The sequence below is a fragment of the Archocentrus centrarchus genome, unplaced genomic scaffold, assembly GCF_007364275.1.
Source record: "Archocentrus centrarchus isolate MPI-CPG fArcCen1 unplaced genomic scaffold, fArcCen1 scaffold_24_ctg1, whole genome shotgun sequence".
Taxonomy (NCBI): domain Eukaryota; kingdom Metazoa; phylum Chordata; class Actinopteri; order Cichliformes; family Cichlidae; genus Archocentrus; species Archocentrus centrarchus.
This window is the reverse complement of record NW_022060254.1, coordinates 280820-399799: the sequence shown is the minus strand read 5'-3', so window position 1 is coordinate 399799 and position 118980 is coordinate 280820. Positions and strand designations below refer to the sequence as shown.

The window sequence follows — 118980 nt, the reverse complement described above, 5'->3', positions numbered from 1 at the left end:
TAAATTTCAAAACTGGTGAGTTTTTGCTGGGGGTCGTGGCCGTTCGCCAGGAAATTTTGATTGGCTCTCATTCGCACCTGCATAATCCATTCACACATTCAAATATGCACTAATATATACTAGGAAACTGATAGTCACCAAAAATAACAACTTTCCCTGATAATTATAAAAGTTAAATATTCCACCTATGTTTAGGGTACAGGCATCAAACCAGCGTATGTATTTCCAGTGTTGTTATGAGTGTTTACGGCTACCGATGTTTGTAACGCTGTTACTGTGACAATAAATGTCTACAATAACCACATCCAGACATGTACCTATAACATCTGCAGGTTTCTGAATTTTAAAAAAGCATTTTGTCAATTTAAGTATTATTGACAATCCTAAAGGCAAAAAACGAACAAAGTTTACAAATTAAAATAAGACACTGCATTAGACCGTGTCTAATTCGTTTTCTTGTAGCAATGAAACTGTATCCTAAAATTATACATCCACGTTTTATTGCATACAATAAAAGCTTATGGTTAAAAGGGTAAAACAAAAAAGGAGCTATTTCCAACTTTTGTAAAGTGCTTTATAAATTAAATGTATCATTATCATTATACAAAAACACGGTGGACATGAAGCACAAATGCAAAATTACTCATGAGCAGACCGCGGGCAAACAGAAGATTTGGAAGCTCAATCAGTCTTTATTTGTATAGAGTTTAGAGTTGTTAGTTCGGGCCAACAGAGTTGGGTAATATTTCCATTGTTTGGCGGCTGGTTTCACCGCAGGACTACATAATATTATCTGTTTTCAAAATGTTGTAATGGTCAAATACAATAAAAAAAAAATTTTCACTCTTCCCTGTGAAAGTTAAACCCATGTGATACAGTTTCGACTGTAAAACGGTTTGAACAACATCATAAAGCACCAGAGTGCAGCATTTATGTACGTGACAGAACGTGTTCTATGCTATAGTTTCCAGTGGTATGAAGTTGAGTTTCCGGGTAATGGTACCCGGAAGAACTATAATACGTTGTCTTCAAAATAAAACAACTGGGCATATATTAAAAATGAAAAAATGTTGAAAAAAGTTACTCTCTCTCTCTCTCTCTGTTTTAGTGTGTGTGTGTGTGTGTGTGTGTGTGTGTGTGTGTGTGTGTGTGAGAGAGAGCGAGAAAGAGATCAAAATGATTTGTGCTATTACATTCAAAACTTGGAGATCTTAAATTTTTCTCCCCTGTAGTAACCATAACCAAGCTAGAATAATTAATAATTATTTATTAAAATCATTTGTATTTACAATATTGATTTATGAATGCAAACATTTTTTTATTTATCTTATTACTTTTTATTTAAAAAAAAACACACAAAGTCAGGACGTTTAGAAACACATTGTTTTTGTCTTCTCGTTTCTTTTCTTTTTTTGGTTTAATTTTTTGAACAAAGAAATATTCTATAATCCACCCCGAAAAATTTTAACAAGTCAAAATATAAAAGTTTTATTGTGAAGATGCATCATCGGAAGTCATGCAGCAAAAATCATGCGCACTAGGGTTTCCTGTGTTGAGCTAGGTTTAACAGTAAAATTAGTCTCGATAGCTGCAGTTTTCCTGAGTTTTTAGGTTGAGTATGAAGCCGATTCCTCGTATTACTCGGACAAAACATTATCACAGACTAAATAATGAACCAGAAGGTTCTGATAAAGTGGTATGCAAGTGGCATCGAGAGGAAAAAAAGAAACTTGTTATAGCTATGAAAAGACTGAATACCAGGACCGCCGGAGGCAAAACCAATATTGACTCTGCTTTCCTGAGAAAATACGTGCCTAATCGGTCCATTTCAGAGGTAGGGATAAAATACAAAATAAATAAAATTAGCATTTCTTGTACACACTCTTTATATACTGAATGCATCAAGACGTGAACTGTCCTTTCCCTGCTTTAGATCGAGTCTGTGGTGGAACTTCTGAAGAACAAGGTGATCGTAAATGCCAGGTTTAAGCTGAAGAAGAAGAGAAGGGAGGAGAAGAATGCCAGAAAACCCATTGAAGAGTGGACACACGTAGCTGCTTCTTTAGCGGGAACCCTGGAGGAAACCATTTCCACTGCTTTTTCTCAGGTATGGCATTATTAACCCGTGTTTGTTTTGGTATCTCTGTCTGTTTGTTAACACTATTACAGCAAAATACCTGATTCATAAAAAATTTGCACGAAAGATGGCCAGTGACCCCCTAGATTAAAATTTTTTGCCATAATTGAGTCAAGGTCAAAGTAAAAAAAACAAAACAAACTATTTGTAGCATAGGGCAAATAAAAAAAACATCTCCCTCAAAACCCTGGATTTATCTGATATTTGGTACACAGTTGAATTTAGTTTATTCGGTTAATCATGCCTTACAAAACAAAAAACAACAAAAAAACAAAGCAAAAAAGTGTAAAGACTTATCTCCTTTGTGGTCCCAGAAAACAGTCAACACAACAGAGAAAAAAACATTAAGCATACACAGTAACAAAAAATTAAAAATAAATAAAAATACTTTTTTTTTTTTTTTTACAGCTTTCGTAAAGTTACTCAAATCACGTATAAACTGTTACTCTGAAGAAAAACTATTCCATGCCTGACTGCCAGTGTAAAGAAAGCTAGATTTACCAGTGTGCTATGGGCCACCTCATATATCCTCATTTGTTTCAGTAAGAAGCATATCACTGTTGTCCACGGACATGTAACATTTAATCAGTATACACAAACATATGACATAACTTTTGACTGTGAATCTGATCACTCAATAAATTCCTCTTTTATCGCCCACCTGACAAATCATGTATTTTCTCTATAAGAGATAATATTTTTACAAAAAATTTAAATAACCATAAAATCAAATTTATATTAGTTCACTGTTTTAAACCTTCGAAAATTATGGGTATGGACAATCGGATCTGTGTTATCTTGCTGATTCAGTGTTTGGAGAGTGACATGTTTGTGAGATGGACAACATTCAAATAAGCTAAAATGTCTGCCAGGGGTTTAGAGCTGCAACTATTGATTATTTTAGCAATCGAGTATTCTATCATTTATTCCATCGAGTAATCGGATAAGAAATACTTTTTTCGTATTAACAATTCATCTGCATATTTTAACTTAAGTACTGCAGTTTTTCGGTGGTTAATGAAGGACCTCCGGCTGTGTCCCAGTAAAGGTTTCAGTGGTTGTTACAGGAAAAATCGCTGCTGTTTTGGACGCTAGAAAAACGTTTCCTGCTGCTGCACCTGCGCTCACTGTGTCGATAACGGCTCCACCTCTTTGCGCTTGCTGCGTGTGTGCAGACAGACTGCACGTAAAACAGCTGCTGCTGTGTTATCAGTGTTTTTGTTGGAAAAACTGGGAGCTGCGTGAGCTTAATGTTGTAATGCTTTTAATTCACAAGCATCCTCCTAAATATTTTCTTATTGCAGGTCTATTTTTAATGCTAATCAGTGATTAAAACAAGAAATATTTTGACGGAGCCCCTCGGTCCAGCTTCTGGTCGTTTTTTTGTTTTTTCATTTTTATTCACAAGGTCCTCATAAGTCACATCTATAGGTGACCCTATCCAGAAAGTGGTGGAATCCATTATTTATGCCCAAAGACCAACTGACCATAGATGAGAGATTAAGGGAGACTGAGCAAATTGAATTTCGATGGGACACTGGCAAATTATGTGACTTCTGAAGCCGCCATTTGTATTTGTGTGTTGTGTGACATTAGAATATCTGTCTTGTTTTTGAGTTGAGTAAGCACAATCCCCAAATAAATAACACTAAAATCAAAATTAATCTGTTGGCCGATTATTTACTTCATCTCGGGTTTCTGTTCTTTGCTCTTAAAAGCCCTGCTGTTAGCTAAAATCGCTCTTGTTGAGTCAAGGGCATATCTCTCATCTCGATTTTCCTACCTTCTGCTTCTGTGTTTTTCCAGGTACTGATAGTGTCATCTACAGAGCCTTGCACTCTGAGAAACGGTGACCCTCCCCAGGTTCACAGAACGCCTACAGATGGTCCTGTTGGTCGCACTATCCCTTTGAGACCAATGCCAGTGCCAGTCCAAGGTACAAACCTGTAACTCTTTTCCAACCACATAATGATCTCCATGTTTGTGTTCCTCAAGTTCAGGTCTGCTACCAGAGACCTGGGAGTTGAAGGTAAAGCTAAAGGAGAAGCTTTTCTAGACAGAGACCTGTGATGTTGTGCCAGGAATCTGCACTCTTTTAGTTTGGTGGTTAAAGCTCCTAATGCAAATTGGGCCTCTTTGAACTTTACCTTTCACATCTGATCTAGTTTCTTCTTCTTCTCGTGCTCCTTATTTCTGATGATGCCATCTACTGTGATTTCCACCAGGGATGTGCACGACTAGTCAACTAGACAACTAATCGCTGCTATTGTAACTAGTCAGTACCAGATATACTAGTTGGTTAGTCTAATTGTTAAGATTTTAACTGCTGCCCAGTGGTGTGGTTGTCCCAAATGTTATGCAGCTATGTGCCACAAGATAGAGCTGCAGCCCTGACATTGTTACAGAAAAATGCTATAACTCTGTTAATCTTGGTCTGATATTTTTATTAGGTCCAATTTTGTTAAGTTATTTTTTTAAGTTTTATAATGTAACCCAAAGCACATTTCCAGAGAAACGGCGTCATTTTCTTCTGTGCATTTTCCCCAAGTTTGTACAAAGATGCAAAAAAACTAGAGGGACAAATGTGTTTGCACCTTAAAAAAAAAACTGACCTCAGCAAAGAGTGGGACCCAGGAGGGAAAAAAGTCCCAGCATTTTATGTTTCTGTTGGCCAGCGCCGCATGGTAACCACTTATCCTCAGTTGTATTGCTAGTTGCTGCTATATTATTGTGAAAAAAAAAAACAAACGTATATTGCAACTAAAAAAATTTCCCTCCTTAGGTGAGCATTGGTACACAAAGACAGCCTCTCCAGTCCAGTTACTCAAGACTCCAGCATCAACCACAGGGCCAGCCAAAAGACTTCCAGCACCATCTCAAGTATTAAGGGTGCCAAACAGCGCAACCTGTTTATCCCAGCAACAGCCTTCTCCCTTGGTTGGAACCTTGTCTGCTGCCACTTTTGACCACCCAGGTGCTAAGTCTTCCACTAAGTCTTCCTCAGCCACCAGCATTACCTCAGTCCCCAGTTCAGTATCATCCACTGTTGCCTCAACGTCTTCAGCTATTTCTAGCCCCACCCCACACACACTCCCACAATCCACTTCTGCTAAAGAATGTCATGCCAGGTTTGGTCGAACCAGCAAATACGCCACAAAAGATAGTCCCAGGACATTTGGTGTCAAGTGTGTAGTGGACTTTGAGAAGATCTATTGCTTCCTGAGTGTAATTCAAAAGCCCAGTCAGGATTGTCATCTCACTGCCATGGGTAAGTAAGAGATTCACTGCTTAAAATTATGGCTGAATGGCTGAAAAAACACGTTGATCATGCATAATTTCATCACTAAAACGACTCTCATTTTTTTATTCATTAAAATGTCATTAATTTAATATGATTGGTTTATTCTAGAGAATCACAGTACCAGAAATTCAGTAGTCTGTATAAGAAAGATTCTTTGAGAACTCAGAAAACTCTAAATATTAAGTGAATCTGATTTAATACATTTTTGAGTTTTTCCTCAACTTTTGACTTTCATTATTAGCTTTATTCAGATTTACAGGTCTAGAAACAAGGTCCAGCAACTTGATATTTTTTTTTTGTTTGTTTGTTTGACTAATTTTAATATGTCTGTGAAGTTAACAGTGAACTTTTAGTTTGAGTGGTGTGTATTCTTACCTTCAAATAAGACAGAAATATAAACAATAGAAATTGACCCTCCTGGTTTAGAAACTCGGAATATTTCAGGGTGGACAAATTATATCCGCAAAGTTAAACTTTCTCAATATCTGTTTTATCCAATTAGATAAAGTTATCTCACTTGAGTTATGTTTTTGCTGCCGGCATATCAACAACATCACAAAAAAGAAAAGTCAAAATTTTGCTATTGGAATATATTGGTTCTGGTGACATCCTCATTAGACATGCATCATTATGGAATTTTGGTGTCAATAAACACTGTTATTGCAACCATTTTTCCAAAATGTTTGGACTCTTCATAAAATCTAATAATAAAAAACAAAAGAATGATATGCTTAACTTTTAAAGCCCATATTCAATTCAGAATAGTACAAAACAACTTCGCAAGTGCTGAAACTAAGAAATATATATCTTTTTAAAAAAATAAAGGCTTACTGTGAATTTTATGCCAGCCACACCTTTCAAAGATGCTGAGACAGGGAGACGTTTCCCTCAGTATTGTATCAAACAAAAGAATGAAGGGAAAAATAAAAATTGGAGACTCAAAATACAAAAACAGAATATAGCTACTCTGTAGACTCCTTTGACACTATTATAATAGCTTGTAGTGGACTCTGAGTAAATTGCAAAAAATGTTTTGTCTTCAAAATATCTTGTTTTACAGGTAGTCTGTTCCTCTAGCTGCCTAAAATAATAAATCAGTCCTGAAATTCTAATGATAGTTTTCACCTGATGTATTTTGTGTTTGCTAATAACATCTTTTGTCATCCAGAGAGTGCCATAGTTTTGGACCTTTTAATGTCTCTCCCAGAGGAGCTTCCCCTACTAGACTGCAAGAAACTCCGCAAACATATGATCCAGGTACAGCCTGCTGCATACTCAGTCACTGGCTTTACGCAATCAAACTGTGACAGCAAATTAAAAATTTTTTTTTAATTTAAGAAATATTTAGTTGATTTCACTGGGGAGTTCAGGTTTGGTCTTTTTTTAATGAGGTTTGGTCTTTTTAATAAGTTAATAATGTGCTAAACCTGTTTTCTAATGGGGTTATTAGGTTATTATTAATTCTGTGTCACTATTTGACTGTTTTTCAGGATGCAGCCTGCACCTATTGGTGGTAATAGATAGCTTTGGGAAGGTTCGCACGTGACCTTGTGATTTGGAGCTATATAGATAAAAATGTATTAGAACTGAATGAATGGAATTGGAATGTAGTGCAAATTGAACAAAATGAACAAATTGCATTTATCTTAACATAACAGCATAAGAATTTTGAGCATTAGTTCAAAAACCCTCAAAAAGTTTGGACACTGTGAAATGTAAAGAACAAAATGAAATAATTTGTAAACTCTTTCAATCCTACATTTAATTGAAAATGGTAGATATAAACATATATAATTTGAGGTGTACTGATCAACTGGCTAGGAACTGGAATTGGTCGATTTTCAGCGTTCTTGGCCCCGAACGTTGACCATTCAGCCTCATGTATGACCGATTACAGGCAGTCCACTTCATGCATGCACAGCACGCACACAGTGTCATAGACAAGTGTGCACATGATAGACTATATAAAATTTAAGATATATATATATTTTTTAAATTTTTCATTAGTCTTTCTTAACATCAAGATAAATCAGTATCTGTAATTTGAGTATCGGCTGGTTAAAATGGGAAAAATGTCCAGCACCCCTGCAAAGTCCCATATTTGAGAACACACTAATAAAGAACTTCATACTGCAAAAGACAGCTAGTGACAATTTCTGAATGGTGTATATAGTTGAATTTCACAATAGTGCAGAATATAGCATGTAGATTACTTTTCACCATTAAATTCTTATTCACAAAAATGAAGAAAATATGACTAGTTGTATCATAAAAACAGAGATATCAGTAGATTATCCTCTCCAGATCGTACTCTAATTATAACTCAGACAGTGATGTACTTAGCTTTCATTTTCAAGACCTGAGTTAAAACATTTTTGTTTAATTTGCATTAAAAATTTATGGGCCAAAGTTGGTACATAGAATGGTTGCTGTTCATTTTTGCTTCATGTATCAAACACCTTTTTAGATTTTTTTTTTCTTTAAAGGCCCATCCACCCATTTTCATGGCATTTTTCTTGGGCCTTGAAATCTGAGGCAATATTTGAACATGCCTGGCTAAAAAAAGAGAAAAGCCTGAAAGCCTAACCTTTCTCACCATCAAAATGAATCAGGATCTGTAATTTGGTACAGATATATTAAAAACATCAGTATTGGCTAGTTATAATGTGAAAAAATATATGAAAAAAAAAAGTCCAGCAGTACTGTTTAGCCATTTCTGGGAGAACCTGGAAACAAGATCTTAATGCTCAGATGTTCAGTTTTAACATTGTTTTTTCCAGCTATGCTGATGAGATTCTTCATGTTTCAGGTGTACCAGTGTCTCTCAGCCCCTGTTGACTCCAAGATGGCAAGACAAATGTTTAAAGACCTGAAAGGTGGACTTTTTTACTCAGATCGAGGCGAGAAATCCCAGTCCAGCAAAGCTGATAGCCAATCATCACAGAGCTATAACACATCTACCGAATTAGAGGATTCAAATGTGATGCCCCCCCCACTTAACCCTTTCATAGTGCCACTGACACTGTTAAAGCGTAGACAGTAAGAGTTCAGTATTACTTAAACATTATTGTTGCATTGATTCTCAGGTTAGACCAAATACTAATTGTTTGTCTCTAGTCACAGGGCTGGCTATGAACCTGAAAGCTCATCAGAATATGTTAACTATCTGAAGTTGCGATTAGATAGATTTTTGTTTTGTTGTTTTATAATTTTTTTTAAAAACAGTTTGAGGAGCCATATATGTTATTTTATTTTTTTCCAACTGGATTTGTTACTGTTAATAAACATTAATGCATTTGAGACATATGGCTTTTGTTAATTAAAAAGTTCCCCACAGCTGTTAGTTTATGACTTCTTTATAGATAGATAGATACTATTGATCCCGCAAGGTTAATTATTGTGTAACAGCAGCAGGAAAATACAATCTACAGTAACTAAACGTAACGTCAAGTGAGAGTGCCAATGATGAACAGATCACATTTAAAGAGACCGCACCATAACGAGCTGCTCTAAGATACGCCTCAGAAAAGGTGTAAAACAGGGGTCTGTGGAGCTACAGTAACGAGGAATTCAGACCAAAGCATTGCAGTTCTACTTTATATAGACCACAAGTGAATGATTTACATATGGAAAGGAAGGATTTAAAAGAATGGTATGTGCCCTTTAATGGAGGCAAGCTTGTATAAATATCCATCCTAATTCTGTGGGTATTCATAGGTTACATATGCATTTAAGATGACATTCCTTACCTATGGGGAAATTGTATAGCAATACACCAGTCAGCATTAAGCATAATCACAGCTTCCCTTACCAAGGTCAACAGCATCATGCAATTTTTCATTAAGAGTTCAGTCCAGAGCTTGCTTTGCTAAAAATGTCTCTTGTAAACACAGTATATCAGAGTTCTCTAGACGCTTGTCCACAACTGCACCTCAACAGTTGCAAGACACAACACAAATTATTCCAACCTAGTGAGTGTCCTTAATACCAGCTGGTACAGTCTTCACTCCAGTAGGAGATGCAGTGTTGGACCCAAAAACTCCAGCTCTGACTGGCTCATAACTCCACCGGACATGTGCACCTTCTGGCCAGAGTTTCAGATCAAACATTTAAGGGCAGCTGTTGTTCATCAGGTAAAGCAGGTTGTCTACCAATTGGAAGGTTGATGGATCAATTTCCCAGCATGCTGAGGTGTCCTCGGGCAAGATATTGAATCCTGAGTTGTCCCTGCTCCATTCATCTGAATGCGTGCACGAATGTTAGACAAAGTGTTTAGGTGTATAAAAGAGTGCTTTTATGGATGTGTGCGAGTGTGTTAATGAGACTTGTAGTAAAAAATAATTAAAAAAAATTTTTATATATATACACACACACATATATACACAGTGCAAATAATTTTACAGAATAAGCTGAAATAGTTATTACATTGTCATCTTGTTACACATTTGGCACTCTAAAGCACCGTGTACACTTCGGGGACAGACTGGGGCCGTGCACTACGAGGCAAGCTCAACATAACCAGGGTAACTTTATCTGGATTCACTTCCATTATCATTGGTGATCAGGATAAGTGGTCACACACAAAGCATCTGGTCATTAGCATCTGGTCAAAGGAGTCGTATGACTCTTCACAGACATCATCATCAGAAGATGATAAAATTCTCTATAGAACATTAAAATAATATAACAGTGAAATGCAACACTGCTGAAAATATGACAAGATTAATGCTGAAAAAAATAATCTTGTACTTTAATGCACAGAGGTGTAAAATAAACATTTTAATTAAAATCATTTTATTGCTGAGTGTGCTCAGTGCTGCTGTCTGTTTCTAAGGTGACATCTGCACATTAGAGCTCTGAAACTTTAAGCTGGATACATTTAAACATGTTACTGTCCCAGAGCCTAATAAATGAGATGTAGAAATTGCTTTAGCTTGTTGCAGATCAAAGTGAAATTTGTTTTATTGATTGAACAGGTATTCTTGGTGTGTTCTGTGTGTCAGAAGCTGCAATTGCAGCAGTTTCAAAGAGACTAAGCAGCAAATTAGAATTAAGTGTAAAAACTTTTCTAAGTCACTAAATGAATGCATGCCCATGCCCATGACACAGTTTGTGCTTCATTCAGTGGTTTTAGTAAGGTATAGCTGTGAAAACGTGGCACTTCCAGCCAGTTTTGAATCAGAACATCACCTGTTCCTGATTGTTTGTTTTCATTCTGTCAGCTGCAGACTCTGTGGTGGTTACGGGTTTCAGGGTAATTCTTAAATATAAAAACAGAATTAAAACAAACTTACTCTATGCACAAATTTGATATAAGGTCAGTAAGTACAGTGTAGGTGTTTTAGGATCATATATTGATGCTTATCGAACAATCAAAGTGTTGGAAATTGCTTCTTGCCAAAAAAAAAAAAAAAAATCAAAGAATAAAGTTGTCTAAGAATTGCTCATCCAGGAAACAGACACCGAGATGCTACTGAATAACTTTAGACCCTCCTACTCTCACCAAAGAGTTCTTCCTCCAGGAACTGATTTTCTGGAATATTTATTGGTCAGTAGGTGGTGATTTCATACCTCTTAATCTGGAACCTGCTCTGGACCAGGTTAGGGTCACAGTATAAGTTACCATGGCGATGTACCCTGGTAAGCAATGAACCACTTTGGCAGAACGGAAAACCTCGCGTGATCCCGGATTAAGATTCAATTCAGTGCATTAACCCATTTTCCCATGTTGCCAATGACCCGTTGATCAGTGGTCAGCAGATATAAACATCGGTCATCACTTTTTACATTTAAGCTAGCCTGACCCCCAAAAATGGCTAAACTCAAAGTGGACTTTGAAAACAGGGATTTTCAAACCAGGTGGGAGGCTTGAAAGGACCTATTCGCTGACATTGGAGGTAAAGCCGTGTCTCTCTTTTTCCCCCACCTGCGATGTGCAGGTGGAAAAAAAGAGTTGATTGGTGGGACGGATGCAGGAGAAGCTGCAGAGGGAGACCTGCACAGGTGCGCTGACAGCACATCACTGCTTCACACAGCAGGAAATGCTGCGCAGCAAAGTCCTGAAGACCGAATGCGTCATAAGTACTGCAGCACAGACAGTGATCTTTATAAGAGGCAAAAGTTTAAATTACAGGCAGTTTCAGTGTTTTCTGAATTTGGACGTCCGATGAGCTGGCTGAGGAAATTTGTCAGTTCATTCAGAGTAAGAAATAAATAGAATGAGAAAACGAAATAGCTTGTTGCTTCTTGTTTCTGGACTTTTTGCTGATATGACGAGTCCTGTGGTTTGTTTACACACCACCTCCCCTGACACATTTGTCTATGTCTGCATTCTCTACTCTTTAAGAAATAGCCAACTCAAAGTACCAGAACCTGCTTTTATTAATGTATTGTCTATGTTATATATAGTTACTTTTAGTTTTAATTAATTTATTATCTTTTACTGCATCCTGATTAATGTATAATAAATATTTTGTGTCAACAAGAGCTGGCATCGTTGCCTGATATGAAAGGTGTACTGCAGAGATAACTCATGAATTTCACTCTTTCCAGTCTTGCAGCAATACACCCCCACCTCCCACCCCCCCGCCTAAAAAGGCTGATTGGGCATTGTCGTCATCCTGTCAGTCGATGGCCAACTTTTAACTTTGTGATCATGATAACTTGAGAATGATTTTCAAATTGATACCATAGCTACATCTACTAAAGATCTAACATGACTTCGAATCTTGGCTACCTTGACCTGAAGGTAAAGGTCAGAGGTCAAGTTTTCTGAAAATCTCATGAACATGATAACTCAAGAAAGATGCACACATTGTGCAACACAGAGGATTTTGCGCAACTCACAAAAATTCAACTTGCTTGTAGGAATTGGTCTGAATGAAGACATGCACAAAGTGCTATACCATTTAAGTTTGATTCTGAATTTAGCAGCGAGCCAATGAAGAGAAGTCAATATGCTCTGTCTTTCTAGTCGTTAATACTCATGCTGCAGTATTTTGGAATAACTGAAAACTTTTCAGACAGCTGTTAGGACAACCTAAAAATAATGAATTAGAATAGTCCATCCTATAAGTAATAAATGCGTGAACTATTTTTTCAGCATCGCTGATGTTTCTAATTTAAGAGATATTGCACAAATGCAAGAAAGCAGTCCTACATAGTTGTCACCTATATTGTCACTCACACACTGGAACACTGCATGCTTTAGGTGAGTGGAAAGAACTGAGGCCTGCTCGGCTCAGGGCCTCATTTTTTTCCCCTTAGTAAAACCACACTCATTCATATTTAGAGTCTCACTTTTATCCACTGTGCACTTTTGACACTATATCACCAATATGAAGGTCAAGTTGCTGGGAACTGTGCACTGTCCTTGCTCACTCTCTATCTCCTTTGCTATGGCAATCACTCCCAGGAGGGCTATTTGCTTTCTTGTACTCTGTTACACTCCAGACTTTTACTTCTTCTTTCACTCACTTCTTTCTTCCACTCTTTTGTACTTTACTTCTCACTTCTTACTTTTTAACTTCACTCACTCGCTGTCCTGTCCTCTCCTACTCTTTCTGTTCCTGCACCTTTCTCTATGTTACTGTCTGTGTTTTGTGTAACTAAGATGTCTAATAAAAAGCCTGCACAGGAACCTGTTCACCCCAGTGATTTATTGGAAACTTTGGATTTAATTGGGTTTGAATTTTCAGCCAAAAGGAACATGGAGACCCTTAAAAATGTTACCAACAGCTCAAAAACTACAGAATAACACATTTATTCTCCATGACATTTTGCTGCAGTGGAACATCCTTTTGGACAATTGTATTTTATGGTCTCTTTCATTTTATTTTACCTCATTTATTTAAGGTCTTCTGACACTGTGTTTTGCGTTCTATTTTTCTGGATTTAATTGTAGTTCTTTGGTCCTATATTTTTAATGTACAGCACTTTGATCAACTTTGTTGTTTTAAATCTTTTATATAAATAAACTTGACCCCTGGTCCCTTACACACTGATTCAGGATTACCTTTAGTGACCTTCAATTGGTGTAACCAGGTGTCATTACTGAATGATTATTTTATGAAATCTACGTTTGTATTTAGGTAGTAGTTTCAAATGGTGTGTCAACCTTCACATTTCTCAAAACAGAGTTGCCAATAACCAGTTTGTTCCTTTGCGGGTGTGTCCACGGAGTGGGGAAAAAAATTTTCAGATTGTGATTGGGTTGGTGATATACCGGGGGTGTCTGTTTAAGGCTACACTTCCTTCTCACAGTCACCCAGCTCAGGGAGAGCTAACAGTGATTAAGCTGCCTTCACCCCTACAGACTACAGGTGCCTGGCTAGCTGCAGGATTTTCAAGGGTGCGGAACCAGGTCTTCAATTCACTGAGCCTGGCCTCCAAAGCAACAAACAGGCTACATTTATTACAAGTATCGTTATTATTAAAGGAGGCCGAGAAGTAAATAAACATTACACACACTGAGCAGGAAAGTGCGGGAGTGACAAGTAAAGAAGTAATTTTGCTTAAAGTTGGTCAGTTGATATGGAATGACCATTACTTCAGGAACAACTGCTCATTCTTCAAAAGACTGTATTTCACACATTCATCAAATTCATATACATTGAAAATTTTAAGTTAAAACATTGTAAAAAAAAAAAAAAAAAAAAAAAGTATAGAACAATAAAATATACTTAAGCTAGTTTATTCTATCTGCCTTGTAATTTCTCTCCAGCCCAAACATGTACCAGCTGGTAGTGCACACAGAATGTCATCTTCCAATTCCAACAATTACCTGTGCTCCAGTTCATTTTCTCTCATTCTAAGTTTCACTTTGTTTAAACTGCATATGACATTTCCATCTCACCAGGAACATACACTTAGTCCAATTACAGTACATATGAATGGCTCATATGTAAACAATATCTTTATAGTTCTGATGCAAATCTAAAATGTCTTTGGTTTATTCTTCACTATGGTGTTTATCACCTTTGTGTAAGAAAAGATGGGCCAATAACAAAGGAGTAAATTCAAACAGTGCAATCTCAAAATAAACACATCTAAAATAAATTACATACTCAAATATATTTTGAAAGCAGCACTTGATTAATACAAGATCAATTTGAGAGTGGAACCAAAAATTAAGACAATTTCTAATTTCTTATTTGTTTGTTTTTTGGTATATCTTCTCTGTTTGATGTAGAGACAACATTCCTTAACATGGAGTTTAAATATAATGTACAAGGCAGCAACACCAGCCACTAGAGCCATTATATGATCTAAATAACAATGGAAAGTGACATTAAATGTTGAAGTAATTTCCCAACCGACCATCTTTAACGCTTCAAAATGAACTAGTAGCACTTGTAGTGGCAACAGATATTTATTTTAGTCTTACTACCCAAGTGAGACCTAGTTTTGAACCACATTCAGTACCTGATAAAGCTTCATGACAGAAACCAGCTTTTTCTCTCACAGCCTCACTCAAATGGCAAAATTGCCTCATTGTGATTCACATGTAAGTGTTCGCCACTGTGGTTTATTTTCTTAGCTGGACTCCATATCACCCCTTAAAAAATATGAACACACAACTATGGCAGCCATACACAAGTTTAAATGCAACCCATTTCCTTTACCTTGCACTCAGGTCAGATTCAGATGCACACACACACACACACACACACACACACACACAGACACACACAGACACACAGACACACACACACACACACACACACAGACACACACACAGACACACACACAGACAGACACACAGACAGACAGACAGACAGACAGACAGCTAAAGGGTCTGGCAATGCAAGGTTCTTCCACTAACTGAGTCTCCTTTCCAGTTAAACACTATACATCAGTCAACCATTCACATATACATAGAACCAGTACTGTCAGTCCATGAATGTTCTTCCCCACACTGTCCCACCCCCTGCCTGCTATAGTGTCTCACAACGCTGCTGTGGACTATGCCAAGCCCATCTCCTCCAATACACTCCTAGGTGATTCGTCCTCCTGAAAATATAAACACAAATGGAGGTTACAAATTAAATTCTAAACAACAAATGGTCACATTCACATTTCATGCAGCTGTCAGCTCTCACAGGTATGAGCACACAAATTACTACAATGAAGCTGTTTGCCAGTTATATATTATGCAAACCCTAAAAATGTGGAATGGAAAATAAACAATCCCACAGCTTCCAAATTTACATTTACAGGTAGATCAAATGACACCCAGAGCTTGACTTTTCTGGTAACAACCAATTTTTTTCTGAAGCTCTGACTACCCAAAATGATCATTCTCTAGGCTTTGAGACTGCATTTTTATACATTGTGAGCAAATTATTCTAAGAACAAACAAACAAAATTCTTTTTTTCTAATTTCAGTTTGTGCGAGCAAACATACAGTATTAATACCATACCCTCAACCTTCAACTGACGGTGGCATTTGAGAAAATTTGATCAGTACTGACTGTCATTTCAGTCTGTCTATCCAGACCAGGGTCACATTTGCATGTACAATACCAATATTGTTATTGCAACTTTTGCTTAGCTGCTGGTCCAAATACTGATTCAAAAACTGACAGAGTGGAGGCAGAAAGGGAAACTTTTATAAATACAGGTAAAGAAGTACACTAAATATTTGGGTAGATTGTACTTATATTTGGATAAGAGTGATGGACAGTGTAGGGAGAGGAGCAACCCCAAACTGAAGTTATATGGCAATCATTAGTTCAAAATAGATTTAAGCCAACAAAAAATGGACAAAGCTCTTTCGAGAATTCACAGCACCACAGTATTGGAGCTGGGTGAGCCCACCTTAGTCCATGACTTATGATCCCTTTTCAGTGATAACCCACAATTCACTAACTCTACATGAATCAAAAAGATGGTTAGTTGAACTCTAAAGCCCAGCTTACCTCCTGTAGTAGGTCAGCTTGTTCAATGGCTTTAAGGACGCTCTTCTTAGATGTGTCCTGAATCTCTCCTCCCATCAGGAACTCATCTAAAATGAAGTAGGCCTTCTCAAAATTAAAGATGATGTCCAGCTCACACACCTGCACATACACAAATCGTCAGTGTTTACTATGGCAGGGAAAGTTTTAGAATGGTCTTAAATTTTCACGTATTGTCCTTTTCAAAAGAAACAAAGTCAATCTGCTTAAGTTAGGTAGAACAGAAAAAAGGCCCAAATATGTTTACATTCACATTGTGAGTGGATTTAAAATAATAATCAGTTTGTCTTCTTTCTGATTCACTTCAATTCAGTTGGGCTACTGTGGGGCTGACTCAAACTCCCCTCCTCAGTTCTGATAAGATGTAGCGTTCATCAGGGGCTAGGTCAGGGAGATCAGTCCAACACAGGTCAGAAGAAGACAGGACAGCGGGGGTGTAGAGCATCTATTTACAAAACATCCCGGAGACAATTTGATAAGCGGCAGTCCAAGGCCGCCAGGGAGCCAAATTCCTGATTCTACAACTTGTTTTGGTACAGACTGTACTGATTAATTTGTTGACAGCCTTCAGTCTTTCTGGCACCTCTCTGTGGTGAAAAAAAATCCAATTCATCCAAATCTTCTTGGTTCATTCTTTCGCCGTGCAGAAACAGATACATACATCTCCAAGATCTTACCCCTCCGAATCAGCTCCACATATACAGTCTGAATTTGAGTCTGTACCTTCGTGTAATGGTTTAATTACTGGTACCTTAAAAGTCTGTGGTACGTAGCCAATTAATAAAGATATATTGATCATATTTAAGATTAAAGCATTAATTAACAGTAGGACTTCTTTGAGCAGTCTAGTAGGAATGGGGTCTAAAAGACATCTATCACAGAACCAAACTGGAATTCACCAAGTTCCTGAGAGTAACCCAATTTTTCACAAATGTTTATAGAAGCGATCTACATGCCTAGGTGTGTGATTTTATACACCTGTGGCCATGGAAATGATTGGAACACCTGACTTCAGTGTTTTATGTGGGTAAGTGAATACTTTTGGCGATATCTTCTGTGACATTTTAGTGTTGGCAAAGGAAAGACAACAGATGAGGAACATCACATAGAGATGTATATATCACTTACACTGCCAAAGTATTTATCCAGCAGTTCTACAAAGCGGTGTATGACTTCAAGTGTGATCAGCTCATTGTCCTGCTCTTCAATGGCACAACAGAAATACAGGCTGGCATACCTGCATGAATATACACAAAAAACAGAAACAGCATTATCTTACAAGATTACCTCTTCATGACAAAGAAAGACAAGCCCCAAAACCCAACTTATTTTTCAAGTAAAAATGTCAAATGCAGTTATACTGCAATGCCTTCTATGGCCACTAGATGTCATCATTAAGGAAATGCCAGCTAAATGACTACAGAAACGATTAGCCGCGGGTCTCTGGCTCAGGTGCTCGTCTCTGGATGCATCTGCGTTTCGTTGTGTGCCTTGTGCGCACAATGACAATGAGTTGAATCTAATCTAATCTAATTACAAACTGGAGTAAGACACTGTATCTGCTTAAAAAAAAAAAAGGATTTGTGGTTTGATGTACAAAGTGCTCTGAGTTTTTTAATAAGACTTCATAAATGTAATCCATTTGTGGAACATTTGAGGCCAGATATAAATAAGAAGCTAAAAACATTACCTACAGTCCATATTTGTAAAGATGTCTCTTAAAAAATAATCACCTGAAGTCTTGGAACACTTTGTGTATCTGGTGCCATTATGTTAACAGGCACCAGATAGACCATGAAATCCCAAATGTCCCAAACTATATCAATGTTAAAGCTGGAATTACAGATATAGTACACAAAGCACACTAATTCATCAGTTTAGTCTACCATAAAAATAGTTCAGAATTAGCATTGTTCCCTCTTGATTGATGATTTAGAAAATTGCTTTTGTGATCATCTGGCAATTAACATAACTTTAAAAAAGTTCAGATTTTAGATTTTTGCAAAAAGCACACAACTAAAAGCCTTTACACACCAAGCACGTTGTGAAAATGACAAAATTCCAAACTTTTCTGATGCAAACTTGTGATTTAATCTATATGCACAGATGAAGTTGACATCAACTGATGAGGTCCTGACATTTCTAAACCAGAAAACTGAGATTCTGGGTTCATCCAATTCTCATGAGGAAGCAGCAGCAGGGAGAATGTGATTGTGTGATCCAGGAGTTGAAGCTGGATCATGGCTGCTTTTGTTCATATTTCAGGATGTCAGTGGGGCAGTTTAAGCTCTTACTGGCAGAGTTGTGACCACAAAGGCAAAGAAATAATTTCAGAGGTGATTGAAGAGACTGAGCAGCATCTAGCTGTGTGTCTGAGGAAAAATCATATTATTTTACTGTTCCCTTATCACTGTCTACAGGGGCGCATTTTGAAATATGAGCTCATATTTTGCTAAATGCAATGGTCTGATTGGTTGAATCGGTTTATTTGCTTGCGATAACTGAAAGAAAAAAAAATCAAATTTGATGAAAATGTAAGTGCAAAACTTGCACATGACATCATTAAAAATAGTATAAAGTTGAAAGGAAAATTGATCAAATGATAATATATTACTTAGGATACAATATTAATTTTATTTTACTTTACATGAGCATCTGGCCGTTAGAGTGTCTGCTGAGAAAAATTTCGGCCCTTGGACAAATGTAGTTGATGACCCCTGCTTTAGAGTCAAATCAATTTGGACTTGGGGTAAAGACCAGCATTAAAACTGATGTGTCCCAGGTGGTTCACCTCAGAGACAAGAGATAATGGGAGACTGAGCGAAGTACCTCACCCCAGAAGGGTCAGAAGCACAGATTTCAACAATTTCATACCAACAGAGAGATGAGCGATAAACACTGGGAGTCACTGATTTAGTGAGTGTGAATAGTGAGAAGCTGAGTTGAAGCTGATGAATGGAGAAAAATAAGGGTTAGTGAATCAAAATTGGTGTTTTCTGACTTCAGAAATGTTTGTTAAGTTTGATTAGATTTACTTTGTTTGAGTTTATTTGTTCAGCGTCCGAGTTATTGATCATGTCAGATCCACCTCAAAGACAGTTTCAATAATGCAAGCTTAAGAGTAAATAACAGCAGCAAAAACTGACAGAGAAGTTTTGGAAATCCTCAGCATCTCACCTCTGTATCGCTGTAATCGAAGTTCATGACAATTTTGATGAATAGTAAGATGTTCTAGCTTTATGGAGTGCATTTTTATAGAGCAAAACTTCCAGGCTAAACGAAGATCTTCTACATTAGTGAGACACCATTTCCTATCCAGCTTACGGGTTATCTGCTGTCCATTTGTGTGTTATAGCAGGGAGTCTGGCAATTCAGATTTGAGGCTCTCTTTTTTCAGAGGAGCCACAGCATCCAGTGTTGTACGAAGTGAGGACCTAAAACTATCACTGAGATAATCTAGCTCTGTGGGAGTACAGTTTAGGTAGCTGCTCTGAACTGTATTGGCACATGGCTTTGAGGAGCATAATAATGGAGGAATTATATCTTTCAACTTGGTTACAGCTCTTCTAATGTAATAAAAAGTAGTCCCCCAAATTTACGTTTAGCCTTAGCCAGCAGTTTCAATCAATTCAAGATCTCGCTACGGTTGTGTTGTGCTCGCTGTGCTGAGAATTTCAGCTGTTATTTTTTTGTTTACTTCAGCTGTACCTACCAGAATGTACTGCTATAACCACAGTTTGCTAGTGGGCTCTACCATTAGCACTAGCGATCGTTCAATACCGAAGGAAGGAAAGGGGCTCCGTCAAAATATTTTTTAATTTTTAAATCCCCAATTAGCGACTAAAAATACACCTGCAATCGAAACATATTTAGGGGGATGCTTGTGAATAAAAAGCATTACAGCATTAGGCCCTTAGTTTTTCAACAAAAACACAACAACTGCTGTTTTACGTGCAGTCTGCACACTAGACCTGCAACTAACGACTATTTTGATAGTTGATTAGTCATCGACTATTGAAACGATTAGTCGATTAATCGCATTATGAATCACATAATTATGAAATGGCACTTATTTAGCTATCAGCTTTTACATTTTGCATAAGGTTATTTAAAATGTGGTAGTAAACACGTACTTCATTCAAAACTTTTAATCAGGTTTGCTGCTGATATAACTTTAACGGTGCATTTTAAAGTCTTTATTAATCATTCTCAGAGCATTGCCATAACATAATAAAAACAAACAAACAAACAAAAAACAGAACATGCCAGGGGGGATTTTAAGCATACAGTGATGAGAAATTAAATAAGTTACAGGATATTAAATCTGTGTAACAAATTTACGGTTTTTATAGCTTTTGCATTGATGGATGAGGCAATAAGATGATAGTACCACTTCAGTTCTTTCATAAAGTATATGTGTGTATATGTACATGTGTGTATTGACTATATATTTTCTGTATATAGTGCTTATGTATATGTGTATAGTGTTTTTCTATTTTATTTTATTCTATTTTTAGTTTTCTGTACTGAGCTGCTGTAATGCGCAAATTTCCCCGTCGTGGGATCATTAAAGTTTTATCTTATCTTATCTTATCTTATCTTAAAGATAGAAAATAAAGGTCTGTTGTTATTGAACTTGCATTTATGTATATAGTACTTAACAAGAAGTATAATGAGGTTGATAACAAAGAAGGAGTCACAGTTCTTTTTTTCATAAGCCGTAAAGCCAAGGATAGCCATTTCATAACTGAGAGGAGTTTGTGGGGAAATGACAGATATAAGGTTCAAAATATCATTCCAGAGTTTTTTGGTATAGTCACAGCTCCAAAACAAGTGAGTCACTTCTTCAGCCTGTGTGGCACAGAAAGAGCACATTGTATCAATATCTTTATTAAATCTACACATATACTGTTTGGTAGGGTAGCATCTGTGAATAAGTTTATAAGTCACCTCTTTAACTTTGTTTGTGACAAAGAATTTGTGAGGTAGAGACCAAACCTTCTTCCAGTTAATTCTATGCATATACCTATTCCAATAAGCAATGGCACAGAGAGACTATTTGCTGTTGAAAGAGAAAGCGGATATTCTTGTTTTTGGAAGTTGACAAGAGACAAATCCTAGCAATAGATGTATCCATTAAGTTGTGTGAGATGGGATCAAGTTTTTGACTAGTGAGGCCTTTCATGATCATAATGAGGCCTGAGGGAATGGCATCAAAAACAATTGCAAATTCTTTAGCAGTAACTGGAAATTTAAAATGGGACAGAAATTCAGTGTAACTAAACAACAACCCTTGAATGTTAAATAGCTGTTTCACATACAATATATTTTTTTTTTCCAGTTGTCAAAGTAGAGGGACTTGTTCTTATACAATATATCTCTATTATGCCAAATTATATATTTGTGAGGAGAATAGTTGTGCTTATAGATCAAAAGCCAGGATAGCAGACATTGTTTGTGGAATGCCGACAGTTTGACTGGGATTTTTTTCAGGATTAAAGTTACAGAGTAAGAGAAAATCCAGACCACACAGCTGAGAAAATACGAAATTAGGAATGAAGTGCCATAATGAAGTAGGACGGGACAGGTGGTGTTGTATCCATTTGATTTTTATAGTATTATTTATAGTGGAAAAGTCCAGAAAATTTAGCCCCCCATTATCGTTTGGATTCGTGACCACAGACTTTCTAATATAATGAATTTTGTTCTTCCAAAGAAAATTGAATAACATCTGGTCGATACTTTTATAGGTGCAGTTGTCTACGAACAGAGGAGAGGCCAAATATATCAACCTAGAGAGGCCTTCTGCTTTAGAGAGGAGTGTTCTGCCCCTCAGAGTTAAATCTCTGTGCGGCCACTGGTTTAGTTTTTTCCTGGTTTTATCGATAGCGGGAGAAAAGTTTTCGATGCATCTTCTTTTATCATTTTTAGTGATTGTGATTCCTAAATATACGTTTTGTTTTATAGGTATGTTATTTATAGATGATAAAGCACAGTCCTTTATAGCAAAAAGTTCACATTTATTGACATTTAGGTATAAGCCGGAGGCTCTAGAAAAGGTTTGGATGATATCAAGAGCTAGAGGGATTTGATCTGAGTTACGTAAAAATAGTGTCGTAGCATCTGCTAGTTGACTTATTAGAATGTTCCTGTTTGCTATATTTATACCTTGTATAGGGCTCGCCCCAAGATGGGTGAAAAGAAGTTGGCCAGCTAATAGGAAGAGATATGAAGAAATAGGACACCCTTGTCTGATGCCACGATGTAACTGAAATCTAGGGGAAGCTCCTGATTTTAATTTGATAGCACTGTTTCCATTAGCATAAAGAGTTTGAATGGCCTTAATGAAGAAGGGACCAAAACCAAATTTTTTTAAGGCTAAATATAAGAAGTTGTGTTCGATAGAATCAAAAGCTTTTTTAAAGTCAAGAAATAAGATAAAACTATCATCTTCAATTAAGTCAGAATAATCTATTATATCTAAAACCAACCTAATATTGTTAGAAATATGACGTCCTTTCATAAATCCTGACTGAGTTTCATCACTAAACGTGCCACTGAATGCTATCCGGTCTTTAAGTCTGACGTCATTTCCGGGTCCAAATGCTTCTAAATAAACAGCAATGGTATAACCAATGACTGGTCACTATTAAAGATGATTTTAACATACCTTATCAACTGCAGCCATTTCCGCTTCTCTTTTTTATCGGTAAAATCACAGCTGAGTGAGTTTTTTTCGAGTTAAAACCACCATAGACAAAGCATTGCGGCAAAATGATCACGTGACAGTTTGGAGCAGGAAATGGAATTCTACGTCATCACTTAACAACCGGATTGCGCATGTGTGAAGCTCGCCAGAGATAGACGGACAGGAAGATGTCTCACTACGTAAAAAAAAAAAAATCACCAGTAATAATAAATGACTATTATCGATTTTTATTTTTATTATTGATGATTTTTATCAGTAGCGTTTTCTGATATGGGCGACATGGGCAGCCGCCCAGGGCGGCATTTCATCTAGGGCGGCATGACCGCCCCCCTCCCCCCAACGCATTGCGATCGCCGCAGCAGCGCCTACCGCACTACTCCACTTGTGGGGTAATGGGCGCCCTCTGCCTGCTGTGTATTGCATGTAGCTTTTTGCCATGGTCAGACAGGTTGTAACAGAAGGAAAGGGGCAGGCGGGGGATACTCTCTCTGTCTCGCTGTCACTGCTTCACTCGATCGTCACACACACAGCGCTGCCCCGCCCCCTTCTCCTCTCAGCCTGGGGTGCGAGTCGAGTGAAGCAGTGATGGCGTGAGAGTGCGACAGTCAGCCGGGTTCATTCATTCATGCCTGTACAGTTTTGGCCTGGTTACAGCCAACAGTAACCGCTGAATTATAAATACTGTAAATATGGTCATTAATTCACAGTATTTGTGTGAACCCGAATCCTGATGAAAAAAATAACACAAATACGAATCTAGACAGTTTGGACAAATGTTGGTGGATGGCGCAGTGTTGCCAGATTGGGCAGCTTGTGAACACATTGGGCTGGAAAATTATATAGATATATCTATATAATTGTAATATTATATAGATATATAATTTTACAATAAAAACTTCCTAAAAACCTACCAAATATGGTGAAAAGCAGCCAAAATTTTAGCAACTCACCCAAAGCTCTCTATATTTACCTCCGCCAAGGAGGTTATGTTTTCAGTCGCGCTGGTTTGTTTGTTTGTCAGCAGGATTACTCCAAAAGTTATGAGCGGATTTCGCTGAAATTTTGTGGAGTGGTTGGAAATGACAAGAGGAAGAAATGATTACATTTTGGATCCAGGAATTTTTTTAAGGATTCTTCAGTATTGCGGGATACAGGCAGAGCCTTCCCCTTTAAGAAGTAGCCTTATTAGGCTGAGAGACACCACCCACTTTTCTCTGCCCCGTGTGCGTGTATGCAGGCTAGCGTGGGAGCCGAGCGCGAGGGAAAAAGTGTGTTCGGTGGTGGTGGAAAAAGGAATAAAAGTTCTGTTGCTAAAATCCTTCGACTTGCTGCGTTTCTCCGCCTTGCTGAAGCTGACCCACATGGATGAGCAAGTTAGTTACCAGCCACGAGCCAAGCGAAGTAGAAACCAGAGGTCTCCCTACTACGTTAGGAGCCGCGATCTGGTCGAGGTAACACACTATTGCGGGATAGGGGGCTATTGTTGTCTGGGAAAGATGAAAGATTATTTCACAGTATTTAGATACACGTATTACAGCGTCAGTGACCCTATGGCCTTGGCGGAGGTTTGCGCTCTCTGAGTGCTTCTAGTTAAATATATATCACACCTGGTGCTATTAACATGAGTTTCAATGAAGGTTTTGTTCTGTTGGGCTGGCAACTGTCAGTCAGATCTGACAACCCTGGGGATGGGCGGTGGTGATAACCTATTCCGCTTCAGTGCGAATTACGGCAGATGGAAAGGAAAAGGTCAAAGCCATCAGGTGCGCAGTTTAGGAAAAAGAGAAAAGAAGAACAGGAGAAACAAGCAAAGATGAAGGTAAGCAGAAGCTGTGTAATATTTCAGTTTCGTCCATGTTTTTTCAAATAAAATTTAAAAGAAATTCTGAGTGTGCCTGTGATGGTGGGGAGACCTTCTGTTAAAACCTGTCTGTCAGACCATGGCAGAAAGCTACATGCACCACACAGCAGGTGCTCATTACCCCCCAAGTGGAGTAGTGAGGTAGGCGCTGCTGCGGCGATCGCTATGGGGGGTTGGGGGGGGCATGCTCACTCAGGGCGCCAAACAGGCTAGGACCGCCACTGATTTTTATTGTCGATTACTGTCGACAATGTCGACTAATCGTTGCAGCCCTACTGCACACACGCAGGTGGAGGTGGAGCGAAAGGAGACGTTTTTCTAACATCTAAAGCAGTAGTGCTTGTTCCTGTAACCACCATTAAAACCTTTGCTTGGAAACAGCTGGAAGTCCTTCATCAAACACCCGATCAGCAATGTGAAGAAAACAAAACTTTGTAGCTGCTCCATCCATCACTGTTTGTTTCACACAGAGAAAAATCTGCAGTACGAAAGTTAAAATATGCAGATGAATTGTTAATACAAAAAAGTATTTATCTGATTACTCAATCAATGGAATAATCGATAGAATACTCAATTACTAAAATAAACGATAGTTGCTGCCCTAGAAAGGCATAGTCAAACATTACTTTTCAGCACCAGTGGTGCTATGAAAGTCCAAGAAAAAAAAAAACTACAACTCCTAGCAAGATGATGTCACTTCCTGTTGTTATCAGTGGGTTGCATTAAAAACTTGATGCTTATGTTTATGCTTACAACATGGTGACGAATATTCAAACATAGGAAGTGCTTTTAGCAGTTGATGATAAAACACCTGGATTATGTTTTTTGGTTTGTATGCTTTTTACATGATTTCTGCAAACACATTAGTGGAAGGAAACAGCACTCTGGGACACATTGAACGCATGATATATAAATTAACTCTTCTGGTTTATATGCAAAAATTATCGCTCTAGTGATCTAATAAGGTCTGATTTAGAGTTCTGCGTCTGTCCTACATACATAACCGAAAATCCCCTCTGATCCTAACCTGACATGCACCCTGAGAAATGTAGCTACAGTACGCATCCACAAAGACTGCCTTAAGGCTTCAGAGGTGTTTTCCGGTTACGGCCTTAGGCCCCATCACTCACAATTAGTAAGTGGGAGTGACATTTAGTGGTTAGCATTAGCTTGCAAACGCCAATTTTTTTTTAGACCGGGGGGGGGGGGGGGTGCCACTGGGTGCCAGGCTGAAAAATATTTTTGGCTTAGAACCTTGACAGGGGCTTATCTACAGGAATTTACAGGGTGCGCAGTCAGGCCTTCAATTCACTGAGCTACAAACAGGCTATATTTTTTTACAAGAACCATCACTGCTAAAAGAGGCTGAGGAGTAACTAAACATCCAACACACAGAGCAGAAAAGTGCAAGAGAGACAGGAGAAGCAACCATGCTGTTAGTGAGTCAGCTAAGAGCTAAGCTAAGAGGTGGGCTAAACTAACAAATGTCTAAAAACACACTAAGTAAATAATGTGAATATAATTTACAGGTGATAAAGCATGTGAAGATTACACTATGAAATAAGTCATTATCTAGATTAATTGAGCTACACAGATTAAGCAGCTAACAGATACAACAGATTAAGGTACACAAAAACACCACTGTGCTCCGTAACAGGAACAGGAAGTGATACAATACCGCAGTGACAGCAAACACCGAGTGAGAGCGCCACCAGAGCAGGTGCTCAATTCTTGATAACTGAGGAAAGGAAAAAAGATGAAATAATTTGTTTATGACTCACCTCAAAGTGCAAAATGGCTATGCCAGTCTGAGGGATTCAAGTACTACTGGCAGATTCAGGGGTAACTGGCAATTACTAAATGGACTAGAATGGTGTGACTTTGTCACCGATACCCAGACAAATTTAACTGTGCAAAATGTGGCATGATGACATACTTATTGCTGATATGAAGGATAAGTTAGACCTGTACTACTATAACACATATATGGATGCGTAACTTGCATTACACTGAAGTATTTTATGATCAGTTTGTGTTGTATAAGCGCTTTGAGTGCTCAAACAGAGTAGAAAAGCGCTATATAAGAACTAGTCCATTTACCATTTACCTTTTTGCCAGGTACTTGTAATGCTTTCTGAAATGCCATTCATTACTGCTGGTTAACTGTTAATCAGTTGGTGTTAATAATGTTATTTAAGGAGTTCATAATCTAGACACTATTTAATCATTTGATGTTATAAATATTAAATGTGTAAAAAGCTTCAAAATGAACTACAGGATTAAATCAAAGGATACTGAATTTGGTCCCAAATTGTTTTAATTTTTAATCAAATCTTTTAAGTCAAATATCATTTTTTTCCCTTGAGGTTGAATATTCAAGAAAAACTTAAATTTCAAGAGAACATTTATATAATATATGAGAATAGCAAATATAGCTTAAGGAAGTCCTTGGATTTGACATTTTAAAAAGATATAGGAATGTTGAATTTTTTACATTTACATGGCAGTTATTGATTTATTCAGTCTTCAAAACAAAAAGTCCTTGATAATTAGCAAGATCCTTGATAGCTGAGCGAGATCTGATTCACACTTCCAGTCAGTGTGAGTGGCATAGGGGAGTTTTCCTGTTCTTGTAACTGGGGAATGTTTCTGACTGTAAGGTCAGGAAAGAGGCTGTCTTCAGTACAATCTTGTTGCAGTCCAGTATGACTGACAATAGCGCATTACCTCTGGAATTTGAGAGGCATAGTGGACGTGAACTTCAGTGAGGACAGCATAATGAATAGATAATTTGCCCAGGTGATTCTAATTCTGCTGACTGTGTACTAAACATGTCAGCAAAGTGCTGCTCTTTCATACCAACATTCACTGATTCCATTTTCAGCAGTGCAGTAAAACTATCCCAAGGGAAAAGGCTTGGGACAACAGTGCTTTTCAGGTGACTCATGGTGCAGCCACTGACATAATCTTTAGAGGCGAAGTTTCTACTGCACCAGGGTTGTAGCCAGAAAAATTTCACACGCCAGTGTGATCGCACAACATCTGGGGGGCTCTCAGTAACAAACATACACCCAATAGGGGTGTGTTCCCTCTAATTAGCTAACTGTTATGATAGGAATCTGTTCCAGTAGCTAACTGCTGAAATTCTCAGCCTGGTGCGACGGCACTTCAGCAAGGCACAGCTCCGGGTGATCAACTGCTGGCTAGGACACTGCACACATAAGTGCTGCTATCCTATCCTAATGGCAAAATCTGTCCCCTACTCTCTTCTGATCACCTCTATCCACTTCTTCCTCATAGTTGTGCCAACTAGGAATGAATGACAACAACAAGTTTTTGGGTACAACAATAACAGTAAAAATGTGGAAATGCAAAAAGAGTCTATTCCCGACACTCAAAGAGCAACTAAGAAGAGAGAAAGAAGAAAGGTCTTTGTAATTAACTACCTCTGAAGCCTACACGATAATCACAATCCTTGTGGATGTGTAGTTACATTTCGTATGTTACAGCGTAGGGTTCAGAGGGGATTTCCGATTACGTACGTAGGACAGACACAGAACTCCAATTCAGGCCTTATTAGATAGAGCGATCATTCTTTTTGCATATAAACCAGAAGAGTTACATTCAGCGTAACCCAGAGCACCGTTTCCTTCCACCAATGGATTTGCAAAAATCACATAAAAAGCATACGCAACAAAAACATTAAAATCCAGATGTTTTATCAATCTGATCAGCTGCTAAAAGCTGCTGAAATCATCACATTGTCAGCATGGCACAGCTCCAAGCCTGAAAATGTCTTTTGAGCTCCCTTTTTCCTCTTCTTCCCTTTCCCATTCATGCTGGTCACCATTTTGTTTTCTGCAGCCCCGCGAAATTAAGCGTGAACAGGACCATTGCGAGATCGCACGTGCACATTGTGAACAAAACTGGCCGTGCCCGGTGGTAGATTACAAATTGCTGTGAAATAATACCACAGCGCTGTGAGTGATCTAGCAAGAGAAAACAATCTGATTCTGGTACTGGCGATGGGTCAGAATGTGCAGGGTGTGCCCTCGCTTGCTAACTGCAGTGATGGAAGAGTTCCGATAGCGAACCGGTGAAATTCTCAGCCCGGTGCAAGATGACCTCAGCATGGCGCAGGGCCGGGCGATCATCCACTGGCTAGAACCCTGTAGCTATTCCCTCCTTTTGTTTATTTTTTTATCATTTATTTAATATTGTTAGTAGTGATGAAAGTGGTGCAAGTATTATGATGAAAATGATGATGGTGGTGATTATTATTGTTGTTAGTGTAAAGAAAGTACCACATTAAGCAGAAATGATGTGCAGATATCCAGAAGAAATGAGTACAAAATTCAGGACTGACTGTGTAGCATTTTTACCTTTTATAGACGATCTTGAGGTCCCTCCATTCTAGAAAACTGCACATCTTCGGTTTGCGGGCCAGCACTATCTGCATCAGTTCCCTGACCATCTTCTTCTTGTCACGCTCAGCTGTGGCTGTGTACCACTTCTGCAGCCGCAGTTTTCCCTGCCGGCTGAACAGCAGCATGAAACGCATCTAAATACAAAAACAGAGCCCCCCCAAAAAGACAGCAGAGCACTCATTAGAACATATTCAATGTGGATGTGCACTATATTGCCAAAAATATTTGCTCATGTGATACTGGATTGTTTATCCTTAGGAATGTGTTTGAGAATTTTTGAACATTTTTCCAGAAGTGCATTTGTGGGATCAGACACTAATGTTGGAGGAGAAGGCCTGGCCCACAGTCTCCACTTTAATTCACCACAAAGGTGTTCTATCGAGTTGAGGTTTGGACTCAGGCCAGTCAAGTTCTTCCACACCAAACTTGCTCATCCATGTCTTTACGGACCTTGAATTGTGCACTGGTGCACAGTCATGTTGCAAACACCGAACTATTGCCACAAAGTTGGGAGCATGAAATTGTCCAAAATGTCTTGGTATGCTGAAGCATTAAGAGTTCCTTTCACTGGAACTAAGGGCCAAGCCAACTCCTGAAAAACAACCCCACACTGCAACAGGGGCAGCACACTAGCATGGTGTTTAGCACTGTTGTCTCACAGCTAGAAGGTCTGGGTTTGAATCAACTTTAGCTCGGGCCTTTCTGTGTGGTGTTTGTATGTTCTCCTCAAGTTTGCGTGGGTTTCCTCCCACAGTGCAAAGACATGCAGTTACTGGGTTTAGATTCATTGGTGATTCTAAATTGCCCATAGGTGTGAATGGTTGTCTGTTTCTCTGGGTTAGCTGGTGACCTGTACATAGTATATCCCGCCTCTCCCCCATGACAGCTGGGATAGGCTCAGGATAAGCGGAAGAGAATGGATGGATGGACACTGCAACAGGTTTATAATAGTTTTAGAGTTTACATTATAGTTTAGTTTTACTTCACTGTGATTTTTTTTCTTCAGTTAGTTTTAATTGAATGAATATGAATGTGTGTAAATATTAGATGTAAGCACTATAAGAACTAGTCTATTTACCATTTATGACCATGGAAGTGATAGAGCTGATTAAAAGTTTGAGAAGCCAAGAAGAACGGCTGAATAGGTAGTTTGGGGGGGGGGGGGGGGTGGTATCTGTTCAAGTAACAAGAGACAGCTATCCAGCTACTGTTAGGCTCAAGTATTCTTTAAAAAAAAAAAAAAAAAAAAAAAAAAAAAAAAAAAAAATCACTCTCTCTCTGATCAACAGTTTGATTACATTCTCACATTGTATGATGGTTTATTTACTAAGCCTCAGAGTCCAACATTAGAAAGTTTCACTAATGCCAGCTAAGAGCAACTAGCAGAGGCCAGCAGCAACAAAAAAATCAGCACTTATCAACGGTGATATTATCACCTATTGCTGTCATCAATCAGAAGTGAGCTTCACTAATTCATCAACTCATATCAGACTCCTTTCACAAAGCTTTACAGCCTCTTCCAGACTAAATAAGTTTTTGAGATGACACAGGTGTTAAAAAAACAAAAATATAGTAAACACACTTAATTGACTGCATTTTTTTTATTTTTATTAATTCAGGAGAATTATTGCCAAGTGTTCATGTTATTGAAATGTGTTTACATATAGTGTACAAAAATATTTTATGGGGTACAGTCTAAATTGAATGTTTTTGCTCTCTTGGCTGACTAAATCACATTTGTCCTATAGCAACCACCATAGGTAGGAATATGCACTTGAACTGTGAGGGGAAAGAAACTTCAGTTGACTACAATCTGCTGATATCAAGTGGTGAAATCTTGCACACTGTAACTTTAATAAGCAGATAAACTTTAGGCCTATAAAATCACAGAGTGGGATCTGCAGTTGCTGAGAAGCACAGTTTGCAGAGGTTCCCAACTTTTTGGACAATTTCATGCTCCCAACTTTGTGGCAACAGTTTGGGGAGTTTAGTGTGGAAGAACTTGATTTGCCTGCACAGAGTCCTAACCTCAACCTAATATAATTCAACTGTAATTCATCCCAACACCTTTGGGATGAATTAGACCGAAGACTGCAAGCCAGGCCTTGTCATCCCACTGATGTCACAAACACGCTTCTGAAAAAATGGTCAAAAGTTCCCATAAACACACACCTAAACCCTGTGGAAAGCCTTCCCAGAAGATCTGAAGCTATTAGATCTGCAAATGGATAATAATAATAATAATAAAAAAGGGATGTCTCACTCAAGTTCATATGTGTGTGAAGGTAGATGGGTGAATAGTTTTGGCAATATAGTTTAGCTCTGTTAAACCCAAAATACACTACTTTAAAAAAAAAAAAAAAATACACAAAAACAAAGTCACAGTTCAAACCTAGTAGGTGTACACAATGACGCATTCAGCAGCTAAAGAACCAGTTTTCTTTTTCAGGCAGTGGGAAGACCAAATTAGGACTAAAAGCAAAGTAAATATTGGATTTGCATTAGGTCAGTAACAGGACTGCACTGGAATAGAAACACATGCTGCACTGACGATTACACTTATAAAACTTTGCAAATATGGCAACTATAACACTAATCTACTGTATCGCTTATTATGTTACTTACATTGCCTGTTATATGTCTACAGTCTATCTGGCAGAGTAAAAGTGTGGCAGGTGTGGTTTGGGAAGAAAAAAAAAAGATGAATGTCACTGTACCATCAACTTTGCCCGTAACAGCTGTCACTGAAGCAAGTAACATTAAGATCACTGGTGTCATACCATTTGACTATGTAGTTTTGGATATGTGGTGTTTCAAAAACATTTGAGCAGAGGTTCAAGAGAAAATCAGCCACATATTAATCTCTACTTTATTACTTTATACTCTAACCTAGGCTGTCAAAGTTAGAAGCATGCTATCAGCGTCGTTGTTGACTATGACTAAAAACTGGACGCTCACACCAGCTTGTCCCTTGTCTGTCATGCTAAAGTTTGATAACATTACATGGACCACAAGCTGAATTAAAGCTATAAATTGTCTCAGAAAGATGGAGGTATATCACAGTTTATGCTGGCCTGTTAGCTTGTAAGGCTATGCTGACATAAGCCAGGTGGAGTTACCGCAGGTGGAGCTTCCTGGAATCATAGTATTAGCATATTATAGCTCCGCATAGCCTTTTCCAGGCAAGTGAGACATAATGACTTACCATTTTGTAGGATTTGTAATGTTTGTGTAACGTTACAAACGAACTCTATTTCCTCACTGCCAAGTCAGACGTTATCATGCACACCGTAGCTAACGATGAAAATTCATTTCCCCGTGAGACACTAAACTACTGTGCTTGTACTGAGCGGAAGTCCTCCCCAGACTGCGGAAGCAGTTCCACATCTGAGGAGCATGCGCACTATCCGACACATTTATCATAATCACATTTTGGGCTCACTTCCGGAGGGTTTAGATGTATAGCGCCAGATCCAGTTACATGTAGACACATGACATATACTCGTAGACGCTCAATGCAGCGTCTACGTCTATGTGTCTATGCACATAGGCACCAAAAAACAAACAAACAAACAAACAAAAAAAACGTAACATTCTCTAATAATTAATAATAAATATTCCACGCATGTTTAGGGTATAGGCACCAAACCAGCGATGTATTTTCTAATGTTTGTAACGCTGTTACTGTGATGATAAATGTCTATAATAATCACAACGTGACATGTAGCTATAACATCTGCAGGCTTTCTGAATTTACTTTTACTATTTTAATTTTTAATTTTTCCAGTTTAAGTATTATTAATGCCAGTCTTCAAGACAAAAATTGAACAAAATTTACGAATGAAAATAAGACACTGCAAAAGAGAGTGATCTACTTCATTTCCATTTAGCAATGAAACTGTATACTAAAATTATAGATCCATGCTTTATTCCATACAATAAAATTTTGTGATTAAAAAAGTAAAACAAAAAAAGAGCTATTTTCAACTTTTGTAAAGTTTTATAAATTAAATGTATTATTATTATTATTATTACACAAAAACACAGATGACAAGTAGCACAAGTGCAAAAATAGTCTGATGAACAAACAGAAGGTTTGGAAGATCAATCAGTCTTTATTTGTATCAGAGTAGTTAGATTGGGGCAATGTAGTTAAGTAAGATTGACTTCATTGTTTGGAGGCTGGTTTCTACATAGTATTATCTGCAATGTCTGCAAATTTGGTTTTCCAAATGTTGTAATGGCCAAATCCAATAAAAAAAAGAGTTGATGTTGTGTGTTGCATCCTTCTCCCATATGCTCTTCCATTATTGTTCCGTCTCCAGCGTTGGTGGGGATGCTGTTCTCACAATGAACAGAGATGAACAGTTCCTCCCTCAAAATTAGCTATTGCTTTTCCAAAAACAATGTTCCCGTGTCCGTGGTGCTTATCTAAAAGTAAACACTGGTCGGTGGTCCTTCACCCGTTTCAAACTATAAATGGTCCATTTTCCTCCCACAAAGTTTTCCCTTTTGCTGGCTGTTAGAGAAAAGTCTTCACCTTCTCTTTTAAAGGTTGAAAATTCCACACTCTTCCAAATGTGAGTATCCCATAATCTGGAATGGCCTCTCCATGTAAAATCAATTTATTTCACTTATCGTGTTTCTGTTCTGTTTCTGTTCAAAATGAAAATGATCAGTCAGGTTGGTTGCAGAATATTTCCCAATTTAACCTTTTCACTTCTTATTGATATTTCTAGAATATAAAAAAACAAGCAAAATTATTTACAAAATTATTTTTGATATTTTTAGTCTTGCAAAGTTTATTAAAAAGCTTTGTTATAAATTAGTTATATGTAAAATTATTTAAATGATACTGATTGCATTTTAATGACACAAGTTTATAATTTCAAAGGTATTTACAGGATGGCTGTAGCTCAGGAGGTAGAGCAGGTCACCTACTGATCGGAAGGTCAGTGGTTCAATTCCTGGCTACTCCAGGCTACATGTCAATATATCCTTGGGCAAGATACTTAACCCCAAGTTGTTCTCCGATGCAACTGTTGGAGTGTGAATGTTAGATAATTAAAGCACTTAGTTTAGTTAATCATGGAAGTGCTTGTATGAATGGGTGTGCATGGATAAATGTAAATGTGTTGTATAAGCACTCTGAGTGCTCAGACTGAGTAGAAAAGTGCTATATAAGAACAAGTCCATTTAACTTGATTGTTCAAACTCATTAGATTTGATTCAGTTTATTTGTCATGGTCCTGGGCTGTGCCCAGTGTTTGTTGTTTTAATGTACTGTTTCTTTTGTTAATCTCCTGACTCATGTTTGATGCTGGCATCTTGTGTCTGTGCTTTATGTTACCCTCTGTCCTCGTGTCAAGTTCTTGTGTCTTAGTCATGGTCTGTGTTCCCTTCCTGTTTTATTTTGGTAGTGTCTTGTTTCTTGTCCAGTGTGTTTAGCTTTCCTTCCTGTGTCTTCCTCTCAGGTGTTCCTCATCGCCTCATTACCTAGTGTGTATTTATTGTCTGCGTTTTAGTCAGTTCATTGTCAGGTTGTTGTTTATGTCATGGTAGAGTGTTTGTGTGTTCCTTTTTCCATGTCACGTCTTGTTTTTGGATTATGCTCTTCACAATGCTTTCAAGTTGATTTTGGTTTTCTTGTTTTGTAATAAATAAATACCCTTCAAAGTCATCATCTGCCTACAGCATCCTGCATTTTGTGTCCAGCTGTGCTGACACACCACCCATTATTGTCATTGCATATGTCACAAGTACAGTGCAATGAAATGCAGATTGCATCTAACCAGAAATGCTTGAGTGGTGATAAAAAAAAAAAGAGCAATATACACTACTCACAAAAAGTTAGGGATATTTCGATAATCGACCAATAAATGTCCTGGTTCATGATGAGGACGACTGTTTAAACACCAGCTCTAACTGAACCAGGACATTTATTGGTCGATTCAAGGATTAAACACCTGTTGTGAATTTTGCCGTTAAGCTCCTCGTTAGAGAACAGCAACATCACATTAAGCTCACCTGTAAAGGTTTGAATGCATTTTAGGCTCGTCCTGAAATTTCACCCAAAAGCCAAATATCCCTAACTTTTTGTGAGTAGTGTATGTACAGAAGTGCTATTTTATATATATATATATATATATATATATATATATATATATATATATATATATATGTGTGTGTGTGTACTAACCAGGCCCAACTCTGCTTAGCTTTCAAACTCAGATGAGATTGGGCGTGGTCAAGGAAGGCCATACTGCCTTAAGCACATCATGAGCACACCCATAGGTGCCTATTTTAAGCTTAAATAAGGGGAAATTTGAACAGAAGTGTTAACATTCCAGAGAACCCCTCAAAAACTGCAACATTGTAAAAACATAGTTTAATAAATATATATATAGAGAACCAGAAATACAAATTTAACAATAGGACAAACAAAAAGAAAACCCAAAACAAAATAAAAATTTAAAAACAGTAATATAAACTTATAATAATAAAATATACCTCTTTATATATCTCTTCTGGTACTAATGCTTTCATTTAAATCACTGTCTTTTGTGTCAGACACAGGCAAAATACCTTATATGTTCACTTTCTTTCATATTTCCTTCTATTTTGTCAACCAGACACATTCAGAGAAATAAATAATACATAATCAAATAAACTACAAAAAAAAACAAAACAATCTCTGTCAATACAGTTATAAATAAATCTGTCAGTAAGAAATATACCATGTAATGAACTCACAGTGGAATGAAACCAGGCTTTCAGGGTGTTATTGTTCAGGCTGATTGAACTGACCCATGAAAAGAACAGCACCTAAACACAGTAGAGAGAACATTAGAGCACCACTCTGCCAGGACTGAACACCATTCTTGTATTGTAAAATTGGATTTCAGTGAAAAATTACCTGTGAGTTTGTGCTGGATAAGGAAAAGGAATGGTCGGTCTAGAGTTATTTCTTCCACTGCCATACGAGAAAACATGACAGCAGCTAATAATGAAAAAGAAAAAAGAAAGGTCTGTATTGTGTTTACAGGGGACCCAATGTGGACCCCTTACATCATCTTCAAATAGTTACATTAGATAGAACCTGTGTTTTGTGAAAATGTATTTATTGTAATTTGATTAAACACAAAATATGATTGAAAACATTTTCCCTGCATGAATAGCATTTTCTGAAATAATAAATATCTAAAAACAACATTGGGCACAGTGCCCATTTAGCCTATTTTCATTATCACCTTTTACCTTAAAGTTTATGCCCTCAATCATTATTATTCATCCTTCCACCAAATGAATCTTGGTTGAAAAAAGTTTTGCAAGCCACTAACTCACCTAAATATGAAAAGGTTCCATTATGGAGAGACACAAATTGACCAATACTGTGTGTCATAAGTGTAACTATATTTTATCCATAATTGTAGACTTTGGTTGTACTTTGTTTAAATAACTATTTTGTAAAACTTGGGTATCAAGAGACAGAGCAAGAGCTTGAGTAATGAGGCTACCTGTTGCTGCTGCTCCTTTGGTGCCCCGTTCATGCACCTCAATCTTCACTTTCTGCAGGACCTTCGATACACACAGCCTTTCATTCACTAGAAGACAAAAATACTGTTTAGGTGGATATTTCAAGTGACTGGGTTTTCATTCAAGTATTTTTTTTGACATGATCACATGTTATGGCAATTTGAATATTGCTGTGATTTGAATATGATGCACAGCAACAACAATGACTGAAATATGAATTTCATGCTTTTTTTTTATAATCCTTGACATTCTTTATTATGGCCTTTTACTTTAATCTTTCAGCCCCATTCCTACAAGATCTCTCAAAGAAGTCTTCCCATTAATTGATGCTTCAAGTCTCTCTTTTGTCCTGTCTCGCCCCTCACCCCCAACAGGATGTGTCAGATGACTGCCCCTCCCTGAGCCTGGTTCTGCTGGAGGTTTCTTCCTGTTAAAAGGGAGTTTTTCCCATCCCACAAGTGCTTGCTCATAGGGGGTCATTTTGACTGTTGGGTTAATAAATTGAATTGAATTGAACTGATTTGAATTGTTGGTGGTTTTTCTGTATTATTGTAGGGTTACAACATAAAACACCTTGAGGTGATTGTTCTGTTTTGGTGCTATATGAATAAAATTGAATTGAATGGAACTGAATTTGAAACATGGTCAATTTATCTTTAATGACAGGCTACATAGCACAGGCTTTTATTGTGCCTATAATTAAACTATTACTTAAAAAGCCTTTAATTGATTAAATCTTGAAAGTATTGCTGTATAACAGCTGGGTGATCATCTGCAGAGTAATGGTTTATTTGAAGTATTTAAGTCAGGGTTTATAGTGCATCATAGCTCAGAAACAGCCAGAGGCATAGAATTAGGTAGGGATGGTAGTGACATGCCCCTACCAATATCCAATGATGGCTGTTATGTTCCTATCAATATTTATGATTGAAATATCAGATTCTGTGCTCCACGGTTGTAATTAGCACCACATTTGGCAATTTGGCACCAAGAGGGACCCAACGCCCCCCTGCGATTTGGAATTTAGGAGGAATTTTAGTAATCTTAGAGTCATTTTTGACCAGGATATGTTCTTCATCATGAACATTAAACAAAACAACAAAAGCAAAAGCAAATAAATCTGTCCAGATTGCGTGCATCTCTTTTATATGAGGTTGACTTACAGGTGATGCGTGTGAAGTCAGCAGTAGCCAGGTTGAACATGTCTCCCAGTCCCATATTGACCAGAGCAGTCTTCAAATTCACCTCAGAGTTCAAAGTAAACCTTAAAAACCAAATACAAGTCCATCTTCTTTAGCATGGTAGCCTTGTAATAATCAATATGAATCAATATAATTTATTCTTAGCTCCACAAACATATTCTCTGACCGTACCTAGGCAAGGCTAGCTGTCTCTTGATGTTCCTCATCTCTGTCCGCCACTGCTGAATTTTCTGGCTGCTCAAATCTGCACTGAGCATGCTAAGGGGAACTTCAGGTTCAAAGGGTGACACCAAGAGCATGCTCAGTGAGTCACCCTCATATGGGACCTCGATCACATCATAATCCACCCCTTCAGCAGTCACAAACTCTCCTATTGATTGAGGAGAAAAGAAAGATTCGTTTATTATCTAAATACACACACAGCAACCTCAATCATCTTTAGAACCTGGTATCACAATTTGACTTGGCCAACCATAGTTGAAGCGGTTGGTGAGTCTCATCATGTGGACTGGCACAGTGCTGCCATTGGCGCAGTGAAACATCCTCTCCTGTGTCAGTTTTGGGTCAAAAGGAACTTTCCAGAGGCCCTGAAAGTGGAGCGCATTAAGGAGGATGAGGCGGGTCTTATCAGTCAGAGATCCAGATTGCAAGAATTCAGGGATGGTACCTGCAGAAGAAAAGAGCAAACAGAGGTCATACAAGATTCAAAAAATGTACACGTGTTGGAAAAATGTGTTGGAAGTCCTCTGAAATCAAAGTTGTTTGTTGTTGTTTTTGTTTGATGGGGGTTTCAGAGGTGTTTGAGTCTGCTATCTAATGAATGTACCTGCAGTGTGATCTGAGACCCATGCATTGATGATGCTGATGGCTTGGTCTTGCTCTGTGAAGTCCACCTGGTGAGGGTGAGTCTGGAAGGTCTTGGCCAAGACCCGGCGATATGACTTCTCCAGGCTCATGTTCCGCTCCACTATCACCCCATTGGCTATTTCTACCCCGTCCTCAATGGACAGGTCCTGCTGCAGGAGCCGCTGCTGCCGAGCCATCCCTCGCTCTGCAGAAATAAATGATAGGAGTTAATTTTGTAGTTATGGTCTTCACATGTTCTAGTCTACTGAATTCAAACATCTAGTCGCCTTACTTGCAGAAAGATAAAAACCTTAGAAAAGCAGTTTTTAACTTTTTAAAAAAAATCCTAATTACACATTTTGTCTTGCAAACTTTACAGTATCATGCATTTTGTATGGTCTGTAGCTTATTTGTTCTATATCTGAGCATTTGGTGCAATTTAAATAAATGGTCACATTGTAGTATTTTAATGAGTTTTTTTTATAACCCCAATGGAATAGGAAAACTGTATGGATATATTCTCATTTCCCCCCCCGTAAGCTGTTACTGTTGCATCTGTCCCACTTCTCAATACAGGTTTCAGACTTTCTTTTCTGGAGCTTTGTGTCACTCACCTCGCAGAGAAAAACCCATAACTGTAGTTAAAACCTTCTGGGTGCTTCCATTTGCACCAAGCTGAGCCATGGCTAGAACAGCTGCCACACCATATGGGGATAAGGCCACGTTCTTGTCTACAGACCCCTGGGCTACCTGGGAGAAGACCTTCAGCCCAAAATCAGTCTGCTTATCCTGCAGAGAGCTCAGTCCCACTCTGCTCAGAGCCAGCACCAGGAAAATATACACACAAAGCATTCTGGAAAAGGAAAAATAGAATTTTGATAAAATCTAATTAGTGGTTAGTTTAGATTTAGACATATTAGACTTAATATGCAGCAGATACATCTGAGTCTGACACCTACAAGTACAGCCTTTCTAATGAAAAAACAAAACTATTGATCTCAAACAGCTTTTAAAATTATTTTTAAATCCTTAAGAAATGAAAGTTCATTATTCATTTAAATGAGAAGTGGAGCTGTGGTTATATACTGAACTCATGTCTGGTTCTTCTTAAGAAACTGCACAACAGTACAGAAACTAATAAGCTGTCAGATGTTGGTCATAAAATTATGTCTTACGACTGTAAAACAGGAAAAAGAAATAACATGTTTCTTTTTTTCCCCCTGTTTTACAGTCATAATCTCAAACACATACAAAAAGGTTCAAGCAAAAACTATGTATGTAGAAGATAAAAAAGAAAGAAAACTTGTTAAACTAGCCACTACTGGTAGACATATCAAATGCAAACAATAATAATGAATAAATAAATCCATTCCATTTACTACAACTCTGAGGTTTACATTATAGAATTCATACATCTGCCCAGCTCGAAATTGTAATTTTCATTGTTCAAATGTGATTTATGTAAAACACTGAGATAATTTGATTTTAATTCAACTCCCTGCTCACAGGTTGAACTAATCCTTTAATATCTATAAAGCCCAATAATGCCCCATCAATTTTGTATGAATACTTGACTTAAGGGTAGGGTATGGATAGGTTTACAACAGGGTCAGGCCATCCTTAGCTAATGTACTAGCATCATGTACCAAGATCCTAGTAATTGCCCTAGCCCACATGTCACCCCTGCGGCTCACAGTGGCTCAGTTACAGCTTTGAATCTGGCCTTATGCAGAGAATCCACTGAAAACTACTCAAGAGGCTATTTAAGATTCCATTCAATTTTATTTTATTTATATAGTGCCAAATCACAACAAACAGTTGCCTCAAAGCATTTTTAAGAGTTTACACACACACACACATATATATATATATATATATATATATATATATAAACAAATAAACTACAGATGAGGTTCTGAATTGAGTTGTGTGTAAGTCCTTACCTTGCGGCTGGTGTGTGTCCAGTGTAGTATAGCGGGTCCCTGCTGTTTCAACTTTTCAGCTTTAGTCTCTCGTCTCTGCTGCTGTTTGAGTTTGAAATACTGACAGGGGTTTTGCCTTTTTATACAACAGTTGCATGGTCCACCTCCCTCCTACGCTCACACACAAACATACAAGTTGTTGGAGACGATGATGTCATCTGACACTGTCTGGACAGACTTCCTTCCTTTCATGAACACACATGTCCACTCACCCTCCCTCTCACTTTTTTATCTGTCTCTTTCCAAAGCATGATTGAGCATAAGTCACTTAACTGTTTCCCCATTCAAACACACACACACACACACACACACACACACACACACACACACACACATGCTAGTGCAGTTCGTCAGAGGTGTAGGCACAGTCATGTTTGTTATTCACTGATTCCGTTAATGTCTGGATGTGATAAATATTGCAGGTTGTCAACAGCTGGCTCACAGCCAAGTGCTATGCACAAACCATGTTTCCCCACAGGAAAAATGTCATGAACAAATGCAGTGTCTATTTTTTTCTTTGGAATAATATTTTTGCTATGCTAAAAAAATATACATCAATGGTTAAAAATGTGTGTAATCTAGTACTAAAGTGTATGGTATTACATGCTCAGGGCGTGGCCTTAGTAATTTTAATATTTTCCACAAAGCAAATCAGTTGTACCTTCTGAGCGCTTTAGAATTACCTAAAATATCATATGGTCACTCTCTATTCTCTCACTTTGGGTGGTGAAATATGAGAATACCTAATTTGGTCACAATGTTCAACATTCCTTATCCCATTACTCACCAACCATCTGGTAGACAGAACAGGGATTTGCATTTAACACGCTTTTTCCAAATCTATCTGGATTGAGGCTTGTGGCAGACTCACAAGCCCTGATTGAAACCACTTGTTACACAGAAAAAAACAAAACCAAAGAACTTCCTGGATACAACTTAGCTGCCTTTGTTATGGAGTGTTCAAAGTGTGTGTTTTTAATTGCTAAAACAAACAAACAAACAAGCAAAAAGGACTAGAAAGTGTTAAGACAATGCAAATACCCAGGAAACAAACAAACTATCATCTTTATTCCCTTTTAAGAGTCCATTCAATTTTAACTCCCTTTTATTTTGAATAATCATTAGAACACAGCAGCTGGAAGAGTGTATATATATATATATATATATATATATATATATATATATATATATATATATATATATATATATATATATATATATATATATATATATATATATATATATATATATAATATATATATATATATAAATATATAATGAGTCAGTTCTTAAGACTTTTGATTCATCAACCTGCTTTTTGTCTATACAGTGCAAACCACAAATGTGCATCAACACATCTGGTTACTGTAACTTGGAATAAGCCCCACAACCCCTGAGGATTTGGTACATTCCATGAAAGGCTGTGACTAGCAATTTGGTTTGTACCACCCACTCAGTTCTCTGTGAGAACTTTGAGAAAACAGGAATGAACTGTTACCAAGACAACAAGCAACATCACACATTGACTTGGTAGTTATTACAACAAAAGTTTTTGCCTGATTTGTGGAATACAGGGGACTATATACTTGAGAAATCTAAACTGAAGTTACATTCCCACATAGGTTCCTCCCTGGCCTTTGGGAAATATTAGCTAACTACTGCATGTTCATTTGTTTCTTTTCTTTAGCTGTTAAAACATTAAATGGTCAAAACCCAAGAACAAATAAAAGTTAAATACATACAAGTTAGTCAATAAAAGCGATTAACAAGCGGACTGTGTTGTGCAACCTTTAAAAAAAAATAGGTAATTTCCCCTAAGATGACCAAAAATGCCACTTTGTAAGATGACAGCAGGAAACACATAATTTTCTGTTAAGGCATCAGTCATAAATACTTTCTACTCTCTCTGTTATGATTCCAGGTCTGTCTTTGAATTTGGGCGTATTTTTGAGGTCGAATTTCTTATTACAAGAAAACACATAAAAATAAAAAAAAAATCGGAAAAAACTTTACGGCACAGCACCGGATACCTGAAACTTCGCTGCTGCCCTGTTTTGTGTACATACAGCGCTTGTATTGCGTCCCTACATACGCTATGACACCGCCCGGACCTCGTTGCGGTACCGAGGGGGGCACTAGCGACTTCTAAGACAGCCGACAGCGGGTTTTCTTACACAAAAGTTGCCAAGAGATCTGGTCTCCAGTCAACAGCTTACGCACAAATTTACGGGCCAGCCTTATTACTCTGCCATGCATGACCGCCACTTCCAAACTAAATATGTACCAGGCTATTTGGACAATACTCTTGATGGTGTTGTCATATATGGCTGCGATGGCCGAGTGGTTAAGGCGTTGGACTTGAAATCCAATGGGATCTTCCCGCGCAGGTTCGAACCCTGCTCGCAGCGGTAATTTTCTGGTAATTACCAAAACTAATTGATAAAATCGATAACAATTTTCTGCAAAACTGTCTAATAACGTAATTTGAGCCGTGCTTCTGCATGTTTTAAACAAAACATTATAAAACGTTAAATAGTACACTATGTATAGCATGGAGCCTGTGTGCGTTTGAGTATTTGATTAAATGACAACCACTGTTAGCATTATACAGACCTAGAAATTACTATTGTTAATATTAAGATATAGTATAAAATTGAAAAAAAAAAAAAAAAAAAGGCACCGCTGGGATTCGAACCCAGGATCTCCTGTTTACTAGACAGGCGCTTTAACCAACTAAGCCACGGCGCCACACAACGTCATTCGTATTATTTTATTCATGATGCTAGAAAACTGTCTGTAAACTAACGTAGGAGTCTCCATTCTGACCTTAGCTGAAAGGCTAAAGCGCATCGTATCAGACACTCCCAATTTTGTCCTGGGTGGTTTTAATTAATACAAACTTGGGAGGTTGTTCACTAACCTTTCATCAATGTGTAAATTTGAAGAGTCTGACCCTTTGTTATGGTTCTATTAATGGAGCTTATAAATCTTAGCAGAGCAGAATGTCTAAAAGTGCTGTCCCCATTTATTGATGCCACAGTTGAGCTATATCAATTTACCTTGAATCGCTGGCTGAGGATATTCTGATATCTGCAGTTGTGATCACGGTGACAATGATGATAATGATGATGAGGAGGAGAAGGAAGAGGGGCTGTTTTGTATGACAGCAGTACATGCAGAAATGAGCATCTTCTCTGCATCTGCTGCTTTATTGGAGCTAAAGAAGCCCACCTTTTTAAACATGGATTGAGCATTGTGTGTCAGTGATATGATACTCATTGATTGCAAAGTATATCACTGCAATAATGCTGTTGTTCCTATGTGTATTCACCTCTTGAATTAGCTTCAGTGCTGGCCCATTTCCTTCTGCAGCTATGTCAGCCTCTCCTACAAAATTAGCCAAAAAAAGTGATCAATTCAAGTATCACTGCAGCAAGAACTTAAACAAAACAGTGTCATTTAAAACACTCCAATGAAATAAATGAAGTGACCTTTTGCAGTGGTGCTGCTCTTGAAATAGCCCACTATCTTACTACAGTTTGCCCAGATGTCAAATAACATGGTGTTTTGGTCAAGAGCCTTTTTTATGTGTAAATTTAAAGTATGTGTCACAGAATTTGTGTGACGCAAACGAAACTCCTTGACACAAGCACCCTTATTTGCTGCACCATCACTAACAAGGAAAGTAACTTTGTGTGTAATACCCCACTCTGACAACTGTTGCTTTTGTCTAATTTTAGGGAAAAAAAAACAAAAACATAATCAGTGTTGATAGAGGTCCATGTCTGCTCTTAAACTAACTGCAGATCCCTTTGACACAATGGCTTTGGCTTTCTCCTTGGATTCCTTATATCTATCCTCCAACATAGCTTTCAAAGCCTAATGGAAAGAAGAAAATACTTTTGTAATAGCAAATTTGGGGAAATATGGGTTTGACCCAGGGTGTTGCACTTGAGCTTTTCTTCATTTTGTTTCTTAGGTTGTTATGATTCATTTCCCACCTTTGTATTAATGCATTTTTCTATGCTCTCATTATCCTGAGTTTAGTTTTACCTGTCCCATGTTCCCCTTAGGTCAGGGAACATCAACTGGTGGCCCGCGGGCCACATCCGGCCCCCTACAGCTTTCCATCCGGCCCCCCGAATAGTACTGCCAGAGGTTCTATTCGCTAATCAATCATGTCTCGTCATAATCCATTAAATAACCGTTTCTGACTTGTCCGAATTATCAAAAGCCTTCAGCGGCAATTTCCAATTGCCCCTAAATGCCGCCATGTCCCTAGAACCAATCAGAATGCAAGATTGGACCATGTGACTTCAAACATTTCCTGGCTGCACTGCGCAGCCGGCTTTTGTTGGTGTGGTCAGCTTGTAAACACAGCTGGATGTGAGTCTAACCTTGTTTTGTGTAGAAAAAATGTTTGTGATCAAACTTTTCTAACTAAAGGAAGTAAAAGCCCTAGCGAGATTTCTGTCAGTGAACCTGCGGAAGGATTGTTACTGGCTGCCGTTACGGCCTGCCTGCGCATCTTCTTTGCTTTGAGGGGCTCTCACACGGGCTGCTCGCGGGGGCCAGATGGGTAGGCGGGTATGCAGCTCGGCGATGTGTACCTGCATGCAGACACAAAAGTCAGATGTTTATAATCAGATTTAGGTTATTTTGTGTGATAAGGCACGTAACCAAATTCAGAAGCTATTTCTTCCGAAACTGCCGGTGATTTAAACCTTTGCCTCTTATAAAGTTCAGTGTCTGTGTAACGTGATTATGATGCGTTCTGTCTTCAGGACTTGGCGTGTGACGCAGTGACACACTGTCAGCTCACCTCTGCAGGTCTCCCTTTGCATCTTCTCCCACATCTGTCCCACCAATCCCCTCTTTTCCCCGCACATCGCAGGCAGGGAAAAGAGACACATGGTTTACTTTCAGTGTCAGCAAACAGATCCTCTGCTTCCCACCTGTTTGTAAAATCCCTGTTTTTCACTTTTCATTTGGCCCTTTTGGGGTTCAGAATAGCAATAAAAGGTGCTGACCGCTCTTTTTATCCACTGATCACTGATCAATGTGTCATTGGCAACAGGGAAAACAGTGTATTGTGGGATCTGTAGTATTAGTGGACTGGTGTCAGGTCTTCATTTTGAGGCACCTATTTCTTCCTCTGAGACTCTTGGCATGATTATTAATTTAAAGAGATTAATTTCTGAGACTGTTGCTAATGAACTGGCCTGAGAAAAGACTGTGAGGTATGCTCACAGGTATGCTGAGAGGTGCACAGAACCCACATCTGTTCTATTTCTGTGGGTGGGGGTAGTCCTCCTCCCATGCACGTGGAGGTGTGAGGTTTCCACAGCTTCCGCTCCACAGCAGACTATCCAGCCCCGCCCCTGGGGCCACTGCTGCACGACACTCCACAGCAGACTCTCCAGCTGTGTCCCTGCGGCCACCGGCATGCGAAGCTCTACAGCAGACTCTCCAAATTTGTCCCTGCGGCCGCTGCGCGATGCTTCACAGCAGACTTTCCAGCCCCGCCCCTGCCGTGCACTACTCCATAGCAGACTCTCCAGCCCCGCCCGTGCGGCCGCCGTGCACTACTCCACAGCAGAGTCTCCAGCCCCCCTCTGCGTCCGCCGTGCGCTGCTCCACAGCAGACTCTCCACACCAAACTCACTAGCCCCACGACTCTCTACAGCAGACTCTCCAATCCGCACCTGTGGCCGCCACTTTGCGACGCTTCACAGCAGACTCTCCAACCCCGCCGCTACGGACGCTGCGCGATGCTCTACAGCAAACTCTCCAGCCCTGCCCCTGCGGCCACCGCCGTGCACTGCTCGATTCAATTCAATTTTATTTATATAGCGCCAAGTCACAACAAACAGTCGCCTCAAGGTTGTTCTTATTTTCTTCAATTAATGATGAGTAGTAAGATGTCCTAACTTTACGGAGGGCTTTTTTTTATAGAGCAACAAACTCTTTTTCCAGGCTAAATGAGCATTTTCTAATTTAGTGAGACGCCATTCCCTCTCCAGCTTACGGGTTATCTGCTTTAAGCTGTGCATTTGTGAATTATACCACGGAGTCAGGCACTTCTGATTTGAAGCTTTCCTTTTCAGAGGAGCCACAGTATCCAAAGTCGTACCAGTGAGGATGTAAAACTATTGATTAGATAATCGACCTCACTGGGAGCAGAGTTTAGGTAGCTGCTCTGCACTGTGTTGGCACTGAAGAGCATAATAATGAAGGAATTGGATCCTTAAACTTAGTTACAGCACTTTCAGAAAGACTTCTGCTGTAATAAAACTTGTTCCCCACAGCTGTGTAATCCATTAAAGTAAATGAAATGTTACTAAGAAATGATCAGACAGGAGGGGGGCTTTCAGGAGGGGGCTTAAGTCTTCAGTTTCAATGCCATATGTCAGGGCAAGATCCAGAGTATGATTAAAGTGGTGGGTGGGCTCCTTTACATTTTGAGAGAAGCCAGTTGAATCTAACAATAGATTAAATGCATTGTTGAGGCTGTCATTCTCAGCATCTACATGGACATTAAAATCACCCACTACAATTATTTTATCTGAACTGAGCACTAAATCAGATAAAAAGTCTGAGAAGTCAGACAGAAATCCACAGCAGACTCTCCAGCCCCACCCCTGCGGCCACCGCTGTGCAAGGCTTCACTGCAGACTCTCCAGCCCTGCCCCTGCAGCCACCACGCGATGCTTTACAGCAGACTCTCCACAGCAGACTCTCCACAGCAGATTCTCCAGCCCCACCCCTGTGGCTGCCATATCATTTGATCAGCCATATCAAATGCAGAACTCTTATCCAGGAGAATTACAGTGGCTTGCAAAAGTACTTATACCCCTTGAACTTTTCCATATTTTGTCACATTACAACCACAAATATAAATATAAATAAATATATTTCACTGGAATTTAATGTGAAAGACCAACACAAAGTGGTATACAATTGTGAAGTGGAACGAAAATTATACGTGATTCAAAACATTTTTTACAAATAAAAAACTGAAAAGCGCAGTGTGCAAATGTATTCAGCCCCCTTTTCTCTGAGTGCAACCAATTGCATTCAGAAGTTGCCTGATGACTGCTAATGACTAAAAAGAGTCCACCTGTGTGTGATCTAGTCTCAGTACAAATACAGCTGCTCTGTGACGGCCTCAGAGGTTGGTTAAGAGAATATTGGGGAGTAAACAGCATCACGAAGTCCAAAGAACACAGCAGACAGGTCAGGAATAAGGTTGTGGAGAAGTTTAAAGCAGGCTTAGGCTTAGATTTCCCAGGCTTTGAACTTCTCACGGAGCACTGTTCAATCCATTATCTGGAAATGGAAAGAGTATGGCACAACTGTACACCTACCAAGACAAGGCCGTCCACCTAAACTTATAGCCTGAACAAGGAGAGCACTGATCAGAGATGTGGCCAAGAGGCCCATGGTGACTCTGGACGAAATGCGGAGATCCACAGCTCAGGTGGGGGAATCTGAGCTGGGGGAAGCTGAGCTGTATCCTACATAGGGTTATGACCAGGACCCTTTCCCAGCTGACAGAGAGTGAGAGGCCAATGCAATCTCATGGCAGTTTATTTCATAAACTGCCATGAGATTGCACCACCTATAATCTATTTGTGTTCCTTACAGTGTGTGTGTGTTCCTCAGCAAAAATTTTTATCAGTCCACTCTCATTCTGATTCATGTCCATTGTAATGAATATTTTCCTGTTTTAAAAAGCAAAAAAAATTCCACATTTGGACATTCAAGTGTCTTAAACCTGCATTCTATCTAGTATATAGTATTAAAAATGGACCTAACGTTATCCCTTGTTTGCTGAACTCCCAGTTTGAAACCTCAGTATGAGCATTTCCCCCACTGTCATCATTTATATGCCCAGTATGACCCAAAATGAGTGTCTAAAACAATGAATTCATTAGCAAAGTATTTATGGAGGCTTAGACTATAAGAACAGCTATTGTCTTCAGATAGAATGCAGGTTTAAGGTACTTAAGCATTAGGTATAGAGGTTTAGGGGAAAAAGGCTTTTGTCTTGACCTCAGTGACTACCAATAAGTTTATTTAATAAAATTTTAATTCAATTAATTTAATTTCAGCTCAGTTCAGTTCTGTTTATATAGCTCCAAATGACAACAAAAGGGCTCCTCAAGGTGCTTTATATTATAAGGTAAAAACCATGCAATGATTACAGGGAAAAACCTTATGATTGACAAGTCCTTAGCCAATGAGCAAGTAGTTTCACAGCCAGTCTCATCACATCTAAGGTTTTGAAACCAAACCAGCAAAGGGGAAAATGCTATTCTCAAATTTATAAACGGAACTTCAGAAATCAGTGAATAATGTCACGGTAGCTATAGCCAGAGTTTAAGGTGGAGTGAAGTGTTTCACTGCTCATGCCTGAGATCCATTAATACATGTCACAGATTTTCCACTCATCATTTTTATGCCTCATTAATCAAACCATGTCACCTGGTTAGGTTTAGGCATTATAAATTACTTGGTTTAGTTTTGACATTAGACACACACACACACACACACACAACAAAACAAAACAAAACAAAACAATACAAACAAAAAACCCATGATGGTGTCCACAAACACAAAAAGGTAAATAGCTTTGTTGTGACCACTTCACATTCATTATGAAACTGGACTGGAGTGCCGGGTCACACCAGTCCATCATAGAGCTAAGCCTCACATGCACCCTACAGCTGATTTAGAATGATCAACTAACCAAAGAGGCATATACAGTAACAGAACCAGTCAAATACACACTCATCCATTCATATGAGTGCGTGAGTGTGTCCAAACTTTTGACTGGTACTGTATATCATGCGCTACAGAAAGGGCACAGCTGCTAAGGAGGTTTTAAAACAAAAATATTTATGCCGTAAGATGATATTGCTAACCACAACAGCAGCCAGATCTTATGCCAAATACAACATTGTGCTGCTTTTTACTATAGAGGTGGAGAATTACACTGAAACTTTCTGGTACAACACTGGCACCTAGTGGTGACACTTGTAGTTACATTATACAACTTCTGATTGAGTGATTTTAAACCACATCCCTGAGAAATACCCTATGCTCATAATGAAACCTTACTTTGGAGGACTTCCTTCATGTAGCAGTATCTTTATTAGACTGGAACTCTCATCCACACCCAGTCATAGACATAGCTGAATCATGTTGATGATTTTAATGATTCAAGCCCAGCCACCACCTACTGTGTTTAAAGGTTATCTTTTATTTCTTTACATGATGCTTTCACAAGTAAAAACACAAGTTTATCAAGTATTTTTTGTAAAGTGATCTCATTTGAAAATGATACACAGGTCTATTATTAGATTAGCGTTATATGATGCCCAGTACAATGTTTGGCTTTTAAGAATCATTGAAAGCTAGAAAAGTTCCAGCAAAATATGCTGACTAGGACACAGTGAGATGGTTCTGTATTCCTTAAAGCACTTTTATACCTAATTGTGATTATTATAATGATTATTATAATGCTACTGCTGCACATCCCTGTTATCTGCATATCTCATTTAATACATTATCCATGTAATACCAGGAAAATATTTTGGCTATACAGGTTTTTAAAAACCAAGGACACAATGGAGACGACAAGGGGCCAACATATGAAGCAATATAAAGAAAATACTCTGAACATTAATGAACCTCAATAATATAATGGAGAATCATCAGATGTTTAAGACTTTGGCATTTTCTGTCTCATTTTCTCTCTACTGTTAAATCTTTTCCTCCTCCACCTATTGTCATTGAGGGTAAACATGTGACCCAGTAGTTTAATTGTTGAGATAAAGCAATTGCCAAGATGATTGTTTCTGGGTGTGACCATTATATTTGATTTTATAGGTAGTTTTTACAGTTCTCTCTCTGCACCCTCAGACCGTTGATTTGACATCACACAAATTCTTGTGAAAATTACATAATCCTCAAGGCTGCAGGGTTTCAGCTTCATATCAGAAATGTCAACTTGCTGTGCATTTTCATCATCAATCTAATACTGTGTCCACTCTTGATTTCAGTAGAGGGGGAGATCCAATTTTTCCTAACAGTCACTAAAAACCAACATATTTTCCCAAGTCCTTTATTTGTAGACAACCATAATATGCCAAAATATATTTTTTCCAAAGCTTTTAGAGTGGAGAAGAGCAAAGTAAAAACTGTGGAATTTTTGAATAATCCTGTTGTTGACACAAAGCAATTGCTTTTATTTTAATGGGCCAACACTGCACAAGAGTTGACCCTGAAGCAGAGATCAGATTAGAGCATTTCCTTCCATCTCACACAGATAAGCTCAGCGGCATTGATGAAATGGGTCATAGGTCAAAGTGTATGGGGAAAATTAAATTAGTCTGGTTGGTGTGGAAAGCAAAGATTGTTTATATTTGTTACAAAAATAAAAAAAAAAAAAAAAAAAACTTGAACCCATAAGAAGTAAGAACAAGATCAAGATGAAAATAAATTAACACTGTGACAATAGTTATGATGCAACTGATTTGATTCAGGCAAAAGCAGATCATCCATAGTGGAAACCTACTTTTAGCCACTGTCTTGACAGGCTGGACCTTTAGCTGTGCTTGTTTCTTTTAGAATCTAGTGCAAACTGTACTGAAAGGTTATTTAAAGAGGTGTTAAGAGTTTCATGCTAATGCAGAGATATAAAATGTAGGTATGCCACATAAGTAAAAAGGGAATAAAAGAGTGCTGCTTTGAGGTTTTGTATTTAGTGAAATATATACTGTCCCCAGAGGATGATTCCTTGAAGCTTACAGGTCTATAGTCCATATGAACACTTTGAAAACACATTAGATCTCAAAGGGAACAAAATCATGCTGGATATCTATACTGATATGGACTGGGTAATGTCACATGTGATCACGGTGAACCTGCTCTCATCTGTAAAAGCACAGCATGACAGTAGTCGACCTGACAGTTCTGGTATTCTATGGTAAATGCCAATCTGGCTCCACATGCCAGGCAGTGAGCACAGGGCTCACTAGAGGATGTTGGCCCTCAGGCCACCCTCATGAAGTCTGTTTCTGATTGTTTGGTCAGAGACATTCACACCAGTGGCTGCTGTAGGTCATTTTGTAGCTCTGGCACTGATCATCCTGTTCCTTCTTGGAAAAAGGAGCAGATACCGGTCCTGCTGATGGATTACAGACTTTCTACAACCACGTCCAGCTCTCCTAGAGTCTCCTGGAATCTCCTCTGTGATCTTGAGACTGTGCTGAGAGGCACAGCAAACCTTCTCGCAATGACACATATTGATGTGCAATCCTGGAGGAGCTGTGCTGCCTGTGCCACCTCTGTAGGGTCCAGGTATGGCCTCATGCTACCAGGGGTGACACTGACTCTAGACAAATCCAAAACTACTGAAAAAACAGTCAGGAAAGATGAAGAGGGAAAAAAGTCAGTGTCCTCCACCTGTAAAACCATTCCTGTTTTGGGGGTTGTGTCATTGTTGCCCTTCTTGTGCACCAAAGCAGCTAGAACTGATCAACAGCCCCCTCTGGTACTTACCTGACGAGATCAATATCCCAGAACTTTCATTGACTTGATGCTATACTATCATTAAAAAATGTTCCTTAATTTTTTTTTTTTTTTTGTGCAGTCCACATTTTCCTAACAGTCTATGTACCACCCATAAGTTGGTGTTGAGGGAATGTGAACACAGGGAAAACCTGTACATTGATACTGATACATTACAAGCTGAAAGGGTGTGTCCCTCTGATCAAAGTTTTATGTTTGTCATGCAATAAGCTTGAATATTTCTTACAGTACACGTTCTTTTTTTCGTAATGCAGTGTTTTATGAACATCCCCACCCTCCTTGTGAACTCCTGAGAGGTCAGCAAGCTCACATACACACAGAGGTACACGTGCACACTTGCCTACTCACACCTAAAGAGAACACACCCTGTCCTTGTGGTTCACGGTTACTTATTTACAGATTTCACCACATCATACAGTATAGTTCACCATCCACACCACTTCCCCAAGCACCCCCCCTTGCACATCCTCACCCTATAAAAAGTCTTCCAATCTGTCTTTCTGTCTCATAGTGCTAACTAATGTTAGCCATGGAAACATTAAAATTTTTAATTTTGTTATTATGGATGTGTAATTCCAGAGCAGGACAGATAGTGTACAGGTGAGTTACCAAAAGTGATCATTCTATTAGTGATATACTTTAGTGATAGACGAATGGGTGAGTGCGTCCAAACTTTTGACTGGTACTGTGCGCATGTGTGCGTGTGTGTGTGTGTGTGTGTATTAGATGACTATGGTTGTGATTTTTATAAATAAAATTTAATTGAATGAAATAACTGCTTTGACTAAAAAAGCAGGAAATACTGTGAAATTATATATAAAAATATAAGGTTTCCACTTCAAAATTATTATAAATGTTACATTTGAGTGCATTTTTAAAATGTTACTGTTTGGCTATTTTAGTTATGAAGTGGGAATTTCTTCATCTCTATCTTACAAAGAACTTATTTGGAAAATGGAATACATTTGACAAAAATGCTTCATAAGCACTACTTCAATGGACCAAACAAATAGTGTCCTATTTCAAAAATGCTTCCATGTTCATGTATGTGATGCATTTATATTTGCTTTTGTAATTTAGTGAATTGGATTGCAGTGGTTGAACTTAATTCTTCCACTCTATTTCAGTAAACCACCCCAAGAATAACTAATTGTTTTACGCACCTTTCACTATGACCATCAGTGTGTTCCTTTGAGTGTGTCTTTTTTTTTTTTCTTTTCTATGTCATACAGAGTTTTAGCAAAACTTTAACCTGCACCTTTCTCTTATTTGCAGACTGCAGAATGAACAGACAGAAGATGGTATGTTGGTTTTAGTCATCTACTACATGGTTTGCACATTCAGGAGACATAAAGTGCAGTTTTAGCAAGGCTTAGGGAACATGCTATCTCAGAGATGTGGCAGTAGTGCAGCATGTGATCCATCTACAATACTGTTCTTGGAATAGATTTGGACTTTAACTCTTTGCAGCTTCTTATCTTACGTATTCATAACAAGAGCCCTTTTAAAATGTCCAAGTGTGTTAAAACAGACCAAATATACACAGAAAAATTGTCTCTTATTTTTTACTGTATTTAATGTCTGTATTATTAAGATGTTACTTGTCAGAAATGATTAGCTTGAAGCCTAACCTACCAACACGCTCTGTTGTATTTAAGTGTAGTAAAGATGTGATGCGAGTCTATTCTGTTATAGATTATTACTGGCTTTAGATGCCTTCACTTGAATGTATCCACATTGAATTTAATCAAAATCACTTTGGACACAGCTGTTGTTTTCAGAATTCATAGATGAGCAGAAGTTGTGGAAGGAAAATTTTTGACCCAACAGTGGATTGATGTCAAATTTCAAAATTTCATTTTGGTATTTTCCTAAATGTTACAGTTTGATTTTAACTAGTTCACTTAAGTTTTTAACGCCGTCCTCTTATTATTGAATTGCCAAAACCAAAAAGAGAGAGAGAGGGAGCAGATGATTAACATGTTACTGAATTGTCAAATTAGCTATTACTGAGCACAAGTTTATAGAGTTGCAGAGAGTATTTTATGGAATTTTTGCCTCCAGTTTTTCCAAAGAATCAATTATCTTTGTAGCTTTGATGCAGATTGTTAATGTAATCTCATGTTATTATATCCATGCACTTATCTGTCTGTAATGTGTTTCCACAGCAGTGGTGGTGACTTCTTGTGACTTTAACCAAGACAGTGACCCATTCTGCGATTTTAGCCAGGACACTACAGACAACAGTGATTGGACCCGACATAAAGGTCAAACTCCTACACCGTCCACTGGCCCTGATGGAGACTACCCAGATGGAGGTTAGTAAGTTTTATTTAGTATTACGTATTTTTTTCTTTCTTGTTACATGATTATATAGAATGAGATTAATTAAGAGTTTGAGGATAGAAACATTGAGCTTTGACTCCAGATCAGAAATAGAAATATCTTTCTTCTGTGTCATTCTTTCTGCAGAGGGATTCTACATCTATCACGAGTGTGACAATGTGGCTAATGGACAGGGAGCTCGTTTGCTGAGCCCTCCCATCTCCTCATCAGCCTCACAGATCTGTGTTCAGTTTAACTACTACATGTATGGGACAGACAATATGAATATTTTGAGAGTTCTGGCAAAAACTCCTAGTAGTGAGGGGGATGTGTGGAACAAGACTGGTATCCAGAGTCCATCCTGGTTGAATGGTTCTGTCACCGTGTCCCAACCCAACAGTCAGAACCTCACTGTGAGTGTTACCAGGTCACTTTAACAACTAAGAGCAAAAACTTGTACACAGGAGCAACAGGAGCCACAGGAGCCTGGCAATTTAGTCAAAGGGAAGTTGTTCATATTCTGAACTTTCATTAAACATTAGCATTAAAGCTAAATAAACTGATTCAAAAAGTTCCGGAAATATACATTTCACATTTTTTTGAGCTTGTGTACACAGAACTGGTATTTTATGTGCTGAAAATACTTCATGCTCCATTTTTGCTAGAGCTTGGAGAATATTTGGGGATTTGTGGGAGCTACTGGAAACATAAGTGTTTTTGTACAGATACACAGAAAAACACTATGTTGCTACAAAACATATATTTAAACACGATAAAAGTCAAAACATATAAAGATTATTTTACGGCCGCTTTTATCGCTTTATAATTGCTTTTAGAACAGCTGTAAAACAATCACTCAGAATGCTGAATGAGACAACACAGATAGGTGCTGATGTTGAGACAAACCTAAGAACATATCTATGATAACACTCTTTATAACATGTTCATAAAGTTTCCAGCTGTCACACCCTGAATGATAAGCCTGAGCTGTGTTATATTCTTATAGGGTTACTTTTAACCACTAATCAGTCTTGATTTTATTTGCAAATTACACTTCCTGCATCATTGTGATTGACTGCTGTTAAATATTAAAAGACAACTAGAAGAGTTAACCGGTGAGTCTCAGATTTAATAAATCATAGTAGAAGGGCCTGCTGACATGATGTAACGAAACCTAGTCAAAGATCAAGTTAATGAAAATGTGGAGATATTGCACTTCTGTTTGCTTACTAAATTTAGAGCCACACTATCTGTTGCACAATTCACTTGTAGTGAAATGAAAGCTCAAGACTAGGATCTTGAAACACTTTCAGGTTATTTTTGAGTAAAATCAATATACAGACATGATGTTCTACTAAAGAGCTCTGTGTACTGTTATAAATCATTAAAACAAAATAAACGAAAGGAGGGTAATCAGGTCCTGTAACCTTTTCTTTTTCTCCCCCTTTCGTTTGAAACACTTCCTTCAAAGGAAACTGAAGTGCAGTTATAAAGCAGATGTGCTTCTGGAATGACACACAAAGACTTAGCAGTGAAACAAGATCATTATTTTGGAGTGGATTGATTCTCTGGCCTCTTATACTCACATTTTATTGATTAGTCAACAGTGATGGTATAGTTACCTTGAAAAAGTAGTCCGCCTACTGATTACTCCTTTAAAAAGTAACTTAGTTACTTTGCTGATTACTTAATTTTAGAAGTAACTAAGTTAGATTACAAGTTATTTTATTAGTTACTTTCAACAGCGGCCGGTCTTGTGCCAAAAAGTGATCATCTGTCATAAAGTGATTCAGATATTTCTGTGTGCTTTTATGTGTAATGTCTTTGCTTATATTGGTAAATAGAGTGCAGTCAACATGATTTATGAAGGGCTTATATATAAAATGCAGAAATAACCTGTTTTTCAACAATCTTTATGAGTCTGTGTTATTGTAACTACATTATAATCAATCCAGTGATTTTTGGCCACTTCAAATATCTTTATAGAACTGTGATGTTATATCAGTTGTGATTTCTGCAGCTTTCTGAGCCAGATTTCTGTTTAAAAAGACATTTTTAATGTCAGACAGTTTTTACCTTGAAAAAAAAAAAAAGAATACGTAAAAGTCACTTTGCCAAAACCTGAGTTCAGCTTCTACCTTGTGATAGAAATGCTGTTTCTCACTCAGAATTACCTGATATCATTCATGAGAGATATGTTTGATATATACTTAACAGATTATAGGTCAACAAGTCATTTACAGCCTTTTAAATACAGGGAACTACCGAAAATTTCTTTTTGGCAGACGATCACTTTTTTGGCACAATACCAGCCTCTACTACATACTGTAGCAGAGGGCTTTTCAACTTTTTCAGCTCTCCCCCCACTTACTAGTTTGTACTGAAGTCCAGTTTTTGTTGTTTGGGTGCTGGGGGGCTCCTGCATTAGCCGCAGCTCTGCTTCGCTCCACCTGTTGCGACTCGCTCTGTAAGTTTGACTGCGTTGTGACTCTAGATGTTTCTTCATATTTGATGTAGTGTTTTTGAAGCTAGATAGCACTTTGTCGCCAGCACAGAGTGCACAACTAACCTTGATGTTGTCATCTTTAGCTGACACAAACTCACAGTAGTTCAGCTAGAAAACGCGCATCTCTCTCCTCTCTGCACTGTTTACATTTGTGTCGCTGTGCTGTTATTGTCCTCATGCTGAAAACGGGACTGAACTGTCACATCAGTCAGACGTCACTCCCCGAGAAGCAAGAAGAAAGCAAAAATATATCTTTGTACTGAGAAAAATGACAAAAAAGTAATGCACAGTTACTTGGATTAGTAACTTTAATCTGATTACTGGACTGCAAATAGTAACTTGTTAGATTACTCGTTACCAAGAAAAAGTAGTCAGATTAGAGTAACACGTTACTTGTGGCGCGTTACTGACATCACTTGGTCAACTCTTCCACCTCCCACTTGATTATAGTCTGAATCTTTCCAAAGTAAGTGAAATAATCTGCCAGTGCACTAAGATAATTACAATTGCTAAAATTTCTTGAAATAAGACAAATATCTAGTCTTAAGACAAAATAAGTTTAATAATCTTACACATTCAGCTCTTGCTTAGTATATCACTCTCAAAACATGATCAAAAATGCTTTTTGGTTGAATATAAGATTGTGAGACTTACTCAGTTTTTGTAGTGTAGTCATAATTTTCAACCTTTTCAAATGAGTGAAAATACTTGTCATTTTTCAGCCTGTGTTGAATTAAGTTATACTACAGGTTACATATATTTTAAAGCACAAAGCCCTTCAAGTCAAACATTTTAATGTAGCAATAATACAGCAATAACTACAATTGTAGCTCATTTTTTAACTTTGTAATAAGAGTGTATATAAAGTAAAACAATATTTTTCCTTTCTTCTTTTTGTGCTCTATCTTTAGGGAAAGGGTGGTGTTTGTAAAGAGATTTGCTTACATGGATGGTTACTAGCTGATGTAAAAACAGTTTGCTCCATAACACCTTCCTCCAGGTGTTATGGAGTTTAGACTGGCAGATGTTTCCTCCCGTCTCTAAAAGCATCAGCATCTTGAAGAAAAACTCTTTCTTTATGTTATTTTGTGTATCATTATGTATATAATGAAAGTTCTATCTTTTATGATTTAGCGTGATGTTTTCTTTGCATGTCTGCAGATCGTCTTTGAGGCTCAAAGAGGCGTATCTTCTTCCTGCGACTCAGCTCTGGACAACATTGTCATTACTGAAGGACCATGTCCCTGTGAGTTCTCACACATGCACATACAAAAACACACAATCACATTCTGATGTATCACTAATGTCTAAATTTTTGTTTACAGCTTGCTGTGATTTTGACATTTTTGATGATCTTTGTGGGTGGACGACTCAAACTGAGGTTCCTGAAATACTTGGCTTCATTCAGTGGTTAGGGCAATCTGAGACTGAAGGCAGTGGACCTGATAATGACTTCTCTAAACCTGGACGTAAGTGATTCTTCTTTTGTGAGATCTGTATAGAAATGAATGTTTCACTGAGTTGACCAATATGTTAAAGAACATTTCAAGAACAGAAGTTAGACTAAGTTTCCAAAAACTATTTTCATCTTTCAATATTTACATAGCACAGAGGACTGCTTTCTGTCCTGCTTTACGGTTAAGCATACTGATACTATTGTGGTACTGACAATAAATCAGCACTCTGATAATGATTTTATTTATTTATGTATTGATTCATTTGCTTTAATTCATATCTTCACAACCTTTACATATGTAGTTGGTCACTACATGTTGTTGGAGTCTTCTGAAGCTATCCCTGGAGTCAGTGCTCAGATCACAAGTCCTTCAATAACCCCCCCCTCTGGATGTCTTGAGCTTACCTTCCACTACTACCTGTATGGTACTAGTACCACCATGCAGATCAGTGTCCACACAATCACCACAGGTAAAAGAACAAAAGGATGCACTGTCATAATGGAAGAATGTTTGACCAAAAGACAATGAAAATATTTGTTTGGATTGTTTTTCTGTTTACCAGATGGAACTCTTGGAACTGCTCTTTTCACTATCAAAGGGAACCAAGGGAAAGGCTGGAAGCCTGTAAAGGTCCGCTACCTGGGAACTGCTACTATTAAGGTAAATATTAGAGCACTATAAGTCTCTGTGTGTATGTCTATGTGTAGGCTTAAAGTGACAGGCATATTGATATGCATTTCATATGCATTTCAGTTTGTGATAGAGGGTACCTATGGTGAAACCCCTCAGACAGATATTGCTGTTGATGCTGTTTGTATCATGACCTGCAAAGGTGAGAGACTGACCCCCCCCCCCCCCCCCCCCCCCCTTGCACGTTCAGAAACATGGGTCGGTTGTGTAAGTGTCAACATGAGAAACTATGTGCTGTTTCATTTATAGTTCAGCCAACAACTCCTCTGCCACCAGTAACAACCCCTGGACCAACTACACCTAAACCAAGTACATCCAAGCCACCAAGTAAGACATGTTTTATCAGATGTTTTTTCAGTGACATTTCACTCAAGAACTTGTGAACTTTTTCTTTTCCATTCCTGCTCATATTTATGTTGCATCATATTCTTTCTCCACAGACCCCTGCCCTCCTAACGCAGAGTATATTGAGTGTGGTCCAGCTTGTATTCCCACCTGTATGGAACCCTCCACCAACTGTTCTGGCTCCTGTATCAGTGGCTGTTTCTGCAAACCAGGCTTTGTCTTCAAAGGAAGTCGTTGTGTGCCACTGGAAAAATGTGGCTGTTTAGATGACCAAAATAACTATTATGAGGTCAGATATCCTAGTTAGTACTGTATACTGTGTACATTTTCTGACTTATAGTATACATTCTCAGTATTGACTGTGTTCATTTTATCCAGCCTGGTGAGGTTGTGTTTGGAGACGGCTGCACAAAGCTGTGTCACTGTGCAGGGAACTACACTTTGGAATGTGTTGACAATTCCTGCGATCCCACTGAAGAGTGTCGAGAGATTAATGGTGTTGCAGGCTGTTATCCTAAAGGTAATAATAATGTCTGATAACTTATCAAAGAATTTGTATTGGAACTTGTTCCTTTAATATGTGTAATTTGAGCAATGGATGGTCTAGTCACACCTGAAGACAACAGTTTTTGGAGCTGTGCTGAAACATGATTTAACAAATACTGTGTAATAAATTAAATCTAAATACATTACGTTATGAAGTTGTAAGTTGATAGTTTCCAGCGGTGAGATTAATACACCCTGTAAATTACTTAATTGAATGTCTGAAATATTTGGAAAAAAAAATTGCTCACTTACAGTTTCCCCTCAGGTACATCCACTTGCATAGCATCTGGTGATCCACACTACACCACTTTTGACAAACGCAATTACAACTTCATGGGCAACTGCAGCTATCTGATGTCTAGTCCATGCAATGACACAAGTGTGCCATACTTTGAGGTCCATGCTGACAATGAAAATCGGTATAACACGCCAACCGTCTCATATGTGAAGGCTGTCCATGTATATGCACACATGATGAAGATCTCCATTCTCAAAGGTGGCACTGTGCAGGTAAGAAATGGGAGGAGGAACCCTCATATTCTGCATGTATTCCTGTTTTGCAGTTCAAAAACAGTCACACTCTTAGAAATTTCTCTCCCCAACCAGTTACAGCAGGTCATTTCAGCACTGATTTAATTCGAAAATTATATGAATATAACATATAAAATGATAAAAATAAAAAAAAGTTCTTATTGTGTATGGATAAATGGGAGAAATAAACAGGCTTTCCAATGGTATAAGGTCTATTGCTGTTTTTGCATTGTTAGAACAAAGTATGAAAGACAAATTTCATTACTTTTTTGGTGCTAAATTTATTAATCATCCCTTCTTTTCACATACAGGTTAATGGGACCAATGTCAACCTGCCACTCTCCCCGGCCCCTGGTGTTTCTGTGTTCAAGTCAGGAAAACACTACACTGTCTCCATGAACTTCGGTGTGACTGTTCGCTATGATGGAAACCACTTCATGGACATCAAAGTGATCAAAGAGTGAGTGAAGACCAAAGTCATGTTTTCATTATGAAGAAAAATTCTCTGAATAACTACTTGTCCAGAAATCCACATCCATACTAACGGGACTAAAAACATATTTGGACTTTTGATGTAAACTGAACATGACTCTTTCATGTGTAGGCAGTAATAAGGTGCTAAAAGGCAGAACTGAATGGCACAGCAGCTGCTAGCATAGAGAATATCAGCAGATATTGAAAGTGTTTTTGTTTTTATCCACATGGGAATGTGACAAGTCGTGGAAACATAAGTAATGACAAATTTACCAATCTATCATCTGATGTGGATGTGTGATCTTTTCAAAAGCCTCCATTCCTGCCTGTCCACACTCAATCCAATCCAAGACTTTTCAGTCTAAAACGGAGTCAACAGAATTTCCAGTCTCAGAAGTGCAATAATGTTGGAACTGTGCAGATGCTCGGCACAAGTTATTAGATTCTCATTTTAGTGTGAGGTTCAGCCTAATGTTGAAAATGAAGCAGCATTTGGCTGGAATTAAAACAAGTTGCAAGGCTGAATGAATTGTTACTCTTGCTTCCACAAAACTGTGACGTGCTCATTTTCTCGTCATCTGCAGCTATCAGAACAAGCTGTGTGGACTGTGTGGCGACTATGATGGAAATACTAAAGATGACTTCCGCAAACCAGATGGAAGCTTGGCTGCCAATGCCAATGACTTTGGACACAGTTGGAACACGGATCCCGAGTAAGAATTACATAAGATACAAGCGTGTACCAACACTTCAAATCCTTTTTTTCCTTTTAGAAATGTTCTCATTATATGCACCACTGACAAAAAGACAACATTTTTTATGCTGAACATTTGTCTTGACAGATGTAATAAGAAACCCAACACTACCATCCCCGGGTGTGATGAAGAAGACCGGGAACTGTATGAAAGCTCTGGTTATTGTGGCATTCTGCTGGACAAAAATGGCCCTTTTTCTGTGTGCCACCCAAAAGTCAACCCCAATGTATGTACATGTAGATTAGTACATAGAGTATAGTACAGTATAGTGAATTTATGTATGTAAATGTTTGAACACAATGCACCAACTTAATGATAAAGGTGTATTAAATGAAAGACTAGCTTCTGTTGACACATCATAAGTTATTGTATGTATTGAGCTTGATTGTAGAAATATGGGTAACAGATATGAATGTGAAGCACATCTTTTGAATTTCTGCTTTTAGTTGGTGCATCGTAATATTAAGCATCATAACAAACTAATGTTTTGTTCTCAGAATTACTTCAAGGACTGTGTCTTTGACTTGTGTGAGCTGGATGGAGCCAAGCCCATTTTGTGTGAAGCCATTGAAGCCTATGTCAATGAATGCCAAGACCGTGGGGTCAGCATTGGACAATGGAGGAATGAAACTTTCTGCCGTGAGTGCTGGAAGGACAAATGATCTAATTTAGTCCTGTATTCATAAAACATATTTAGCTGAAAACAATCTTGGCTGAGCAGTTGGGACAAAATCACACAAAAAGCTTTATGTCAGTTCAAAAATGATCTTTAAGTATTCTTGTGAAAAGCTGTCATTCCGAATCACTAGACTCTCTTAATATTTCCAGCACATACTTTTATTCCCTGTCACTAACTTCAGCCTTTTGTGGTCTCCTTAGCACTAAGCTGCCCCCCCAACAGCCACTACGAACCCTGTGCAGATCCTTGTCAGGAGACATGTTTTGGAAGACCCCCCTCCTGCGCTGGTCCGTGCTCTGAGGCCTGTGTGTGTGATCCCAGCTACGTCCTGAGTGCTGGCAAGTGCATCAAGGAGGACTCGTGTGGCTGCAAGCACTCGAACGGTCAATATTATGAGGTACAGTCTGATAGACCAGCAGTGCATGATTTATGTGTGTCAGGTCACTTTTACTTATGTGGGCAAATGCCACAAAATTCCAAAAGAAAACTGTCATGTGTTTATGAGCTCTCCAAAACAACACTTTCATGCATAAAATAATTACAAACAATCAACTGTGTGCACTATGCTGAACTGTCACTTTTGTTGTGCATCTCTCAGCCTGGAGAGGAGTTTTTTGAGGAAGACTGCAAGCAAAAGTGTCGGTGTGATGCTGCCGGCATTACCTGTGAACCCTCGGAATGTCCCCCGATGCACGAATGTAAACTCCAGGATGGAGAGCTGGGCTGCTATCCCACTGGTATGTTTGTATTTTTAGATCCAAAATGAGTAAAGCTTTGCCTGTTACATTCTAATTGTTACATGCATTTCTTAGTAACACAAATCATAGAATCATCGAATCATAGATTCGTTGCTTTTCTTTAGGAAAGAAAAGCAACGAATCTGCTTTTCTGTCTAGTCAGAAAATTCTGTTGTCACTGTATCTGTTTTTAATGCCAACGTAAGTCCAAAGCAGAAGTGAAGTGCACGCTTATTGAATAATTGTTTTACAGTGAGTTCAGCTGTGCTTTAGTCTTGTGATCCTGATGAATCCAGGCTCTTTGTTCCCTTTTTCTCAGGCTCCCAGGACTGTGTAGTCTCTGGGGATCCTCACTACAACACATTTGACAAGAAGTACTACAGTTTCATGGGAACTTGTACTTACACGCTGGCCAGAACCTGTAGGAATAGTACAGGTATGCACACATTTTTCATTGGTTTCTCTTTGTATTTTTTTTCTATTTTTGAAAGACTTGCCACACCAAACCCACAGATCAGTTGACATTTAAATGAGTTAAATGAGTATCATCCATTCATTACCATGATCAGTTCACTACAATTACAGGACAGGTTCAAACAACCATAGAACATTAGTCTGCTCCAGTCAACATTTGTACACTGAATCATCAGGAAGCATGACACATATTGTTTCATTCACACATTTGCTGAAAGAAGAAAACACTGAATGTCAATGGTGCTTTGTATGCTAATGTAAAGAACAGAATATGCTAATATCTGCCAATACTCACCTCTAATATAAACACACAATATTTCTGATTGCTGTGGTGTTCCCTGTGCAGGTCCTTGGTTCTCTGTGGAGGGAAAGAATGAGGAGAGAGGAGTTGCAGGAGTGTCATACCTGAGAAAACTATATGTGACAGTGAATGGAATCACTGTGATCCTGATGAAGGCCAGGAGAACACTGGTCAGTATATAAAATCAATTACTTCCATTATCTGTTATAGTTTCTGTGTTTCGGCAAAACGTGTGCCTATACACGTGCCACACACGCCAGCTGTATCATCACCATGTATGTCTTAATCCGGTGTGAAATCCTACTGAAATGACAGAGCTGTGCAAAAGTCTTGATCTGTCCCTCATGTCTTCCAAGCCAGACTTTCTTGTAATTTTGAAAGTGGTCTTAAGCAATAGTTCTGCAGGCTTCCTGAGGGTCTTTCAATGTTTTTGAGGACACAAGCTGCTTTTTCACTCATTTTCAGTCCAGTTATTGAGCCTCACCATTTTCAGAGGAGTGTTTTTGTCTCTTTCTTTGTTAAGCTTCTTAACACTGATCTATGAAGCTTTGTTAAAAACATAAGAAGCCCTAACTCAAGGGATGAACTAGTGTTGTGTCTATGTATAACGGGCGAGTCCTTGAATTGAATTGAACAACTTAACAAAGAACTAATCTGAAACAGTGACAGACTCAGACAGAAATAGATCCACACTCTTCCTCCAGTTTTACTCACTAAGCTGTCCACAAATCAGAGGTTTACACCATCTGTTTAATGTCTTTCTATCATCTTTTTCTTCATCACTAAATCAGGTGAATGGACAACGGGTGGCTCTCCCCCACTCCCCCTCTCCTCTCATGTCTGTTAGTCTTGCTGGTCAGTTCATCACCCTTCAAACATCTTTTGGCGTGAAGGTGCGTTGGGATGGAAACCATTATGCCCAGATCTCAGTTCCCAGGTTGGTATAGAGGTTTGTTTGAACTGCATTGACATTTTAGGAAGCTCCTTGTTTACTTATATATCGGCAATGCTCTTTTTATTTGAAAAGTGGCATCACATGTGCATAAAATACAGCTGAGCCCTGTTTCCATCATTTTTTTTTGACTCCAAACGCAACTATGACATAATGATCTGAAAAGAATCTGACAGATAATTCGATCTGAACTGCTGAATGTCACGAGCTATTTTATGTCTGTTGTGAAAAGTTCTTGAAACAATAGCAACTGTCCATTTGTGCAAGTTGCAATTCAAAGATGGTGGAGTTATGCTACTTTTACCAAACAGTGATGATGCCCTGGCCTACTGCATCAGAGATTCTTGCATTCTCTTCAGTCTTTTCTAGAGTGACATTAAAGGGCTAAACAACACCTTGTAAATATTGTCTTTGTCCCTCCAGCTCCTACTTTGACCAGATGTGTGGCCTTTGCGGTGACTATGATGGGAACCCAGACAATGACTTCACTAAACCCGATGGCACCGTGGTAGGAAATGCCAATGATTTTGGGAACAGCTGGCAGACAGAAGAAGATGAAGATGACTTGTGAGCTCAAACACATGTATCTCTTTGTGTCTCTCGTTTCCTATGGTTCCGTCTTTTGTTAACCTACTGTCGGAGTCTCTCTGACGTATTGAAGGGAATGCCACTGTGTTTTGTGTTTGTATTGATCAGCTGCACCCCAGGAACAAAGCCTGACCCGGACTGCGACCCCGACTTGGAGGCTGAAGTAGTAAAACCAGACAAATGTGGTAAAATTACAGACCCTGCTGGACCCTTCCGGTAAGAATCTAGAACTCATGTGCTTTGGGTTATTGATCTGCTTAAACTGTTGAGATTCCTGGGTTTTTACAACTTTTTAGGGCCTGAGCGCAACCTGTGCGAAGGCCCTATTGTAATTGCTTTGGACATTCAAACAAATGAATTGCTTTTTTTTTGAGGGCCTAAACACGCTCAAAAACTCTTGAAATTTTGCACACGTCAGGTCTGGTGAAAATTTAAGTATTTTAATGGTTTCAGGCATGGCCCTTTCAAAATGGCTCTACAGCGCCACCTTTAGTTCAATTCCCTCTGCTGTGTTTCACGTACATGTATGAAATTTGGTACACATATGTAACATGTCCAGACGAACAAAAAAGACCACACGGTCCAATGGCCTAAACCCAACAGGAAGTCCGCCATTTTGAATTAAATGGTTGATTTTAGCCATTTTCTGCCCTTATACTTTCTCTAATAACTCAGAGGTTTTGGATGTTATCAACTTCATATTTGTTTTGTCTTGTCTACACAGCAGGGGGAATCTAAATTTCAAAAATGGTGAGTTTTCACCAGAGGGCGTGGCCGTGACACCACAGTTAAGTTTGATCATTCGCCAGGAAAATTTGATTGCCTCTCGTTCAAACCTGCATTATCCAATCTGGATCAAACTTCCGCAGTAGGATGACGGTCCGCCCCTGAACCCATACATATGATAATATTTACTGACAGTCGCAGTGCCACCTAGTGGGTACAGGAAATGTCATGTTTGACACTTTGAGGTACAGCTCCAAGGTAGTTGAGCAGAACCATCTCAAATTTCCCCTGAAAATCCTTAAGGAGTTGGCCTTACGTTGTTTTCTTACATTGCTTTTTTTTTTGAAGACAAAAATGGCAGTAACCCAAAGCCACATTGCCCAATCTGCGTCAAACTTTAGTGGTTTGATAAGCCTCCTGCCCTGAACACGATATGCATAAAGTCCCTAAACCTTAGAGCGCCACCTATCATGAAATACCATGTTTTTTGCGCCCCGGAGCTACATTTTATCTACATATCTGAAATTGTGCAGGCTCATGTAACATCCTAAGACGTACAAAAATGTCTCTTGGACCCATACCTGAAACCCTACAGGAAGTCAGTCCTCCTAGGGCATTTCACCCAGTGAGACCAAAATGGCTCCAGATCATCTAGACAAGTAGCCCATCAAAGGTTATTCATGGTTTTGTAGAATATTCAACGGCCTTGTCACACCAGGCCGATGAAGTTGGCCTTCCATTTTCTCCCTTGCCACAAAATTTTTTGGGCACTCATTCGCACATGCTTGGCCCGATCAGCCTAAAAATGTAATCACTCATGTACACACTCAGGCTGAACCCATAACTACGGATTCAAGGCTATAGATGCAAGAGCACCCCCTACAGAAACAAATGAAAATTTGTATAGCATCCACAAAATTAGTTTCTGTGAAATGCATGAAAATTTGTTTCAAGATGCTTGACATCATCCTGATCAAAAAAAGTCAATGAGACCCATGCTCTATTTTGCACGATACAGCCGTGACCACACCCCAAATACTACATTGGGTTTATATGGAAAGCAAAAGATTTAGTTTCACAGAAATGTATGAAATTGGTTACAGACATTCTGCACACCATCACAATCAAAAAACCTCCGAGTGCGCCACTGGTCACGGGTCCACGTGCGTCGGGTGCGAGGGCCCGATCATCACCGCTTGCGGTTTTAATTAATTAATTTTTTTTGCCAACCTTGAAAAACCCCTTGAGATAGATGGTAAAATGCCCGGAAAAAACACCAAGCTGACCTGTAAAATAATTTTGAGCAGGGGAGCAAATGAAGTCACACCAGCAGACTGACAGTTTAGAGATGTGGGCTTTTGAGGGTACCCTGAGTTATTTCAACAGAGTGAAGTTAGTCTGTGCTAGATTTGAATGACTTAAGTTCATCAAACTTAAGTCTTTCAAATCCCACCCCTCCCCTGTTACCACAGGTGTGCCTCAGGGTTTTGTCCTGGGGCCCCTCCTCTTTATTACTTATCTTCTTCCCCTTGGCAATATCTTTGGTTAATTTAGTATTCATTTTCCCTGCTTCCTAACTCGTCACTCCCTCCCTCCTCCCTCACCACCTGGTTGTCTGAAATGAAATCTTGGTTGTTGTTGTTTTGTTTTTTTTTTTATTATTATTATTCTGTAAAGTGTCCTTGGGTGTTTGAAATGCGCTTACAAATAAAATGTATTATTATTTTTATTGTGCTTCCTGAATATAGAAAATGCTTTTTTCAACAAAAATGACAAATAGATGATAGAAAAGTTATTTTCTAGGTAGATTTTTATTACACAGACCCAGAGGTCAGAGGTCGGGTCAATTTTAAATTCATTCTGCAGCATAATGATGAATCCAAAGCAAACCAAGTCTTACCACTTGACAGCTATCTTGGCCTCTAGACACTTATTCCAATGTTCTCATTTTAATGAATTGGGAAGAGAGCCTCAGCATTCATCTGTGGTTAAAAGAACATAAAATCTTTGAAATCACCAGTTGAAAGTCATCGAAAATGACTATGTTCCAAAATAGGGTCTAAATATATATATATATATATATATATATATATATATATATATATATATATATATATATATATATATATATATATATATATATGCTTGATGGATAAATTCATGGACTGTGCATAGGGGCCTTATCCTCCCTAAACTGACTGAGGGTTTTTCTCTGTTTCAGGGAGTGTATCAATGTAGTTAATCCCACGCCATTCTTCCAAAGCTGTGTGTATGACATGTGTCAGTTCAATGGCCAGCAGCACGTGCTGTGTGACCAGCTCCAGGCCTACACTGACGCATGCCAGAGTGCTGGAGCCAACGTCTACCATTGGAGGACTCCTGACTTCTGCCGTAAGTTCTCACTAGTTTAATAAGATGAACCTTCTTTTTTGGAAGAGGATTATTTGTTGTCTTTGTTTCGGCATCAGGTATGCTTTGTGAACACCATAAACTGTATCTAAAAGATAGACATAGTCACTGTGACCTCACCTAGGCTTGCCAAAGCTTCATTCTTTGGAAATTGTCTTCATGTAACTAAAACATTTTACACCCTGCTCCACAAAATTGTAATTTACATTTATAATCCTAAGTAAGTACCTAAGTAAGTAGGAGGAGAAGTTAGAATACCCAATAATGCAGTGCACACTCCTGATCCTGCTGCGTTAATGTGTGAACAACGCAGGAAATATTGTCTGTCCTTTTCCATTGAGTGCTTTTATGGTAAAATATTTTTTTTCCCTCTAAAACTGCCGAAAGCTTCCCCCCTTTTCTTAAAGTATATACAACCATACATTTTTAGGCAGAGAAAATTCCACCCCAAAAGTGACATGTAAAGTTTGGGAACTTGCACCATATGTGGTGGGCTGTATCATGATGTATAAAATAAGTTTCCTTGCACTTCCTTTGACAACAAATGTGTATGTTTTTGGCTAATTCTAATTCTCAGATGTCTGTGGCATCTTTAAGACTAGATATTTATAGTTTTAAAAACAATTGGTAAATGAAATGTTTTGGTTCTGTGGGATGATGACAGATGATAAATTAGAATTTGAAAATCTAAAGTGCTTTTAGAGAATAAGATGGAATAGACAATGGCTAAATTAGAAATGGGTGACTTCACCTTAAACCGGTATTACTGGAACAGAAGAAAGCCCAACATTCATGTCATCCTACCTACATCCTAATGTTTATCCTTTCATTTATGTCTTAATTCTAGTATCTGTTCCTCTCTATCCTGCCCTTTGTTTGATTCATCCTAGTGCCCCTCCATAATCAATGAATCGCTCCTCTTCTACTTTGCCCTTTGTCTACTGTTGTTCCCTCTCACTATTTTATATCCCCGTTTGTCCAAACAGCCCTGGCCTGTCCTCCCAACAGCTCCTACTCCCTGTGCGTGAGTTCATGTCCTGAGACATGTCTTGGTGTGGTCGGACCACATGGCTGTGAGGACGTCTGTGTGGAGGGTTGCGAGTGTAACCCTGGCTTCATTCTCAGCGACGCCAAATGTGTGGCACTGAGAGACTGTGGCTGTGTGGACACTAGTGGAACCTATCATCCTGTAAGTGCAACCAGCCTTCAAGCAATTTAAAACCACATTCCATTTATTCTTAAAATGTGCTAACCTCACTTTATCATGAGGTTTACATCTGATATAAAATAAAGTTGGTCTGAATTTCATCAAAAGTTTAGTTGATATTACAAAATATGGCCAGAGTCAACTGGACAGTTGTTCAGTTTCATTTATATAGTGCCACTTCACAAGCACAGTCATTGAAGAGCATAGAGACACACACACACACACACACACACACACACACACACACACACACACACACACACACACACACGCACGCACGCACGCACACACACACACACACACACACACGCACGCACACACACACACACACACACACACACACACACACACACACACACACACACACCCCAGTACAAAGGAGATCCACACTCACCTAAATTAAAGGTGGACACACTGCAGTTGGCACAAACCTGTCAATGTTACAACAAGGGTTTTCAGTGGCAACTTATTCATTGAGAGAAATTATGTATATTGTAATGCATTGCATCTGACTTTAAAAGACCTTGGAGTTATAGTGTGGGTTAGTCTGAGTATTACATGACAGTATTTCTGATTATTTTTTGCATTGTCTGTATGTTTGTCAGTTGGGTGATGACTGGTACTTGGAGGGTTGTGAGCAAAAGTGTATGTGTCACAGTGGAGGTCTGATACAGTGTCATAACACCAGCTGTAACCCAGCCACTGAGAGCTGCCAACTACACGATGGAGAATATGAATGCCGCCCTCTGGGTATGTTAATCACACAACCTCACACACACCTGAAGGTTATATTCTATTAAACACATATGAGGTTTGTGTGAATTATCCTTCTTATACAGTGAATCCAAAGTCTGTCCATCCATGTGCCCATCAGCGAGTGAGTGAGTGTGACACAAAAAGGTCTGCATGAATGGGTGAATGTGGGTTATAGTGTGAAGTGCTTTATATGACTAGAGTACACAAGAAATGTAGTAATAACTGCAGTTATTTCTTTATAACATGAATGCAGTCTTGAAGAACAGATCATTTAGCTGCATTCTGCAGTTTAAAAGACATGTACAGCTGAATATCATCTGCGTAGCAATGGTATGTGATGCCTTCAAAGTTGTTAAGGATGTGTCCAAGTGGAAGCATGTATAGAGCAAACAGGATTGGTCCCAGGGCTGAGCCTTGGGGCACACCACAAGATAGGGTAGCAGTGGAGGACATAAAATTAGTGGAAGCAACTAAGAAGCTCCTCTGAGTCAGATAAGAAGACAACCATTCAAGAGCTGACCCAGAGATACCAACACAAGTTCTAAGTCTCTCATTCAGGATACCATGATCAATAGTATCAAAGGCAGCTGAGAGATCCAAAAGTACAAGAAGTGAATATTCACTTGCATCTCTACGCGTTAAAATATCATTTGAAGCTTTAAGAGGAGCAGTTTCAGTTGAGTGCATCTGGCAAAACCCAGACTGAAATTGATCTAAAATATTATGAGCAGTTAAAATTTCTATTAGCCGGTTGGCCACCACTTTTTAAAAATTTTGGAGATGAAAGGCAGTTTTGAAATTGGCCTAAAATTCTGAAGGAGGGAAGGGTGAGTCAATATTTGAAGAGTGACATGTTTGTAAGATGGACAACACTCAGATCAGCAAAAAAGTCTTCCTGGGGCAGAGTTTGTTGTACCCGGCACCACTTGTTTGTTCAGGAAATGGTATCTGCTCAGGATCTGGTAATCTTCATTCTTTCTGCACGTTCAGAAACATGGGTCGGTTGTGTAAGTGTCAACATGAGAAACTATGTGCTGTTTCATTTATAGTTCAGCCAACAACTCCTCTGCCACCAGTAACAACCCCTGGACCAACTACACCTAAACCAAGTACATCCAAGCCACCAAGTAAGACATGTTTTATCAGATGTTTTTTCAGTGACATTTCACTCAAGAACTTGTGAACTTTTTCTTTTCCATTCCTGCTCATATTTATGTTGCATCATATTCTTTCTCCACAGACCCCTGCCCTCCTAACGCAGAGTATATTGAGTGTGGTCCAGCTTGTATTCCCACCTGTATGGAACCCTCCACCAACTGTTCTGGCTCCTGTATCAGTGGCTGTTTCTGCAAACCAGGCTTTGTCTTCAAAGGAAGTCGTTGTGTGCCACTGGAAAAATGTGGCTGTTTAGATGACCAAAATAACTATTATGAGGTCAGATATCCTAGTTAGTACTGTATACTGTGTACATTTTCTGACTTATAGTATACATTCTCAGTATTGACTGTGTTCATTTTATCCAGCCTGGTGAGGTTGTGTTTGGAGACGGCTGCACAAAGCTGTGTCACTGTGCAGGGAACTACACTTTGGAATGTGTTGATAATTCCTGCGATCCCACTGAAGAGTGTCGAGAGATTAATGGTGTTGCAGGCTGTTATCCTAAAGGTAATAATAATGTCTGATAACTTATCAAAGAATTTGTATTGGAACTTGTACCTTTAATATGTGTAATTTGAGCAATGGATGGTCTAGTCACACCTGAAGACAACAGTTTTTGGAGCTGTGCTGAAACATGATTTAACAAATACTGTGTAATAAATTAAATCTAAATACATTACGTTATGAAGTTGTAAGTTGATAGTTTCCAGCGGTGAGATTAATACACCCTGTAAATTACTTAATTGAATGTCTGAAATATTTGGAAAAAAAAAATTGCTCACTTACAGTTTCCCCTCAGGTACATCCACTTGCATAGCATCTGGTGATCCACACTACACCACTTGTGACAAACGCAATTACAACTTCATGGGCAACTGCAGCTATCTGATGTCTAGTCCATGCAATGACACAAGTGTGCCATACTTTGAGGTCCATGCTGACAATGAAAATCGGTATAACACGCCAACCGTCTCATATGTGAAGGCTGTCCATGTATATGCACACATGATGAAGATCTCCATTCTCAAAGGTGGCACTGTGCAGGTAAGAAATGGGAGGAGGAACCCTCGTATTCTGCATGTATTCCTGTTTTGCAGTTCAAAAACAGTCACACTCTTAGAAATTTCTCTCCCCAACCAGTTACAGCAGGTCATTTCAGCACTGATTTAATTTGAAAATTATATGAATATAACATATAAAATGATAAAATAAAAAAAAGTTCTTATTGTGTATGGATAAATGGGAGAAATAAACAGGCTTTCCAATGGTATAAGGTCTATTGCTGTTTTTGCATTGTTAGAACAAAGTATGAAAGACAAATTTCATTACTTTTTTGGTGCTAAATTTATTAATCATCCCTTCTTTTCACATACAGGTTAATGGGACCAATGTCAACCTGCCACTCTCCCCGGCCCCTGGTGTTTCTGTGTTCAAGTCAGGAAAACACTACACTGTCTCCATGAACTTCGGTGTGACTGTTCGCTATGATGGAAACCACTTCATGGACATCAAAGTGATCAAAGAGTGAGTGAAGACCAAAGTCATGTTTTCATTATGAAGAAAAATTCTCTGAATAACTACTTGTCCAGAAATCCACATCCATACTAACGGGACTAAAAACATATTTGGACTTTTGATGTAAACTGAACATGACTCTTTCATGTGTAGGCAGTAATAAGGTGCTAAAAGGCAGAACTGAATGGCACAGCAGCTGCTAGCATAGAGAATATCAGCAGATATTGAAAGTGTTTTTGTTTTTATCCACATGGGAATGTGACAAGTCGTGGAAACATAAGTAATGACAAATTTACCAATCTATCATCTGATGTGGATGTGTGATCTTTTCAAAAGCCTCCATTCCTGCCTGTCCACACTCAATCCAATCCAAGACTTTTCAGTCTAAAACGGAGTCAACAGAATTTCCAGTCTCAGAAGTGCAATAATGTTGGAACTGTGCAGATGCTCGGCACAAGTTATTAGATTCTCATTTTAGTGTGAGGTTCAGCCTAATGTTGAAAATGAAGCAGCATTTGGCTGGAATTAAAACAAGTTGCAAGGCTGAATGAATTGTTACTCTTGCTTCCACAAAACTGTGACGTGCTCATTTTCCTGTAATCTGCAGCTATCAGAACAAGCTGTGTGGACTGTGTGGCGACTATGATGGAAATACTAAAGATGACTTCCGCAAACCAGATGGAAGCTTGGCTGCCAATGCCAATGACTTTGGACACAGTTGGAACACGGATCCCGAGTAAGAATTACATAAGATACAAGCGTGTACCAACACTTCAAATCCTTTTTTTCCTTTTAGAAATGTTCTCATTATATGCACCACTGACAAAAGACAACATTTTTATGCTGAACATTTGTCTTGACAGATGTAATAAGAAACCCAACACTACCATCCCCGGGTGTGATGAAGAAGACCGGGAACTGTATGAAAGCTCTGGTTATTGTGGCATTCTGTTGGACAAAAATGGCCCTTTTTCTGTGTGCCACCCAAAAGTCAACCCCAATGTATGTACATGTAGATTAGTACATAGAGTATAGTACAGTATAGTGAATTTATGTATGTAAATGTGTGAACACAATGCACCAACTTAATGATAAAGGTGTATTAAATGAAAGACTAGCTTCTGTTGACACATCATAAGTTATTGTATGTATTGAGCTTGATTGTAGAAATATGGGTAACAGATATGAATGTGAAGCACATCTTTTGAATTTCTGCTTTTAGTTGGTGCATCGTAATATTAAGCATCATAACAAACTAATGTTTTGTTCTCAGAATTACTTCAAGGACTGTGTCTTTGACTTGTGTGAGCTGGATGGAGCCAAGCCCATTTTGTGTGAAGCCATTGAAGCCTATGTCAATGAATGCCAAGACCGTGGGGTCAGCATTGGACAATGGAGGAATGAAACTTCTGCCGTGAGTGCTGGAAGGACAAATGATCTAATTTAGTCCTGTATTCATAAAACATATTTAGCTGAAAACAATCTTGGCTGAGCAGTTGGGACAAAATCACACAAAAAGCTTTATGTCAGTTCAAAAATGATCTTTAAGTATTCTTGTGAAAAGCTGTCATTCCGAATCACTAGACTCTCTTAATATTTCCAGCACATACTTTTATTCCCTGTCACTAACTTCAGCCTTTTGTGGTCTCCTTAGCACTAAGCTGCCCCCCCAACAGCCACTACGAACCCTGTGCAGATCCTTGTCAGGAGACATGTTTTGGAAGACCCCCCTCCTGCGCTGGTCCGTGCTCTGAGGCCTGTGTGTGTGATCCCAGCTACGTCCTGAGTGCTGGCAAGTGCATCAAGGAGGACTCGTGTGGCTGCAAGCACTCGAACGGTCAATATTATGAGGTACAGTCTGATAGACCAGCAGTGCATGATTTATGTGTGTCAGGTCACTTTTACTTATGTGGGCAAATGCCACAAAATTCCAAAAGAAAACTGTCATGTGTTTATGAGCTCTCCAAAACAACACTTTCATGCATAAAATAATTACAAACAATCAAGTGTGTGCACTATGCTGAACTGTCACTTTTGTTGTGCATCTCTCAGCCTGGAGAGGAGTTTTTGAGGAAGACTGCAAGCAAAAGTGTCGGTGTGATGCTGCCCGGCATTACCTGTGAACCCTCGGAATGTCCCCCGATGCACGAATGTAAACTCCAGGATGGAGAGCTGGGCTGCTATCCCACTGGTATGTTTGTATTTTTTAGATCCAAAATGAGGTAAAGCTAGTAAAGCTAGATAATTGTTTTACAGTGAGTTCAGCTGTGCTTTAGTCTTGTGATCCTGATGAATCCAGGCTCTTTGTTCCCTTTTCTCAGGCTCCCAGGACTGTGTAGTCTCTGGGGATCCTCACTACAACACATTGACAAGAAGTACTACAGTTTCATGGGAACTTGTACTTACACGCTGGCCAGAACCTGTAGGAATAGTACAGGTATGCACACATTTTTCATTGGTTTCTCTTTGTATTTTTTTCTATTTTTGAAAGACTTGCCACACCAAACCCACAGATCAGTTGACATTTAAATGAGTTAAATGAGTATCATCCATTCATTACCATGATCAGTTCACTACAATTACAGGACAGGTTCAAACAACCATAGAACATTAGTCTGCTCCAGTCAACATTTGTACACTGAATCATCAGGAAGCATGACACATATTGTTTCATTCACACATTTGCTGAAAGAAGAAAAACACTGAATGTCAATGGTGCTTTGTATGCTAATGTAAAGAACAGAATATGCTAATATCTGCCAATACTCACCTCTAATATAAACACACAATATTTCTGATTGCTGTGGTGTTCCCTGTGCAGGTCCTTGGTTCTCTGTGGAGGGAAAGAATGAGGAGAGAGGAGTTGCAGGAGTGTCATACCTGAGAAAACTATATGTGACAGTGAATGGAATCACTGTGATCCTGATGAAGGCCAGGAGAACACTGGTCAGTATATAAAATCAATTACTTCCATTATCTGTTATAGTTTCTGTGTTTCGGCAAAACGTGTGCCTATACACGTGCCACACACGCCAGCTGTATCATCACCATGTATGTCTTAATCCGGTGTGAAATCCTACTGAAATGACAGAGCTGTGCAAAGTCTTGATCTGTCCCTCATGTCTTCCAAGCCAGACTTTCTTGTAATTTGAAAGTGGTCTTAAGCAATAGTTCTGCAGGCTTCCTGAGGGTCTTTCAACGTTTTGAGGACACAAGCTGCTTTTTCACTCATTTTCAGTCCAGTTATTGAGCCTCACCATTTTCAGAGGAGTGTTTTTGTCTCTTTCTTTGTTAAGCTTCTTAACACTGATCTATGAAGCTTTGTTAAAAACATAAGAAGCCCTAACTCAAGGATGAACTAGTGTTGTGTCTATGTATAACGGGCGAGTCCTTGAATTGAATTGAACAACTTAACAAAGAACTAATCTGAAACAGTGACAGACTCAGACAGAAATAGATCCACACTCTTCCTCCAGTTTTACTCACTAAGCTGCCACAAATCAGAGGTTTACACCATCTGTTTAATGTCTTTCTATCATCTTTTTCTTCATCACTAAATCAGGTGAATGGACAACGGGTGGCTCTCCCCCACTCCCCCTCTCCTCTCATGTCTGTTAGTCTTGCTGGTCAGTTCATCACCCTTCAACATCTTTTGGCGTGAAGGTGCGTTGGATGGAAACCATTATGCCCAGATCTCAGTTCCCAGGTTGGTATAGAGGTTTGTTTGAACTGCAATTGACATTTTAGGAAGCTCCTTGTTTACTTATATATCGGCAATGCTCTTTTTATTTGAAAAGTGGCATCACATGTGCATAAAATACAGCTGAGCCCTGTTTCCATCATTTTTTTTTGACTCCAAACGCAACTATGACATAATGATCTGAAAAGAATCTGACAGATAATTCGATCTGAACTGCTGAATGTCACGAGCTATTTTATGTCTGTTGTGAAAAGTCTTGAACAATAGCAACTGTCCATTTGTGCAAGTTGCAATTCAAAGATGGTGGAGTTATGCTACTTTACCAAACAGTGATGATGCCCTGGCCTACTGCATCAGAGATTCTTGCATTCTCTTCAGTCTTTTCTAGAGTGACATTAAAGGGCTAAACAACACCTTGTAAATATTGTCTTTGTCCTCCAGCTCCTACTTTGACCAGATGTGTGGCCTTTGCGGTGACTATGATGGGAACCCAGACAATGACTTTACTAAACCCGATGGCACCGTGGTAGGAAATGCCAATGATTTTGGGAACAGCTGGCAGACAGAAGAAGATGAAGATGACTTGTGAGCTCAAACACATGTATCTCTTTGTGTCTCTCATTTCCTATGGTTCCGTCTTTTGTTAACCTACTGTCGGAGTCTCTCTGACGTATTGAAGGGAATGCCACGGTGTTTTGTGTTTGTATTGATCAGCTGCACCCCAGGAACAAAGCCTGACCCGGACTGCGACCCCGACTTGGAGGCTGAAGTAGTAAAACCAGACAAATGTTGGTAAAATTACAGACCCTGCTGGACCCTTCCGGTAAGAATCTAGAACTCATGTGCTTTGGGTTATTGATCTGCTTAAACTGTTGAGATTCCTGGGTTTTTACAACTTTTTAGGGCCTGAGCGCAACCTGTGCGAAGGCCCTATTGTAATTGCTTTGGACATTCAAACAAATGAATTGCTTTTTTTGAGGGCCTAAACACACTCAAAAACTCTTGAAATTTTGCACACGTCAGGTCTGGTGAAAATTTAAGTATTTTAATGGTTATCAGGCATGGCCCTTTCAAAATGGCTCTACAGCGCCACCTTTAGTTCAATTCCCTCTGCTGTAGTTTCACGTACATGTATGAAATTTGGTACACATATGTAACATGTCCAGACGAACAAAAAGACCACACGGTCCAATGGCCTAAACCCAACAGGAAGTCCGCCATTTTGAATTAAATGGTTGATTTTAGCCATTTTCTGCCCTATACTTTCTCTAATACTCAGAGGTTTTGGATGTTATCAACTTCATATTTGTTTTGTCTTGTCTACACAGCAGGGGGAATCTAAATTTCAAAAATGGTGAGTTTTCACCAGAGGGCGTGGCCGTGACACCACAGTCAAGTTTGATCATTCGCCAGGAAAATTTGATTGCCTCTCGTTCAAACCTGCATTATCCAATCTGGATCAAACTTCCGCAGTAGGATGACGGTCCGCCCCTGAACCCATACATATGATAATATTTACTGACAGTCGCAGTGCCACCTAGTGGGTACAGGAAATGTCATGTTTGACACTTTGAGGTACAGCTCCAAGGTAGTTGAGCAGAACCATCTCAAATTTCCCCTGAAAATCCTTAAGGAGTTGGCCTTACATTGTTTTCTTACATTGCTTTTTTTTTTGAAGACAAAAATGGCAGTAACCCAAAGCCACATTGCCCAATCTGCGTCAAACTTTAGTGGTTTGATAAGCCTCCTGCCCTGAACACGATATGCATAAAGTCCCTAAACGTAGAGCGCCACCTATCATGAAATACCATGTTTTTTGCGCCCCGGAGCTACATTTTATCTACATATCTGAAATTGTGCAGGCTCATGTAACATCCTAAGACGTACAAAATGTCTCTTGGACCCATACCCGAAACCCTACAGGAAGTCAGTCCTCCTAGGGCATTTCACCCAGTGAGACCAAAATGGCTCCAGATCATCTAGACAGTAGCCCATCAAAAGTTATCATGGTTTTGTAGAATAGTCAACGGCCTGTCACACCAGGCCGATGAAGTTGGCCTTCCTTTTTCTCCCTGCCACAAAATTTTTTGGGCTCTCGTTCGCACATGCTTGGCCCGATCAGCCTAAAAATGTAATCACTCATGTACACACTCAGGCTGAACCCATAACTACGGATTCAAGGCTATAGATGCAAGAGCGCCCCCTACAGAAACAAATGAAAATTTGTATAGCATCCACCAAATTAGTTTCTGTGAAATGCATGAAAATTTGTTTCAAGATGCTTGACATCATCCTGATCAAAAAAGTAAATGAGACCCATGCTCTATTTTGCACGATACAGCCGTGACCACACCCCAAATACTGCATTGGTTTATATGGAAAGCAAAAGATTTAGTTTCACAGAAATGTAGAAATTGGTTACAGACATTCTGCACACCATCACAATCAAAAACCTCCGAGTGCGCCACTGGTCACGGGTCCACATGCGTCGGGTGCGAGGGCCCGATCATCACCCGCTTGCGGTTTTAATTAATTAATTTTTTTTGCCAACCTTGAAAAACCCCTTGAGATAGATGGTAAAATGCCCGGAAAAAACACTCAAGCTGACCTGTAAAATAATTTTGAGCAGGGGAGCAAATGAAGTCACACCAGCAGACTGACAGTTTAGAGATGTGGGCTTTTGAGGGTACCCTGAGTTATTTCAACAGAGTGAAGTTAGTCTGTGCTAGATTTGAATGACTTAAGTCATCAAACTTAGTCTTTCAAATCCCACCCCTCCCTGTTACCACAGGTGTGCCTCAGGGTTTGACCTGGGGCCCCTCCTCTTTATTACTTATCTTCTTCCCTTGGCAATATCTTTGGTTAATTTAGTATTCATTTCCCTGCTTCCTAACTCATCACTCCCTCCCTCCTCCCTCACCACCTGGTTGTCTGAAATGAAATCTTGGTTGTTGTTGTTTTGTTTTTTTTATTATTATATTCTGTAAAGTGTTCCTTGGGTGTTTGAAATGCGCTTACAAATAAAATGTATTATTATTTTTATGTGCTTCCTGAATATAGAAAATGCTTTTTCACAAAAATGACAAATAGATGATAGAAAAGTTATTTTCTAGGTAGATTTTATTACACAGACCCAGAGGTCAGAGGTCGGGTCAATTTTCAAATTCATTCTGCAGCATAATGATGAATCCAAAGCAAACCAAGTCTACCACTTGACAGCTATCTTGGCCTCTAGACAACTTATTCCAATGTCTCATTTTAATGAATTGGGAAGAGAGCCTCAGCATTCATCTGTGGGTAAAAGAACATAAAATCTTTTGAAATCACCAGTTTGAAAGTCATCGAAAATGACTATGTTCCAAAATAGGGTCTAAATTATATAAATATATATATATATATATATCTATATATATATATAATATATAATATATAGATGGATATATATATAGATATGCTTGATGGATAAAGTCATGGTGCATAGGGGCTATCCTCCTAAACTGAGCTGAGGGTTTTTCTCTGTTTCAGGGAGTGTATTCAATGTAGTTAATCCCACGCCATTCTTCCAAAGCTGTGTGGTATGACATGTGTCCAGTTCAATGGCCAGCAGCACGTGCTGTGTGACCAGCTCCAGGCCTACACTGACGCCATGCAGAGTGCTGGAGCCAAAGTCACCATTGGAGGACTCCTGACTTCTTGCCGTAAGTTCTCACTAGTTTAATAAGATGAACCTTCTTTTTTGGAAGAGGATATTTGTTGTCTTTGTTTCGGCATCAGGTATGCTTTGTGAACACCATAAACTGTATCTAAAAGATAGACATAGTCACTGTGACCTCACCTAGGCTTGCCAAAGCTTCATTCTTGGAAATTGGTCTTCATGTAACTAAAACATTTTACACCCTGCTCCACAAAATTGTAATTTACATTTATAATCCTAAGTAAGTACCTAAGTAAGTAGGAGGAGAAGTTAGAATACCCAATAATGCAGTGCACACTCCTGATCCTGCTGCGTTAATGTGTGAACAACGCAGGAAATATTGTCTGTCCTTTTCCATTGAGTGCTTTTATGGTAAATATTTTTTTCCCTCTAAAACTGCCGAAAGCTTCCCCCCTTTTCTTAAAGTATATACAACCATACATTTTTAGGCAGAGAAATTCCACCCCAAAAGTGACATGTAAAGTTTGGGAACTTGCACCATATGTGGTGGGCTGTATCATGATGTATAAATAAGTTTCCTTGCACTTCCTTTGACAACAAATGTGTATGTTTTTGGCTAATTCTAATTCTCAGATGTCTGTGGCATCTTTAAGACTAGATATTTATAGTTTTAAAAACAATTGGTAATGAATGTTTTGGTTCTGTGGGATGATGACAGATGATAAATTAGAATTTGAAAATCTAAAGTGCTTTTAGAGAATAGATGGAATAGACAATGGCTAAATTAGAAATGGGTGACTTCACCTTAAACCGGTATTACTGGAACAGAAGAAAGCCCAACATTCATGTCATCCTACCTACATCCTAATGTTTATCCTTTCATTTATGTCTTAATTCTAGTATCTGTTCCTCTCTATCCTGCCCTTTGTTTGATTCATCCTAGTGCCCCTCCATAATCAATGAATCGCTCCTCTTCTACTTTGCCCTTTGTCTACTGTTGTTCCCTCTCACTATTTTATATCCCCGTTTGTCCAAACAGCCCTGGCCTGTCCTCCCAACAGCTCCTACTCCCTGTGCGTGAGTTCATGTCCTGAGACATGTCTTGGTGTGGTCGGACCACATGGCTGTGAGGACGTCTGTGTGGAGGGTTGCGAGTGTAACCCTGGCTTCATTCTCAGCGACGCCAAATGTGTGGCACTGAGAGACTGTGGCTGTGTGGACACTAGTGGAACCTATCATCCTGTAAGTGCAAACAGCCTTCAAGCAATTTAAAACCACATTCCATTTATTCTTAAAATGTGCTAACCTCACTTTATCATGAGGTTTACATCTGATATAAAATAAAGTTGGTCTGAATTTCATCGAAAGTTTAGTTGATATTACAAAATATGGCCAGAGTTCACTGGACAGTTGTTCAGTTTCATTTATATAGTGCCACTTCACAAGCACAGTCATTGAAGAGCATAGAGACACACCACACACACACCAGCGCGTGCGCGCACACGCACGCACGCACGCGCACACGCACGCACGCACACACGCACACACACACACCACACACACACCACACACACACCCCAGTACAAGGAGATCCCACTCACCTAAATTAAAGGTGGACACACTGCAGTTGGCACAAACCTGTCAATGTTACAACAAGGGTTTTTCAGTGGCAACTTATTCATTGAGAGAAATTATGTATATTGTAATGCATTGCATCTGACTTTAAAAGACCTTGGAGTTATAGTGTGGGTTAGTCTGAGTATTACATGACAGTATTTCTGATTATTTTTTGCATTGTCTGTATGTTGTCAGTTGGGTGATGACTGGTACTTGGAGGGTTGTGAGCAAAGTGTATGTGTCACAGTGGAGGTCTGATGCAGTGTCATAACACCAGCTGTAACCCAGCCACTGAGAGCTGCCAACTACACGATGGAGAATATGAATGCCGCCCTCTGGTATGTTAATCACACAACCTCACACACACCTGAAGGTTATATTCTATTAAACACATATGAGGTTTGTGTGAATTATCCTATCTTATACAGTGAATCCAAAGTCTGTCCATCCATGTGCCCATCAGCGAGTGAGTGAGTGTGACACAAAAAGGTCTGCATGAATGGGTGAATGTGGGTTATAGTGTGAAGTGCTTTATATGACTAGAGTACACAAGAAATGTAGTAATAACTGCAGTTATTTCTTTATAACATGAATGCAGTCTTGAAGAACAGATCATTTAGCTGCATTCTGCAGTTTAAAAGACATGTACAACTGAATATCATCTGCGTAGCAATGGTATGTGATGCCTTCAAAGTTGTTAAGGATGTGTCCAAGTGGAAGCATGTATAGAGCAAACAGGATTGGTCCCAGGGCTGAGCCTTGGGGCACACCACAAGATAGGGTAGCAGTGGAGGACATAAAATTAGTGAAGCAACTAAGAAGCTCCTCTGAGTCAGATAAGAAGACAACCATTCAAGAGCTGACCCAGAGATACCAACACAAGTTCTAAGTCTCTCATTCAGGATACCATGATCAATAGTATCAAAGGCAGCTGAGAGATCCAAAAGTACAAGAAGTGAATATTCACTTGCATCTCTACGCGTTAAAATATCATTTGAAGCTTTAAGAGGAGCAGTTTCAGTTGAGTGCATCTGGCAAAACCAGACTGAAATTGATCTAAAATGTTATGAGCAGTTAAAATTTCTATTAGCCGGTTGGCCACCACTTTTTAAAAATTTTGGAGATGAAAGGCAGTTTTGAAATTGGCCTAAAATTCTGAAGGAGGGAAGGGTGAGTCAATATTTGAAGAGTGACATGTTTGTAAGATGGACAACACTCAGATCAGCAAAAAAAGTCTTCCTGGGGCAGAGTTTGTTGTACCCGGCACCACTTGTTTGTTCAGGAAATGGTATCTGCTCAGGATCTGGTAATCTTCATTCTTTCTGCACGTTCAGAAACATGGGTCGGGTGTGTAAGTGTCAACATGAGAAACTATGTGCTGTTTCATTTATAGTTCAGCCAACACTCCTCTGCCACCAGTAACAACCCCTGGACCAACTACACCTAAACCAAGTACATCCAAGCCACCAAGTAAGACATGTTTTATCAGATGTTTTTTCAGTGACATTTCACTCAAGAACTTGTGAACTTTTCTTTTCCATTCCTGCTCATATTTATGTTGCATCATATTCTTTCTCCACAGACCCCTGCCCTCCTAACGCAGAGTATATTGAGTGTGGTCCAGCTTGTATTCCCACCTGTATGGAACCCTCCACCAACTGTTCTGGCTCCTGTATCAGTGGCTGTTTCTGCAAACCAGGCTTTGTCTTCAAAGGAAGTCGTTGTGTGCCACTGGAAAATGTGGCTGTTTAGATGACCAAAATAACTATTATGAGGTCAGATATCCTAGTTAGTACTGTATACTGTGTACATTTTCTGACTTATAGTATACATCTCAGTATTGACTGTGTTCATTTTATCCAGCCTGGTGAGGTGTGTTTGGAGACGGCTGCACAAAGCTGTGTCACTGTGCAGGGAACTACACTTTGGAATGTGTTGACAATTCCTGCGATCCCACTGAGAGTGTCGAGAGATTAATGGTGTTGCAGGCTGTTATCCTAAAGGTAATAATAATGTCGGATAACTTATCAAAGAATTTGTATTGGAACTTGTACCTTTAATATGTGTAATTTGAGCAATGGATGGTCTAGCCACACCTGAAGACAACAGTTTTTTGAGCTGTGCTTAAACATGATTTAACAAATACTGTGTAATAAATTAAATCTAAATACATTACGTTATGAAGTTGTAAGTTGATAGTTTCCAGCGGTGAGATTAATACACCCTGTAAATACTTAATTGAATGTCTGAATATTTGGAAAAAAAATTGCTCACTTACAGTTTTCCCCTCAGGTACATCCACTTGCATAGCATCTGGTGATCCACACTACACCACTTTTGACAACGCAATTACAACTTCATGGGCAACTGCAGCTATCTGATGTCTAGTCCATGCAATGACACAAGTGTGCCATACTTTGAGGTCCATGCTGACAATGAAAATCGGTATAACACGCCAACCGTCTCATATGTGAAGGCTGTCCATGTATATGCACACATGATGAAGATCTCCATTCTCAAAGGTGGCACTGTGCAGGTAAGAAATGGGAGGAGGAACCCTCGTATTCTGCATGTATTCCTGTTTTGCAGTTCAAAAACAGTCACACTCTTAGAAATTTCTCTCCCCAACCAGTTACAGCAGGTCATTTCAGCACTGATTTAATTTGAAAATTATATGAATATAACATATAAAATGATAAAAATAAAAAAAAGTTCTTATTGTGTATGGATAAATGGGAGAAATAAACAGGCTTTCCAATGGTATAAGGTCTATTGCTGTTTTTGCATTGTTAGAACAAAGTATGAAAGACAAATTTCATTACTTTTTGGTGCTAAATTTATTAATCATCCCTTCTTTTCACATACAGGTTAATGGGACCAATGTCAACCTGCCACTCTCCCCGGCCCCTGGTGTTTCTGTGTTCAAGTCAGGAAAACACTACACTGTCTCCATGAACTTCGGTGTGACTGTTCGCTATGATGGAAACCACTTCATGGACATCAAAGTGATCAAAGAGTGAGTGAAGACCAAAGTCATGTTTTCATTATGAAGAAAAATTCTCTGAATAACTACTTGTCCAGAAATCCACATCCATACTAACGGGACTAAAACATATTTGGACTTTTGATGTAAACTGAACATGACTCTTTCATGTGTAGGCAGTAATAAGGTGCTAAAAGGCAGAACTGAATGGCACAGCAGCTGCTAGCATAGAGAATATCAGCAGATATTGAAAGTGTTTTGTTTTTATCCACATGGGAATGTGACAAGTCGTGGAAACATAGGTAATGACAAATTTACCAATCTATCATCTGATGTGGATGTGTGATCTTTTCAAAGCCTCCATTCCTGCCTGTCCACACTCAATCCAATCCAAGACTTTTCAGTCTAAAACGGAGTCACAGAATTTCCAGTCTCAGAAGTGCAATAATGTTGGAACTGTGCAGATGCTCGGCACAAGTTATTAGATTCTCATTTTAGTGTGAGGTTCAGCCTAATGTTGAAAATGAAGCAGCATTTGGCTGGAATTAAAACAAGTTGCAAGGCTGAATGAATTGTTACTCTTGCTTCCACAAAACTGTGACGTGCTCATTTTCCTGTAATCTGCAGCTATCAGAACAAGCTGTGTGGACTGTGTGGCGACTATGATGGAAATACTAAAGATGACTTCCGCAAACCAGATGGAAGCTTGGCTGCCAATGCCAATGACTTTGGACACAGTTGGAACACGGATCCCGAGTAAGAATTACATAAGATACAAGCGTGTACCAACACTTCAAATCCTTTTTTTCCTTTTAGAAATGTTCTCATTATATGCACCACTGACAAAAAGACAACATTTTTTATGCTGAACATTTGTCTTGACAGATGTAATAAGAAACCCAACACTACCATCCCCGGGTGTGATGAAGAAGACCGGGAACTGTATGAAAGCTCTGGTTATTGTGGCATTCTGCTGGACAAAAATGGCCCTTTTTCTGTGTGCCACCCAAAAGTCAACCCCAATGTATGTACATGTAGATTAGTACATAGAGTATAGTACAGTATAGTGAATTTATGTATGTAAATGTGTGAACACAATGCACCAACTTAATGATAAAGGTGTATTAATGAAAGACTAGCTTCTGTTGACACATCATAAGTTATTGTATGTATTGAGCTTGATTGTAGAAATATGGGTAACAGATATGAATGTGAAGCACATCTTTTGAATTTCTGCTTTTAGTTGGTGCATCGTAATATTAAGCATCATAACAAACTAATGTTTTGTTCTCAGAATTACTTCAAGGACTGTGTCTTTGACTTGTGTGAGCTGGATGGAGCCAAGCCCATTTTGTGTGAAGCCATTGAAGCCTATGTCAATGAATGCCAAGACCGTGGGGTCAGCATTGGACAATGGAGGAATGAAACTTTCTGCCGTGAGTGCTGGAAGGACAAATGATCTAATTTAGTCCTGTATTCATAAAACATCTTTAGCTAAAACAATCTTGGCTGAGCAGTTGGGACAAAATCACACAAAAAGCTTTATGTCAGTTCAAAAATGATCTTTAAGTATTCTTGTGAAAAGCTGTCATTCCGAATCACTAGACTCTCTTAATATTTCCAGCACATACTTTTATTCCCTGTCACTAACTTCAGCCTTTGTGGTCTCCTTAGCACTAAGCTGCCCCCCCAACAGCCACTACGAACCCTGTGCAGATCCTTGTCAGGAGACATGTTTTGGAAGACCCCCCTCCTGCGCTGGTCCGTGCTCTGAGGCCTGTGTGTGTGATCCCAGCTACGTCCTGAGTGCTGGCAAGTGCATCAAGGAGGACTCGTGTGGCTGCAAGCACTCGAACGGTCAATATTATGAGGTACAGTCTGATAGACCAGCAGTGCATGATTTATGTGTGTCAGGTCACTTTTACTTATGTGGGCAAATGCCACAAAATTCCAAAAGAAAACTGTCATGTGTTTATGAGCTCTCCAAAACAACACTTTCATGCATAAAATAATTACAAACAATCAACTGTGTGCACTATGCTGAACTGTCACTTTTGTTGTGCATCTCTCAGCCTGGAGAGGAGTTTTTTGAGGAAGACTGCAAGCAAAGTGTCGGTGTGATGCTGCCGGCATTACCTGTGAACCCTCGGAATGTCCCCCGATGCACGAATGTAAACTCCAGGATGGAGAGCTGGGCTGCTATCCCACTGGTATGTTTGTATTTTTAGATCCAAAATGAGTAAGCTTTGCCTGTTACATTCTAATTGTTACATGCATTTCTTAGTAACACAAATCATAGAATCATCGAATCATAGATTCGTTGCTTTTCTTTAGGAAAGAAAGCAACGAATCTGCTTTTCTGTCTAGTCAGAAAATTCTGTTGTCACTGTATCTGTTTTTAATGCCAACGTAAGTCCAAGCAGAAGTGAAGTGCACGCTTATTGAATAATTGTTTTACAGTGAGTTCAGCTGTGCTTTAGTCTTGTGATCCTGATGAATCCAGGCTCTTTGTTCCCTTTTTCTCAGGCTCCCAGGACTGTGTAGTCTCTGGGGATCCTCACTACAACACATTTGACAAGAAGTACTACAGTTTCATGGGAACTTGTACTTACACGCTGGCCAGAACCTGTAGGAATAGTACAGGTATGCACACATTTTCATTGGTTTCTCTTTGTATTTTTTTCTATTTTTGAAAGACTTGCCACACCAAACCCACAGATCAGTTGACATTTAAATGAGTTAAATGAGTATCATCCATTCATTACCATGATCAGTTCACTACAATTACAGGACAGGTTCAAACAACCATAGAACATTAGTCTGCTCCAGTCAACATTTGTACACTGAATCATCAGGAAGCATGACACATATTGTTTCATTCACACATTTGCTGAAAGAAGAAAACACTGAATGTCAATGGTGCTTTGTATGCTAATGTAAAGAACAGAATATGCTAATATCTGCCAATACTCACCTCTAATATAAACACACAATATTTCTGATTGCTGTGGTGTTCCCTGTGCAGGTCCTTGGTTCTCTGTGGAGGGAAAGAATGAGGAGAGAGGAGTTGCAGGAGTGTCATACCTGAGAAAACTATATGTGACAGTGAATGGAATCACTGTGATCCTGATGAAGGCCAGGAGAACACTGGTCAGTATATAAAATCAATTACTTCCATTATCTGTTATAGTTTCTGTGTTTCGGCAAAACGTGTGCCTATACACGTGCCACACACGCCAGCTGTATCATCACCATGTATGTCTTAATCCGGTGTGAAATCCTACTGAAATGACAGAGCTGTGCAAAAGTCTTGATCTGTCCCTCATGTCTTCCAAGCCAGACTTTCTTGTAATTTTGAAAGTGGTCTTAAGCAATAGTTCTGCAGGCTTCCTGAGGGTCTTTCAATGTTTTTGAGGACACAAGCTGCTTTTTCACTCATTTTCAGTCCAGTTATTGAGCCTCACCATTTTCAGAGGAGTGTTTTTGTCTCTTTCTTTGTTAAGCTTCTTAACACTGATCTATGAAGCTTTGTTAAAAACATAAGAAGCCCTAACTCAAGGGATGAACTAGTGTTGTGTCTATGTATAACGGGCGAGTCCTTGAATTGAATTGAACAACTTAACAAAGAACTAATCTGAAACAGTGACAGACTCAGACAGAAATAGATCCACACTCTTCCTCCAGTTTTACTCACTAAGCTGTCCACAAATCAGAGGTTTACACCATCTGTTTAATGTCTTTCTATCATCTTTTTCTTCATCACTAAATCAGGTGAATGGACAACGGGTGGCTCTCCCCCACTCCCCCTCGCCTCTCATGTCTGTTAGTCTTGCTGGTCAGTTCATCACCCTTCAAACATCTTTTGGCGTGAAGGTGCGTTGGGATGGAAACCATTATGCCCAGATCTCAGTTCCCAGGTTGGTATAGAGGTTTGTTTGAACTGCATTGACATTTTAGGAAGCTCCTTGTTTACTTATATATCGGCAATGCTCTTTTTATTTGAAAAGTGGCATCACATGTGCATAAAATACAGCTGAGCCCTGTTTCCATCATTTTTTTTTGACTCCAAATGCAACTATGACATAATGATCTGAAAAGAATCTGACAGATAATTCGATCTGAACTGCTGAATGTCACGAGCTATTTTATGTCTGTTGTGAAAAGTTCTTGAAACAATAGCAACTGTCCATTTGTGCAAGTTGCAATTCAAAGATGGTGGAGTTATGCTACTTTTACCAAACAGTGATGATGCCCTGGCCTACTGCATCAGAGATTCTTGCATTCTCTTCAGTCTTTCTAGAGTGACATTAAAGGGCTAAACAACACCTTGTAAATATTGTCTTTGTCCCTCCAGCTCCTACTTTGACCAGATGTGTGGCCTTTGCGGTGACTATGATGGGAACCCAGACAATGACTTTACTAAACCCGATGGCACCGTGGTAGGCAATGCCAATGATTTTGGGAACAGCTGGCAGACAGAAGAAGATGAAGATGACTTGTGAGCTCAAACACATGTATCTCTTTGTGTCTCTCGTTTCCTATGGTTCCGTCTTTTGTTAACCTACTGTCGGAGTCTCTCTGACGTATTGAAGGGAATGCCACTGTGTTTTGTGTTTGTATTGATCAGCTGCACCCCAGGAACAAAGCCTGACCCGGACTGCGACCCCGACTTGGAGGCTGAAGTAGTAAAACCAGACAAATGTGGTAAAATTACAGACCCTGCTGGACCCTTCCGGTAAGAATCTAGAACTCATGTGCTTTGGGTTATTGATCTGCTTAAACTGTTGAGATTCCTGGGTTTTTACAACTTTTTAGGGCCTGAGCGCAACCTGTGCGAAGGCCCTATTGTAATTGCTTTGGACATTCAAACAAATGAATTGCTTTTTTTTGAGGGCCTAAACATGCTCAAAAACTCTTGAAATTTTGCACACGTCAGGTCTGGTGAAAATTTAAGTATTTTAATGGTTTCAGGCATGGCCCTTTCAAAATGGCTCTACAGCGCCACCTTTAGTTCAATTCCCTCTGCTGTGTTTCACGTACATGTATGAAATTTGGTACACATATGTAACATGTCCAGACGAACAAAAAGACCACACGGTCCAATGGCCTAAACCCAACAGGAAGTCCGCCATTTTGAATTAAATGGTTGATTTTAGCGATTTCCTGCCCTCATACTTTCTCTAGTAACTCAGAGGTTTTGGATGTTATCAACTTCATATTTGTTTTCTCCTATCTAGACACCAAGGGGAATCTAAATTTCAAAAATGGTGAGTTTTCACCAGAGGGCGTGGCCGTGACACCACAGTGAATTTTGATCATTCGCCAGGAAAATTTGATTGCCTCTCGTTCAAACCTGCATTATCCAATCTGGATCAAACTTCCGCAGTAGGATGACGGTCCGCCCCTGAACCCATACATATGATAATATTTACTGACAGTCGCAGTGCCACCTAGTGGGTACAGGAAATGTCATGTTTGACACTTTGAGGTACAGCTCCAAGGTAGTTGAGCAGAACCATCTCAAATTTCCCCTGAAAATCCTTAAGGAGTTGGCCTTACATTGTTTTCTTACATTGCTTTTTTTTTGAAGACAAAAATGGCAGTAACCCAAAGCCACATTGCCCAATCTGCGTCAAACTTTAGTGGTTTGATAAGCCTCCTGCCCTGAACACGATATGCATAAAGTCCCTAAACCTTAGAGCGCCACCTATCATGAAATACCATGTTTTTTGCGCCCTGGAGCTACATTTTATCTACATATCTGAAATTGTGCAGGCTCATGTAACATCCTAAGACGTACAAAAATGTCTCTTGGACCCATACCCGAAACCCTACAGGAAGTCAGTCCTCCTAGGGCATTTCACCCAGTGAGACCAAAATGGCTCCAGATCATCTAGACAAGTAGCCCATCAAAAGTTATTCATGGTTTTGTAGAATATTCAACGGCCTTGTCACACCAGGCCGATGAAGTTGGCCTTCCTTTTCTCCCTTGCCACAAAATTTTTTGGGCTCTCGTTCGCACATGCTTGGCCCGATCAGCCTAAAAATGTAATCACTCATGTACACACTCAGGCTGAACCCATAACTACAGATTCAAGGCTATAGATGCAAGAGCGCCCCCTACAGAAACAAATGAAAATTTGTATAGCATCCACAAAATTAGTTTCTGTGAAATGCATGAAAATTTGTTTCAAGATGCTTGACATCATCCTGATCAAAAAAAGTAAATGAGACCCATGCTCTATTTTGCACGATACAGCCGTGACCACACCCCAAATACTGCATTGGGTTTATATGGAAAGCAAAAGATTTAGTTTCACAGAAATGTATGAAATTGGTTACAGACATTCTGCACACCATCACAATCAAAAAACCTCCGAGTGCGCCACTGGTCACGGGTCCACATGCGTCGGGTGCGAGGGCCCGTTCATCACCGCTTGCGGTTTTAATTATTAATTTTTTTTGCCAACCTTGAAAAACCCCTTGAGATAGATGGTAAAATGCCCGGAAAAACACCAAGCTGACCTGTAAATAATTTGAGCAGGGAAGCAAATGAAGTCACACCAGCAGACTGACAGTTTAGAGATGTGGGCTTTTGAGGTTACCCGAGTTATTTCAACAGAGTGAAGTTAGTCTGTGCTAGATTGAATGACTTAAGTTCATCAAACTTAAGTCTTCAAATCCCACCCTCCCCTGTTACCACAGGTGTGCCTCAGGGTTTGACCTGGGGCCCCCTCCTCTTTATTACTTATCTTCTTCCCCTTGGCAATATCTTTGGTTAATTTAGTATTCATTTTCCCTGCTTCCTAACTCGTCACTCCCTCCCTCCTCCCTCACCAACTGGTTGTCTGAAATGAAATCTTGGTTGTTGTTGTTTTGTTTTTTTTATTATTATTATTCTGTAAAGTGTCCTTGGGTGTTTGAAATGCGCTTACAAATAAAATGTATTATTATTTTATTGTGCTTCCTGAATATAGAAAATGCTTTTTTCAACAAAAATGACAATAGATCATAGAAAAGTTATTTTCTAGGTAGATTTTTATTACACAGACCCAGAGGTCAGAGGTCGGGTCAATTTCAAATTCATTCTGCAGCATAATGATGAATCCAAAGCAAACCAAGTCTTACCACTTGACAGCTATCTTGGCCTCTAGACACTTATTCCAATGTTCTCATTTTAATGAATTGGGAAGAGAGCCTCAGCATTCATCTGTGATTAAAAGAACATAAAATCTTTGAAATCACCAGTTGAAAGTCATTGAAAATGACTATGTTCCAAAATAGGGTCTAAATATATATATATATATATATATATATATATATATATATATATATATATATATATATATCTATATATATATATATATATATATTATATATATTTATATATGCTTGATGGATAAATTCATGGACTGTGCATAGGGGCCTTATCCTCCCTAAACTGACTGAGGGTTTTTCTCTGTTTCAGGGAGTGTATCAATGTAGTTAATCCCACGCCATTCTTCCAAAGCTGTGTGTATGACATGTGTCAGTTCAATGGCCAGCAGCACGTGCTGTGTGACCAGCTCCAGGCCTACACTGACGCATGCCAGAGTGCTGGAGCCAAAGTCTACCATTGGAGGACTCCTGACTTCTGCCGTAAGTTCTCACTAGTTTAATAAGATGAACCTTCTTTTTTGGAAGAGGATTATTGTTGTCTTTGTTTCGGCATCAGGTATGCTTTGTGAACACCATAAACTGTATCTAAAAGATAGACATAGTCACTGTGACCTCACCTAGGCTGCCAAAGCTTCATTCTTTGGAAATTGTCTTCATGTAACTAAAACATTTTCACACCCTGCTCCACAAAATTGTAATTTACATTTATAATCCTAAGTAAGTACCTAAGTAAGTAGGAGGAGAAGTTAGAATACCCATAATGCAGTGCACACTCCTGATCCTGCTGCGTTAATGTGTGAACAACGCAGGAATATTGTCTGTCCTTTTCCATTGAGTGCTTTTATGGTAAAATATTTTTTTCCCTCTAAAACTGCCGAAAGCTTCCCCCCTTTTCTTAAAGTATATACAACCATACATTTTTAGGCAGAGAAAATTCCACCCCAAAGTGACATGTAAAGTTTGGGAACTTGCACCATATGTGGTGGGCTGTATCATGATGTATAAAATAAGTTTCCTTGCACTTCCTTTGACAACAAATGTGTATGTTTTGACTAATTCTAATTCTCAGATGTCTGTGGCATCTTTAAGACTAGATATTTATAGTTTTAAAAACAATTGGTAAATGAAATGTTTTGGTTCTGTGGGATGATGACAGATGATAAATTAGAATTTGAAAATCTAAAGTGCTTTTAGAGAATAAGATGGAATAGACAATGGCTAAATTAGAAATGGGTGACTTCACCTTAAACGGTATTACTGGAACAGAAGAAAGCCCAACATTCATGTCATCCTACCTACATCCTAATGTTTATCCTTCATTTATGTCTTAATTCTAGTATCTGTTCCTCTCTATCCTGCCCTTTGTTTGATTCATCCTAGTGCCCCTCCATAATCAATGAATCACTCCTCTTCTACTTTGCCCTTTGTCTACTGTTGTTCCCTCTCACTATTTTATATCCCCGTTTGTCCAAACAGCCTGGCCTGTCCTCCCAACAGCTCCTACTCCCTGTGCGTGAGTTCATGTCCTGAGACATGTCTTGGTGTGGTCGGACCACATGGCTGTGAGGACGTCTGTGTGGAGGGTTGCGAGTGTAACCCTGGCTTCATTCTCAGCGACGCCAAATGTGTGGCACTGAGAGACTGTGGCTGTGTGGACACTAGTGGAACCTATCACCCTGTAAGTGCAAACAGCCTTCAAGCAATTTAAAACCACATTCCATTTATTCTTAAAATGTGCTAACCTCACTTTATCATGAGGTTTACATCTGATATAAAATAAAGTTGGTCTGAATTTCATCGAAAGTTTAGTTGATATTACAAAATATGGCCAGAGTCAACTGGACAGTTGTTCAGTTTCATTTATATAGTGCCACTTCACAAGCACAGTCATTGAAGAGCATAGAGACACACACACACACACACACACACCACACACACACACACACACACACACACACACACACACACACACACACACGCACGCGCGTGCGCGCACACGCACGCACACACACACACGCACACGCACGCACACACACACACACCACACACACACACACACACACACACACACACCCCAGTACAAAGGAGATCCACACTCACCTAAATTAAAGGTGGACACACTGCAGTTGGCACAAACCTGTCAATGTTACAACAAGGGTTTTTAGTGGCAACTTATTCATTTAGAGAAATTATGTATATTGTAATGCATTGCACCTGACTTTAAAAGACCTTGGAGTTATAGTGTGGGTTAGTCTGAGTATTACATGACAGTATTTCTGATTATTTTTTGCATTGTCTGTATGTTTGTCAGTTGGGTGATGACTGGTACTTGGAGGGTTGTGAGCAAAAGTGTATGTGTCACAGTGGAGGTCTGATACAGTGTCATAACACCAGCTGTAACCCAGCCACTGAGAGCTGCCAACTACACGATGGAGAATATGAATGCCGCCCTCTGGGTATGTTAATCACACAACCTCACACACACCTGAAGGTTATATTCTATTAAACACATATGAGGTTTGTGTGAATTATCCTATCTTATACAGTGAATCCAAAGTCTGTCCATCCATGTGCCCATCAGCGAGTGAGTGAGTGTGACACAAAAAGGTCTGCATGAATGGGTGAATGTGGGTTATAGTGTGAAGTGCTTTATATGACTAGAGTACACAAGAAATGTAGTAATAACTGCAGTTATTTCTTTATAACATGAATGCAGTCTTGAAGAACAGATCATTTAGCTGCATTCTGCAGTTTAAAAGACATGTACAACTGAATATCATCTGCGTAGCAATGGTATGTGATGCCTTCAAAGTTGTTAAGGATGTGTCCAAGTGGAAAGCATGTATAGAGCAAACAGGATTGGTCCCAGGGCTGAGCCTTGGGGCACACCACAAGATAGGGTAGCAGTGGAGGACATAAAATTAGTGGAAGCAACTAAGAAGCTCCTCTGAGTCAGATAAGAAGACAACCATTCAAGAGCTGACCCAGAGATACCAACACAAGTTCTAAGTCTCTCATTCAGGATACCATGATCAATAGTATCAAAGGCAGCTGAGAGATCCAAAAGTACAAGAAGTGAATATTCACTTGCATCTCTACGCGTTAAAATATCATTTGAAGCTTTAAGAGGAGCAGTTTCAGTTGAGTGCATCTGGCAAAACCCAGACTGAAATTGATCTAAAATATTATGAGCAGTTAAAATTTCTATTAGCCGGTTGGCCACCACTTTTTAAAAATTTTGGAGATGAAGGCAGTTTTGAAATTGGCCCTAAAATTCTGAAGGAGGGAAGGGTGAGTCAATATTTGAAGAGTGACATGTTTGTAAGATGGACAACACTCAGATCAGCAAAAAAGTCTTCCTGGGGCAGAGTTTGTTGTACCCGGCACCACTTGTTTGTTCAGGAAATGGTATCTGCTCAGGATCTGGTAATCTTCATTCTTTCTGCACGTTCAGAAACATGGGTCGGTTGTGTAAGTGTCAACATGAGAAACTATGTGCTGTTTCATTTATAGTTCAGCCAACAACTCCTCTGCCACCAGTAACAACCCCTGGACCAACTACACCTAAACCAAGTACATCCAAGCCACCAAGTAAGACATGTTTTATCAGATGTTTTTTCAGTGACATTTCACTCAAGAACTTGTGAACTTTTTCTTTTCCATTCCTGCTCATATTTATGTTGCATCATATTCTTTCTCCACAGACCCCTGCCCTCCTAACGCAGAGTATATTGAGTGTGGTCCAGCTTGTATTCCACCTGTATGGAACCCTCCACCAACTGTTCTGGCTCCTGTATCAGTGGCTGTTTCTGCAAACCAGGCTTTGTCTTCAAAGGAAGTCGTTGTGTGCCACTGGAAAAATGTGGCTGTTTAGATGACCAAAATAACTATTATGAGGTCAGATATCCTAGTTAGTACTGTATACTGTGTACATTTTCTGACTTATAGTATACATTCTCAGTATTGACTGTGTTCATTTTATCCAGCCTGGTGAGGTTGTGTTTGGAGACGGCTGCACAAAGCTGTGTCACTGTGCAGGGAACTACACTTTGGAATGTGTTGACAATTCCTGCGATCCCACTGAAGAGTGTCGAGAGATTAATGGTGTTGCAGGCTGTTATCCTAAGGTAATAATAATGTCTGATAACTTATCAAAGAATTTGTATTGGAACTTGTACCTTTAATATGTGTAATTTGAGCAATGGATGGTCTAGTCACACCTGAAGACAACAGTTTTTGGAGCTGTGCTTAAACATGATTCAACAAATACTGTGTAATAAATTAAATCTAAATACATTACGTTATGAAGTTGTAAGTTGATAGTTTCCAGCCGGTGAGATTAATACACCCTGTAAATTACTTAATTGAATGTCTGAAATATTTGGAAAAAAAATTGCTCACTTACAGTTTCCCCTCAGGTACATCCACTTGCATAGCATCTGGTGATCCACACTACAACCACTTTTGACAAACGCAATTACACTTCATGGGCAACTGCAGCTATCTGATGTCTAGTCCATGCAATGACACAAGTGTGCCATACTTTGAGGTCCATGCTGACAATGAAAATCGGTATAACACGCCAACCGTCTCATATGTGAAGGCTGTCCATGTATATGCACACATGATGAAGATCTCCATTCTCAAAGGTGGCACTGTGCAGGTAAGAAATGGGAGGAGGAACCCTCGATATTCTGCATGTATTCCTGTTTTGGCAGTTCAAAAACAGTCACACTCTTAGAAATTTCTCTCCCCAACCAGTTACAGCAGGTCATTTCAGCACTGATTTAATTTGAAAATTATATGAATATAACATATAAAATGATAAAAATAAAAAAAAGTCTTATTGTGTATGGATAAATGGGAGAAATAAACAGGCTTTCCAATGGTAATAAGGTCTATTGCTGTTTTTTGCATTGTTAGACACAAAGTATGAAAGACAAATTTCATTACTTTTTTTGGGCTAAATTTATTAATCATCCCTTCTTTTCACATACAGGTTAATGGACCAATGTCAACCTGCCACTCCTCTCCCCGGCCCCTGGTGTTCTGTGTTCAAGTCAGGAAAACACTACACTGTCTCCATGAACTTCGGTGTGACTGTTCGCTATGATGGAAACCACTTCATGGACATCAAAGTGATCAAAGAGTGAGTGAAGACCAAAGTCATGTTTCATTATGAAGAAAATTCTCTGAATAACTACTTGTCCAGAAATCCACATCCATACTAACGGGACTAAAAACATATTTGGACTTTTGATGTAAACTGAACATGACTCTTTCGTGTGTAGCAGTAATAAGGTGCTAAAGGCAGAACTGAATGGCACAGCAGCTGCTAGCATAGAGAATATCAGCAGATATTGAAAGTGTTTTTGTTTTTATCCACATGGGAATGTGACAAGTCATGGAAACATAGGTAATGACAAATTTACCAATCTATCATCTGATGTGGATGTGTGATCTTTTCAAAAGCCTCCATTCCTGCCTGTCCACACTCAATCCAATCCAAGACTTTCAGTCTAAAACGGAGTCAACAGAATTTCCAGTCTCAGAAGTGCAATAATGTTGGAACTGTGCAGATGCTCGGCACAAGTTATTAGATTCTCATTTTAGTGTGAGGTTCAGCCTAATGTTGAAAATGAAGCAGCATTTGGCTGGAATTAAAACAAGTTGCAAGGCTGAATGAATTGTTACTCTTGCTTCCACAAAACTGTGACGTGCTCATTTTCCTGTAATCTGCAGCTATCAGAACAAGCTGTGTGGACTGTGTGGCGACTATGATGGAAATACTAAAGATGACTTCCGCAAACCAGATGGAAGCTTGGCTGCCAATGCCAATGACTTTGGACACAGTTGGAACACGGATCCCGAGTAAGAATTACATAAGATACAAGCGTGTACCAACACTTCAAATCCTTTTTTTCCTTTTAGAAATGTTCTCATTATATGCACCACTGACAAAAAGACAACATTTTTTATGCTGAACATTTGTCTTGACAGATGTAATAAGAAACCCAACACTACCATCCCCGGGTGTGATGAAGAAGACCGGGAACTGTATGAAAGCTCTGGTTATTGTGGCATTCTGTGGACAAAAATGGCCCTTTTTCTGTGTGCCACCCAAAAGTCAACCCCAATGTATGTACATGTAGATTAGTACATAGAGTATAGTACAGTATAGTGAATTTATGTATGTAAATGTGTGAACACAATGCACCAACTTAATGATAAAGGTGTATTAAATGAAGACTAGCTTCTGTTGACACATCATAAGTATTGTATGTATTGAGCTTGATTGTAGAAATATGGGTAACAGATATGAATGTGAAGCACATCTTTTTGAATTTCTGCTTTTAGTTGGTGCATCGTAATATTAAGCATCATAACAAACTAATGTTTTGTTCTCAGAATTACTTCAAGGACTGTGTCTTTGACTTGTGTGAGCTGGATGGAGCCAAGCCCATTTTGTGTGAAGCCATTGAAGCCTATGTCAATGAATGCCAAGACCGTGGGGTCAGCATTGGACAATGGAGGAATGAAACTTTCTGCCCGTGAGTGCTGGAAGGACAAATGATCTAATTTAGTCCTGTATTCATAAAACATCTTTAGCTGAAAAACAATCTTGGCTGAGCAGTTGGGACAAAATCACACAAAAGCTTTATGTCAGTTCAAAAATGATCTTTAAGTATTCTTGTGAAAAGCTGTCATTCCGAATCACTAGACTCTCTTAATATTTCCAGCACATACTTTTATTCCCTGTCACTAACTTCAGCCTTTTGTGGTCTCCTTAGCACTAAGCTGCCCCCCAACAGCCACTACGAACCCTGTGCAGATCCTTGTCAGGAGACATGTTTTGGAAGACCCCCCTCCTGCGCTGGTCCGTGCTCTGAGGCCTGTGTGTGTGATCCCAGCTACGTCCTGAGTGCTGGCAAGTGCATCAAGGAGGACTCGTGTGGCTGCAAGCACTCGAACGGTCAATATTATGAGGTACAGTCTGATAGACCAGCAGTGCATGATTTATGTGTGTCAGGTCACTTTTACTTATGTGGGCAAATGCCACAAAATTCCAAAAGAAAACTGTCATGTGTTTATGAGCTCTCCAAAACAACACTTTCATGCATAAAATAATTACAAACAATCAACTGTGTGCACTATGCTGAACTGTCACTTTTGTTGTGCATCTCTCAGCCTGGAGAGGAGTTTTTTGAGGAAGACTGCAAGCAAAAGTGTCGGTGTGATGCTGCCGGCATTACCTGTGAACCCTCGGAATGTCCCCCGATGCACGAATGTAAACTCCAGGATGGAGAGCTGGGCTGCTATCCCACTGGTATGTTTGTATTTTTAGATCCAAAATGAGTAAAGCTTTGCCTGTTACATTCTAATTGTTACATGCATCAGCTAAAGCTAGAATAATTGTTTTACAGTGAGTTCAGCTGTGCTTTAGTCTTGTGATCCTGATGAATCCAGGCTCTTGTTCCCTTTTTCTTCAGGCTCCCAGGACTGTGTAGTCTCTGGGGATCCTCACTACACACATTTGACAAGAAGTACTACAGTTTCATGGGAACTTGTACTTACACGCTGGCCAGAACCTGTAGGAAAGTACAGGTATGCACACATTTTTCATTGTGTTTCTCTTTGTATTTTTTTCTATTTTTGAAATACTTGCCACACCAAACCCACAGATCAGTTGACATTTAAATGAGTTAAATGAGTATCATCCATTCATTACCATGATCAGTTCACTACAATTACAGGACAGGTTCAAACAACCATAGAACATTAGTCTGCTCCAGTCAACATTTGTACACTGAATTCATCAGGAAGCATACACATATTGTTTCATTCACACATTTGCTGAAAGAAGAAAACACTGAATGTCAATGGTGCTTTGTATGCTAATGTAAAGAACAGAATATGCTAATATCTGCCAATACTCACCTCTAATATAAACACACAATATTTCTGATTGCTGTGGTGTTCCCTGTGCAGGTCCTTGGTCTCTGTGGAGGGAAAGAATGAGGAGAGAGGAGTTGCAGGAGTGTCATACCTGAGAAAACTATATGTGACAGTGAATGGAATCACTGTGATCCTGATGAAGGCCAGGAGAACACTGGTCAGTATATAAAATCAATTACTTCCATTATCTGTTATAGTTTCTGTGTTTCGGCAAAACGTGTGCCTATACACGTGCCACACACGCCAGCTGTATCATCACCATGTATGTCTTAATCCGGTGTGAAATCCTACTGAAATGACAGAGCTGTGCAAAAAGTCTTGATCTGTCCCTCATGTCTTCCAAGCCAGACCTTTCTTGTAATTTTGAAAGTGGTCTTAAGCAATAGTTTCTGCAGGCTTCCTGAGGGTCTTTCAACGTTTTTGAGGACACAAGCTGCTTTTTCACTCATTTTCAGTCCAGTTATTGAGCTCACCATTTTCAGAGGAGTGTTTTTGTCTCTTTCTTTGTTAAGCTTCTTAACACTGATCTATGAAGCTTTGTTAAAAACATAAGAAGCCCTAACTCAAGGGATGACTAGTGTTGTGTCTATGTATAACGGGCGAGTCCTTGAATTGAATTGAACAACTTAACAAAGAACTAATCTGAAACAGTGACAGACTCAGACAGAAATAGATCCACACTCTTCCTCCAGTTTTTACTCACTAAGCTGTCCACAAATCAGAGGTTTACACCATCTGTTTAATGTCTTTCTATCATCTTTTTCTTCATCACTAAATCAGGTGAATGGACAACGGGTGGCTCTCCCCCACTCCCCCTCTCCTCTCATGTCTGTTAGTCTTGCTGGTCAGTTCATCACCCTTCAAACATCTTTTGGCGTGAAGGTGCGTTGGGATGGAAACCATTATGCCCAGATCTCAGTTCCCAGGTTGGTATAGAGGTTTGTTTGAACTGCATTGACATTTAGGAAGCTCCTTGTTTACTTATATATCGGCAATGCTCTTTTTATTTGAAAAGTGGCATCACATGTGCATAAAATACAGCTGAGCCCTGTTTCCATCATTTTTTTTTTGACTCCAAACGCAACTATGACATAATGATCTGAAAAGAATCTGACAGATAATTCGATCTGAACTGCTGAATGTCACGAGCTATTTTATGTCTGTTGTGAAAAGTTCTTGAAACAATAGCAACTGTCCATTGTGCAAGTTGCAATTCAAAGATGGTGGAGTTATGCTACTTTTACCAAACAGTGATGATGCCTGGCCTACTGCATCAGAGATTCTTGCATTCTCTTCAGTCTTTTCTAGAGTGACATTAAAGGGCTAAACAACACCTTGTAAATATTGTCTTTGTCCCTCCAGCTCCTACTTGACCAGATGTGTGGCCTTTGCGGTGACTATGATGGGAACCCAGACAATGACTTTACTAAACCCGATGGCACCGTGGTAGGAAATGCCAATGATTTTGGGAACAGCTGGCAGACAGAAGAAGATGAAGATGACTTGTGAGCTCAAACACATGTATCTCTTTGTGTCTCTCATTTCTATGGTTCCGTCTTTTGTTAACCTACTGTCGGAGTCTCTCTGACGTATTGAAGGGAATGCCACTGTGTTTTGTGTTTGTATTGATCAGCTGCACCCCAGGAACAAAGCCTGACCCGGACTGCGACCCCGACTTGGAGGCTGAAGTAGTAAACCAGACAAATGTGGTAAAATTACAGACCCTGCTGGACCCTTCCGGTAAGAATCTAGAACTCATGTGCTTTGGGTTATTGATCTGCTTAAACTGTTGAGATTCCTGGGTTTTTACAACTTTTTAGGGCCCGAGCGCAACCTGTGCGAAGGCCCTATTGTAATTGCTTTGGACATTCAAACAAATGAATTGCTTTTTTTTTGAGGGCCTAAACACACTCAAAAAACTCTTGAAATTTTGCACACGTCAGGTCTGGTGAAAATTTAAGTATTTTAATGGTTCAGGCATGGCCCTTTCAAAATGGCTCTACAGCGCCACCTTTAGTTCAATTCCCTCTGCTGTGTTTCACGTATACATGTATGAAATTTGGTACACATATGTAACATGTCCAGACGAACAAAAAAGACCACACGGTCCAATGGCCTAACCCAACAGGAAGTCCGCCATTTGAATTAAATGGTTGATTTTAGCCATTTTCTGCCCTTATACTTTCTCTAATAAAATCAGAGGTTTTGGATGTTATCAACTTCATATTTGTTTTGTCTTGGTCTACACAGCAGGGGGAATCTAAATTTCAAAAATGGTGAGTTTTCACCAGAGGGCGTGGCCGTGACACCACAGTTAAGTTTGATCATTCGCCAGGAAAATTTGATTGCCTCTCGTTCAAACCTGCATTATCCAATCTGGATCAAACTTCCGCAGTAGGATGACGGTCCGCCCCTGAACCCATACATATGATAATATTTACTGACAGTCGCAGTGCCACCTAGTGGGTACAGGAAATGTCATGTTTGACACTTTGAGGTACAGCTCCAAGGTAGTTGAGCAGAACCATCTCAAATTTCCCCTGAAAATCCTTAAGGAGTTGGCCTTACATTGTTTTCTTACATTGCTTTTTTTTTGAAGACAAAAATGGCAGTAACCCAAAGCCACATTGCCCAATCTGCGTCAAACTTTAGTGGTTTGATAAGCCTCCTGCCCTGAACATGATATGCATAAAGTCCCTAAACGTTAGAGCGCCACCTATCATGAAATACCATGTTTTTTGCGCCCTGGAGCTACATTTTATCTACATATCTGAAATTGTGCAGGCTCATGTAACATCCTAAGACGTACAAAAATGTCTCTTGGACCCATACTCGAAACCCTACAGGAAGTCAGTCCTCCTAGGGCATTTCACCCAGTGAGACCAAAATGGCTCCAGATCATCTAGACAAGTAGCCCATCAAAAGTTATTCATGGTTTTGTAGAATATTCAACGGCCTTGTCACACCAGGCCGATGAAGTTGGCCTTCCTTTTTCTCCCTTGCCACAAAATTTTTTGGGCACTCGTTCGCACATGCTTGGCCCGATCAGCCTAAAACTGTAATCACTCATGTACACACTCAGGCTGAACCCATAACTACGGATTCAAGGCTATAGATGCAAGAGCGCCCCCTACAGAAACAAATGAAAATTTGTATAGCATCCACAAAATTAGTTTCTGTGAAATGCATGAAAATTTGTTTCAAGATGCTTGACATCATCCTGATCAAAAAAAGTCAATGAGACCCATGCTCTATTTTGCACGATACAGCCGTGACCACACCCCAAATACTGCATTGGGTTTATATGGAAAGCAAAAGATTTAGTTTCACAGAAATGTATGAAATTGGTTACAGGACATTCTGCACACCATCACAATCAAAAACCTCCGAGTGCGCCACTGGTCACGGGTCCACATGCGTCGGGTGCGAGGGCCCGATCATCACCGCTTGCGGTTTTTAATTAATTAATTTTTTTTGCCAACCTTGAAAAACCCCTTGAGATAGATGGTAAAATGCCCGGAAAAAAAAACACCAAGCTGACCTGTAAAATAATTTTGAGCAGGGGAGCAAATGAAGTCACACCAGCAGACTGACAGTTTAGAGATGTGGGCTTTTGAGGGTACCCTGAGTTATTTCAACAGAGTGAAGTTAGTCTGTGCTAGATTTGAATGACTTAAGTTCATCAAACTTAAGTCTTTCAATCCCACCCCCTCCCCTGTACCACAGGTGTGCCTCAGGGTTTTGTCCTGGGGCCCCTCCTCTTTATTACTTATCTTCTTCCCCCTTGGCAATATCTTTGGTTAATTTAGTATTCATTTTCCCTGCTTCCTAACTCGTCACTCCCTCCCTCCTCCTCACCACTGAGTTGTCTGAAATGAAATCTTGGTTGTTGTTGTTTTGTTTTTTTTTATTATTATTATTCTGTAAAGTGTCCTTGGGTGTTTTGAAATGCGCTTACAAATAAAATGTATTATTATTTTTATGTGCTTCCTGAATATAGAAAATGCTTTTTTTCAACAAAAATGACAAATAGATGATAGAAAAGTTATTTTCTAGGTAGATTTTTATTACACAGACCAGAGGTCAGAGGTCGGGTCAATTTCAAATTCATTCTGCAGCATAATGATGAATCCAAAGCAAACAAAGTCTTACCACTTGACAGCTATCTGGCCTCTAGACACTTATTCCAATGTTCTCATTTTAATGAATTGGGAAGAGGAGCCTCAGCATTCATCTGTGGTTAAAGAACATAAAATCTTTGAAATCACCAGTTGAAAGTCATCGAAAATGACTATGTTCAAAATAGGGTCTAAATATATATATATATATATATATATGCTTGATGGATAAATTCATGGACTGTGCATAGGGGCCTTATCCTCCCTAAACTGACTGAGGGTTTTTCTCTGTTTCAGGGAGTGTATCAATGTAGTTAATCCCACGCCATTCTTCCAAAGCTGTGTGTATGACATGTGTCAGTTCAATGGCCAGCAGCACGTGCTGTGTGACCAGCTCCAGGCCTACACTGACGCATGCCAGAGTGCTGGAGCCAAAGTCTACCATTGGAGGCTCCTGACTTCTGCCGTAAGTTCTCACTAGTTTAATAAGATGAACCTTCTTTTTTGGAAGAGGATTATTTGTTGTCTTTGTTTCGGCATCAGGTATGCTTTGTGAACACCATAAACTGTATCTAAAAGATAGACATAGTCACTGTGACCTCACCTAGGCTTGCCAAAGCTTCATTCTTTGGAAATTGTCTTCATGTAACTAAAACATTTTACACCCTGCTCCACAAAATTGTAATTTACATTTATAATCCTAAGTAAGTACCTAAGTAAGTAGGAGGAGAAGTTAGAATACCCAATAATGCAGTGCACACTCCTGATCCTGCTGCGTTAATGTGTGAACAACGCAGGAAATATTGTCTGTCCTTTTCCATTGAGTGCTTTTATGGTAAAATATTTTTTTTCCCTCTAAAACTGCCGAAAGCTTCCCCCTTTTCTTAAAGTATATACAACCATACATTTTTAGGCAGAGAAAATTCCACCCCAAAAGTGACATGTAAAGTTTGGGAACTTGCACCATATGTGGTGGGCTGTATCATGATGTATAAAATAAGTTTCCTTGCACTTCCTTTGACAACAAATGTGTATGTTTTTGGCTAATTCTAATTCTCAGATGTCTGTGGCATCTTTAAGACTAGATATTTATAGTTTTAAAAACAATTGGTAAATGAAATGTTTTGGTTCTGTGGGATGATGACAGATGATAAATTAGAATTTGAAAATCTAAAGTGCTTTTAGAGAATAAGATGGAATAGACAATGGCTAAATTAGAAATGGGTGACTTCACCTTAAACCGGTATTACTGGAACAGAAGAAAGCCCAACATTCATGTCATCCTACCTACATCCTAATGTTTATCCTTTCATTTATGTCTTAATTCTAGTATCTGTTCCTCTCTATCCTGCCCTTTGTTTGATTCATCCTAGTGCCCCCCATAATCAATGAATCGCTCCTCTTCTACTTTGCCCTTTGTCTACTGTTGTTCCCTCTCACTATTTTATATCCCCGTTTGTCCAAACAGCCCTGGCCTGTCCTCCCAACAGCTCCTACTCCCTGTGCGTGAGTTCATGTCCTGAGACATGTCTTGGTGTGGTCGGACCACATGGCTGTGAGGACGTCTGTGTGGAGGGTTGCGAGTGTAACCCTGGCTTCATTCTCAGCGACGCCAAATGTGTGGCACTGAGAGACTGTGGCTGTGTGGACACTAGTGGAACCTATCATCCTGTAAGTGCAACCAGCCTTCGAGCAATTTAAAAACCACATTCCATTTATTCTTAAAATGTGCTAACCTCACTTTATCATGAGGTTTACATCTGATATAAAATAAAGTTGGTCTGAATTTCATCGAAAGTTTAGTTGATATTACAAAATATGGCCAGAGTCAACTGGACAGTTGTTCAGTTTCATTTATATAGTGCCACTTCACAAGCACAGTCATTGAAGAGCATAGAGACACACACACACACACACGCACGCGCTGCGCGCACACGCACGCACGCACGCGCACACGCACGCACGCACACACGCACGCACACACACACACCACACACACACACACACACACACACCCCAGTACAAAGGAGATCCACACTCCCCTAAATTAAAGGTGGACACACTGCAGTTGGCACAAACCTGTCAATGTTACAACAAGGGTTTTCAGTGGCAACTTATTCATTGAGAGAAATTATGTATATTGTAATGCATTGCATCTGACTTTAAAAGACCTTGGAGTTATAGTGTGGGTTAGTCTGAGTATTACATGACAGTATTTCTGATTATTTTTTGCATTGTCTGTATGTTTGTCAGTTGGGTGATGACTGGTACTTGGAGGGTTGTGAGCAAAAGTGTATGTGTCACAGTGGAGGTCTGATGCAGTGTCATAACACCAGCTGTAACCCAGCCACTGAGAGCTGCCAACTACACGATGGAGAATATGAATGCCGCCCTCTGGGTATGTTAATCACACAACCTCACACACACCTGAAGGTTATATTCTATTAAACACATATGAGGTTTGTGTGAATTATCCTTCTTATACAGTGAATCCAAAGTCTGTCCATCCATGTGCCCATCAGCGAGTGAGTGAGTGTGACACAAAAAGGTCTGCATGAATGGGTGAATGTGGGTTATAGTGTGAAGTGCTTTATATGACTAGAGTACACAAGAAATGTAGTAATAACTGCAGTTATTTCTTTATAACATGAATGCAGTCTTGAAGAACAGATCATTTAGCTGCATTCTGCAGTTTAAAAGACATGTACAACTGAATATCATCTGCGTAGCAATGGTATGTGATGCCTTCAAAGTTGTTAAGGATGTGTCCAAGTGGAAGCATGTATAGAGCAAACAGGATTGGTCCCAGGGCTGAGCCTTGGGGCACACCACAAGATAGGGTAGCAGTGGAGGACATAAAATTAGTGGAAGCAACTAAGAAGCTCCTCTGAGTCAGATAAGAAGACAACCATTCAAGAGCTGACCCAGAGATACCAACACAAGTTCTAAGTCTCTCATTCAGGATACCATGATCAATAGTATCAAAGGCAGCTGAGAGATCCAAAAGTACAAGAAGTGAATATTCACTTGCATCTCTACGCGTTAAAATATCATTTGAAGCTTTAAGAGGAGCAGTTTCAGTTGAGTGCATCTGGCAAAACCCAGACTGAAATTGATCTAAAATGTTATGAGCAGTTAAAATTTCTATTAGCCGGTTGGCCACCACTTTTTAAAAATTTTGGAGATGAAAGGCAGTTTTGAAATTGGCCTAAAATTCTGAAGGAGGGAAGGGTGAGTCAATATTTGAAGAGTGACATGTTTGTAAGATGGACAACACTCAGATCAGCAAAAAGTCTTCCTGGGGCAGAGTTTGTTGTACCCGGCACCACTTGTTTGTTCAGGAAATGGTATCTGCTCAGGATCTGGTAATCTTCATTCTTTCTGCACGTTCAGAAACATGGGTCGGTTGTGTAAGTGTCAACATGAGAAAACTATGTGCTGTTTCATTTATAGTGTCAGCCAACAACTCCTCTGCCACCAGTAACACCCCTGACCAACTACACTAAACCAAGTACATCCAAGCCACCAAGTAAGACATGTTTATCAGATGTTTTTTCAGTGACATTTCACTCAAGAACTTGTGAATTTTCTTTTCCATTGCTCATATTTATGTTGCATCATATTCTTTCTCCGCAGACCCCTGCCCTTCCTAACGCAGAGTATATTGAGTGTGGTCCAGCTTGTATTCCCACCTGTATGGAACCCTCCACCAACGTTCTGGCTCTGTATCAGTGGCTGTTTCTGCAAACCAGGCTTTGTCTTCAAAGGAAGTCGTTGTGTGCCACTGGAAAAATGTGGCTGTTTAGATGACCAAAATAACTATTATGAGGTCAGATATCCTAGTTAGTACTGTATACTGTGTACATTTTCTGACTTATAGTATACATTCTCAGTATTGACTGTGTTCATTTTATCCAGCCTGGTGAGGTTGTGTTTGGAGACGGCTGCACAAAGCTGTCATTTGTGCTGGGCAGGGAACTACACTTTGGAATGTGTTGACAATTCCTGCGATCCCACTGAAGAGTGTCGAGAGATTAATGGTGTTGCAGGCTGTTATCCTAAAGGTAATAATAATGTCTGATAACTTATCAAAGAATTTGTATTGGAACTTGTACCTTTAATATGTGTAATTTGAGCAATGGATGGTCTAGCCACACCTGAAGACAACAGTTTTTGGAGCTGTGCTTAAACATGATTTAACAAATACTGTGTAATAAATTAAATCTAAATACATTACGTTATGAAGTTGTAAGTTGATAGTTTCCAGCGGTGAGATTAATACACCCTGTAAATTACTTAATTGAATGTCTGAAATATTTGGAAAAAAAAATTGCTCACTTACAGTTTCCCCTCAGGTACATCCACTTGCATAGCATCTGGTGATCCACACTACACCACTTTTGACAAACGCAATTACAACTTCATGGGCAACTGCAGCTATCTGATGTCTAGTCCATGCAATGACACAAGTGTGCCATACTTTGAGGTCCATGCTGACAATGAAAATCGGTATAACACGCCAACCGTCTCATATGTGAAGGCTGTCCATGTATATGCACACATGATGAAGATCTCCATTCTCAAAGGTGGCACTGTGCAGGTAAGAAATGGGAGGAGGAACCCTCATATTCTGCATGTATTCCTGTTTTGCAGTTCAAAAACAGTCACACTCTTAGAAATTTCTCTCCCCAACCAGTTACAGCAGGTCATTTCAGCACTGATTTAATTTGAAAATTATATGAATATAACATATAAAATGATAAAAATAAAAAAAAGTTCTTATTGTGTATGGATAAATGGGAGAAATAAACAGGCTTTCCAATGGTATAAGGTCTATTGCTGTTTTTGCATTGTTAGAACAAAGTATGAAAGACAAATTTCATTACTTTTTTGGTGCTAAATTTATTAATCATCCCTTCTTTTCGCGTACAGGTTAATGGGACCAATGTCAACCTGCCACTCTCCCCGGCCCCTGGTGTTTCTGTGTTCAAGTCAGGAAAACACTACACTGTCTCCATGAACTTCGGTGTGACTGTTCGCTATGATGGAAACCACTTCATGGACATCAAAGTGATCAAAGAGTGAGTGAAGACCAAAGTCATGTTTTCATTATGAAGAAAAATTCTCTGAATAACTACTTGTCCAGAAATCCACATCCATACTAACGGGACTAAAAACATATTTGGACTTTTGATGTAAACTGAACATGACTCTTTCATGTGTAGGCAGTAATAAGGTGCTAAAAGGCAGAACTGAATGGCACAGCAGCTGCTAGCATAGAGAATATCAGCAGATATTGAAAGTGTTTTTGTTTTTATCCACATGGGAATGTGACAAGTCGTGGAAACATAGTAATGACAAATTTACCAATCTATCATCTGATGTGGATGTGTGATCTTTTCAAAAGCCTCCATTCCTGCCTGTCCACACTCAATCCAATCCAAGACTTTTCAGTCTAAAACGGAGTCAACAGAATTTCCAGTCTCAGAAGTGCAATAATGTTGGAACTGTGCAGATGCTCGGCACAAGTTATTAGATTCTCATTTTAGTGTGAGGTTCAGCCTAATGTTGAAAATGAAGCAGCATTTGGCTGGAATTAAAACAAGTTGCAAGGCTGAATGAATTGTTACTCTTGCTTCCACAAAACTGTGACGTGCTCATTTTCCTGTAATCTGCAGCTATCAGAACAAGCTGTGTGGACTGTGTGGCGACTATGATGGAAATACTAAAGATGACTTCCGCAAACCAGATGGAAGCTTGGCTGCCAATGCCAATGACTTTGGACACAGTTGGAACACGGATCCCGAGTAAGAATTACATAAGATACAAGCGTGTACCAACACTTCAAATCCTTTTTTTCCTTTTAGAAATGTTCTCATTATATGCACCACTGACAAAAAGACAACATTTTTTATGCTGAACATTTGTCTTGACAGATGTAATAAGAAACCCAACACTACCATCCCCGGGTGTGATGAAGAAGACCGGGAACTGTATGAAAGCTCTGGTTATTGTGGCATTCTGCTGGACAAAAATGGCCCTTTTTCTGTGTGCCACCCAAAAGTCAACCCCAATGTATGTACATGTAGATTAGTACATAGAGTATAGTACAGTATAGTGAATTTATGTATGTAAATGTGTGAACACAATGCACCAACTTAATGATAAAGGTGTATTAAATGAAAGACTAGCTTCTGTTGACACATCATAAGTTATTGTATGTATTGAGCTTGATTGTAGAAATATGGGTAACAGATATGAATGTGAAGCACATCTTTTGAATTTCTGCTTTAGTTGGTGCATCGTAATATTAAGCATCATAACAAACTAATGTTTTGTTCTCAGAATTACTTCAAGGACTGTGTCTTTGACTTGTGTGAGCTGGATGGAGCCAAGCCCATTTTGTGTGAAGCCATTGAAGCCTATGTCAATGAATGCCAAGACCGTGGGGTCAGCATGGACAATGGAGGAATGAAACTTTCTGGCCGTGAGTGCTGGAAGGACAATGATCTAATTTAGTCCTGTATTCATAAAACATCTTTAGCTAAAAAACAATCTTGGCTGAGCAGTTGGGACAAAATCACACAAAAAGCTTTATGTCAGTTTCAAAAATGATCTTTAAGTATTCTTGTGAAAAGCTGTCATTCCGAATCACTAGACTCTCTTAATATTTCCAGCACATACTTTTATTCCCTGTCCACTAACTTCAGCCTTTTGTGGTCTCCTTAGCACTAAGCTGCCCCCCCAACAGCCACTACGAACCCTGTGCAGATCCTTGTCAGGAGACATGTTTTGGAAGACCCCCCTCCTGCGCTGGTCCGTGCTCTGAGGCCTGTGTGTGTGATCCCAGCTACGTCCTGAGTGCTGGCAAGTGCCATCAAGGAGGACTCGTGTGGCTGCAAGCACTCGAACGGTCAATATTATGAGGTACAGTCTGATAGACCAGCAGTGCATGATTTATGTGTGTCAGGTCCCTTTTACTTATGTGGGCAAATGCCACAAAATTCCAAAAGAAAACTGTCATGTGTTTATGAGCTCTCCAAAACAACACTTTCATGCATAAAATAATTACAAACAATCAACTGTGTGCACTATGCTGAACTGTCACTTTTGTTGTGCATCTCTCAGCCTGGAGAGGAGTTTTTTGAGGAAGACTGCAAGCAAAAGTGTCGGGTGTGATGCTGCCGGCATTACCTGTGAACCCTCGGAATGTCCCCCGATGCACGAATGTAAAACTCCAGGATGGAGAGCTGGGCTGCTATCCACATGGTATGTTTGTATTTTTAGATCCAAAATGAGGTAAAGCTTTGCCTGTTAATTCTAATTGTTACATGCATTTCTTAGTAACACAAATCATAGAATCATCGAATCATAGATTCGTTGCTTTCTTAGGAAAGAAAAGCAACGAATCTGCTTTTCTGTCTAGTCAGAAAATTCTGTTGTCACTGTATCTGTTTTTAATGCCAACGTACGTCCAAAGCAGAAGTGAAGTGCACGCTTATTGAATAATTGTTTTACAGTGAGTTCAGCTGTGCTTTAGTCTTGTGATCCTGATGAATCCAGGCTCTTTGTTCCCTTTTTCTCAGGCTCCCAGGACTGTGTGTCTCTGGGGATCCTCACTACAACACATTTGACAAGAAGTACTACAGTTTCATGGGAACTTGTACTTACACCGCTGGCCAGGAACCTGTAGGAATAGTACAGGTATGCACACATTTTTCATTGGTTTCTCTTTGTATTTTTTTTCTATTTTTGAAAGACCTTGCCACACCAAACCCACAGATCAGTTGACATTTAAATGAGTTAAATGAGTATCATCCATTCATTACCATGATCAGTTCACTACAATTACAGGACAGGTTCAAACAACCATAGAACATTAGTCTGCTCCAGTCAACATTTGTACACTGAATCATCAGGAAGCATGACACATATTGTTTCATTCACACATTTGCTGAAAGAAGAAAACACTGAATGTCAATGGTGCTTGTATGCTAATGTAAAGAACAGAATATGCTAATATCTGCCAATACTCACCTCTAATATAAACACACAATATTTCTGATTGCTGTGGTGTTCCCTGTGCAGGTCCTTGGTTCTCTGTGGAGGGAAAGAATGAGGAGAGAGGAGTTGCAGGAGTGTCATACCTGAGAAAACTATATGTGACATGAATGGAATCACTGTGATCCTGATGAAGGCCAGGAGAACACTGGTCAGTATATAAAATCAATTACTTCCATTATCTGTTATAGTTTCTGTGTTTCGGCAAAACGTGTGCCTATACACGTGCCACACACGCAGCTGTATCATCACCATGTATGTCTTATGTCATGTATGTCATGTGTGAAATCCTACTGAAATGACAGAGCTGTGCAAAAGTCTTGATCTGTCCCTCATGTCTTCCAAGCCAGACTTTCTTGTAATTTTGAAAGTGGTCTTAAGCAATAGTTCTGCAGGCTTCCTGAGGGTCTTTCAACGTTTTGAGGACACAAGCTGCTTTTTCACTCATTTTCAGTCCAGTTATTGAGCCTCACACCATTTTTCAGAGGAGTGTTTTTGTCTCTTTCTTGTTAAGCTTCTTAACACTGATCTATGAAGCTTTGTTAAAAACATAAGAAGCCCTAACTCAAGGGATGAACTAGTGTTGTGTCTATGTATAACGGGCGAGTCCTTGAATTGAATTGAACAACTTAACAAAGAACTAATCTGAAACAGTGACAGACTCAGACAGAAATAGATCCACACTCTTCCTCCAGTTTTACTCACTAAGCTGTCCACAAATCAGAGGTTTACACCATCTGTTTAATGTCTTTCTATCATCTTTTTCTTCATCACTAAATCAGGTGAATGGACAACGGGTGGCTCTCCCCCACTCCCCCTCTCCTCTCATGTCTGTTAGTCTTGCTGGTCAGTTCATCACCCTTCAAACATCTTTTGGCGTGAAGGTGCGTTGGGATGGAAACCATTATGCCCAGATCTCAGTTCCCAGGTTGGTATAGAGGTTTGTTTGAACTGCATTGACATTTAGGAAGCTCCTTGTTTACTTATATATTGGCAATGCTCTTTTTATTTGAAAAGTGGCATCACATGTGCATAAAATACAGCTGAGCCCTGTTTCCATCATTTTTTTTTTGACTCCAAACGCAACTATGACATAATGATCTGAAAAGAATCTGACAGATAATTCGATCTGAACTGCTGAATGTCACGAGCTATTTTATGTCTGTTGTGAAAAGTTCTTGAAACAATAGCAACTGTCCATTTGTGCAAGTTGCAATTCAAAGGATGGTGGAGTTATGCTACTTTTACCAAACAGTGATGATGCCCTGGCCTACTGCATCAGAGATTCTTGCATTCTCTTCAGTCTTTCTAGAGTGACATTAAAGGGCTAAACAACACCTGTGTAAATATTGTCTTTGTCCCTCAGCTCCTACTTTTGACCAGATGTGTGGCCTTTGCGGTTGACTATGATGGGAACCCAGACAATGACTTTACTAAACCCGATGCACCGTGGTAGGAAATGCCAATGATTTGGGAACAGCTGGCAGACAGAAGAAGATGAAGATGACTTGTGAGCTCAAACACATGTATCTCTTGGTGTCTCTCGTTTCCTATGGTTCTGTCTTTTGTTAACCTACTGTCGGAGTCTCTCTGACGTATTGAAGGGAATGCCACTGTGTTTTGTGTTTGTATTGATCAGCTGCACCCCAGGAACAAAGCCTGACCCGGACTGCGACCCCGACTTGGAGGCTGAAGTAGTAAAACCAGACAAATGTGGTAAAATTACAGACCCTGCTGGACCCTTCCGGTAAGAATCTAGAACTCATGTGCTTTGGGTTATTGATCTGCTTAAACTGTTGAGATTCCTGGGTTTTTACAACTTTTTAGGGCCCGAGCGCAACCTGTGCGAAGGCCCTATTGTAATTGCTTTGGACATTCAAACAAATGAATTGCTTTTTTTTGAGGGCCTAAACACACTCAAAAACTCTTGAAATTTTGCACACGTCAGGTCTGGTGAAAATTTAAGTATTTTAATGGTTTCAGGCATGGCCCTTTCAAAATGGCTCTACAGCACCACCTTTAGTTCAATTCCCACTGCTGTGTTTCACATACATGGATGAAATTTGGTACACATATGTAATATGTCCAGACGAACAAAAAAGACCACACGGTCCAATGCCCTAAACCCAACAGGAAGTCCACCATTTTGAATTAAATGGGTGATTTTAGCAATTTCCTGCCCTTATACTTTCTCTAATAACACAAAGGTTTTGGGTGTCATAAACTTCATATTTTTTTTGTCTTATCTACACACCAGGGGGAATCTAAATTTCAAAAATGGTGAGTTTTCACCAGAGGGCGTGGCCGTGACACCACAGTTAAGTTTGATCATTCGCCAGGAAAATTTGATTGCCTCTCGTTCAAACCTGCATTATCCAATCTGGATCAAACTTCCGCAGTAGGATGACGGTCCGCCCCTGAACCCATACATATGATAATATTTACTGACAGTCGCAGTGCCACCTAGTGGGTACAGGAAATGTCATGTTTGACACTTTGAGGTACAGCTCCAAGGTAGTTGAGCAGAACCATCTCAAATTTCCCCTGAAAATCCTTAAGGAGTTGGCCTTACATTGTTTTCTTACATTGCTTTTTTTTTTGAAGACAAAAATGGCAGTAACCCAAAGCCACATTGCCCAATCTGCGTCAAACTTTAGTGGTTTGATAAGCCTCCTGCCCTGAACACGATATGCATAAAGTCCCTAAACCTTAGAGCGCCACCTATCATGAAATACCATGTTTTTTGCGCCCGGAGCTACATTTTATCTACATATCTGAAATTGTGCAGGCTCATGTAACATCCTAAGACGTACAAAAATGTCTCTTGGACCCATACCCGAAACCCTACAGGAAGTCAGTCCTCCTAGGGCATTTCACCCAGTGAGACCAAAATGGCTCCAGATCATCTAGACAAGTAGCCCATCAAAGGTTATTCATGGTTTTGTAGAATATTCAACGCCTTGTCACACCAGGCCGATGAAGTTGGCCTTCCATTTTCTCCCTTGCCACAAAATTTTTTGGGCACTCATTCGCACATGCTTGGCCCGATCAGCCTAAAAATGTAATCACTCATGTACACACTCAGGCTGAACCATAACTACGGATTCAAGGCTATAGATGCAAGAGCGCCCCCTACAGAAACAAATGAAAATTTGTATAGCATCCACAAAATTAGTTTCTGTGAAATGCATGAAAATTGTTTCAAGATTGCTTGACATCATCCTGATCAAAAAAAGTCAATGAGACCCATGCTCTATTTTGCACGATACAGCCGTGACCACACCCCCAAATACTACATTGGGTTTATATGGAAAGCAAAAGATTTAGTTTCACAGAATGTATGAAATTGGTTACAGACATTCTGCACACCATCACAATCAAAAAACCTCCGAGGTGCGCCACTGGTCACGGGTCCACGTGCGTCGGGTGCGAGGGCCCGATCATCACCGCTTGCGGTTTTAATTAATTAATTTTTTTTGCCAACCTTGAAAAACCCCTTGAGATAGATGGTAAAATGCCCGGAAAAAACACCAAGCTGACCTGTAAAATAATTTTGAGCAGGGGAGGCAAATGAAGTCACAACCAGCAGACTGACAGTTTAGAGATGTGGGCTTTTGAGGGTACCCTGAGTTATTTCAACAGAGTGAAGTTAGTCTGTGCTAGATTTGAATGACTTAAGTTCATCAAACTTAAGTCTTTCAAATCCACCCCTCCCCTGTTACCCACAGGTGTGCCTCAGGGTTTTGTCCTGGGGGCCCCTCCTCTTATTACTTATCTTCTTCCCTTGGCAATATCTTTGGTTAATTAGTATTCATTTTCCCTGCTTCCTAACTCGTCACTCCCTCCCTCCTCCCCTCACCACCTGGTTGTCTGAAATGAAATCTTGGTGTTGTTGTTTTGTTTTTTTTATTATTATTATTATTCTGTAAAGTGTCCTTGGGTGTTTGAAATGCGCTTACAAATAAAATGTATTATTATTTTTATTGTGCTTCCTGAATATAGAAAATGCTTTTTTCAACAAAAATGACAAATAGATGATAGAAAAGTTATTTTCTAGGTAGATTTTTATTACACAGACCCAGAGGTCAGAGGTCGGGTCAATTTTAAATTCATTCTGCAGCATAATGATGAATCCAAAGCAAACCAAGTCTTACCACTTGACAGCTATCTTGGCCTCTAGACACTTATTCCAATGTTCTCATTTTAATGAATTGGGAAGAGAGCCTCAGCATTCATCTGTGGTTAAAAGAACATAAAATCTTTGAAATCACCAGTTGAAGTCATCGAAAATGACTATGTCCAAAATAGGGTCTAATATATATATATATATATATATATATATATATATATATATATATATATATATATATATATATATATATTATATATGCTTGATGGATAAATTCATGGACTGTGCATAGGGGCCTTATCCTCCCTAAACTGACTGAGGGTTTTTCTCTGTTTCAGGGAGTGTATCAATGTAGTTAATCCCACGCCATTCTTCCAAAGCTGTGTGTATGACATGTGTCAGTTCAATGGCCAGCAGCACGTGCTGTGTGACCAGCTCCAGGCCTACACTGACGCATGCCAGAGTGCTGGAGCCAACGTCTACCATTGGAGGACTCCTGACTTCTGCCGTAAGTTCTCACTAGTTTAATAAGATGAACCTTCTTTTTTGGAAGAGGATTATTTGTTGTCTTTGTTTCGGCATCAGTATGCTTTGTGAACACCATAAACTGTATCTAAAAGATAGACATAGTCACTGTGACCTCACCTAGGCTTGCCAAAGCTTCATTCTTGGAAATTGTCTTCATGTAACTAAAACATTTTACACCCTGCTCCACAAAATTGTAATTTACATTTATAATCCTAAGTAAGTACCTAAGTAAGTAGGAGGAGAAGTTAGAATACCCAATAATGCAGTGCACACTCCTGATCCTGCTGCGTTAATGTGTGAACACGCAGGAAATATTGTCTGTCCTTTTCCATTGAGTGCTTTTATGGTAAAATATTTTTTTTCCCTCTAAAACTGCCGAAAGCTTCCCCCCCTTTTCTTAAAGTATATAAAACCATACATTTTTAGGCAGAGAAAATTCACCCCAAAAGTGACATGTAAAGTTTGGGAACTTGCACCATATGTGGTGGGCTGTATCATGATGTATAAAATAAGTTTCCTTGCACTTCCTTTGACAACAAATGTGTATGTTTTTGGCTAATTCTAATTCTCAGATGTCTGTGGCATCTTTAAGACTAGATATTTATAGTTTTAAAAACAATTGGTAAATGAAATGTTTTGGTTCTGTGGGATGATGACAGATGATAAATTAGAATTTGAAAATCTAAAGTGCTTTTAGAGAATAAGATGGAATAGACAATGGCTAAATTAGAAATGGGTGACTTCACCTTAAACCGGTATTACTGGAACAGAAGAAAGCCCAACATTCATGTCATCCTACCTACATCCTAATGTTTATCCTTTCATTTATGTCTTAATTCTAGTATCTGTTCCTCTCTATCCTGCCCTTTGTTTGATTCATCCTAGTGCCCCTCCATAATCAATGAATCGCTCCTCTTCTACTTTGCCCTTTGTCTACTGTTGTTCCCTCTCACTATTTTATATCCCCGTTTGTCCAAACAGCCCTGGCCTGTCCTCCCAACAGCTCCTACTCCCTGTGCGTGAGTTCATGTCCTGAGACATGTCTTGGTGTGGTCGGACCACATGGCTGTGAGGACGTCTGTGTGGAGGGTTGCGAGTGTAACCCTGGCTTCATTCTCAGCGACGCCAAATGTGTGGCACTGAGAGACTGTGGCTGTGTGGACACTAGTGGAACCTATCATCCTGTAAGTGCAAACAGCCTTCAAGCAATTTAAAACCACATTCCATTTATTCTTAAAATGTGCTAACCTCACTTTATCATGAGGTTTACATCTGATATAAAATAAAGTTGGTCTGAATTTCATCAAAAGTTTAGTTGATATTACAAAATATGGCCAGAGTCAACTGGACAGTTGTTCAGTTTCATTTATATAGTGCCACTTCACAAGCA

The 118980-nt window shown here is 39.3% G+C and overlaps 4 protein-coding genes and 2 non-coding genes across 6 annotated transcripts; 3 read left to right on the top strand and 3 right to left on the bottom strand.

Moving 5' to 3' along the window:
• The first annotated feature begins 1545 nt into the window (after nucleotides 1–1545).
• Nucleotides 1546–8742, top strand: snapc2 (small nuclear RNA activating complex, polypeptide 2). The gene is made up of 6 exons (XM_030723308.1): nucleotides 1546–1834; nucleotides 1934–2107; nucleotides 3944–4073; nucleotides 4920–5405; nucleotides 6607–6695; nucleotides 8248–8742. The coding sequence occupies exons 1-6, from the start codon at nucleotides 1619–1621 to the stop codon at nucleotides 8479–8481; spliced, it is 1329 nt and encodes a 442-aa protein (XP_030579168.1). The 5' UTR covers nucleotides 1546–1618; the 3' UTR covers nucleotides 8482–8742.
• Nucleotides 8743–14087: 5345 nt separating this feature from the next.
• Nucleotides 14088–32753, bottom strand: ap1s1 (adaptor related protein complex 1 subunit sigma 1). Its single transcript, XM_030723341.1, has 5 exons — nucleotides 32596–32753; nucleotides 29346–29524; nucleotides 17522–17630; nucleotides 16358–16495; nucleotides 14088–15449 (listed from the first exon to the last, which is right to left on the bottom strand). The coding sequence occupies exons 1-5, from the start codon at nucleotides 32596–32598 to the stop codon at nucleotides 15402–15404; spliced, it is 477 nt and encodes a 158-aa protein (XP_030579201.1). The 5' UTR covers nucleotides 32599–32753; the 3' UTR covers nucleotides 14088–15401.
• A 2966-nt stretch (nucleotides 32754–35719) lies between these two features.
• serpine1 (serpin peptidase inhibitor, clade E (nexin, plasminogen activator inhibitor type 1), member 1) lies at nucleotides 35720–41043 on the bottom strand. Its single transcript, XM_030723292.1, has 9 exons — nucleotides 40918–41043; nucleotides 39589–39827; nucleotides 38955–39179; nucleotides 38601–38795; nucleotides 38300–38498; nucleotides 38090–38190; nucleotides 36908–36994; nucleotides 36307–36390; nucleotides 35720–36215 (listed from the first exon to the last, which is right to left on the bottom strand). The coding sequence occupies exons 2-9, from the start codon at nucleotides 39824–39826 to the stop codon at nucleotides 36172–36174; spliced, it is 1173 nt and encodes a 390-aa protein (XP_030579152.1). The 5' UTR covers nucleotide 39827; nucleotides 40918–41043; the 3' UTR covers nucleotides 35720–36171.
• A 2239-nt stretch (nucleotides 41044–43282) lies between these two features.
• On the top strand, nucleotides 43283–43364 carry trnas-uga (transfer RNA serine (anticodon UGA)). The gene has a single exon. It is a non-coding gene; the product is annotated as a tRNA-Ser (tRNA).
• Nucleotides 43365–43630: 266 nt separating this feature from the next.
• trnat-agu (transfer RNA threonine (anticodon AGU)) lies at nucleotides 43631–43704 on the bottom strand. Its single transcript has one exon. It is a non-coding gene; the product is annotated as a tRNA-Thr (tRNA).
• A 9503-nt stretch (nucleotides 43705–53207) lies between these two features.
• LOC115775612 (zonadhesin-like) lies at nucleotides 53208–114684 on the top strand. Its single transcript, XM_030723080.1, is given in 93 exon segments — nucleotides 53208–53211; nucleotides 54723–54872; nucleotides 55027–55292; nucleotides 58547–58631; nucleotides 58711–58854; nucleotides 59144–59311; nucleotides 59405–59502; nucleotides 59596–59674; nucleotides 59782–59859; nucleotides 59973–60166; nucleotides 60256–60397; nucleotides 60689–60933; nucleotides 61266–61414; nucleotides 62013–62141; nucleotides 62271–62409; nucleotides 62681–62822; nucleotides 63063–63259; nucleotides 63461–63599; nucleotides 63919–64035; nucleotides 64420–64544; nucleotides 65166–65311; nucleotides 65750–65893; nucleotides 66023–66130; nucleotides 68862–69031; nucleotides 70036–70238; nucleotides 70862–71006; nucleotides 72253–72446; nucleotides 72536–72677; nucleotides 72970–73214; nucleotides 73546–73694; nucleotides 74293–74421; nucleotides 74549–74687; nucleotides 74959–75099; nucleotides 75321–75536; nucleotides 75738–75876; nucleotides 76007–76048; nucleotides 76051–76122; nucleotides 76507–76631; nucleotides 77248–77326; nucleotides 77329–77355; nucleotides 77358–77391; nucleotides 77827–77970; nucleotides 78100–78175; nucleotides 78177–78208; nucleotides 80915–80960; nucleotides 80963–81050; nucleotides 81053–81097; nucleotides 82080–82282; nucleotides 82853–82883; nucleotides 82886–82999; nucleotides 84240–84392; nucleotides 84395–84432; nucleotides 84521–84527; nucleotides 84530–84613; nucleotides 84616–84660; nucleotides 84950–84997; nucleotides 85000–85193; nucleotides 85525–85673; nucleotides 86268–86396; nucleotides 86526–86664; nucleotides 86935–87076; nucleotides 87315–87511; nucleotides 87713–87740; nucleotides 87743–87850; nucleotides 88167–88283; nucleotides 88666–88790; nucleotides 89412–89557; nucleotides 89995–90138; nucleotides 90268–90375; nucleotides 93109–93282; nucleotides 94275–94476; nucleotides 95110–95254; nucleotides 97217–97461; nucleotides 97859–97947; nucleotides 98541–98669; nucleotides 98799–98946; nucleotides 99207–99349; nucleotides 99590–99785; nucleotides 99987–100125; nucleotides 100289–100403; nucleotides 100788–100911; nucleotides 102117–102259; nucleotides 102388–102494; nucleotides 106341–106543; nucleotides 107126–107270; nucleotides 109228–109472; nucleotides 109805–109953; nucleotides 110551–110679; nucleotides 110809–110947; nucleotides 111218–111359; nucleotides 112467–112576; nucleotides 114300–114385; nucleotides 114573–114684. Coding segments are annotated over 93 exon segments (12018 nt in total).
• Nucleotides 114685–118980: the final 4296 nt, after the last annotated feature.

Excerpts from the sequence above, each read along its gene's own strand:
- ap1s1 (XM_030723341.1), bottom strand. Across the intron at positions 17,631-29,345 it reads CTCAAGATCGTCTATAAAAG|GTATGCCAGCCTGTATTTCT; the intron begins GTAAAAATGCTA and ends ATATTCATGCAG. Across the intron at positions 16,496-17,521 it reads TGGATAAATACTTTGGCAGT|GTGTGTGAGCTGGACATCAT; the intron begins GTAAGTGATATA and ends GTGTATGTGCAG.
- snapc2 (XM_030723308.1), top strand. The coding sequence starts at position 1,619 with ATGAAGCCGATTCCTCGTATTACTCGGACAAAACATTATCACAGACTA. Across the intron at positions 4,074-4,919 it reads AATGCCAGTGCCAGTCCAAG|GTGAGCATTGGTACACAAAG; the intron begins GTACAAACCTGT and ends TTCCCTCCTTAG. Across the intron at positions 6,696-8,247 it reads TCCGCAAACATATGATCCAG|GTGTACCAGTGTCTCTCAGC; the intron begins GTACAGCCTGCT and ends TTCATGTTTCAG.
- serpine1 (XM_030723292.1), bottom strand. The coding sequence starts at position 39,826 with ATGCTTTGTGTGTATATTTTCCTGGTGCTGGCTCTGAGCAGAGTGGGA. Across the intron at positions 38,796-38,954 it reads GGTCTCAGATCACACTGCAG|GTACCATCCCTGAATTCTTG; the intron begins GTACATTCATTA and ends TTTCTTCTGCAG. Across the intron at positions 36,995-38,089 it reads TGACTTCACACGCATCACCT|TGAATGAAAGGCTGTGTGTA; the intron begins GTAAGTCAACCT and ends TTTGTCTTCTAG.